This window comes from Elaeis guineensis, chromosome 12 (genome assembly GCF_000442705.2).
Source record: "Elaeis guineensis isolate ETL-2024a chromosome 12, EG11, whole genome shotgun sequence".
In the NCBI taxonomy this organism is placed as follows: Eukaryota; Viridiplantae; Streptophyta; class Magnoliopsida; order Arecales; family Arecaceae; genus Elaeis; species Elaeis guineensis.
In genome coordinates, this window is record NC_026004.2 from 73,749,064 (window position 1) to 73,893,242 (window position 144,179).

At 39.7% G+C, this 144,179-nt stretch overlaps 1 non-coding gene across 1 annotated transcript; it reads left to right on the forward strand.

Annotated features, from left to right (window-relative positions):
• Positions 1-66,438: 66,438 nt before the first annotated feature.
• On the forward strand, positions 66,439-66,544 carry LOC140853044 (small nucleolar RNA R71). Its single transcript, XR_012136122.1, has one exon. It is a non-coding gene; the product is annotated as a small nucleolar RNA R71 (small nucleolar RNA).
• Positions 66,545-144,179: the final 77,635 nt, after the last annotated feature.

Genomic DNA, 144,179 nt, shown 5'->3' on the forward strand with positions numbered 1-144,179 from the left:
CTAACCTAAGTCGCTCCGAAGGATGCAAAGGTGCGAGGACAGGGATGACTCGAAGAATGCTTAGGGCCAAGGTGGATGCTAAGGAGGGTCAGAGCTCTCGGAGAGAAGGCAGACACCGACAGAACTTTCAGGCGGAATGAGACTCCTGAAGGCGGAAAGACGAGTTTAAATAGACCCTGGGATCCGGCGCTATAATGATCGCGGATCTCCCCAGGCCGACCCACGCTCGCCACATGTCCCACTCGCCACAGCAGGCAGCTAAAAGCGGCTGACAGCTGACAAAGCTATTACTGCATCGTACTTGGGCCAATGCTCCAGCGAGAATTCCGAAAGGTCCTTTCAGATCGCCCCGATTTGAAAAGACTCCAGCACGCGCGCATTAAATGCCAGAATATCTGAGAGCGATCGTGCATAGGATTCAAGGAGACAACTTCGACTGTGAAAATTTCTCTGTACTTCCTTCATTCGAAACTCGAACTCGAAAGTAGGGGGACTGATGTTGGGTATAAAATACCCCCCCAGTCGAAGTTTGTGATAGGAGTGACCCTCCAGGGATTCTACCGACTCCCGACCTTCGGCGACATCTTTCCGAACCTCTCCGGCGGTCGAGCCTCTGCAACATTCCCAAGTTCTGCTGACGGATAAACCCCCACCAGCGTCGATCAGATTCTTCACGACGGACGAACTCCACCCAAGTTTCCATGATGATCGACCACCTTCTAGACTTCATCCGGACTCCTACGGGAGTCGGACTAGTCCCCGACTCCAACTGCAGGAAGACTTTATTCAGACTCCTACGGGAGTCGGACTTCATCCCCGACTCCGACTGTAGGAGCCAGACTTCATCCCCGACTCCAACTGCAGGAATACTTCATCCGGACTCCTACGGGAGCCAGACTTCATCCCCGACTCCAACTGCAGGAAGACTTCATCCGGACTCTTATGGGAGCCAGACTTCATCCTCGACTCTAACTGCAGGAAGACTTCATCCGGACTCCTACGGGAGCTAGACTTCATCCCCGACTCCAACTGTAGGAAGACTTCATCCGGACTCCTACGGGAGCCGGACTTCGTCCCTGACTCCGACTGCAGGAAGACTTCATCCGGACTCCTATGGGAGCCGGACTTCATCCCCGACTCCAACTGCAGGAAGACTTTATCTGGACTCCTACGGGAGCCAGACTTCGTCCCCAACTCCAACTGCAGGAAGACTTCATCCGGACTCCTACGGGAGCTGGACTTCATCTTCGACTCCGACGATAGGAAAGCTTTATCCAGACTCCTACGGGAGCCGGACTTCTTCCTCGAACTTCGGCTGCAGGTAGTCTTCATCCGGACTCCTACGGGAGCCAGACTTCCGCCCAGAACTCCTGTTGCAGGTAGATCTCATCCAAACTCCTACAAAGGTCGGACTCCGAACTTCTACCGCAAGCGGTCTACTTCAAATTTCTACTACGAGCGGTCCGCACCGGATTTTCACGGTAAACCCCCACCCGAGCTTCCATTGTGGATGAATTCCTCCCGGATTTCTATCGCAGGCAGGCTTCAGTCGAGCCCCTCGATAAATGATCCCCATCCGGGCTTTTACGGAGATCAAACTTCGACCGAACTCCTATAGCGGACAGATCCTAGACGGACTCCTACGATGCACGGGCTCCAGCAGTCAGACCCGTCCAGTGGATGAACCTCTTCAGCACCATCTGACACCCACTGACCGTCGACCCTCCATCGAATTCTGCGTAAGATCGAGCTTTGTCTGCGGAAAGCCCCCCGATCGAGCTCCTACAGGAAATGATCCTCGCCTGTTGTGTTAACGCTCAAGGCACCCAATGGTAGAAGGCTCGCCAGCAACATCCGAGCTCCTCTCAGATGGATAGCTACCTCTCTCCGCCAGGTGCTTCGACCGACAGGCCTGGACTCCCTGACAGGCCATAATAATGGCCACGACTCTGCTCCACTTCCTGTGATAGATTCTGTGTGGCTCCATCACTCCCTGGCAGGCCATAGTAACGGCCATGACTCTGCTCCACTTCCTATGATGGATTCCATGCGGCTCCATCACTCCCTAGCAGGCCACAGTAATGGCCACAACTCTGCTCCACTTCCTGTGATGGATACCGCACGGCTCCTCCACTCTCTGGCAAGTCACGACAACGGATGCCGCTTCACTCCCCGCAACAGACTCCACGTGGCAGGTCACGGTGATGGCCACGATTCCACTCCACTACTCTTCATAACGAGCTCCTCCTGACCCCGAATGGCCCACTGCCAGATGGTTACAAACATAGCTATCAGTCTATTGCACCCTCCGCCTATAAAAAGGGGACCCCAGATACGTTATTCTCTAAGCTCTAATTTCTATCTCAAAACTTTGCTAAAATTTCCGTTCGAGCACTCCATTCTTATTGAGGCAGAGAACTGACTTGAGCGTCGGAGGGTCTTGCCAGAGCACCCCCAACTCCGGTTTAGACTTTCTTTGCAGGTTCCGACGGTGACCGCGGCTTCCTCGACTCCAACTTCTCCGACGTCGGTGGATTTTTGCACCAACAGCCCCTATACTTGATACCCATGCTATCAAAGTGGCGATCAAACTGCTGTAATGATAAGATCTTAGTGAACGGATCCGCTATATTGTTCTTGATGTCAACTCGCTCTACTATCACATCGCATCTTTCGACTATCTTTCGAACAAGGTGGAACTATCTTAGGATGTGCTTAGATTTATGATGAGATCTTGATTCTTTGGCTTGAGCAACTGTCTTAGTATTATCACAATAAAGGGGTATAGATTGTTCAATCTCTAGAACCACACCCAATTCTGTGATGAATTTCTTCATCCAGATGGCCTCTTTAGCAGCCTCACTAGTAGTAATATACTTAGCCTTAGTGATCGAGTTAGCAACAGTTTGCTATTTTAAACTTTTCCAACTTACTGCACCACCATACAGAGTGAACACATACCCAAATATAGATCTGCTATCATTCGAATCAGATTAAAAACTAAAATCTGTATAATCTTTCAATTTTAAATCAGATCTACCATATAATAGAAAAATATCTCTAGTCCTTCTCAAGTACTTGAGTATGTTTTTCACAGCTTTCCAATGATCTTCCTCGAAATCAGCCTGAAATCTGCTTACAATGCTCAAGGCATAAGCCACATCAAGTCTGATACATAATATAGCATACATAATTGATCCTACAGTCGAAGCATAAAAAATAGAATTCATTCTATTTCTCTCTTCAGGTGTCTTAGGAGACATCTTCCTAGAAGTTGTATGCCATGACCTATGGGCAAGTAACCTCTTTTACTTCTCTTCATGTTGAACCTCTTCAATACAAAGTCAATGTACCTAGACTAGAACAAACCTAGCATCTTTTTTGATCTATCCCTATAGATCTTTATACCAAGTACACAGGACATCTCACCCAAGTGTTTCATGGAAAGTTTTTGTGATAGCCAAGTCTTGATCGATTGCAATATCAGAATATCATTTTCAATGAGCAGTATATTATTCACATACAAAACCAAGAAGATAATAGCACTCCCACTAGTCTTCTTGTACACATAAGGTTCATCTACATTTTTGATGAAGTTAAATGATTTGACTGTCTCATCAAAATGGATGTTCTAGCTTCTCAATGCTTGCTTTAATTCATAAATGGATCTATTCAGTTTGTATACATGATTTGCTCTCCCACTAAAGACAAATCCCTCTGGCTTAGTCATATAGACTGCTTCTTCAAGATTTTTATTGAGGAAGGCAGTCTTGACATCCATTTGCCAAATCTCATAGTCATGGTATGCTGCAATAGCAAGAATTATCTGAATAGACTTGAGCGTGGGTACTGACGAAAAGGTTTGTTCATAATTAACACTTTATTTTTGTCTGAAACCTTTTGCCACAAGCCTGACCTTATAGGTCTCTACCTGGCCATCTACTTCAATCTTCTTTTTGAAAACCCATTTGCAGCCTATTGGGGTTGAACCCTCAGGCGCATCAACCAAAGTCCAAACTTGGTTGGTATACATGGAGTCCATTTCGGATTTCATGGCATTGAGTCATTTGTCAGAGTCACTACTCATGACAGCTTTCGAATAGGTCATGGGATCATCATTCTTAATGATGTAAGATGTATTATCATTTTCAATAACAAATCCATACCTGAGTGGTACATATGCACTCTACATGACCTTCGGAGAGGTGTGTAGTGACTGTGCCTCAATAATGGGCACATGTCGTTGAGAACCATTTTGTGAATCTTGGATGGATTGTAGGTTTGGAACTTCATCAAGTTCAACAAACCTCCCACTGCCACCTTCTTGGATAAACTCTTTATCCAAAAAAATGACATACCTACCAACAAACAGTTTTTGTTGAGTAGGATTGTAGAAGTAGTATCCTATACTCTCCTTGGGATAACCTACAAACATGTATTTTTTTGATCTAGCATCCAAATTATGTCCATCACTATTTTTCACATAAGTCGGGCAACCCCAAATCTTAAGATGCTTAAGATTGGATCTTTTTTCTTTTCATATTTCATATAGAGTGCTAGAAACACACTTAGAAGGTACTTAATTTAAAACATAAGCTACGACCTCTAGAATATATCCCCAGAAGGATATCGAAAGATCCATGAAACACATCATGGACCGCACTATATCTAATAAGATGCGATTCTTCCTTTCCGTAATTTCATTTAATTATAGAGTATAAGGAAGTATCCATTGAAAGAATATTTTATTTTATTTTAAATGATCGAGAAACTCACTAGACAAGTATTCTCTTCCTCGATCAGATCGAAGAGCTTTAATACTTTTACCAGTTTGTTTCTCAACCATTTTTTTTGATACTCTTTAAATTTGTCAAAGGCTTCAAATTTGTATTTCATTAAATACACATATACAAATCTAAAGCTATCATCGTAAATGTGATAAAGTAAGAGTATCCTCCTCTGTTTTGAGTTGATATTGGACCATATACATCAATATGTACAAGATCCAATATGTCACTCGCCCTTTCTCAATATCCAATAAATGAAATTTTGATCATTTTTTTCATGAGACAAGATTCACAAGTTCCATATGATTCATAATCATAAGGATCAAAAAATTTATCTTTAAATAACTTATTAATTCTTGACTCATTTATATGGCCAAGTCGGTAGTGCCAAAGGTATGTGACATTCACATCCTCTCTCTTTTTTTTTCTTAATATTATCAATATGAGGTATATTATCATTAAGTGAAAGAAACAAAAGATCATTATTAATAAAAGTACTTCCATAATATTCATTAAAAAAATATATAGAATAACCATTATTCTTTATATTTATTTCAAAATCTAGTTCCAATAACAATGATACAGAAATAATATTTTTAACAATATTAGGGATATAAAAATAGATCTTCAGTTTTAAAACTTTATTCGAAGGCAACTTCAAAATCTTCGTTCCTACAGCTTCGACCTTAATAGACTCTCCACTAGTGCCGAACAGCTCGAAGTCACCATTATTCAGACTCTTTATTTTCTATAAATCCTGCAATGATTTGCAAAGGTGTGAGCTATAGACGGTATCTAATACACAAGAATCTGAAAATGAGGTACTTAATGATAAATTATTTGTATCATATACAAACCTTTAGCAACATTTGTTGGTTTCATGATTGTAAGGTACTCCTTGCAATTCCTCTTCTAGTGGCCTCCTTGCCACAGTGATAGCAAGTACCTTTGGTGGAGACCTTCTTCGCCTTTTTCGTAGAGATGCCAGTCTTAGAGTTCATCTTTTTCTTAGAATCCTTTTTGTCTTTCTTCTTGTTGATCTTATCGACAAGAAGAACTGGAGCCTTTTTACCCTTGAAATGGCTATCAGCTATTTTCAATATGTTCAGTAGCTTGGGCAGGCTGATGTTCAGTTTGTTCATATGATAATTTATAACAAACTGAGAAAATAAGTTAGGAAGAGACTGTAGGATCAAATCTTGACTCAGTTTACCATCCATGGCAAAGTTCAGCTATCCCAGATGAGTGATCAAATCAATCATCTTTAGGACATATATTTGCATAGAGGTGCATTCAGTCATGCGAGCACAAAATAACTATTTTGATATCTCATATCGAGTAGTTCTACTTTGTTCCCCATATAACTCCTTAAGATTAAGGAGTATAGAGGAAACATCCATGTCCTCATGCTGCCTTTGAAGCTCGTTGCTTATGGAGGCAAGCATGATGCATTTGACAGTCACACTGTCATCTTTCTACATCTTATATGTGGTCTTTTCCTCCTCGAAAGTATCTTCTCCAAAGAAATCTGGTGTAGGTGTGTCCAAAATGTAGGAGACTTTTTTTTAAATGAGAATAATTCTTAAATTTCTTAATCAGTCCATGTAATTAGGTCTGGTTAATTTGTTTGCATCTAGGATGCCTCTAAGTGAGAGTGAGGATGCTATGTGTGTAGTTAATCTACAATAACTAGAATACAATATAAGCAGATGACTCATGATGACATTCACAACTAGATTAAGACTTTTATCTAATTGTGTCTCTCACTATTTTATCGAACTTCATAGTCCTCATCTATGAAAATCGAGAAACATACTAATATTTTTTAATGGGGTTGAGATCTCTATTCCTCACAAATATCTTGTGGATAGCACAAGTATTCATGAGTTCAAGAGTAGGTAACTCTTTACCAATTGTACCTCTACAATTCTCAATATTTTTTTTCTAGCCTCTAGAACACATATAGCCTTGTGGATAGTATGACAAACTATAGTGTTCTAGTTAAGTTGACCCTCTATTCCATATAGTCATACTTAAACAATGCTGTCCTTATGGATAGCACAACAAAGCAACACTATTCAAAATATACCATAAGCATCAAAATGTACTTGGTCAACATCATATCAATTTCTATAGTAAGTCTTGTGGATATCACAATAAGCTCACTAAGATCCTGACATACTCTATTGATCAAGTTTGAAGGAAGGCCCTTATAATGTCTATATCCTTATAATGTCTACATCACTAATCAATCTATGTTCAAAATTCAATAAAACCAAATTGACCTGGTAAGTGGGTGGGAGGCTCTTCATAGCTTTTCTTAGACACCAATAAAATTGGCCAGGCCAGCATATGGACCTAATTAAAAAATCATCTTTCACACTTTCTTCGACACCAATTGATCTAAAAAATTTGATTTTTGAATTGAAAGTAAATTCTGACATTACAACTTAATATAATTTTTAAGAGGGATTTTGAACTGGTCTCGGCACATCCTAACTATGACTACATAAAATGTAGTTTACATATTATGCAATATGGCATGTAATCATAAAACATACTAGCAAACATATAATCATGCCAAAATCAAAAAGGGTGTAATTGAAGTCATAACATATGACAAGCATATCTAATAAATACAATAAATCCTAACCATATTAGGCATGCATAACACCCTTAACCATACATCGATTTAAGCATGAAGCTACCATGATAATATAAATTCTAAATTATCATAAATTCATAATTTTAATAATTAAAATTTAAAATCATGGTACATATAAAATAAAAGATATTTTTTGAGATTAAAGTCAATGCTAAAAATCAATGCAATATTTTTGGCAATGTATAATCAATAACAATTCTATGCAACTACTTTGCACTTGTTTGATTGAATCAAACAAGGGTAGCTTTGATACCACTATTGGGTTCCGATAATATAGTGAAATATAATTTTTAAAATTTTAAAATCAAATAAGTCAATAGCTTTACCTATTAAAACTATTGAGCCGAATCTAAAATCCTAGAATCATTTTGTCGATAACGATCAAAATAAAATAAGCATGCAAAAGAAATAGAATTTTTACTTTCACCAAAAAGGATAAAGTGGCACATTAGTGTTCTCCATGAGACTCTAAAATAAAAGTTCTCCAATGGTGATCCACATGAAAGTTAGCCAAGATCCTTCCTAACCGGTGCGCTACCGCAACCTTATCTTTTGAAGAACACTGTCGGCTTCGAACTCAAGGAACGAATGCACCAAAGCCTAGTCACCTCCAAACTTGCCACCAAGATTATACCAAAAAGATACTCTTCAGATGTCTCACAACCTAATATTTAATTTTTAGCTCCAACATATAAAAAAATCAAATCCTAGGGCACACTAGCAGTACTTTCTAAAAATCTCACCACCCTTCTTGCAACTTTTGCTACTTAATTTTCTCTTGTCTTTTTCTCAGATTTTTTCCAAAATTTTTTTATGATTTCCACATCCCTCTCTCTAGTTTTAACCAAAAAACATAGTAGCAAAGCCATGTAGGATGTCCCATTTAAATAAGGGGCCAAGTGACATGTCATGGGACCAAGGGGTGCCAACGTTTAGCACTCCAACTTCTCACATGGTGAATAAATTTATCATATAGAATTATGGTGCATGAGAGATATCTCATAGAAGGAATCTCCCTCTTCTGTGTGCTATAAAAATCTCATTTAATTTTGGTGACAAATAAAAGGACTTCTGGTTTATCATTTAAGGCAATGCGTATAGTTAAGAGCCTTCATGAAGAAAGACTCTCCATGTTCACATGCTAATTTGAGGTGGGGGCATTTATTTTTGGGCATGGCTTCTAATGGGTGTCGAGGAGTCCTTCTCTACTTGAAATTGCTTCATGTTGGATAAGGATCCAATCAAGATAGACCCAATCCCATTAGGTCAAAGACAACTAGTCTAGGTTAGCTCAAACACTTTGATCTAAATCAATTTAGAAACTTGGATTAATACAATGTGCTAGTATGTCTAATTAGCCCATAAAATTTATATTAAACTCTAATTAAATTAGACTAAGATTAAATCTCAAAGTATGTGACCTATGGGGTCTAAATCTAGCCAGCAGTGGACCAAGACTTTTGACGTAATCCTAATCTGATGAGATTAGGTCATCTGAAGAGTCCCAATTAACTTGGACTCTTTGAAATTAATTTTAGAATTAAAATTTTTTAATTTTGATGAATTCATAAGTCAAGATTGATATCTATCAATATATCATGACTACCCAAAAGATTTAAAATTTTGATAAAAATTTATCAAAATACCCTTCAGTGGTAAGTTTTCATATAATTCAATCCTTCAGTCAAACAACATCTCAGATGAGTTGTGGATATATAAATATGTCAAACCTAATCACTTATCATTATGTATCTCGATCTGAAGGTGATGATTCAGTTGATGATATATTAGAATTTTTTTTCTAATTATCATCCTGCTTTGGTCACAGACTTCTGAATCATCGACCTATGAGATCATATAGGATGTTCGCTCTCCTAATTAGGAGTGACTGATCCCTTATTGTTCACTCACAACCTCCATGCACACTTCACCACATCTAGAACATCCCATACAAGGATCAAAAAATCAAGTTAGGAAGTGAACTAAAATATGGATCCATATACACAAGGCACCCTGGTGATCTCAGGTTAAAGGATCACTTACACAACTCTCACTAGAGAATCATCAGTTAACATATAAATAAGACACCATCTGATATTTTTTCATAGGTCTATTCAGTGAACTTATTCTCTAATGAGTATCAATATCTTTGTATTAATGTCACCACACAAGTGGTTGTGAGATCAACCACCCTCATTTCTGAGCATACATAGGATATACTAGTCTTACAAGTATCATTGATCCCTGACTCAATGAACCAATGACTAAAAATATTTTAGGTCATGACTATCAAAGATTTAGATCTCACTAGCATGATCTCATCATGGCCCTAAAATCATTGTCCGGACCTATAGGATTTATTATAATCTTAAAAATAATAAGATGCAGCATATAATGAATCAAAAATATCTATTTTATTAATAATATAAATATTAATTATATAAGTTTGGAAGATAAATTATAATAAATATCCTATCATATCCCACATGCGATTGGTTTGTAGAGCATTATTCTTTCATGTTGGACAGTGATAAGTTTATCAGATCAAATTTTGATAGCTGATATCAAAAGTTTAAGATTATTCTAGAGTATGAAAAGATCTTGTATGTGCTTACGGATCCCACACCTGAAGAATTTGCTACCAATGCACCCTGTGCTGTGAGAGATACTTATATGAAGTGGCTCAGTGACTGCACTACAGTGTATTGCGTCATGAGGGTAGCTATGAATGACCAACTTAGCCATAAGTTTGAGGATACGCAACCCGAGGAGATGATTCAAATGTTGAATGAGTCCTTGGTACCTTTGAGGATGTTGAAAGACATAAGACCTCTTGCACTGTATTCAATGTCCATATGCGAGGAGCATTAGTTTCAGATCATATATTGTACATGATCGAGTTGATGTATTGTACATGATCGAGTAGATTGAATGCTTGAGCAAACTTAACTTTTCGTTGTATGAACAGTTGGACAAAGCTGCTATTCTTAACTCGTTACTGAAGTCCTACTTATCCTTCTTAAGTTATTATAGAATAACCAAGCCTACAGTAAACTACCATGGTTTGCTAGGGTTGCTACAAATATTCGAGAAGGACCATCCACTCCAGAAGGAGCCGATGCATGTCATGGCAGGATCATCTGTAGGTCATCGTTATTCCAAAAAAAAAAGAAGAAAAAGATGCAAAAGAGTCGTGCCACTGATCCAAAGCCAAAGTAGGGCAAAATGTTGAAAGTCGATAAGAATCAGGTAGAATGCTTCTTTTGCAAGAAGTTGGATCATTGGAAGAAAAACTATCCTGCATATATTTCTTTTCTTAACCCAAACAGACCCAAGAATTAGAGAAATAAGCAATCAGTTACTTCACAAGATACTTATATGATAACTCCTTGTAATTTTTCTATTTGTGATACTACTATCTGAGAATTAGATATCAAAAATTTGATTAATATTTATAATTCATTGCAGGAACTGCAGGTTAGTAGAAAGTTTAGAGAAGATGAATAGTTCCTGAACGTTGAAGATGGAAGCCTTGTTCCAGTTCTAGCTTTAGGAACTATGTAGCTTATTTTCGGTTCTAGTAGTATCATGTTAGATAAGTATCATTATTATCATTCTTTTCTGATGAATGTCATCTCTATAGGTCTTTTGGCCAATTTGATTTTAAATTTTTAATAAAATATGATTTTTGTGATATCATTACGAATGATACTAAAATCAATTGAGGATAATTAAAACATGACATATACTTATCATCACATCTTATTGATGTAATTATCACAGTGAAAAAATGCCCAAGGATAGATAATGTCAGTGATACCTACCTTTGGCATTATAGACTGGGTCATATGAACAAGAATATGATAGATAGGTTAATCAAAGAGGATGTCCTTGAAATTAATGATTATGAATCATTAGCAACCTGTGAATCCTATCTGCTTGGTAAGATGATCAAGTCACCTTTTAAAGAAAAAGGTGAGCGAGCCAGTGATGTTCTAGGCCTAGTACATAGTGATGTATGTGGACCTATGAACATAGGCATTAGAGGAAGATATTATTATTTCATTATATTTACTAATGACCTATCGAGATATGAGTATGTCTGCCTTATGAAACATAAATCCGAATCATTTAAAATGTTCAAATGATTTCATAGCAAAGTAGAAAAATAGACTAGAAATAGTATTAAAATTTTTCGATCAGATCGAGAAGGTGAATACCTCACCAATGATTTTTTGACATATCTAGAAGAGAATAATATTCTCTCACAATAGACCCCTCTTGGAACACCACAATATAATGGGATATTAAAAAGGAAGAATCAAACACTATTAGATATAGTTCGATCCATGATGGGCTTTACGACTCTATTAATCTCCTTTTGAGAATATACTCTTGAAATTGTCTCCATTCTTAATAAGGTCCCAAGTAAGTCTGTAAATAAAATACCATATGAGATATGGTCAGGACGTAAGCTAGTGCTCTCACATCTTAGGATTTGAAAAGGTTCGGCTTATGTCAAGTGTTTAAAAACAGACAAGTTTGGATCTAGATTCGATAAATGCTTGTTCGTAGGGTATCCTAAGAAAACTAAAGGGTACTACACCTTACCGAAGAACAAAAGGTGTTCGTCAGCAACAGGATAATCTTTTTAGAAAAAAAATTTCTTGATGAAGGAATTAATGCCACTAAAATCGAACTTAGTGAAGTTTATGAGGTAGAAATATCGATACATACAGAATCAGATTTGATTGGAGAATCAAATCCAGAGCCTGTAGAGTTGCCATTAAGGATATCCGATAGAGTAGCATATCAATCGGATAGATACTATAGTTTCTTGATCCGGGATGATGATCTTGTCAAACTAGATGAAAACGATGAGGATCTGATCACCTACATAGATGCTATGTAAAGGTCCGACTCTCAGAAATGGCTTGATGCCATAAAATTTGAAATAGAATCTATGAAGATCAATAGTGTATGAACACTGGTTGATCCACCTAAAGGAATTAAACTCATAGGTTGTAAATAAATTTTTAAGAAAAAAAAAGGAGCGGATGGGAAGATGGAGACTTATAAAGCCCATCTAGTTACTAAGGGATACCATCATCATTATGGTATTAACTATGATGAGACATTCTCTCTTGTGGTAATGCTCAAGTCCATCTAGATCATGCTTGTGATAGAGGCACACTTAGATTTTGAGATCTAACAAATGGATGTAAAACTGCTTTCCTTAATGGAGAGCAGAAAGAAGAGGTGTATATGATACAGTCTGAAGGATTCACATCCTTACATGAATCTCAAGTATGCAAGCTAAATAGGTCCATCTATGGGCTGAAGCAAGCATCTAGGAGTTGGAATATGTATTTTGATAAGATGATTAAAACATATGGCTTCATTAGGAATAGAGAAAAGTCTTTCATATATAAGTGGGCTAACAATTTTCTAGTCATCTTTGTTATACTATATGTGGATGACATACTGTTAATAGAAAATGACATTCCGACTTTGCAAAGTATAAAGCTGTGATTATCATCACAGTTCTCTATGAAAGATTTGAAAGAAGCATCCTACATCCTAGGGATAAAAATCTATAGAGATAGATCTAAAAGGTTGCTTGGATTATCCCAATCTACATACAACGATACCATGCTAAAATGGCTCGGTATGGAGAATTTTAAAAAAGACTATCTATCGATAGGCTAAAAAAATTTTCTTCAAGAAGGATTGCCCGACAATACATCAGGATAGAGAATGAATGAGTAGAATTCCATATGCTTCAATAGTAGAATCTATTATGTATACCATAATATGTACGAGACTGGATGTGGCCTATTCACTAAGAGTAGTGAGTCGATATCAGTCTGATCCGGATGAGAATTGGAAGGTTGTGAAGACAATCCTTAAGTATTTGAGAAATACTAAGGATCAATAGCTTATCTATGGAGACACTGACTTAAAACTTGTGGGATATATTGAGTTTAGTTTTTAGTTAAATCATGATGACAATAAAAGCATGTCGGGCTATATGTTCACCATGAATGGAGGAGCAATTTACTAAAAGAGTTTCAAGCAGCATACTGTGGCTGACTCAATATGCAAAGTGAAATATGTTACGGTATTTGATGCTGAAAAAAAATCTATTTGATTGAAGAAGTTCATCACTAAACTTAGAGTGGTTTCCTTTTTGGATGGCCCAATTTTACTATATTATGATAGTACTGGAGCCATAGCGCAAGCAAAGGAGCCCAAGTCACACCATAAAATCAAACACATTCTGCGATGCTATCATCTTGTCCATGAAATCATGGATCGAGGTGACATCAAGTTAAAAAAAATAGATGAAAAAGAAAACCTGGCTGACCCCTTCACTAAAGCTCTCGGGATCAAAGAGTTCGATGATCATAAGTGGAAGATGGGTATAAGATACTATCCCGCTTGGTTTTAGTCTAACTAAGAGTTGTTAAAAATTATATCCTAAAGTCAATTGGATTATTATAAATAATTAAATTTTGTATATGAATTATTGATCAATGAATAAAAATTATTTTAGCTTTTTCATCACAAAGTGTACATCTTCATTATTAGAATTCTTGTATTGATGAAGTCCTTAAAACTATATTATAATCAATAAAAGAAGATTTATCAAATAGTTATTAAATATATTCGCGATCAAATGATACGTCATTAACAGGATGATGACGTTTATCGAGTATAGGTCGTTGTGTACCATATAAATTGATTGTCCTCATAATAAAAGAGTGTGAAGACACTGGTATGGCATATAGGTGAGATGTAAGAGTACATCATCACTGAATAAATGACTCACCTATTGAGCTCTCTACTATCAAGTGCAGCTCATGAAACATATGGACGTAAGTGTCCCTCAGACTTGAGATCACCATAGTGACTCATAAGCAACACACTATGCTTGGGTACCGGACTATCTATATTTCTAATACAGTGACGAAAGATTATTGGGTACAGTCAAGTACTCATGAAGTCTATGTATGAATCAAGATGAGATTGATTTCTCTAAATTATAGGAGTTAATGCATCACTATATTTTAATTTAGTAAAATTTTGACTAAGATAATCTATGTAATAGATTTGAAAGATTGAAATACGACGTGAATGACTGTTTTAGGGTTGACAGTTAAACCCTAGGTCACCTTGAGTATTAGAGTTAAAGAGATGAATTATGTGGTAACCATATATTGAGATTTTTGAATATTGCTTTGCAAATATATGATCTATTCAGACATCGGGTATCATTGCTAGATGGTCAGTTCGATTAATATAGGAAGAAATTTCTATGCTACCGACTTAGTGTTCGAACCTATGGAGTCGCACGCAAAAGTCAAACAATATAGAAAAGAATTGATCAGATATTTATATGTTCTATTTGAAAGATGAGATTTGATTGAATATGTAGATTAACTTTATTGAGAATTAAGTTATAGGTCATATGGAATTAAACACTGACTATGTTCAACTAGCACTGCACATGAGGTGTGGATTTGATTTCGAAGATGAATTAAATCAAATCAATGAACTAAGTAATTATGAGAGAATAGATTGAGTCCTAATTATCTTAGATTAGATCTAATCTAATTGGACTTAATTTTATTAAGGCTTGATTGGGTTAATTTATCAAGTTGGACTTGGACAAGAATTCTAATTGAATTAGGATCGTAGCCTTTTCAAAATTGATTCAAATCAAATTTGAATTGACCCAAATCTAAATCAAATCTGATTTAGTGCACTTAGCCACTTTTTTTAGGTATTCTCTCTCTTTATGGGCTAGCCAAGGTGCTTGAGAAGGGGCTGGAAACAACCCCCTCCCCTTGTGTAGGGTTTCAGGGTGGGCATGCACAGTGGAAACATAATGGATTTTAAAATTTTAATAAAAAAATATTAAATATTAAACCCTTAAACCAGTATCTCCTTGATGATTAACAATCATATATAATATAAATTCAAGATTAAATTTAAGTAATAGAAGAATACCTGCAGCGCTTAATCCAAATTTCGACAGAACCTCCACCAGGGCTATGATCAGGACACCAACTCTTTGAGATGATTCTTCCTCCAAAATTTTCACTCTGAGAATTTTTTTGAACACCAGGACCTCAAGACGCTCTTCCTCTTCTCCTAGCCTTCCTATCCCTACCTTTCTTCTCTCCTTGTCTTCCTTAATTCTCTTCCTAGACTCTTGTCCTAAAATCAGACTTGTCCTTTCTATTTTTGGACTTGTCCTAGTAAGAGAAGGAAGATACTAATTGGACAATAGGGAGAGGATGTTAGAAAAAAATAAAGAATTGGAAATCTGAATGAATCCAATCCCCTGGCGCACCCCCTTTAAATACTTAGCGATGGGTTGCCTTCGGGAATCTTTCACGCCCCTTCCACGTGCCATCTCTCATCCATAAAAAAATCTCATACCTTTTGATGAATTTTCATTCCTATCTGAAAGCTTTTGATACATGGCAATCATCGAGAAAAAATCCAAGAGACGCTTCATGCAGAAGGACTCTTCGGAACATTTTCGATGATTCTCCGATGAGTCACGTAGCTTCCCATGGCATAATTTTTTTCTACCACCCATCAAAGTAATTTGGTCCATCCAATAGCCAAAAATCAAGGTGCTAATATGATAATATCATAGAAAAAACTTCAGATTAAGAAGTGGCGTGACAAATGGGTTAGAGTCCTTCACAAGTTGGACTCTTGGTCAGGCGCATGGATCAGGCTGACAAGATTTCCAACTTCAACGAATTTTCATGATTAAACCAAAAGGAATTTTAACTTTAAAAAAAATTTTCATGCTTAAAATAAAGTTATAAATCATCCAAAAATTTATTTCATCATTGAATATAGGATAAGCTCGAGGATGAGGCATCCCATCTCATGGGATGCGAAAACTATTTCTGCACACAAAAACTGCACCCACGCACAAGAAAAATTTTTGACTCATGGAAACTTAGTTTCCTAGGTCCAAATTTTATTACATGTAGCCAAGGGCTAAACCAACTCAAATCCAAAATTGATTTGAATTAATTTAGCTTTAATTAGCCCAATCTAGAATCAATTTTAAACCCAATTCGAAAATAAGGAGCTAGTTTTTTGCAACATGTGCTAGCATGTCAATTTTGCAAACATGATCTAATCCAATTAGATCTCTGATCAATACCCTTTGTGTGTGACCCATTGGGTTCCATATCTAGCCAGCAATAGGTTTGAGTTCAAGTCAATTTGATTTGATTAGAATTTAATCTAACTGATCTAGATCCAATCGAGCTAACCCGATTTCTGTAATTAGAACTCTTTCTAATTGGTGATCGAATTAAACTCTTTAATTTGATCAAACCCATAAGACAAGATTGACATCTAGCAATATATCATATCTACCTGGAAGATATAAAATTTTTGATGAAAATATCAAAAATATCCTTCAGTGGAAAGTTACCGTGCAATTTGATCCTGTGATCTCCCTGCCCCCGAATATGACTCTAGATATGGAATGATGTCAAATCCAATATCATACTCTTATTTCTCTCAATCTTATATGATGATTCAATTAATAAAATATTAGAAACTCTTTTTAATTTTTATTCTACTTTGATCAAAGGCTTCCTGAATTATAAATCGATCAGAACAAGTAGGATGTGATTTTCTCTTACCAGGAGTGATCGATTCCATGTTGACCTACTCACAACCTCCATACACATTCTACCATATCTAGAACACCCTATACATAACTAAGTCATGCATGAGTATGAATCAAAAAATATGGATTCATGTATACAAGGTTCTATGGTAGTCTCAGGTCAAAGGATTACATGCACAACTCCCACTATAAGAAAATATCTCTTGACAGGTAAGTAAATTCCATAAGATGTTTCTTAAGTCGGATCAATTTAGTGAACTCATTCTCTAATGAGCACCCACTTTCTTGTATTAGATCTTACACAAGTGGCATATGAGATCTGCCACCCTCTCCATCGAGCATACATAGAAAGTGCTAATCTATCCAGAACATTGATCCCCTACTCAATGCTCTTACGACTAGGAATATTCTAAATCAAGATTTTTAAGATTTTAGGGATCATGGGTATGTTCTCATCATAATCCTAAACCCAATTTTCTAATTTATGGAGTTCATCATAATCATTACTAAAGTAAGATGCAGCATATGATGAAAAATGCCTTTTATTATTTAAAGAGTCAATACATAAGTCTGGAAGATTACAAAGAAAATCTATCAAAATACAAATTTCGATTAGCTTGTAGGGCATATTCCTTTCAATCTTCCACTTGCACTAAAGCCAATCATCCTTATATTTTATCCCCATATAATTGAGATGGTGATCGAACTGCTGCTGTGGTAGAGCCTTAGTGAATGGGTCTGCTATGTTATTCTTTATTTTTACTCATTCAATGACAATATCTTGTCTTTCGATTATTTCACGAACGAGATGGAATCATCTTAGAATATGCTTGAATTTATGATGAGACCTTGGTTCCTTTGCTTGAGCAACTGCTCTAGTATTATCACAGTAAAATGGTACTGAATTTTTAATCTCAGGAACGACACCCAACTCAGTGATGAACTTCTTCATCCAGACAGCTTCCTTGGCGGCTTCACTTGCAGCTATATATTCTGCCTTAGTGGTTAAGTCAGCTACAGTCTGCTGCTTGAAATTTTTTCAACTAACAGCTCCATTATTAAGAGTAAAGACATACCCTGAAGTGGACTTGCTATCATTAGAGTCTGATTGAAAACTAGAGTCAGAATAACTTTCTAGTTTTAAATCAGATCCTCCATATACTAGAAAAATATCTTTAGTCCTTCTTAGGTACTTAAGAATATTTTTTACTTCTTTCCAATGATCTTCTCCTGGATCAGCCTGAAATTTACTAACTATGCCTAAGACATAGGCAACATCAGGCTTAGTACATAGCATAGCATACATGATCGATCCTACTGTCGAAGCATAGGGAATAGAATTCATTCTATTTCTCTCTTCTGGTACTTTAGGAGACATCCTTTTAGAGAGATGTATGCCTTGACTCATGGGTAAATAACCTCTTTTACTTCCATCCATGCTAAACCTCTTTAGCACTAAGTCTATGTACCTGGATTGGGACAAGCCTAACATCCTCTTAAATCTATCCCTATAGATCTTTATACCTAGTATATAGGATGCTTCACCCAAATCCTTCATGGAAAATTTACTTGATAGCCATGTCTTGACCGATTGTAACATTGGGATATCATTCTCAATAAGAAGTATGTCATCCACATATAAAACTAAGAAGACAATGGCACTCCCACTAGTCTTCTTGTATACACAAGGTTCATCCATATTTTTGATAAAGCTAAACTCTTTGACTGTAACATCAAATCTGATGTTCCAACTCTCGAGGCCTATTTTGATCTATAAATAGATTTTTTAAGCTTGCATACCTGATTTTCTCTCTCTTTTGAGACAAACCCTTCTGGCTGAGACATGTAAACCTCTTCCTCAAGATAACCATTAAGGAAGGCGGTCTTCACATCCATTTGCCAAATCTCATAATCATGGTATGCCGCTATTGCAAGTATAATCCGTATAGATTTGAGCATGACAACAGATGAAAATGTTTCATTATAATCAATACCCTATTTTTGTCTGAAACCTTTAGCTACTAATCTAGCTTTATAGGTTTCAACTTGGCCATCCACTCCAATCTTTTTCTTATAGACCCATTTGCATCCGATAGGGGTCACACCCTCTGGTGCATCAACCAAAGTCCACACTTGATTGGAATACATGAAGTCCATTTCGGATTTCATAGCCTCTAGCCATTTGTCTGAGTCTCTTCTCGTGATGGCTTCCGTATAGGTCAAAGATTCATCATTCTCAATGATGTGGGCTTCATTATTCTCAATAACAAACCCATACCTCATAGGTGCATTCCGCACCCTATCTGACCTTTGGAGAGGAGGTGTACTTTGTATTTATACTTTATTAATAGATATTTTTGGTTGAGGATCATCTTGTGCTTGCATTTGTAGGTCTTGAACTTCTCTAAGTTTAATTTTTTTTCCACTGCCTCTTTCTAGGATAAACTCTTTTTCCATAAAAGTGGCATATTTACTGACAAACACCTTATGTTCAGTAGGATGGTAAAAGAGGTATCCTATACTCTCTTTAGGATAACCTACAAATAAGTATTTATCTGCCCTAGCACTCAGCTTATGTCCAAAATTTCTTTCAACATAAGCTGGACAGTCCCATATCTTTAGATACTTAAGATTAGGCTTCTTTCCTCTCCATATCTCATATGGAGTGCTTGGCACAGATTTTGAAGGTACTCTATTCAGGATATAGATACCAGTTTCTAGAGCATATCTCCAGAAAAAATTGGTAAATCTGTAAGGCACATCATGGACCGCACCATATCTAATAAAGTATGATTTCTCCTTTCCACTACACCATTTAACTGTGGTGTATAGGGAGGAGTCTATTCTGAGAGAATTTTATTTTCTTTAAGATGATCTAAAAATTCACTGGATAAGTATTCTCCTCATCGATCAGATTGAAGAATTTTAATACTTTTTTCAGTTTGTTTCTCGACCATACTTTGATACTCTTTAAATTTATCAAAGGTTTTAGATTTGTGTTTCATAAGATACACATATCCAAACCTAGATAAATCATCAGTGAATATTATAAAATAAGAGTATCCTCCTCTGGCTTCTGTTGTCACAGAACTACATACATCAGTATGTACAAGTCCTAGTAATTCATTTGTCCTTTCTCCATATCCACTAAATCGAGTCTTAGTCATTTTTATCATAAGACAAGATTCACAAGTACCTAATGATTCATAATCATAAGGATCAAAGAATTCTTCTTTGTATAACTTGTTAATCCTTATCTCACTTATATGACCAAGTCGACAATGTCAAAGTAAAGTATTATTCAACTCTTCTCTCTTTCGCTTTTTACTTTCATTAATATGAAAAATATTATCATTAGATAGAATTAGAAGACCATTATTAATAATACCATGACAAATAATTTTATTAGAAAAAGAAATTGAGCAACTATTGCTCTTTCCATTTATTTCATAACCTCGTTGCAATAGTAACAATACATAAATAATATTTCTAATGATTTTAGGCATATAATAACAGTTTTCTAGCTCTAAGATCTTTTCATAAGGTAACTTTAACATATATATCCCTACAGCCTCTGCTTGGATTGACTCTCCTCCAGCACCATAGAGCTCGAAGTCATCCTTCTTCAGCATTCTAATATTCTGCAGCCCCTGCAATGACTTGCAGATATGAGAACCGCAAGCGGTATCCAATACCCAAGAGTCTGAATTGGAAGAACTTAATGACAAAATTATATGTATCTCATACATACCTTTTGGTGCATCGCTTGCACCTGCCTTTACAGTTGCAAGATATAATTTACAATTTTTTTTTTCAGTATCCTGCCTTACCGTAGTGAAAGCAGGTACCCTGTCCGGAGATTTTCTTCCCCTTCTTCTTCATCTTGCCACCCTTAGGATTCAGTGCTTTCTTTGAACCCTTAAAACCTGACTTCTTTTTAGAGGTTTTACCCACAAAAAGAAGTGGATCCTTTTCTTTCTTAATATGGCTCTCAGCTATCTTAAGCATATTTAACAACTCAGGCAAGGAGGTATTTAGTTTGTTCATATGATAGTTCACAACAAACTGAGCGAATGACTCAGGGAGAGATTGCAGGATCAAATCCTGACTTAATTCTCCATCCATCACAAAACCAAGTTGACCCAATCTGGTGATCAGATCAATGATCTTCAGGACATGATCTTGTACGGATGATCCCTCAGTCATTCTAGCATGGAATAACTGCTTAGATATCTCATATCTAGCAGTTCTACTCTGTTCTCCATACAACTCTTTAAGATTGAGGAGTATGGATTGAGTATCCATGCTCTCATGCTGCCTCTGTAACTCATTGCTCATAGAAGCCAGTATGATGCACTTGACAGTCAAACTGTCATTCTTCCACATCCTGTATGTGGATACCTCCTCTTCTGTGGCATCATCCCCAACCTCTTGTGGTTCAGGGATGTCAAGAATATAGGAGAGCTTCTCCCGAGTGAGTACGATCTTTAAATTTCTCAACCAGTCTACATAATTGGGACTGGTCAACTTGTTGGAATCTAAAATTCCTCGCAATGATAGTGAAGATGCCATTTGTAGAATTTAATCTATAATAATTAAAGAATATTACATAAGCAAATAACTCATTTTGACTTATATAATTAAATAAGGTCTTTAGATTTAATTGTGCCTCCCACTATTTTATCGAACATCATAACCCTCTACTATGATGAACGAGACATATTTAATATTTATCTTAGTGGGATTGAACCTAATTCCTCATAATGATCTTGTGTTAACACAACAAACCCTTATGAGTTCATAGGTAGAAAACTCTTTCCAATTACATCTCATTCAACTTTCAATATTATATCTTGACCTCTAAAATATTATTAACCTTGTGTTAACACAACAAGCTATAATATTTTAGTTAAGTTAGATCCTTCATTTCAATACAGTCAAATTCTAATATAATTGCCCTTGTGTTAACACAACAAAGCAGTATATTCAAAATTACCGTAAGCATCTTCTATGCACCAGGATTATGTTATATTAATCCTTATGACAAGCCTCATGTTAACACAATAAACTAGCCATAGTTCATGATGTAACATTAACCTAGCATGAAGGAAGGCCCTTAATAGTATTTTCAACATTAGGGTTTTTCAATATCAAGATCGCTTAATCAAATTGGCCAAGTAAATAAGGTGGGGGTCCCCCCGTTGCTTTTCTTAGACACCAATAAATTGACCAGGTCAGACAATAGAACCAATTAAAAAATCACTTATAGCACTTTTCTAGACACCAATTGATCAATTGATCAAGAATTGGTTAACCCATAGTTGCATATCACTACCACTTAATATAATTTTCTAATGAGGGCTTTTATTTGGTCTCATGCACATTCTAACTACATAATACCCATTTATGTATAAACATTAAAACTTTCTACATGTGCAAGTGTAATATATGGACATTCATCATCTTAGGACAACCTTGCAGCATAACCCCGTTATGCTAGGACAACCTTATGTCAAGATGATGAAGTGGTGAATGATATATGTATTATTTCATATCATCATATGAAAGCATAAATTATTTTATAGTATAAATCATACTATGGATCACATAAATATTATGTATATATGATTGAACCAAACAAGGTCAGCTCTAATACCACTGTCGGGTTTCAGGGTGGGCATGCACAGTGGAAACATAATGGATTTCAAAATTTTAATAAAAAAATCTTCAATATTAAACCCTTAAACCAGCATCTCTTTAATGATTAACAATCATATATAACATAAATTCAAGATTAAATTTAAGTTATAGAAGAATACCTGCAGCGCTTAATCCAAATTTCGACAGAACCTCTACCAGGCGCCCAAGTGTTCGCCCTCTAATGGTGATCCACACAGGCCTATGATCAGGACACCAACTCTTTGAGATGATTCTTCCTCCAAAATTCTCACTTTGAGAATTTTTTTGAACACTAGAACCTCGAGACGCTCTTCCTCTTCTCCTAGCCTTCCTATCCATACCTTTCTTCTCTCTTTGTCTTCCTTAATTCTCTTCCTAGACTCTTATCCTAAAATTGGACTTGTCCTTTCTATTTTTGCACTTGTCCTAATAAGAGAAGGAAGAGACTAATTGGACAATAGGGAGAGGATGTTAGAAAGAAAGGAGGAATTAAAAATCTGAATGAATCCAATCCCCCGACGCACCCCCTTTAAATACTTAGCGATGGGTTGCCTTCAAAAATTTTTCGCACCCGTTCCATGCACCATCTCGCATCCATCAAAAAATCTCACACCTTTTGATGAATTTTCATATCTATCTGAAAGCTTTTGACACATGGCAATCATCGATAAAAAATCCAAGAGATGCTTCATGCAGAAGGACTCTTCGGAACATTTTTCTCGATGATTCTCCGATGAGTCACGCAGCTTCCCATGGTATAATTTTTTTCCACCAACCATCAATGTAATTTGATCCATCCAATGGCAAAAAATCAAGGTTCTAACATGAGAATATTGTGAAAAAAACTTTAGATTAAGAAGTGGCGTGACAAATGGGTTAGAGTCCTTCACAAGTTGGACTCTTGGTCAGGTGCATGGATCAGACTGACAGGATTTCCAACTTCAATGAATTTCCACGATTAAACCAGAAGGAATTTTAACTTCAAAAAAATTTCTCATGCTCAAAATAAAGGTATAAATCATTAAAAAATTTATTTCATCATAGAACATAGGATAAACTCAAGGATGAGGCATCCCATCTCACGGGATACGAAAACTATTTCTGCACACAAAAACTGCACCCACGCACAAGAAAAATTTTTGACTCATGGAAAATTAGTTTCTTGGGTCCAAATTTTTAGTACATGTAGCGAAGGGCTGAGCCAACTCAAATATAAAATTGATTTAAATTAATTTGGCTTTAATTATCCCAATCTAGAATTAATTTTAAACCCGATTCGAAAACAAGGAGCTAGTTTTTTGCAACATGTGCTAGCATGTCAATTTTGCAAACATGATCTAATCCAATTAGACCACTGATCAATATTCTTTATGTGTGACCCATTGGGTTTCATATCTAGCCAGCAATAGGTCTGAGTTCAAGTCGATTTGATTTGATTAGAATTTAATCTAACCGATCTAGATCCAATCGAGCTAACCCGATTTCAGCAATTAGAACTCTTTCTAATTGGTGATTGAATTAAACTCTTTAATTTGATCAAATCTATAAGACAAGATTAACGTCTAGCAAAATATCAAAAATACCCTTCAGTGAAAAGTTATCGTGCAATTTGATCCTGCGATCTCCCTGCACCCCGAATATGACTCTGGATATGGAATGATGTCAAATCTAATATCATACTCATATTTCTCTCAATCTTATATGATGATTCAATTAATAAAATATTAAAAACTCTTTCTAATTTTTATTCTACTTTGATCAAAGGCTTTCTGAATTATCAATCGATCAGAACAAGTAGGATGCAATTTTCTCTTACCCGGAGTGATCGATTCCATGTTGACCTACTCACAACCTCTATACACATTCTACCATATCTAGAACACCCCGTACATGACTAAGTCATGAATGAGTATGAACTAACAAATATGAATTCATGTATACAAGGTTCTATGGTAGTCTTAGATCAAAGGATTACATGCACAACTCCCACTATAAGAAAACATCTCTTGACAGGTAAGTAAATTCCATAAGATGTTTCTTAAGTCGGATCAATTCAGTGAACTCATTCTCTAATGAGCACCCACTTCCTTGTATTAGTGTCTCACACAAGTGGCATATGAGATCTGCCACCCTCTCCATCGAGCATACATAGAAAGTGCTAATCTATCCGGAACATTGATCCCCTACTCAATGCTCCTATGACTAGAAATATTCTAAATCAGGATTTTTAAGATTTTAGGTCTTATAGGTATGATCTCATCATAATCCTAAATCCATTTTTCTGATTTATGAAGTTCATCATAATCATTACTAAAGTAAGATGCATCATATGATGAAAAATATCTTTTATTATTTAAAGAGTCAATACATAAGTCTAGAAGATTACAAGGAAAATCCATCAAAATACAAATTTCAATTAGCTTGTAGGGCATATTCCTTTCACCTTGGGCGTAAGCCATAATGAAAGGAGATGCATCTCCTACTTGCATTAGGATTTCTTATGTTTTAGAGAGTTTGGATTTGATTCAAACATAGAGAGTCCTTTTTCTTACACCCAAAGAAGTTTGATTTGATCTAGAACTTCTTGCCTATATAAGGAGGGGTGTAGAGAAGGAGAAAAAAAAATTAATCAAAGGCTTGGCATGGAGATCTCTTGGTATGGGCATCGCCTCTCTCTTGGGCATCACCTAGCACTGGGCATCTCTCTCCTTTTGGCATCCTCCCTCCCTTTGTGATGTTGTGTGGGCTATTCCAAGGACTTGAAATCAAATCTCAAGTGTTCTTCTCCTTCCTCTCTGAAGAAAGAGTTCATCCCTCTCTCCTACAGCATTTGATGTGCACGCGAAGTATAGGATCTGTGCATCTGGATCTCGCAAAGTATATTGATCGAGAAACTTCTTCAATCTTGATTATTTTCTACTATGAATCAAAGTGAGAATTCATAAGTGTTATAAAAAATTTTAATTACTAATCTATTCTTCCTCCTAACATCCGATGTGATCGGATCAATTTTTTCTTCAATATTTTGAACAACGCCCCAAGCAAATCCATCACAAAATCTACATATGAGATATAGATCAGGCATAGGCCAACACTCTCTCACCTTAGAATTTATTGTTGTTCGACTTATGTCAAATATTTGTAGATCGATAAGTTTAGACCCCGATCTGATAAGTGCTTATTTATGGGGTACTCCAAAAAAACTTGGAGATATTATTTCTACCTTGCTAACGAACAAAAGGTATTCGTGGCTCTTACGACAGTCCTTTTAAAAAAGTAGTTCCTTGATAAAAGAACTAATGCCACTAAGATCAAGCTTGATGAAGATCGATAGGTAGAAGAACTGACACAGATAAATAGAGTTGTAGAGGCATCTTTGAAGAGATCTGATAAAGTACCATGTTAGTCGGACAGATACTATGATTTTTTAGTCTGAGATGGTGATCCTATTGAACTAGATGAGAATGATGAGGATCCGATCACATATATGGATGCTATGTAGAGATCTGACTCTGATAAATGACTTGAAGCCATGAAGTCCGAAAATGGAATCTGTGAAGATCATTGATATATAGACACTCATTGATCCATCTGAAGGGATGAAACCCATAGGGTGCAAATAGATTTTCAAAAGAAAAAGAGATGCAGACGGAAAGGTGGAAACCTATAATGCCCATTTGGTTACTAAGGGATATCATCAATGTTATGGTATTGACTATGATGAGACATTTTTGCTTGTAGTAATGCTCAAATTCATTCGGATTATGCTTGCAATAGCAACATACCTAGATTATAAAATCTAACAAATGAATGTCAAGACAACTTTTCTAAATGGAGAGCTAAATGAAGAAGTATATATGATATAGCCTGAAGGGTTCACATCCGCAGATGAATCAAAGGTGTACAAGCTTCAGAGATCCATTTATGGATTGAATCAAGTATCTAGGAGTTGGAATATATGTTTTGATAAGATGATCAGAACATACGACTTCATTGAGAATGGAGAAGAGCCTTGTATTTATAAATGGGCTAATGGCTCTGTAGTTATTTTCTTTATATTGTATGTAGATGACATACTCTTCATAGGAAATGACATCTCTACTTGACAAAATATAAAGCTGTGGCTATCATCACAGTTCTCTATGGAGAATTTAAGAGAAACATCCTACATCCTAGGAATGAAGATCTATAGAGATAGATCTAAAAGGCTGCTTGGATAGTCCTTATCTGTGTACATTGATACCATGTTGAAATGGTTCAGCATGATGAATTTCAAAAAGGACTATCTACCGATAGACTAGGGAATTACTCTTTCTAAAAAAGATTGTCCGACAACTTCTGAAGAGAGAGAGCATTTGAGTAGAATCCCATATGCCTCGATAGTGGGATCTATCATATACGCCATGACATATACGAGATCGAATATTGCCTACTCACTATAGAGAAATACCTGCAACACTTATTCCAAAACTCTAGCAGAACCTCCACCAGACGCTCAAGTGTTCACTCTCCAACGATGATCCACACAGGACCTTGATCAAGACACTGACTCCTTAAGATGGTTCCTCCCTCTGAATTCTTCCTCCAAGAATTTTTTTGGGCAGCAGAACCTCAGGGCTTTCTTCCTCTCTCCTTAGCCTTCCTATCGCTACCTTTCTTCCTCCTTGTCTTTCCTAATTCTCTTCTTAGACCCTTGTCTTAAATCGGACTTGTCCTGACTATTTTAGAACTTTTTCTAACAAGAGAAGGAAGAGAGTGAAAGGAATATGCCCTGCAAGCTAATCAAAATTTGTAATTTGATGGGCTTTCTTTGTAATCTTCCAAACTTATGTAATTGACACTTTATGAATATAAAATATTTATTTTTCATCATATGCTGCATTTTACATTCATAATAATTATGATGAACTCCATAAATTAAGGTAATAATTTTATGATTATGATGAGATCATACGTATGAGATCTAAAATCTTAGAAATCTTAATTTAGAATATTTTTAGTCATAGAAATATTGAGTAGGGGATCAATGTTTCGGATAGACTGGCACATCTTATATATGCTCAATGATGAGAGTGGCTGATCTCATAGGATACTTATATGAGATACTAATACAAGAATATGGATGCTCATTAGAGAATGAGTTCACTGAATTGATCCAATTTAAGAAACATCTTATGAAATCGACTTACTCGTCAAAAGATGTTTTCTTATAGTAGGAATTGTGCATGTAATCCTTTGACTTGAGACTACTATAGAATCTTGTATATATGAATCCGTATTTTGGTTCATATTCATTCATGACTTAGTCATGTACGGGGTATTCTAGATATGGTGAAATATGTATGGAGGTTGTGAGTAGGTCAACATAGAATCGATCACTCCTGGTAAGAGGTGATCGCATCCTACTTGCTCTAATCGACTGATGATTCAGGGAGTCTTTGATCAAAGCAAGATAAAAATTAGAATTTTTTTTTATATTTTATTAATTAAATCATCATCATAAGATTAAAAAAAATATAAATATAATATTGGATTTGACATGATTCTATATCCAGAGTCATATTTAGGATACAGGTTGATCGCAGAATCAAATTGCACGAAACTTTCCACTAAAAGGTATTTTTGATCTTTTCATCAAAATTCTATATCTTTCAGATAGAGATAATATATTGCTAGACATCAATCTTATCTTGTGGGTTTGATCAAATTAAAAAGTTTAATTCGATCGTCAATTAGAAAGGGTTCTAATTACTGAAATCAGGTTAGCTTGATTGGACCTAAATCAGTTAGATTAAATTCTAATCAAATCATGTCAACTTGCACCTGGATCTACTGCTGGCTAAATGTTGAACATAGTGGATTACACACAAAAAGAATTGATCAGGGGTCTAATTAGATTAGATCATGTTTGCAAGATGAACATGCTAGCACGTGTTGTAAACCCTAGCTCCTAGTTTCGAATCGGATTCGAAATTGATTCTGAATTGGGCTAATTGAATCCAATTAAGGTCAAATTATATTTGGTCCTAAGTTGGGTTGACTCATGGCTGATTGAGCCAATAAGTTGGCACCTCCTTCCTAGCATCCCATGCACCAGATATTCTCTCTCTGGTGCATGAAGAAAGTTTTATGCGTAAAGAAATTTTTGGCACCCCATGGGATGGGATGCCACATTCCTTCTTTATGTACTTTAATCTCCAATGAAATTTTTATACGAGGTGGTTATCTGATTATTAAGAGGCATAGAAGAGTTCTTCTATTTCTTAATCACTTATTTTATTGAAAAAGTTTTGATAAATGAGGAAGCCTAGCCGCCCACAACCATGCACCTTATATGAGAGTCCATATTGTTAAGGACTCTTATCCATATGTCACGCCTCCCCTCAATTTGATTTTTTCTCCATGCCAACTTCTGATTAGTGCCTCCTTGTGGGCCCTTGGATGGCTAGAGTGCATTGATCAATGGTGGAAAAAAATGCTGCCCAAGGGAAGCCTCGCGATGCCTCGTAAAACATCGAGAAAAATTTCTCCGAAGAGTCTTTCGACGCGAAGCAGCTCTTGGATATTTTTTTGATGTTTGCCACATATCACAAGATTTTTAGATGGGTGTGTGAAATTGGTTGGAGGTGTGAGAATTTTTGGTTGGGCACGAGTTGTCGCGTGGAGAGGGCACGAGATGTTTCTAACCGTTGCTAAGTATAAAAAGGGTCCTATGCCGGGGTTCTGATTCATTTAGATTTCTATTCTTATCTCTTCTTTCTTACACCTTTCTCCCTCTTGTCTAATTATTTCTTTTCTTCTCTTGTTAGGATAAGTCCTAAAATAGTAAGGACAAGTCTGATTTTAGGATAAGGGCCTAGGAAGAGATATAAAGAAGACAAGGAGACAAGAAAGATAGAGATAGGAAGACTAAGAGGAGAGGTAGAAGGTCCTCAGGTTCTGCTGTCCAAAAAAACTTTTAGAGTGAGAATTTTGGAAGAAAAATTATTTTTAGGAGTTCGTGTGTTAATCAAAGATCTGTGTGGATCACCATTGGAGGGCGAGCACTTGGGCACCTGGTGGAGGTTCTGTCGGAGTTTTAGAATAAGCATTGCAGGTATTCTTCCATACCTTCAATTATGTTATGAAAATATTTTATGTGATTATTAATTATCAAGAAGGTATTGATTTAAAGATTTAATATTTAAGATTTTTTAGTTTAAATTTTGAAATTCATTATGCTTCCGCTGTGCATGTTGTCTCCCTGAAATCCTATAGTGGTATCAGAGCCGGCGTTATTTGGTTCAATTATATGTAGATAATGTTCATATGATGCATATTATGAATCATATTATAAAATTAATTATGCTATAAATTATGCTTTCATATGTTTAATATGAATTGATGCATGTCTGATCCACTACTTCATCATTCTAAAATAAGGTTGTCCTAGCATAACAGGATTGTGTTGCAAAGTTGTCCTAGAATGATGAATGTTCATATGTCACTTTGGCACATATAAAATGATTAATGTTGATATATATTAGTGTGCATTAGCATTATAAAATTAAAATATGCATGAGACCAACAAAGTCCTCATTAAATTATATTAAATAATAGTGATAGCAATTATGAGTTAACCAATTTTTGATCAATTGATCAATTAGAGTCTAGAAAAGTGCTATAGGTGGTTCTTTAATTGATTCCATTAACTGATCTAGTCAATTTATTGGTATCTAAGAAAAACAATGGGGGGACCCCCATCTACTTACCTGGCCAATTTGGTTGAGTAATCTTGAAATTGAAAAATTTTAATGTTGAAATCACTACTAGGGGCCTTCCTTCATGCTAGGTTAATGTTACATCATGAACTATGGCAAGTTTCTTGTGTTACCACAAGGCTTGCCATAGGGATGTTAGAAAGTCGGATAGGGTGCATGTGTAGATTTCAAAAATTTTTTTGATTGCATTGAAAAATAATCAAGTTAAACCCTTTAACCCCACATGCATTAGATCATATCTAATCCTACCCAAGCTCAGAAGAAATGACATACATATAATCTAAAAATAAAATAAGTATGAGATCAAATCTCAATACCTTAGCACAGATAAAAATTCATCACAATCGATGATCTCTGGTTTGAAATTCTTCGAGCCATACATGTGTCCGACCTCTACTGGTATCCATTGAGATCAACCTTGAATCGATCTTCTCATAGTTGATCCTTCTTCTCCAAGTAGGATCTCAGTCTTTTAGAACCTTGATCAACTCTTTGATTTTGACAACGAAATCAACTCTTTGATCTGCAGTCTTTTCTCTTCGTTTCTCGCTATAGATGAACAACTCCTCAACTCTTGACGTGTAGAAAGGTGGGACATCCAACCTTTGGGCGTAGGAAAGAGAAGAGGGAGAGGGTGTGGCATGGAGAAGGGAGAGAGAGAGAGAGATCTAGTTTTTGTTAAAAAATAACTAACTTATGAAACCCTAAGAGACCTTCTCTTTATATAGATTCTACCTTGACTCAAAAGAGAAATCAATTAACTTAAAAAGGTACATCCTTATCTCATAAGAAATTTTATCTTTTTAATCTAATTTTTTTCCAATAAAACTAGACTTGATTGATAAGTTATTAGTTCCTTTTGGCAAGCACATGGTGCCCCAGTCAGGTAAGATAATCTGAGTAGGTGCCTCATGTTATACAGGGCAGGTAGATGGGGTGCCAACACTTGGCGTTCCCTTAGGGTTTCATTGCTCAAGAGAGAGGGCATGGCCCGTCTCTCTCTCCTTCCATGCCCATCCACAAGAGGGGGCGGGCCCCTCTTGCATTATCCAGGGGTTGGCGCCCATAGTCCTGCCAAAAAGAGAGGAAGGCACCACTATTCTTTTCATTTTTTCCACGCATACATTAGGAGATAATGAGAAGATAATGAAGAGATAATAAAGAAATAATTTAGCCAACTAATTGACTTAATCCAATTCTCTTGGGCTTATAATTAGGTGTCCAATTAAACTCAAATGGATTTAGGTAAGGTTCAAGGCTATGGACTTGATCCAATCGAAGTTCCGAGAAGAATTAGGTTTAACCATGTGCTAGTATGGTTCTCTTAAATCTAATAGGATTTCAATAAATCCAAACCCAATTAGAACTTCCTAAGTCCAATTGGCAAATTCAAGATTAAATCTCTTAATGTGTGACCCCATAGGTTCCATTCTATCTGGTAGTGAGATATATTATGATCTCCATCATAATTTGATTGAAACTCTTTTCAATGGATTAGAATAATTCTAACTCTACCCTTTGAGGGTCATCGATCATCAAGATGATACTCGATGAGTCCCACAATCCATCAGTGACACCTAGCAGTATGTAGTAGCAACCTAGTAGAATGAAAGTATGAATCTCTAGGTGCAGTTATCGTATGATTCAATTCTTCTATCATGACTCATGACTTGATGGAGGTTATGAAGAACTTGTCAGACCCCATTGTTAGTTATATGCAAGATTGGCTTGACCCGGTTCATTTGTGAATCCCATGAAAATTCTTTTTCAGTATTCATACTTGCTAAAAAATTTTCTAAACTTAGTCTCGTAAATCGCATAGGACTTCTTCTTTTCTACTAAGGTCTATAGATTTCATGTAGGTGCATCCTACTCCAAATAGTAAATCTGAACCTATTGAAGCCAACATACATAGTAAGGACCCCAATGGCTAGGGACCAAGGGAATGTACAATCAAACTCAGTAGCCTCACTATGAATAGTCAATGACACCATAGGTCAAAAGATCACTCACACTACTGCAGCATCGAGAAGACCATTGACGAGTGAGTAGATATCCATATGATTCTCGTGTTGGTTACGCTCAGTACAAGTTATTCTCTAACAACCACCCGCACCCTCATCTCAGTGTCCCTACACTGCAGATCCGAGACTCATTTACCCACAAAGGAGGTGAACTATGCATCGATCTTGAATGAATTGATCACTGTCCTCTCTGACAATCTTTTGATTGGGAGCATTTAGAAATTAACCACTAATAATAGTATGTCTTAAATTCTCAACACTTTAAGAATATACAAAAATCATCTTTGTTAATTTTTAGGATAAATCATGGACACATAAATATGATTGGAATGAAAAAGTCCTTTATTGATAATAAAAATATTATAAGTACAAGTTTAAGCTTTGGAATTATAAAATGTGTTAGCTAACAATTGACTTCTAGGATACAAATCTAACAAACTTCGACTTGACCTAAAGCCAATTGATCATATACCTAAGACCCATCTACTCAATGTGAGCTTTGTTCTTCTACTGGCTGAGAGGCTTGATCAGTAAGTCTGCCATATTTAGCATGGAGTCGACTCTCTGCACCTCGATGAACTTCTTCTCGAGGTATTCGCGTATGATGTGAAACTGTCGCTCTATATTCTTGAACTTTTGGTAAGATCTGGACTCCTTAGCGAGGGCTATGGTACCGCTGTTATCGTAGTGCAATACAATGGCATCTGATGGCATCACACCCAGCTCCGCAACAAACTTTTTAAATCAAAAGGCTTTCTTAGCAGCTTCAGAGACGGTGATGTACTTGGCTTCCATGGTTGAATCTGTAATGATTGGCTACTTAAAACTCTTCCAGCTAACCGCACTACTATTACACAAGAAGATATATCCTGATGTAGACTTTCTATCATCGACATCAGTTATGAAGTCTGAATCAGTGTATCCCTCAACTTTTAGCTCTGATCCTCCACCAAAGACCAACAACAAATCCTTAGTCCCTTTTAAGTACTTAAGGATATTTTTAACAGTAATCCAATGTCTTCACCTAAATTCGTCTGATATCTACTCGTGACACTTATGGAAAGGGCTATATCAGATCATGTACATAATATGGCATATATGAGGCTTCCTATTATCGAAGCATAGGGATCTTTCTCATGCATTGGATCTCCTTAGGTGTGTCGGGATATATTTTCTTGGAGAGATGAATGCTATGTTTAAGGGGCAAAAAATCGCTCTTGGAGTTTTTCATGCTGAACCTCTTTAGCACCTCCTTTATGTACATTCGCTATGAGAGTCCTATTATCCTCTTAGATCTATTTCTATAGACCTTTATACTAAAAATGTAGGAAGCTTTTCCTTGATCTTTCATGGTAAATTTTTTTGACAACCATACTTTGATTGATATCAGCATGAGAATATCATTTCCAATCAGAAGGATATCATCCATGTACAATACAAGGAATGTGACAGTGCTCTCACTGATCTTTTTATACACACTATTAGAAATTATATCCTAAAACTAATCGTGTGACGACTGAGTTCATCCTTGTATATGAATTATTGATTATTGAATAATAGTTATTCTGATATTTTTTATCACAAAGTGACATTTTTTTTGAACTCTTGTACTGTGATGAAGTCTCTAGAACTATGCTAGTATACGATAAAGAGAGAATTTATCATATAGTTTTTAAACAAGTTCGTGATCAAATGATACATCATTATGGGATGATGACATTTATCGAGTGAAGATCGTTGTGTGCCATATGGGTTGGTTGTCTTCTTAACCAAGGAGTATGATAACATTAGTATGACATACAGATAAGATGTAAGGGTACATCATCATTGAACAAATGACTCACCTGCTGAGCGTTCTGCTGTCAAGAGCTGCTTGCAAAATACATGTTGTTGCCCAGCTATGCAACCCAAGAGGGGGGGTGAATTGGGTTTCTAACAAGTTTAAGCCCAACAGATAACTTATGAAGAACAAAACAATGGCTTTAAATCAATATTAATTAACTAAAGCAGTATTGCAAGGATATAATAAAGAAATAAGATAAAGCGATAAAGCACACCACAAACACAAGGATTTATAGTGGTTCGGTGCTAACCTTGCACCTACGTCCACTCCCCAAGATCCCACTTGGGAATTTTAATCCACTATCCTTTGTATTCAACCCGAATACAAAACGTCGGAAACTCCGACACTAGCTATCCCAAGCTAAAATACAAGACGTCGGAAACTTCGACCCTAGCTATCCCAAGCTAGAACACTTGTTTCCCGGGTACAAGCAAACCCAAAACACTCCGATTTCAGGTTCGGATCAACCTTTCCTTGTTTTGGAAATCCTCCAAAAACAAGAGCAAAAACTCACAAAGAGTAAGAATATTTAGAGCACAGATGAATACAATAACAGCTCCTTAAATGAGCAAATATAACAATAAAAGCTTTACTCAAATGAAGAACCCCTTTTTCAGATTTTCTCAAGATGAATGAACGGTTGAACGCTTGAGAAGAGGTTGATTGTTGATTGAAGATCTCTTGAAAGCTTTGAACGATCTCTAGATCAAGGTTGAAAACAATCGACTTGAAAGATTCTCTCTTTGAATGCTCTTGCTTTTCTTTTTCACAAACTCTCTTGAATATTGTGGATCCTCTCTCTTCTTCTTGAATATTTCGTTGATCTCAGATTTAGGATCCTCTCTTCTCTTTTGATCTCACGTTTGATCTCCCGATTTCCACACTTTTTCTTTGCAATTTGATCTGCTATTTAATCTGCAATTTTCTTTCACCATTTTAAGCATTTTATGGCATTAGTAGCAAGAGAAAACAATTTAGGCAGATAAAGAGCCGTTAGAGGATTTTTAGGAAGCATAAATGGCAATTAAAATGGGCAAAAAAATAGCCGTTGCTGACATTTCCCGTCGCAGGGGTCGACTCATGAGTCGACTCATGCATCAGGAGTCGACTCATGAGTCGACTTCTGTTGCAAAGACCAGAAACTTGGATTTCTGGATTTTTTGGCCCAAATCAGCAGAGGTCGACTCATGAGTCGACTCATGCCTTGTGGGTCGACTCATGAGTCGACTCACAGGTCGTGCCAAGCCAAAAATCCAGCGTGCCATGGGAATTTTTTTCGTGCCATTCAGCTCATAGTGCCATGAGTTGACTCATGAGTCGACTCATGCACTTCAAACCTTCATAACTTCAAAAATATTAGTCCAAACACAATGAAATTTTCACCAATAGATTTTAAATCATTTGTTCTACCAAATGGTACTATCAAATCAGGATTTTAGTGAAATTATGATTTTGCCCTTGAAGGACTTTTTCAATTGTTTGTATCCCTTCAATCTGCTTTGTAATCATCAAAATCAATCTAGGAGCAACAATCTCCCCCTTTTTGATGATGACAAAACATATGAACAAAAATATTTATGTTAATGCATTAATTTCAAAAGAATCCATTATGGGTGTATATGCTTGAAAAGAGTATGATTCTTTTGGCATGTAATATAAATGCAAAAATAGTTTGTCCATTTTCTTAAAGATTTGAAAAGGGTATTAGATCATTTTGAGTTCAAGATATTTCAGAGCAAGAGAAGATAAATAACTTTTTCTATGTATCAGAGCAAAAATAATTTTTACAATGATATCAGAAAAGATTTTATAATGTATCAGAGCAAAAAAATTTTTAATGTATCAGAAAAAATTTCATACAGTATCAGAGCAAATGTTATAATATTTTAGAGAAACCTTCACACTGTATCGGATCAAATGTTATCATGTATCAGATCAAGTTGAAAGAAATTGTAGGATGTATCAGAGTAAAACAAATTTCTTATTGATGTCTCAAGTTTCTTATTGATGTCTCAAGGTGAGTAAAATTTCAAAAGCAAGTTTGAATATCAGAGCATATATATAAAAAAATACTTATTTGCATTGTACTCATGATTTTGCTTTTGATGGATTAAAGTTCTGTCTGATACCAAATTTCTCTGTCTGATACCAAATTTCGATACCAAAATTTTTCAAAGTTTTGTTTAATCTTTCAATTCTTGTTTTTGTCTAATTTCTCCAATATTTGTTTAATTTCTTCAATATTTGTTTTAATTTAATTTCTCCCCCTTTTTCTCATAATTTAGGGTTTTGCTTTTTGTCTAATTTCAATTTTTGTTTAATTTTAATTTCTCTCCCTTTTTGACATCATCAAACATAGTTAACTCTTTCTTTTCCTTTTCTGAAAATATTCTTTAATTTCTTCCTCTTTAGAGTTTTTCACAGATGTTTGCTCCCCCTTAATATAGCAATTATCAATAGCAAACAACAATAAGGAGAAGATAATATTTCAACAGATGTATCAGAGATTGAAATATAACCAAAATATAATTATTACAAAGAGGTAGAAAGATGATTCCATTAATATCATAATTGTTTCAAAACATAAAATTCAACCAGCTAAATGGCCCCAAGGTATAGATCTTAGAACAAGATACTAACTCCTAAGATCTAGATAAGTCAATGATCAGAGTCATCAGATATAGTATGAGAAGATGATGGATCAGAAGTGCGTCCTCTACCCCTTCTGCCTCTGCCACGAGTAGGAGAACGAGATGAACTGGGAGGCTGAGAACGCTGAGATACTAGGGCTGATATCATGAGTCTGATAGAATCAAGTACGTTCAGTGCTCTGGAAACAGATTGAAGTAGAGCAGTGAACTGGGTGGTAGCATGCTCACTCGATCCTCTGATCTCTTTCCTCAGTAGCTCATATCCACCTTCTAGTGCTCCTCTGAGCCTGCCAGCCTCTGCAGTGAGGTCTGTGACCTCAATGGTAGACTCCTGTGGCTGGGGATGGGCCAATGCAAGGACTTGCCCCTGCAAGTCAAGAACTCTGCCAGTAAGTCTCCAGACTGTATCCTCAAGCTGCTGTATCCTTACGGACTGATCTGAAATCATCTGAAATATAGTGGAGATGTGGGGAGTAATGGTCTGATCAGAAGAAGTAGCTCCAGGTGCAAAAGAAGTACTACTCCACTGGCTAGACAACAAAGAAGCCACACGCTGAGATATATGCTCGATCTGATCGTCAGCCAGTCTGAACTCTGAATGAGGTGCTCTGCTCTCTGGCTGATACACTGGTGTGGGCATCCTAGTAAACTCAGAAGGGCCAGCCTCAGTATCATGAATGAACTGGGTATCTGGTGAAGCTGCCCTGAAATCATGTACAGGAGAAGATGGACCTTCTTCTTCTACTCTGCCTTCAGTTCTGTCTTCAGCTCTTTCCTCAGCTCTCTCCTCAGCTCTTTCTTCAGAGCCCTTGATCCAACCACCAACAGTCTTTGTAATTCCCATTCGGTGTAGGCTGTGTTGGTTGAAAGTGTCCACATGTGAGAGCTTGGTAGGTGTCTCCCCCTCACAGCTAACTCCAAACCTCCTAAAAACTCTAGTAAGTGCCATACCATAAGGCAAGTGTGCCTTGGATCTATTCAAAGTTTCTCTCATGGCCTCTATCATAAGTGTAGGGAGGTTTAGGGGGGTCTGAGTGATGATATGAAATATGACACATACATCTCTGCCAGATAGTAAGTCATGTCTACCACTCCTAGGAAAGAATAGTTTTGTCACAATCTGATGCAGGACCCTCATCTCAATGGACAGTAGCTTTGCTTCCAATTTGTTTAAACTTCCTGAAAAATCTTCTCCTAAGATAATTCTGATCCCTTCTTCTTTAATTGGGAGTTCCATATATGAGTATCCTTCACTAGGCAACTGAAGTATCTCTCCCAATATCCTAGAATCCAAACAGATGTCAATCTCCTTTACAGTTGAAGTCACAGACCCGTTTCCATAATTTAGGTTCTGGTAGAACTCTCTGACTAGATCAACATAGGTGACTTCCTTAAGAGAGCAATAAAGTTCCCATCCTTGATTTTTGATCTTGGTAGCAAAAGTAAAGCCTTCTTTCTCAAAGAACCGAAATTCTATATTTTTCCCGGTTTCTACTTTTCTATCAGAAAGAAGATTTACACTGGGGCTTATGGAGGGTTGAGAGGGACCTTGAGCAGGTACTAAAACTGGATTGGGAACAGTGGAAGACTGAGCATGCCTTTTCTTTCGGACAATTTCCTCAGGCTCTCGGATTGATTTCCTTCTTTGGGGAAGTTTCATCTTTGGAGCCATATCCAATAAGGTAGCAGACAAGAAGACTTGAATTCAGTGGAGGAGGGATCACAAAAGAGTAAAGAAGAATTTTGGTGGAGAAAAGAAGTGGATTTTGAATGAACGGTGAAGTTCTAGGGCACATTCCACCCGCGCCTAACACTGCGAGAAAGCACAGAAAAATCCTTTTCAAGGAGGCGATTTTTGGTGGAGAGGAGGAGGGAGAATTGCCTCAGAATTGATCCTTGGATTTGGAGCAAAAAGAGTTGGAGAGGACGGCTTTCGGAAGGAAGACGACGAGAAGATGAGTCGTCTCATAAACAAGGTTTCCCGTTTTAAAAACAATGAACCCGATGGAAGTTGGTGGGATTTACAAGTTTGCCATTGAGTCGACTCATGGGGGTCGACTCATGAAGTTCAGAAAATCAGGAAAAATGCAAATAAATTCCAAAAAAATTCAAAATTTTGGGAGAAAGAATTTTGCTCAATGATAAGTTTTTAGAGTGATAAAACTGAGCTTTTGGAACCAGGATAATTGTTGGAAATTGAGCTCTAAGAATATTTGATAATAATTAAGAGAAGTTTAGGCAAATGGATCTAGAATTCCTAGATTTCTCCTAATTTCACAGAATCTATCCTCACTAAGGGCCTTTGTAAAGATATCGGCTAATTGATTTTCAGTGCAAACATATTCAAGAATTATATTTTTGTTTTGAACATGTTCTCTTATGAAATGATGTCTTATCTCAATATGTTTAGATCTTGAGTGTTGTATTGGATTTTTAGATAGATTTATAGCACTTGTATTATCACATTTTATTGGTGTTTCATTAAGTTTGATTCCAAAATCTTCGAGTTGTTGCTTAATCCACAAGATTTGAGCACAACAACTTCCGGCTGCAATGTATTCGGCCTCAGCCGTAGACAGTGTCACCGAATTTTGTTTCTTGCTAAACCATGAGATTAGGTTAACTCCAAGAAATTGGCAAGTTCCACTTGTGCTTTTTCTATCTAATTTACATCCAGCAAAATCAGCATCAGAATATCCTAACAAATTAATTTGTGAGTCCTTAGAGTACCATAACCCTATAGTTTGTGTACCATTTAAGTATCTAAGGATTCTTTTAACAGCATTCAAATGAGATTCCTTAGGATTAGATTGATATCTTGCACATAAGCAAACACTAAACATGATATCAGGCCTACTTGCAGTTAAATATAATAATGAGCCAATCATACCTCTATAGTATTTTAAGTCTACGCTTTTACCTTCATCATCCTTGTCAAGCTTACTTGAGGGACTCATTGGTGTGCCAATAGGTTTGCAGTTCTCCATTCCAAATCTTTTGAGTAGTTCCTTGGTGTACTGGCTTTGGGTGATGGAGATTCCCTCTTTTGATTGTTTGATTTGGAGTCCGAGAAAGAAAGTGAGTTCTCCCATCATGCTCATCTCGAACTCTCCCTGCATAAGCTTAGCAAAGTCTTGACAAAGGGATTCATTAGTAGACCCAAAAATTATGTCATCAACATAAATTTGTATAATTAGCATATCATTTTGGTTTCTTCTAATAAATAGGGTTGTGTCTACATTGCCTCTTGAGAAACCATTATTTAGTAGAAATTTGCTTAGCCTTTCATACCATGCTCTAGGTGCTTGTTTTAGACCATATAAAGCTTTATTTAATCTAAAGACATGATTGGGAAAAGCATGATTTTCAAATCCAGGGGGTTGTTCTACATATACTTCTTCAGAAATATATCCATTTAAAAATGCACTTTTAACATCCATTTAAAATAGTTTGAATTTCATAAAGCAAGCATAGGCAAGTAGAAGTCTAATGGCCTCTAATCTAGCAACAGGTGCAAAGGTTTCATCAAAATCAATTCCTTCTTCTTGATTATATCCCTTAGCAACCAGTCTTGCTTTATTTCTAATTACATTTCCATGCTCATCTAATTTGTTTCTAAAGACCCATTTTGTGCCAATTATTGAATAATCTTTAGGTCTTTTCACTAAGGTCCAAACATTATTTCTTTCAAATTGACTGAGTTCTTCTTGCATAGCATTAATCCAGTTATGATCATTTTCAGCTTCTTCAAAAGTTTTAGGTTCAAGTTGAGATACAAAAGCACAATGATTAAGTACATCTCTAAGTGAAGAACGTGTTTTTACCCCATGCATAGGATCACCGATAATTAATTCCTTAGGGTGGTTGTGAACATACCTCCATTCCTTGGGTAAGTCATTTGTACCTTGAGGTTGTTCTTGAATTTCTTCACCTTTCTCATTTTGTTCATCTTCTTGATCCTTGTCTTCTGGAGTTGCTGAATCTTTTAGAGTGATCTCCTTCATACCTTCTATTAGTGGATCTGCATCATCAACACCCTCATTCTTCCTTGAAGGAAGATCGTTAGATTCATCAAAGACAACATGTATGGACTCCTCAACTACTAAGGTTCTTTTGTTGAACACTCTAAATGCTTTACTAGTGGAGGAGTAACCTAGAAGGATTGCTTCATCTGATTTTGCATCAAATTTACCAAGTTTTTCTTTGCCATTATTTAATACAAAACATCGGCAACCAAAAACATGAAAATAGGCAATATTTGGTTTTCTTCCTTTCCAAAGTTCATAGGGGGTTTTCTTTAAAAATTGTCTTATTAAAGCATGATTTAAAATGTAACATGCTGTGTTAATAGCTTCCGCCCAAAAATATTTTGGAAGGTTGCTTTCACAGAGCATGGTACGGGCCATTTCTTCTAAGGTTTTATTTTTCCTTTCAACTACCCCATTCTGTTGGGGTGTCCTAGGAGCAGAGAAGTTGTGGCCAATTCCATTTTCATCACAAAAATTTTCAAAGTCATGATTTTCAAATTCTGTTCCATGATCACTTCTAATATTTTGAATTGAAAACCCTTTTTCATTAGTGACTTTTCGATGAAATTTCGTGAAAATTTGAAAAGTTTCATTTTTGTGAGCTAAAAAGAAAATCCAAGTAAAACGAGAGTAATCATCAATTAATACAAATCCATATCGTTTTCCTCCTAGACTAGTGGTTTTAGTTGGTCCAAATAAATCCATATGTAAGAGCTCTAAAGGTCTAGAAGTTGAAATAGTGTTTTTGGATTTAAATGATACTCTAGTTTGTTTACCTAATTGGCATGCATCACAAATTCTATCCTTTTCAAAATTCAATTTTGGCAAACCGAGAACTAAATCCTTTTTGATTAATTTTGAAAGAGAATGCATGCTAATATGTGCAAGTCTACGATGCCACAGCCAACTAGTCTCATTTATTTTAGCATTTAAGGAAACTAGGCATTGCATGTCTAATTTAGTTAAATCATTCAAGTCTACCATATAAACATTGCCATGCCTATGTCCTATAAATTTAATGTCATCGTTAATAGGACTCGTCACAATGCATACAGATGATTCAAAACTTACTTTATACCCTTTATCACAGAATTGACTAATGCTAAGTAAGTTATGCTTTAAACCTTTAACAAGTAAAACATTCTCAATGTATTTGAAGGGAGTGATACCAATGTTACCTATCCCGATGATCTTTCCTTTGCCATTATCTCCAAAGGTGACCATCCCTCCATCCTTAGCATCAAGCGTGATGAATTGTGATTCATCACCAGTCATGTGTCTCGAGCATCCGCTGTCAAGATACCATTTCCTGTTTCCTTCTTGGGATGCTAGACACACCTGCAAGCACAGATCAAGTTTCTGTCTTAGGTACCCAAGCTTTCTTGGGTCCTTTCAGGTTAGTCAGAATGGTTCCTTTTGGAACCCATATTTTCTTTGTGTTTGCATATTTGTTAATAAGACATGTGTATGATTTATGTCCTATTCTTCCACATTTAAAACAAGTAATATTTGTAGGCTTTTTGCTTGAATAATTTGCATAAATATCCTTCAAAAATTTTTGTTTCTTCAGGGGTTTATAACCAAGTCCAGCCTTATCATATATAGCTTTCTGATTATCAAGGATCATATTTAGCTTGTTTGAACTTAAGGTGAACTTATCTACTATAGATTTCAGCCTGTTAATTTCATCCTTAAAGTTTTGATTTTTTTGAATCAATGTGAATTTTTCAATTGAAAGAATTTCAGTTTGTTTCACTAAGGACTGATTTTTCAATTTCAGCTCTTTGTTTTTCTTCCCTAGTTTCTTTAATTCATCAATTGAATCATAGAAAGCTTCATGCAATTCTTCAAAAGTAAATTCACTAGTGGATTCAGAAGTTACCTCATTTTCATGTGCCATCAGGCACAGATTGGCTTGTTCGGTTGAGGTTTCCTCGTCGGAGCTTGAGTCATCACTCGCACTCCAGGTCGCCATCATTGCCTTCTTTTTGAATTTCTTTGGACCTTTCTTCAATTGAGGACATTCGGATCTGAAATGTCCTGACTTCTTGCACTCGTAGCATATAGGGGTTTAATCTTTCTCCTTTTCTATGCTTTGATCCCCTTTTGTAAATTTCTTTCTTATCTCCTGTTTCCTTTTTCTTAGAAACTTCTTGAATTTCTGGGTGATGAGAGCCATCTCCTCATCCTGATCTTCATCTTCAGAGTCATCTGTTTCATAATCAGGTGAAGTTGTGGATTTGAGGGCAATGGTTCTTTTCTTTTTGATTTCATCCTCTTGATGTTGCATCATGCTAAGTTCATGAGTCATCAAGGATCCAAGAAGCTCTTCTAGAGGTAGAGTGTTCAAGTCCTTTGCTTCTTGGATGGCAGTCACCTTGGCTTCCCAAGTTCTTGGCAGTGACCTGAGAATCTTCCTTACAAGTTCACTGTTAGTATAAGATTTGCCAAGACTCTTTAAACCATTGATTATATCAGTAAAACGAGTAAACATAGCAGTTATGGACTCATCATGCTCTATTTTGAACAATTCATATTTATGTACAAGCATGTTTATTTTAGACTCTTTTACTTGATTTGTTCCCTCATGGGTGACTTCTAACCTATTCCATATTTCTTTAGCAGATGCACAAGTAGAAATGCGATTAAATTCACTAGCATCTAGTGCACAATAAAGAACATTCATAGCTTTGGCATTTAATTGTGCCAATTTCTTGTCAACCTCATCCCATTCTTTCTCGGATTTGGTTGACTCCTCACCATCTATAATCTTGGTGGGTGTGTGAGGACCATTCACTATGATGCTCCACATATCATAGTCGAGTGCTTGTATGAAAATCTTCATCCAAGCTTTCCAATAGGTGTAATTAGACCCATTGAAAAGTGGAGGTCGGTTTGTTGATTGCCCCTCAGCTAGAGAAGTTCCAACATGGGTTGCCATAGATCTTTGGCTCTTTGATTGTTAGATCAAAGAAGGGCTAGAGAACTGGCTCTGATACCACTTGTTGCCCAGCTATGCAACCCAAGAGGGGGGGTGAATTGGGTTTCTAACAAGTTTAAGCCCAACAGATAACTTATGAAGAACAAAACAATGGCTTTAAATCAATATTAATTAACTAAAGCAGTATTGCAAGGATATAATAAAGAAATAAGATAAAGCGATAAAGCACACCACAAACACAAGGATTTATAGTGGTTCGGTGCTAACCTTGCACCTACGTCCACTCCCCAAGATCCCACTTGGGAATTTTAATCCACTATCCTTTGTATTCAACCCGAATACAAAACGTCGGAAACTCCGACACTAGCTATCCCAAGCTAGAATACAAGACGTCGGAAACTCCGACCCTAGCTATCCCAAGCTAGAACACTTGTTTCCCGGGTACAAGCAAACCCAAAACACTCCGATTTCAGGTTCGGATCAACCTTTCCTTGTTTTGAAAATCCTCCAAAAACAAGAGCAAAAACTCACAAAGAGTAAGAATATTTAGAGCACAGATGAATACAATAACAGCTCCTTAAATGAGCAAATATAACAATAAAAGCTTTACTCAAATGAAGAACCCCTTTTTCAGATTTTCTCAAGATGAATGAACGGTTGAACGCTTGAGAAGAGGTTGATTGTTGATTGAAGATCTCTTGAAAGCTTTGAACGATCTCTAGATCAAGGTTGAAAACAATCGACTTGAAAGATTCTCTCTTTGAATGCTCTTGCTTTTCTTTTTCACAAACTCTCTTGAATATTGTGGATCCTCTCTCTTCTTCTTGAATATTTCGTTGATCTCAGATTTAGGATCCTCTCTTCTCTTTTGATCTCACGTTTGATCTCCCGATTTCCACACTTTTTCTTTGCAATTTGATCTGCTATTTAATCTGCAATTTCCTTTCACCATTTTAAGCATTTTATGGCATTAGTAGCAAGAGAAAATAATTTAGGCAGATAAAGAGCCGTTAGAGGATTTTTAGGAAGCATAAATGGCAATTAAAATGGGCAAAAAAATAGCCGTTGCTGACATTTCCCATCGCAGGGGTCGACTCATGAGTCGACTCATGCATCAGGAGTCGACTCATGAGTCGACTTCTGTTGCAAAGACCAGAAACTTGGATTTCTGGATTTTTTGGCCCAAATCAGCAGAGGTCGACTCATGAGTCGACTCATGCCTTGTGGGTCGACTCATGAGTCGACTCACAGGTCGTGCCAAGCCAAAAATCCAGCATGCCATGGGAATTTTTTTCGTGCCATTCAGCTCATAGTGCCATGAGTTGACTCATGAGTCGACTCATGCACTTCAAACCTTCATAACTTCAAAAATATTAGTCCAAACATAATGAAATTTTCATCAATAGATTTCAAATCATTTGTTCTACCAAATGGTACTATCAAATTAGGATTTTAGTGAAATTACGATTTTGCCCTTGAAGGACTTTTTCAATTGTTTGTATCCCTTCAATCTGCTTTGTAATCATCAAAATCAATCTAGGAGCAACACATGTGTATAAATATCCTTCAAACCTGAGATCACCATAGTGACTTGTAAGCAACTCACCATGCTTTGATGCTGAACTATCTAGATTTTTAATGCAGTGATGAAAGATTACTGGGTACAGTCAAGTACTTGCGAAGTCTATGTGTGGATCAAGATGGGATTGACCCCTTTAGATTATTAAAGTTGATATATCGCTGTATTTTAATTTAGTAAAGCTTTGGTCAGGATAATCCATGAGATGAATTTGAAAGGTTGAAATACAATGTGGATGAAGCAATCTCGGTTGACAGTTAACCTGAGACCATCTTAGAGCATCCAAGGTCAAAAAGATGAATTATGCGGTAACCATGAGTATAGATTCTAGAATATTTTTTGCGATAATTCGATCAATCTGGACGTCGAGAACCATTGCTAGATGGTATCTTGATTAGTATAAGAATTGGTTCCTGTGCTACCTGCTTAGTGTTTGAACCTATGGAGTCACGCACACAAGTCAGACAAAGTAGGAAAGAATTGACCTATGTTTATATGTCCAATCTAGAAGTACTTGACTTGATGAACATATAAGTTAACTTGATTGAGAATTGAGTTATGGGTCAAATAAAATTGAAAAGTTGACTATGTCTAGCTAGCACTATACATGAGGTTCAGGTTCAATCTCGGAGATGAACAATTTCTATCTATGATCCATGGAACATATGAAAGATTGAATTTAAGTACTATTTAATTTCAGATTAGATCTGAATTAATTAGAATTAAATAGGTTTAAAATTTAAGTTAGACTTGGTATAAAAGTCTTAAAAAATTTAAGATTGACAGTCTTTCAAAATTATTTCGAACCGGCTTCGAATCAGACTCGAATCAGACCTATTTTGGATGAGATATGAGTATTCCTACTTGCATTGAAAATACTCACTCATGAAGTATGATCAAAAATTAATTTGGTGCTTATTTGAGGCATCCCAAGTGGGTGTGGGAGTGGGTGCAAAGTGGATGTCATAAGTGATGGCAATTATATCTCATATAGGAGTCCTTCTTTCATGAGTATTGGATCAATTCAAATCAGATTTGAATAAAGAGTCCTCTCATTAGATCATGAGATCATCTATAAATAGAGAGGATCTTTACCTATAGATGAGAGAAGAGAATAGAATAGCAAACAAATCAAATTGAGAGAAGAGAAAAAGAGAGAAAGACAAGCGTGTGAAGAGAGAGGTCCTTCATCTTCTACATCTCTCCCTTTGTTGCTGCCTCTTCTCCTTGGGCGTAGATCTTTCTTGGACATCCTACCTGCTGGTGTGAGGTATCACATCGTCACATCTCATCTCTCGATTGATTGAGTTACGAAGCTAATTGGATTGGAGTTCATCCTGCTTTCCTGCGGCGTCTGACGTGCATGCGAAGTAGAAGGTCTGCATATCCAGGCCTCCACGAAGATTTATATCAGATAATTTGAGATTTGATCCCTAGTTCTATTATTATTCAGGTAAGAATTTGATCCTTAAACAAATAGAATGTTAGAAAAAATTTTTAGATGCAACCTGGGCATTTTGGAGGAAAACTGTTTCCTTCCCTTCACACACACATCTCCTTCTTATTTTTTATGAAATCAAATATTTTGATCACATTATTAAAGCGAGTGTTCCAACTCTGAGATACTTGCTTGAGTCCATATATGGACCTTTACAGCTTGCAGATCTTGTGATCACTATCACTGGATGTAAAATCGAAAGGCTGCTTTATATAGATATCTTCTTCAAGATATCTATTTAGGAAGGTAGTTTTTGCATCCATCTATCAAATTTTATAATTATGAAAGACTGCTAGTGCAAATAGAGTACGGATGGATTTTAGCATGACCACGAGTGAAAAGATTTCATGATAGTCAATACCTTCACGTTGACTATAACCTTTCACGACTAGCCTTGTTTTTAGGTCTCTACCTTACCATTTGACCCAATTTTTTTTTTGTAAATCTATTTACACCCAATAGGTACAATACCTTCAGGTAGATTTACTAAAGATCAAATCTGGCTGGAATGCATGGAGTCAATTTCTAACTTCATCGCTTCCATCCATTTCTTGAAGTCTATATCTAACATTGCCTCATCATAGATCTTGAGATCATTCTTAATATCTCTATATTCCACAAAGAATGCTTCCTTTAAATTCTTTGTAAGAATACCTAAGTACCTTTCAAAAGGATGGGAGACTCTACTTGATCTACGAGGTGGAGGAGGTATCACATCTACTGGCACATTACTGGGTTCAGGTTCTTGAACTCGACGCTCTTAAGAGACTTTCTCTTCGAGTTCAATCTTCCTCCCACTGCCTTTATTTTGGATAAACTTTTTTCTAAGAAGACGGCATGATGACTCACAATCATATTGTGATCTTCAGAAAGATAGAAGTAGTATCTCAAAATTTTTTAGGATACTCTATAAAGTAAGCCCTAAAGGACCTAGCCACTAACTTGTCTGCCTACTGTCGTTTGACATGGACCGAACATCTCCAAATCTTGAGGTAACCAAGACTTGACTTCTTACCATACTATAACTTATATGGTGTGGTAGGATCGGATTTAAAGCAAACTCAATTCAATAGATGAATCATAGAAAGTAATGCATGTTCTTAGAGAAATACAGGAAGGTCTGTGAAGCTCATCATAGACTGAACCATATCTAATAGGATCCGATTCCTTCTTTTGGATACCTCGTTGAGCTGAGGCTTCCCTGGAGGTATCCACTATAAGACTATGCCATTATCCTTAAGATAGGCTCGAAATTCTCTACTAAGATATTTTCCTCCTCGATCTGATCGAAGAACCTTTATGGATTTTTCGATCTATTTTTCTACTTCATGTCTGAACTCTATAAACTTTTCAAAGGCTTCAGACTTTTGATGCATCAAAGACATAAACCCATATTGTGAATAATTATCCATAAAAGTTATAAAATAGATATAGCCACCTCTAATTTGTACATCAAATAAATCACACACATTAGTGTATACCAGGGCTAATATCTTAATGGACCTTTCCCTTTATCCCATAAAGGACAGCTTGACCATTTTTTTTGAAGACATGATTTACAAACTGGATAAGATTCAAAAGTCAATGGTCTGAGAAGATCATTTTTCTCTAGTTTGTTAAGTTCATTCTCTCCAATATGGCCTAGTCCAAGGTTGTTGGAAAATGTAGGCGATTTCATACATATATTTTGAAATTTTTTTGAATAAATTATAGTGAAAGTCAATTAGATTAATCAAATTAATCTAATATACATATGATCTAATTATCAAATTAACTTACTCTAAGATCTATGATATGATATATTGTATATAAATTCTAAAAAATACTGAAGATAAAATCAGCATGCATGCATATAGCAGTAGATCATATCTATTACTAATCTGAGTTCAGAACTCGATACCTTTATGTAGACTGATGATCATCGCTACTGAGAGATATAGTGAAGAAGATTCTTACTAGTTACTTATAGCTACACACATATGGCCTCTACAAAAAATTCACTCGAAGCCCTAATATGATAGATCTTCTTGGGAGTGCTAGCTCATGTGAAGACCTTCTTCTTGGCTGATCTGGATCTTTTTTTCAAATCTTTGAAATCTTTTTAGAGATTGAAGATAGACTTCTAGAGAAAATAAAGAGGTGAAAGAAAGATGGAGAGAAAAATAATTTATTTCTTATTTTTTCTCTCTTCCCAAACTTTGAGGACCAAAATCTTAGAAACCTAATTTTTGCGCATACCCTAAGAGAAGAGGACTCTCCTCTTTTCTCACACTATAAAACCATACCCAAAACCCCTCTCAATGTGAAGGCCTCCCTCTCAGATCTCTTACACATACATGAATGAAATAAAACTCCTTTTATTTCAATATGTAAGGAGGTGGGGTGAAGAGTCCTAGAGATCATAGACTCTTGATGTGTTGTCACCCCTACTCAAAAATTCATGCCAAAACATGCCAAAAAAATATGAGATGTCCCTTCACATATTTTCTTATGGTAAGTCAGTTCTCTGACTAATTTTTCACAAAAAAATATCCTCAAAATGTCGCACATATAAGAAAAAAAAAAAGTTGGCGTCAAGGTCTTAGAGATAATGTCAAACATTATCTATATGGTATCCTATTTTAAATCAAATTTGAACATACCATTTAAAATTTGATCCTATCTAAATTTGGATGTAAGATAGAGAAGGGAAAGGACTCTTTGGTGTGAAAAAATTTTATGCAAAAACTATTTGTATGTGAGGATATATGGCATCAAAGTGGGAAGCATATGGGAGAAGAGTCCTATTCCAATAAGGACTCTTAATTTTCTTATTTGAATCCAAATCAAATCACATCTGGTTTAGCCCAAATAAAATACATGAAACCTAATATAATTAGATTCATAATTTTTTAATCAAATCTCAATCAAATTAAAAATTGATTGAATCAAAGTCCTGATCAAATCAGGGATAATTCTTTCTTAGTGATTAGGTCATCTCATAACCTAATCGGATCAAACCTAATTGAATCTAATTTAATTAAATTTTATTTAATCTATTTTATTCAATTAAATTAAACTAATTAATAATTTAATTATTAATTAATCTTTTATTAATTTATTAATATTTAATAAATTAATTTATTATAATATTTGCATAAGGTTAATCATCAATCGAATTGATGATTAAGCCTTTGAACGATTCTTAATCGTTGATTAGCCACATGATCAGTTAAATTTTTTTTTTTAAGTATGACTCCATAGGTTCAATCCTAACCTGATAGCATAGAAATAACTTTCTGAACCAATCAATATAACCATCTAGCAATGGTGACTCTACGTCCAAATAGGTCGAATGAAGGCAAAGCAACATTCAAGAACCTACTGGCATATGGTTACCGTATAATTCATCCCTTTGACTCTAATGCTCAAAGACAATCTAGGATTTAACTGTCAATTCTAGATAAATTATCTATATAATATTTCAACCTTTTAAATCTATCTCATGGATTACTTGAGTTCAGATTTTGCTAAATTGAAATACATTGATACATTAACTCCTACTAATTTGAAGGAGTCAATCACATCTTGACTCATGCACCGACTTGATAAGTACTTGACTGCATTCAAAAATCTTTCATCACTGAATTAGAAACTCAGTTAATCTAGCATCAAAGTATAGTGAGTTGCTTATAAATCACCATAGTGATCTCAGATCGGAGGGATACTTATACCCATACCCTTCGCAAGCTACTCTTGACAGTAGAGTGCTTTGCAGTTAGTTACGTTCAGTGATGATGTACTCCTACATCTCATCTACATGCCATACTAGTATCTCCATACTATTTGGTTACGAGGACAACCAATGCATATGGTACACAATGACCTATACTTGATATCGCTATCATCCTAGTACTAGCGTATCGTTTGGTCGCAAACCAGTTTAAGGATTACATAATAAATCTTCTTTTATCGATCTAAGTAATCCTAAGAAATTCATCACAACATTAACTCCTACTAATTTGAAGGTTCAATCACATCTTGACTCATGCACCGACTTGACAAGTACTTGACTGCACCTAAAAATCTTTCATCACTGAATTAAAACTCAGTTAGTCCAGCATCAAAGTATAGTGAGTTGCTTATAAATCACCATAGTGATCTCAGATCGGAGGGACACTTATACTCATACCCTTCGTAAGCTACTCTTGACAGCAGAGTGCTCCGCAGTTGGTTATGTTCAGTGACATTGTACTCCTATATCTCACCTACATGTCATACCAGTGTCTCCATACTATTTGGTTACGAGGATAACCAATGCATATGGTACACAATAACCTACACTTGATATCGCTATCATCCTAGTACTAGCATATTGTTTGGTCGCAAACCAGTTTAAGAATTACGCAATAAATCCTCTTTTATCGATCTAAGTAATCCTAAGGAATTCATCACAACATAAGAGCTCGTTAGAAGATACAATCTTATGATAAAAAATATCAAATAATTTTTATTATTTATCAATTCATATATAATTATAGCTAGCATAATCGTCACACGATTGGTTTTAGAATATATTTTTCAACAACTCTCACTTGGACTAAAGCCAATCAGTATAGTATCATATACCCATCTTCGATTTATCATCTCAGAACTCTTAGATATCGAGGCTTTAGTAAATGGATTGGTCACATTCTCCTTTCTGTTGATCTTTTAAAGTTTGACATCACCTTAACAGATTTTTTTAATAGAGTAATAGTGATACAAAATGCCTGGTAAACTAATGGGATTTCGATTGCTTGGCATAAGCTATGGCTTTGATGCTGTACAATACAGCAGGACCATCATCGGAGGGTGCTACTCCTAGCTTATCAGTAAATCTGTATAATCACATAGCTTCCTTGTAAATATCGAATGCTGTAATGCATTCTGCCTTGCAATTTGAATTTGGCTATATTACTCTGCTTGGAACCTTTCCAGCAGATTGCTCCATTATTTAGGGTAAGGATGTATTCCAATATGTTCTTGCTATTATTATATCCAACTAAAAACTTGAGTTATACTCTACAAGTTTTAAGTCAAATTCTCCATAACCAAACCATTGATCCTCAGTATTTCTCAAATATTTAAGGATGACCTTCCGATGATTCTCATCCAGATCTTGCAGACATCCACTCACTATCCTAGTGAGTATACTATATCCGATCTCATACATGGTATACATGATAGAATAAATTTTACTCATAAATACTCTATATACGTTGGATTGGGATAACCCAAGCGATCTCTTAGATCTTATCTCTATAGATCTTAATCCCTAGGATGAGAGGTGCCTTTTCCCAAGTCCTTTATAGAGAACAATGATAATAGCGAAACCTTTATTTCTTGTAATGTAAAGAATGTCATTTCTAATTAAAAAAATTAAGAAATACACTCATAGAACTATTAATCTATTTGTATTTGTAAGGTTCTTCTTCATTCTCAACAAAGCCATGTGCTTTGATCATTTATCAAAATATTCATTCCAACTCCAAAATACATAGCATTGCCTTAGAAGAAAATATCTCATTATGGTCAATACCATAATATTAATGATATTCTTAGTGTAGGTCTCCACCTTCTAGTCTATGCTCTCTGATCCTATTAAAGATCTACTTATACCCTATGGGTTTTATCCCTTCGAGTGGATCAATGAGTGTCCATACACCATTGATCTTCATGGACTCCATTTCAGAATCTATGACTTCAAGCCATTAATCAGAGTCGAACCTCTGCATGGCATCCATGTAGGTGATCAAATCTTTGTTGTTCTCATCAAGTTCAACAGAATCACATCCCAGAACAAGAAATCGAAGTATCTATCTGACGGATATGGTACTTTACTGGATCTCCTTAATGGTGCCTCTATAACATATTTCGGATATGATCTAATCAAATCCACTTCTATAGGCTTACTAGATTGTGTCAGTTTTTCTAACTGTCGAGCTTCATAAGTTTCACATTAAAGGCATTAGTTCCTTCACCAAGGTACTCTTTTTTTAAAAAAAATACCGAACAACTTTTGTTCTTTAGCATGGTAGAAGTTATATCCCCTAGATTCTTTGGGATTATCCTATAAAATAATACATATAGGATTGAGATCCAAGCTAATTGGTCTACAATTGCTTGACATAAATTAAACACTCTCAGACCCTAAGGTAAAAGAATATCTGCTTACGCCTAGTCCACATCTTATATGGAGTCCCTGCGACTAATTAATTCGAAATCTAGTTCAGAACATAACAAGTAGTCTTAAGAGCATAACCTTAAGAGGAGACTGACAGACTTGTAAACTCTATTATGAATTGAACTATGTCTAACAAAGTCAATTCTAATAAGAGAGAATCCTATTTTCTTCTAGATATGTCAAAAACTCATCAAAAAAATATTCTCCTCCTTGGTCTGATCAGAGAGTTTCAATGCTCTTCTTAGTTTATTTCTCTACCTTATTATGAAATCATTTGAATATTTTAAATAATTCAAATTTATAGCAAACATGTTCATTGATCAAATACATCAATATGTATTAGATTCAGAACATCATTGGCTTATTCACCTTTTCTAGTAAAAGGTGATTCGATCATCTTACTAAAGAGATAGAATTGACAAATTGACAATGATTCACAATCATTGACTTTGAGAATTATCTTTTGTTGATTCTGTTCTTGTTAAATGATCAAACCTAAATTGCTAAAGGTAGACATTTGTGACATTATCTACTTTAAGAAGTTTGTTTATTGTGTACAACACACTAACAGATTGTGACTATTTATAAATTTTATTTTTTAGTTGACTACATGATTTTGATATCATTCATAATGATATCACAAAAATCATTAGATAATAGTGATAATCACTAAAATGATATTATTAGAATTAAAAACTTGTTTGAGAATTCCTAAAATTAGGATTGAAACATAACTTTCATCTTCAACATTCATAAACCTCTTGCTGTTTTCAAACTTTCTACTAACCTGAAGTCGTTACAACAATTTACATAGATTTTTGATATCTAATATCTAGATAATAGTGTCACAGATAGAGAAATTATAAGGTGTTATCTTATAAGTACCTTGTCCAGTAATCTTTTGCTGATTTCTCTTCTTTAGCCTATTCGGATCAAGAAACTTTGCCAGACTAGGTTAACCTTAGACTTTTGTCAGTTCAGACTTTTAAGCCCAAGCATGACTCCTTAGCACTTTTTTTTTTCCTTTCTCGAAGAATTGTTACCCACTGAAGATACATCTTTAAAGGTGCAAAAGAACTCCTTTAATATTTAAAAAATTTTCTCTCACTGAGCATCATCGAATTTACAACTAAATTCATAATTTTTTGTTGCTCTCAAAAATATCACACGGTGATATGATCATTTGGCCACTTCTAATAAATACCTTCGATCGCATCATGTGTGTTGGACGTAAAAACTTTAGGTGCTGGATCTATAATCATATTTAGGATCTATTCATACTTTGAAACTATTTATAATTTTCGATACTATCTATCAAAGTTGAGTCCTGTAAATAAATCACTATCAAACAATGAATGGAGCAACAGATATCTAACTATAATTGAAAGAAAAATATAAGACCTCTATGTTTATGAATTGATTAAGTCTAAAGACTTGGACTTTAGTATAAAGGTTCTCCCACTATTTTATACGAATTGGTAGCCCCTACCTCCAATTTGAGAAATTATCTTAATTTTTTAGTGGGTACTAGAATCCACACAAACTACATACAGGCCCGAGGATGGCTCGATCAACCCATATGTATCTATGGGTAGGTTCTCAACTAATTATTTCTTCAAATAATTAACATGAACGTACTCAGTATTTCTAACTAATGAATGATCAGGTCCGAGGATAGCTCGATCAACCCAACTATCATCAGATAGTATAACAGAGTTATCATATGATAAATGATAATTGCATCATTCTGAGAGAACATCAGACGGATGGTGCCTGCAATGTCAATAAAAAATAATAGATCCATTATTATTCACCTTAATGAGAGACTATGATCTAATTATCCCCATAACTAACTCATTTTATGGATCTAATAATTTAGATGATTTAAGAATCAGTTTAAAGAAGAAATGAGAAGAAATCAACCAGTAAACCACCATCCTTCCATTGACTTCACTAAGTCATTGAATTAGATTAGGATCATGTTGGTTGAAATGATACCTAGATCAGTCACACTGATCAACTTTAATAACATGGGTCAACTCGAATCACTTAGCGGTCTAATCAAGATATAATACACCAAATTGGTCAGGTAAGTGAGATTGGTGGGAGAGTCTGCTAAGCTTGCCTTAAACACTATCAAAGTGGTAAGGTAAGTCACTTCTAATTAAAAATTATCGATCGAAATACCAAACTTACCTTAGACACCAATTAGTTAATTAGTTTCGATTTGACCAACCTAATGATTCAGGCTCGATCACTGAGCCACAATCAAGGTCCATTTGGTCTAATCAAAGATATGGACTTGATCATCTATAACTATTGTATTAGAAAAATTTTGATTAATCTAATTCAATATTTTATTAGACTTAATCAATTTCACTATCTATAATATTGTGTTAGAGAAATTTTGATTAATCTAATTCAATATTTTATTAGACTTAATCAATTTTTCTACATGGTTAATTAATTTTTTGATTCTAATCTTTGGTCTAACGTAATTAAAAGGATCTGATTTGAGCTAACCCATGCTTCATATTTTATGCAATGTCATTAGATCTTAAATCATAATTCTAGATCTAATCGATTCTACACTTAATTTTCAATTAAGTTTCAGCATTAACATAGGTTTAGGTTTTAGGTTTAAAATAATTTTAATATTTTTATTTTTTAAATAATTTATAATAAATATTATACAAAGACTTTTTGTTCTAAAATTGGGTTGACTCAATCAATATTGAGCCAGTTACACAAAGAGACTGGGTCAACTCAGTTCAAAACTAGATCAGCTCAGTGATTGTGCAAGTATATTTCAAATTTAATAAATCTTATATAATCCTAAAATAAAGTCAATCATAAACATCTTTTAGATTATATCTAAAATTTTTATGATTTGAGATTTTATTTTCTAATGATTAAAATAATTTTAATCATATAGATTAGATGTCTTACATTTCATATAACTTTGTATCACATACAACAAACCTAAAGTTTCAAAATCTAGAGTTTTGCAGAAAGATAAGTTTTTCCTTTTGCATTCTTCTTTATGAGATCTAATCACATGGTACTCCTACACACCATAAGAGCACCCCATCGAATGGGAAGAGAAGGCCTTTAAACCTTTCTTGCTCCTATGATCGGACGGTCGGTGATCAACCCAATCCAAATATTTGCTAATCGGATCATCTAATCTAATCACATATCATATATGCATGAATTTAGATCTAATCTAAATTATATTAGATCTGATTATAATTTTAGATTACATCTAAATCATATTATAAGCATCACATGTAATACATAAAATCAAATTTTATCAAAGATCAGTACAAACTAAGACAATCTTTTTACTGTAAGGCGCAAACCTTATAGCAGGATAACCTTATATCAATTTATATGATCTATCATTAATTAAATTTAGATCTTGTTGGGTATAAAATATCCACAGTCGAAGTCTTCAGCAGAATCGACTACATGACAGCTCCGCCCGGACTCCTACGAGAGCCGGGCTCCGTCACCGACAATTTCAACAGCATAGCAGACTCCGCCCGGACTCCTACGGGAGTCGGGCTCCGTCCTCAAAATCAACCGCTGGTAAGCCCCGTCCGGACTCCTACGGGAGCCGGACTTCGTCTTTGACTTTAATTGCAGGAAGACTCCGCTCGGACTCCTACGGGAGCCAGGCTTCGTCCTCAACTCCAACAGCTGCAAGTAGCCTTCATCCGGACTCCTACAGGAGCCAGACTCCACCGACAACGCCAGCTGCAAGCAGCCTTCGTCCGGACTCCTATGGGAGCCGGGCTCCATCCTCAAAATCAACCGCTGGTAAGCCTCGTCCGGACTCCTACGGGAGCCGGACTTCGTCTTTGACTTTAATTGCAGGAAGACTCCGCCCGGACTCCTACAGAAGCCAGGCTTCGTCCTCAACTCCAACAGCTGCAAGTAGCCTTCGTCCGGACTTCTACGGGAGCCGGACTCTGCCGACAACGCCAACCGCAAGCGAGCTCCGCCCGGACTCCTATGGGAGCCAGGCTCCGTCCTCAATTTCAACCGCTGGTAAGCCTCGTCCGGACTCCTACGGGAGCCGGACTTCATCATTGACTTTAATTGCAGGAAGACTCCGCCCGGACTCCTACGGGAGCCAGGCTTCGTCCTCAACTCCAACAGCTGCAAGTAGCCTTCGTCCGGAATCCTACGGGAGCCGGACTCCGCCGACAACGTCAACTGCAAGCGGACTCCGCCCGGACTCCTACGGGAGCCAGGCTTCGTCCTCAACTCTAACAGCTGCAAGCAGCCTTCGTCCGGACTCCTACGGGAGCCGGGCTCCGTCCTCAAAATCAACCGCTGGTAAGCCTCGTCCGGACTCCTACGGGAGCCGGACTTCATCTTTGACTTTAATTGCAGGAAGACTCCGCCCGGACTCCTACAGGAGCCAGGCTTCGTCCTCAACTCCAACAGCTGCAAGTAGCCTCCGTCCGGACTCCTATGGGAGCCGGACTCCGCCGACAATGTCAACTGCAAGCGGACTCCGCCCGGACTCCTACGGGAGCCGGACTTCATCCTCGACTCCAATGACTGCAGACAGACTTCGTCCGGACTCCTACGGGAGCCGGACTCCGCCAACAACTACAACCTCAAGTGGACTCCACCCGGGCTCCTACAGGAGCCGGGCTCCGTCCTCAACATCAAATGCTGGTAAGCCTCGTCCGAACTCCTACGGGAGCCGGACTTCATCTTTGACTTTAATTGCAGGAAGACTCCGCCCGGACTCCTACGGGAGCCAGGCTTCGTCCTCAACTCCAACAGCTGTAAGTAGCCTCCGTCCGGACTCCTACGGGAGCCGGACTCCGCCAACAACGTCAACTGCAAGCGGACTCCGCCCGGACTCCTACGGGAGCCGGGCTTCGTCCTCGACTCCAACGGCTGCAGATAGACTTCGTCCGGACTCCTACGGGAGCCGGACTCTGCCAACAACTACAACCTCAAGTGGACTCCACCCGGGCTCCTACGGGAGTCGGGCTCCGTCCTCAACATCAAACGCTGGTAAGCCCCGTCCGGACTCCTACGGGAGCCGGACCTCTCCTTTGACTCTAATTGCAGGGGGACTTCGTCCGGGCTCCTACGAGAGCCGAACTTCATCCTCAACTTCGACGGCTACAGACAGACTGTGTCCAGACTCCGTCCGGACCCCCACGGGAGCCGGGCTCCACCCACGACCCCAATCGCAAGGAGGACTCCACCCGGATCCTTACGGGGGCCGAACTCCAACCGCTGCCGAGCTTCAGCCAGTAGATCTGCACTCCCAGGCCACAATCACGGCCACGATCCTGCTCCACTTCCTGCGGTGGACTCCGCGCAGCTCCATCACTCCCTGACAGGCCGCAGTAACGGTCGCAACACTGCTCCACTCCCTACGACGGATTCCGCGCCCACGCGGCTCCATTACTGCCTGACAGGCCACGATAAACGGCCGCGATCCTGCTCCACCTCCTGCAATAGATATCGCACGATTCTCCCATCCACTGGCAAGATGCGACAGCATCCGCGCCCCACTTCCTGCGGCAGATTCCACGTGGCACGCCCCAGTAATGGCCACGGGTCTATTCCACTACTCTTCATAGTAGATTCCTCCTGACTAAGGGCGGCCCACTACCAGGCAGTTACAAATGTCGCCATCAATCCATTACCTCCTCCGCCTATAAAAAGGGGGACCCAGATACGTTATTTTTTAAGCTCATTTCTTATCTCAAAACTCTGCAAAATTCTCCATTCGAGCACTCCATTCTTGTTGAGGCAGAGAACTGACTTGAGCGTCGGAGGGTCTTGCCGGAGCAACCCCACCTCCGGTTTAGACTTCTTTTGCAGGTCCCGGTGGCGACCGCGACTTTCCCGACTCCAGCTTCTCCGATGCAAGCAGATTTTTGCACCAACAGGATTGGCGCTAGAGGAAGGGGCCTGTGTCTTCGCAGCACCCTTGTTCTTAAAGGAGTGTTCAACGGAGCCGCCTGATGCGTAGTCGTTGATAGCACCAAAAATAACTCTACTCACTACATAGGTAGGATGAGTCGAGATCGTATCCTCAGGGACCTTGGGCTAAGTTGAAATTGCAAGGTAAAAGAAAGAAGCGTTGTTTTTGATTTAGAAAATAAATTATCATAAAATTGAGGTAATTAAAAAAAAAGAGCTCGGGAGTTTTGAATTAATTTGCACTAGCAGAGTTGTATCTCTTTTTTAACTAAATAGATGTGATTAATCTTAGAAAAAATACCTATCTTTCTTCGGCACGCTCCGTACCCGTAGATCACGGCGCGTCTTCGAAAAGACTAAGTACACAACTCTTCTTTCCTCGGCACGCCCCGTATCCGTAGATCACGACGCATCTCCAGAAAGTAAAAGTTGTTCCTAATATTAATCTAACAAGAAAGCATAAATAAAAGCATATGATAGGGAGCAAATAAAGAACTCATGACAATTTAAATAAAAAGCATAATCTTTATTGCATATAAAGAAATACAGAAAAGTTTAGAACAATAAACCATCTCTGTGTCGTTACAAAATTTCTTCTCCACTCCCGAGACTGCTAGCCTAGCTGCTCATGAAGTAGTCCCTTTCTATTCCTCTATGCAAGGCTCTAGAAGAATTTCTGGGTTCCTACTCCAATGAGAGTACAAAAGTCTTTTTATAGGTGTTAGGAGGGAGGAGTTTTACATGATTTTTCGATGTGGGACTAAAAAAATACAAATCTTTCAAAATATTTCTAAATATTATTTTTTTCCTTATTTTGAACTTGTCTGCAGTGCGCCCACACCCGCGTCAGCGCCCGTCCCCGCGTCCGCGCCCCGCGTCCAAACCGCATCAGCTTCCCGCGTGTTCACGCGCGTTCACGCGCGCATGCTTCTTCGTTTGAATTCACGCGCGCCTAGGCTCTTGAATCCATATGAAACCGCGCCCAAAACTTCACGTGAAACCACCCAGAAAAAAAAATCAACGTGATCCACTTTTTCACATACCAAAAAGAAACTTTTGTTTCTTTACAATGACATCTGTATCTTTTTGGATTCCTTGCATAGTATCTTCGTTTTCTATAATACCGGATGCGTCTTTCTTTTATTTTAATTTTATTTTAAGTCCAAATTTCTTCAAACTTGAGTCTTTTTGATCTATGAATCGGACTCTTTGTATTGACGATCATCTTTTCTGTAAAACATAAAAAGAAGCATCAAAATTTTAATAAATAAAATAAATTAAATATAATTTTCTGCTTTAAATGACTTAAATTATGTATTTATCACACCCCCCAACTTGAATTTTGCTCGTCCTCGAGTAAAATAGATATATCAGCATTGTGTACTGACTCGGTTTTGAATCAATAATTAGGTTAGGCATCCCAAAAGGTAGATGATACTTGGTCAGACCATTAAAGAGATATTTCATTGGATTATCAATTTGACCCAATTAGTGGTTGAGTATTAACTAAAGAAATTTCAGAGCTTTTCTTTCACCAACTCCCCACTTTACTCTTTAAATCCTCTAACTTAATGGGAAAGAGGTTTATCATCTTTTTGCAATTTAGTCTCCTTTTTTTTTTTATATATATATATACATATAACATTGCCTACCTTTTTACGCGAACCACAACGCTTACTTAGGCGAAAGGGCCCGGTTACTCAGTAGGAGACCAATATTGTTTTTCTCTCTCTCTTTTTTTTTTAATTTTTTAATTTTTTAATTTTTTAATTTTTTAATTTTTTTTTGCATACCTCGATCTTTCCACCTAATTTTTCATGAAGCAGATTCTTTATTGAAATCAGTAAGAAGAGGGTTGTAGAATCACTCCTAAAATTTGGTCTAGTTCAAACCCTACCATTCATTGGGTTTTCTTAATAATTTATTCCTCAGTATCTCTAAAATTATCTTGACCGTTAATCATTCATTTATTAGGATGCCTAATTGACTCTTAATCAAAATAAAATTTGAATACACAAAACTAATTATTTCTGACCATACTCGAGGATTTGATTAATTTTCCCCCCCAACTTAATCTACATTGTCCTCAATGGAGTAGAAAAGCAAAGAAAATAAAAGGAGAGAGTGCACCTGAGATAATTTTGCTTCGAAAGTTGAAGATAGCTTCATTGATTAATAGGCTCTTGTTCTAAATTCCTGCAGCTGCGATAAAGTAAAAAAAAAAAAAAATAAAATCGTTGGGTTGCCTCCTAACAAGCGCTAAGTTTTACGTCTTCAGCCAGACTGAATTTAGTATTATGGCAGTTTTGGATCTACTAAATCAACAGATTCAATTAATTCTCCATCACTAATTCCATCTATGTAAGGTTTCAATCGCTGACCGTTCACTTTAAAAGTGTTCTCCTGTTTAGGATTTTTGAGTTCTATAGCTCCATGAGGAAATACTTGAGTTACAATGAAAGGTCCGTCCCAACGTGAGCGAAGTTTTCCAGGAAACAGACGCAACCTAGAATTGAAGAGCCAAACTTTTTGATTAGGCTCGAACATTTTTCGTGTAATAAATTTATCATGATATGCTTTAGTTCGAGCCTTATAAATTTTGACACTCTCATATGCTTCATTGCGTAGCTCTTCAAGTTCATTTAATTGGAGTCTCCTATTAGAACCTGCATTTTTCATATCAAAGTTAAATTGTCGTATGGCCCAAAATGCACGATGTTCCAATTCCACCGGCAAATGACAAGCTTTTTCGAATACAAGTCGATAGGGAGACATTCTTATGGGTGTTTTAAAAGCAGTACGGTAAGCCCATAATGCATCGTCTAAGCGAAGAGACCAATCCTTTCTATCGGGCCTAACCGTCTTTTCTAGGATATGTTTAATCTCCCTATTTGACACCTCTACCTGACCATTAGTTTGGGGGTGATATGGTGTGGCCACTTTGTGTGAAATATTATATTTTTTCATAAGTACTTCAAAATATTTATTCGTAAAATGAGTCCCCCCATCACTAATGATCACCTTTGGGAAGCCAAATCGACTAATGATATTTCGTTGGATAAAACTAATTACAATTTTATTATCATTAGTTCGTGTAGCTATTGCCTCCACCCATTTTGATACGTAATCAACTGCCACTAGAATATATTCAAATCCAAATGAGGCTGGAAAAGGTCCCATAAAATCAATCCCCCAAACATCGAAAATTTTTACTACTAAAATGGGGGTCAGCGGCATCATATCCTTCTTGGATAAATTTTCTGTTTGCTGACATCGCAGACAACTTCGGCCAAATTCATGTGCATCCTTGAAAAGCGTTGGCCAATAAAACCCACTCTGTAGTACTTTTGCTGCAGTTTTTCTTCCACTAAAATGTCCCCCACATGCCGAAGAATGGCAAAAAGTGAGAATGCTTTGGAATTCACTTTCGGGGACACAACGGTGAATAACTTGGTCAGGACAGTATTTGAATAGTTCAGGGTCTTCCCAGAAATAATGTTTAATTTGCGAGAAAAATCGATCCTTTTCTTGTTTTGTCCAGTGAGAAGGTACTTGTCCTGTTGATAAGTAATTGACAATATGGGCAAACCGTGGAGGACGGCTAGAAGAGATTGCAAAGAGTTGTTCGTCAGGAAATTTTTCTTTGACCTCATCTATGCTTATCGTGTGTTCAACTAAGATCCTGGAGATGTGATCAGTTACCACATTCTCAGAACCCTTCTTATCTCGGATTTCCAGATCAAATTCTTGTAAAAGAAGGATCCATCTGATCAAACGCAGTTTAGTATCTTTCTTTGAGAGGAGATATTTTAGAGCCGCATGATCAGAGTAAACTAGAACCTTAGACCCTAACAGATATGAGCAAAATTTTTCAAGGGCAAACACTACTGCTAGTAGCTCTTTTTCTATTGTGGTGTAGTTTAATTGGGCATTGGAAAGAGTCTTGCTAGCATAATAGATCACATGTGGCTCCTTATTGATTTTTTGGCCTAAGACGGCACCTATTGCAAAGTCAGAGGCATCACACATAATCTCTAATGGAATGGACCAGTCAGGGGGTTTTATTATGGGTGCTGTTGTCAGGGCTGTTCGTAATGTGTTGAACGCTTTCAAACAGTCTTCATCAAAGATAAATGGTGTATCCTTGGCCAACGATTGCACAAGGGTCTTGAAATCTTGCTAAAGTCTTTGATGAAGCGTCTATAAAATCCGGCATGACCTAAGAAAGATCGTATTTGTCAGATCGAAGTAGGAGGTGGTAGTTTTAAAATAACCTCAACTTTGGCTTTATCTACCTCGATCCTTTTTTCAGAAATAATATGTCCTAATATAATTCCTTTTCGTACCATGAAATGGCTCTTTTCCCAACTTAGGACAAGATTTGTCTCCATACACCGTTTAAGTACTTTGGAAAGATTATGGAGACAATCCTCAAAGGTGGTTCCAAACACAAAAAAATCATCCATAAAAACTTCAAGACATTTGTCCACCATATCCGAAAAAATGGCCAGTATGCACCGTTGAAATGTAGCAGGTGCATTGCAAAGTCCGAATGGCATACGCCGAAAAGCGAAGGTGCCATAGGGACAGGTGAAGGTAGTCTTTTCTTGATCATCCGAAAATACAGGTACTTGATTGTACCCTGAATAACCATCAAGAAAACAGTAGAAACTTTGTCCTGCTAACCGTTCTAGGATTTGATCGATGAAGGGCAATGGAAAATGATCCTTCCTAGTAATGGCATTCAGTTTTCTATAATCTATGCATACTCGCCATCCAGATGATATGCGAGTTGGAAGTAGTTCACCTTCTTCGTTCTCCACCACAGTAATACCAGATTTCTTAGGTACTACTTGAGTGGGACTGACCCATTTACTATCGGATATGGGGTAGATGATTCCAGTATCTAACCACTTTACCACCTCTTTCTTTACTACTTCACGCATGTTTGGGTTCAATCTCCTCTGCATATCTCGATGGGGTTTGGCATTTTCCTCAAAATGAATATGGTGCATGCAAATGGAGGGGTCAATTCCTTTTAAATCGGCAATGGACCAACCGATAGCCTCTTTATGTTCCTTCAGAATATCGACCAATTGTGCTTCCTGATTAGGGGTCAAGTCTGATGCAATGATTGCCGGGAGGATGTCATTGAGTCCTAGAAATACATACTTAAGCGTAGCAGGAAGAGGTTTCAATTCTAACGTAGGTGGTGATTCTAAAGATGGGACTATTGGTGTACTGGCTAATGTGGGCAATGGCTCATACTTGATTGTCCATGGAGGAGTGGTTTTATCATGTGGTGTATCTAATAAGATGTTAACTTCTTTCCTATATTCCTCAAAGTCACACACTCCAAAGTGAGCCAAGCAAGTATCTAAGGGGTCTGGTGCTAGAATTATGGGTGTTGCATCTTCTATAATATCTTCTAGTGTATCTACTTCGAAGCAACTATCCATTGATGGTCCTTGGGAAGCACCAAACACATTCAGTCTTAGTTTCTTATTTCCAAACGATACGTCCATGACTCCTGTCCTACAATTAATGCATGCATTTGCCGTAGCTAGGAAAGATCGTCCTAAGATAATGGGAATTTGTCTGGGGTTGCCACTTAATTCCATATCGAGAACCAGAAAATCAACTGGAAAGTAAAACTCATCTACCTTGACCAAGACATCCTCAAGCATTCCACGTGGTTCCTTAATTGATCTGTCGGCTAACTGCAGTGTGACTGATGTGGGTTTCAGTTCTCCAAATCCAAAAAGTTCATACACCGAACTAGGTAAAAGATTCACACTTGCCCCTAAATCTAGAAGAGCTTTTTCAATGTGATAATCTCCTATAACACAGGAAATGATGGGGGCTCCTGGGTCCTTAAGCTTTGGAGGAGTGGCATGCTGGACGATAGAACTAGCCTATTCAGTGAGACGTACTTTCTTTGAGATTTGTGATCTAGATTTACGTTTTTGGGTGCACAAATCTTTCAAAAATTTGGCATAAGCAGGGACCTGTTTGATTGCGTCTAGAAGGAAAAGATTAATTTGGACTTGCTTAAACAATTCCAACATCTCATCGAGTTTTCCTCCCTTCTTATCTGCAGGAATAGGGGCTTTCAGGGCATCCGAAAATGGGGCTTTAGGCAAGTAAGATGATTCCGGTGTAGTTGGTTCCTTCTCTATTTTCAGGTCCTCCTTGGGTGATTTGGATTCGGTTAGAGATTTAGGGTCGGTCTCATTGGTTTTACTAGTGTGTTCAATGACCTTCCCACTTCTCAGAGTCATAATTGATTTGGCATGTTCAGAAAAAGCTTATGAGATATTAGAACTCTCAATCACAAATTGCCCTCTTGGGTTGCTCTCTGGTTGGCTAGGTAATTTTCCTCCTTCCCTCCTACTGAATGCAGTTGCTAGTTGACCTATTTGGGTCTCTAGCTTAGCAATGGATTGTGTGTGGGAGTTAAGGGTCTGAGTATTGACTTCTAATCTTTCTAGTGCTTTCAGGACTTTTTCCTCAAAAGCTGAGCTGTGACCAGTAGTAGACGGTTGAGGAATATTTTGAAATTGATGGTATGGTCCATGCCTATATGTTGAGTCTTGATATTGAGGTCGAGGTGTGGCAGGACCAACCACTGGTTGTGGTCTCCAAGAAAAATTTGGATGGTTTCTCCAGCCGGGGTTATAAGTGTTCGAATATGGATCGTTTCCTGGTCTGCGAGCTTGTTGGACTTGCTGAACCTGCTCGTGCACAAACTCAGGAAATTGGGGTGCGGCTGGGCATTCACTAACAAAATGGTTCGAACTTGCACACAATGCACAAACTTCTTGGATTGGATTAGGTGGAATCGGGGATTGTCCAGTGTTTAGAAGACGATCTAATTTTTGGGACAGTTCATCTACCTTTTGATGGATATCTATGGCATTTCCTACTTCATATATTCCACCTCTTTTTGAGTTTAACATGGGTTTATCTCTAATAGAGGCAGACATATGATGTAATGAATTTTCACTTAAAATTTCAAACAATTGCCATGCCTCATCCTCACTTTTCAGCATAAATATCCCACCGCATGATGCATCGACCATTTGTCGATGTCTTTCAGAGAGCCCATCATAAAAACATTGGATTAACTGCCACTTGGGTACAGCATGGTGGGGACATTTTCTAATAAGGTCTTTTAATCTCTCCCATGTTTCATGAAACATTTCTCCATCTAATTGGGAAAAACTAGTTATGGCTTTCCTTATTTGATTAGTTTTTCCTATGGGAAAATATTTCTTGAGAAACTCTCCTTGCAGCTGGTCCCAGGTTGATATAGTCATGGAATCCAAAGTATGTAGCCAGTATTTGGCTTTGTCCTTAAGTGAGAAAGGGAATAATTTCAACCTAAGAGCATCATCGGAGAAGTTGTGAATTTTGACAGTTGAGCATATCTCAAGAAATTCTTCAAGATGTTTATAAGGGTCTTCATTACTAAGTCCATAAAATGAAGGTAACATTTGGATTATACTGGACTTAATTTCATATTGAGTGGCCTCCACAGGGGGTCCTTGAATACAAGGAGAGTAGGTATATGTGGAAGGAGTAAAGTACTCCTTCAATTGCTTGGGTGGATCATTCTCCTGATTTCGGTCCATCTTTTTATGTCTGTTGGCTCTAAAGGTTCTTTCTATTTTTGGATCAAAAGGTTGGATTTCTGATCGTAACGATCTATGGCCAAGCATACACCTTACAATTATACTGTAGAGCACACACAAATTTTTTTTTTTTTTTAATATATATTTTTATAATAAAGTGAGAAAAGAATGAAGAAAATCTAAAGAGAAGAACCTAAGAATCTTAAATCTATGAAAAGAGAGAAATTAATTAATGTTTAGATGTTAATTGCAATCAACTTAAACAATCATAGACTCTCTATCCTACGGTTAACTTAGATCTAGACAGCTCCTAACTTTCAAGATTGCTTTTGAGCACTCCAAGCTCAAGACTGACTAACTGACTCGGCCAGGTAAGCGTAAGATGTGGGAGATTCCCTGCTCGTTGCTTTCCTTAGATACCAACTAAGTTGGCCAGATCAGTCAACGGAACCAATTGAAAACCACTTTCTTTAACCACTTGCCTTAGACACCGAGCAATTAACCAATCCGCACTCGGTTCAACTCTAGAGCTTTCTTATCCTATTGAGCTCGAAATTCCTAGGGTTGACGTCTAGTTGATTTTAAATTAAGGTCTAGGTTATGCAAATGCAAGGGAGTGATTTGTGGGCCAAGGAAGGGTGATCAAATCCCCACCTTATCTGGTTAATGGGTTATTGCCCTTAAGATCAATTATGGAGATGCAATGCAAAGAAACAAGGTGTCCAATCAGGTTAGAAATTTTTATATTTGAGGTTACGCTATTTTAGTTAAGTGTTATGGAATGTCAGTGGTTTTTTTTTTTTATATATAATTTTATCTTGTTGTATATTTTTTTTTTAATTTTTTTTTTTTGGTTTTGCAAGAAAATAAATTTAAGTGATTAAGTCTAAAAAGCAATAAATTACTGGGCTATGAAAAGTAGCAAATTATTCTAAGCAGCAAAATTCTAAATAGTAAATTAGTTATGCAAGATAATTCTGTAATTATGCAAATAAGATTATCTAGCTAGAAAGCACTGAAAAAAAAATTTAAAACGAGAAATAAAAACTGAAAAGTATATATTTTTTTTAAAAAAATTTAAAAAAAAAAATTTTTTTTTTTCAATTTTTTTTTTAATTTAACCGTGCCAAGATCCCCGGCAACGGTGCCAAAATTTGATGCATAGTCGTTGATAGCACCAAAAATAACTCTACTCACTACGTAGGTAGGATGAGTCAAGATCGTATCCTCAGGGACCTTGGGCTTAGTTGAAATTGCAAGGTAAAAGAAAGAAGCATTGTTTTTGATTTAAAAAATAAATTATCATAAAATTGAGGTAATTAAAAAAAAGAGCTCGAGAGTTTTGAATTAATTTGCACTAGCAGAGTTGTATCTCTTTTTTAACTAAATAGATGTGATTAATCTTAGGAAAAATACCTGTCTTTCCTCGGCACGCTCCGTACCCGTAGATCACGGCGCGTCTCCGGAAAGACTAGGTACACAACTCTTCTTTCCTCGGCACGCCCCGTATCCATAGATCACGACGCGTCTCCGGAAAGTAAAAGTTGTTCCTAATATTAATCTAACAAGAAAGCATAAATAAAAGCATATGATAGGGAGCAAATAAAGAACTCATGACAATTTAAATAAAAAGCATAATCTTTATTGCATATAAAGAAATATAGAAAAGTTTAGAATAATAAACCATCTCTGTGTCGTTACAAAATTTCTTCTCCACTCCCGAGACTGCTAGCCTAGCTGCTCATGAAGTAGTCCCTTTCTATTCCTCTATGCAAGGCTCTAGAAGAATTTCTGGGTTCCTACTCCAATGAGAGTACAAAAGTCTTTTTATAGGTGTTAGGAGGGAGGAGTTTTACATGATTTTTCGATGTGGGACTAAAAAAATACAAATCTTTCAAAATATTTCTAAATATTTTTTTTTTTTATTTTGAACTTGTCTGCAGTGCGCCCACACCCGCGTCAGTGCCCGTCTCCGCATCCGCGCCGCGTCCCGCGTCCGCGCCCCGCGTCCAAACCGCGTCAGCTTCCCGCGTGTTCACGCGCGTTCACGCGCGCATGCTTCTTCGTTTGAATTCACGCGCGCCCAGGCTCTTGAATCCACATGAAACCGCGCCCAAAACTTCATGTGAAACCACCCAGAAAAAAAAATCAACGTGATCCACTTTTTCACATACCAAAAAGAAATTTTTGTTTCTTTACAATGACATCTGTATCCTTTTGGATTCCTTGCATAGTATCTTCATTTTCTATAATACCGGATGCGTCTTTCTTTTATTTTAATTTTATTTTAAGTCCAAATTTCTTCAAACTTGAGTCTTTTTGATCTATGAATCGGACTCTTTGTATTGGCGATCATCTTTCCTGTAAAACATAAAAAGAAGCATCAAAATTTTAATAAATAAAATAAATTAAATATGATTTTCTGCTTTAAATGACTTAAATTATGTATTTATCACCGCCTCCGACCGTCTCTCCGACACCCACTCCTAATCTTCCCCCGCGAGATCGACACTCGATGCCTCCACGCAAGGCGTCCACACGACGGTCCACGGCCTCCGTGGCCAGATCTCGGGCTCTGGCCTCCCCTCCTGTTTCTCAACCTCCTCCTCCTCCTCCTCCGACGGCGGCGGTCGGCACGGAGCAATTTGACTTGCTGGCACAGCAGGTCAGAGGCCTCGTCGAAGCTGTGCAAGCAATGCAGCAGCAGCAGCCGCAGGCGTCAACGCACCCGGAAAGGGCATCGCCGGAATGCCAGAACCCGGCGGTGGGGCGGGCCACCTGGGCCAGCCGCCCCGTCCTTCCTGGGAAAACAAATTCGAGGGTAGAGAGCCCTCAATCGGACCACGACTCCACCCCCGGAAGATCCCTGCCCCCGCTCTGCCAGAGGACCCTCGAGACTCGAAGTCGAGAGGATTTCCTGGATCGGAGGCTCCAGGAGATGAACCGACGGATTGAAGAACTCCGCCATGCGCCCCCCGCTTATGATGAGGATATTTGTACTGACCCTCCCTTCTCCCAAATGATCATGCAGGAACCGATCCCACCAAACTTCAAGCTTCCCCAGTTCGAAAGCTACGACGGGACTTTGGACCCGGTTGATCATCTGGAAGCCTTCCGGACGATGATGCTGCTTCACGGTGCTCCTGACGCCATCTTATGTCGGGCTTTCCCATCTACTTTGAAGGGAGCAGCAAGGAACTGGTACTCGGCTTTGAAGCCGGGTACCATCTTTTCTTTCGATCAAATGAGCCACCAATTTGTGGCCCATTTTGTCAGCAGCCGGCACCCCCAGAAGGGTTCGGAGTCCCTCATCAACATCAAGCAGAGGGAAGGGGAGTCCATACGGGCCTACATCAACCGCTTTAACATCGCGACGTTGGAGGTTCGGAACTTGGACCAATCAGTTGCCATGGCCGCCCTGAAAGGTGGCCTTCAGAAGAATGATCTTTTGTTCTCCCTGGAGAAGAAGTACCCCAGGGATTTTGCCGATTTACTGGCTCGGGCTGAAGGATACGCCCGAGCGGAAGAAGCCTTCAAAATGAAGGACGAAGAGACAGCAAGGGAGCGGCAAGCGGGAGATTCGGGTAAGCCCGCAGTTGAGAAAAGGCCAAAGGAAGCCCGGCCGCGTTCTCAATCCCCTCCTGGACATAAGCGCTCCCATACTCCACCTCGGGCATGCAGGCAGAGAAGCCCAGACCGCGGGGTTCGGCGGGGTTCCCCATCAGGGAGATTCCGCAACTACGCCCCTCTCAACGCCTCAAAGGCCCAGGTACTGATGGAGGTCAGGGAACAACTCCCTAGGCCGGAGAGGATGCGCACACACCCCGGGAAGCGCAACCCCAACAAGTTCTGCCTCTACCACCGTGACCACGGCTACGACACGGAGGAATGCATCCAGCTCCAGGACGAGATCGAGGAGCTCATTCGACGAGGTCGACTTGACAGATTCATCCGCCGCAGGCCTGAGGGTAGAGGAGACCGGCCAAGAGCCCTTCCACAGCCTGAACCGCTGAGAAGGGAGGAGCAACCCAGGGACCGACCTCCCATCGGGACCATCGACTCCATCACCGGAGGGCCTCAAGGAGGAGCGGGCCACCCGCGACCATGGAGCCCGAAAAACCTGTAACTGTATCACTTACGATTTCGCCTTGAATCTAATTTTCTTTCTACTTAACGTGCTCTTCCCACCTAGCATGGATTTGTTACGACTGGATATGACCCCTCCAAAAAACCAAGCCATGTCAGGAACAGGAGGAGAACCTCGTCCTGACATAAGCAAAGTCAAAGGCCCGGTTCTTTTAGACCGGATGGGGGGAGAGGCCTTACAACGCCCTAATGTGCCCCCACAGCCCTGTTAGGGACAGGAGGAGAACCTCGCCCTAACTTGAGCAAAGTCAAAGGCCCGGTTCTTTTAGACCGGATGGGGGGAGAGGCCTTACAACGCCCTAATGTGCCCCCACAGCCCTGTTAGGGACAGGAGGAGAACCTCGCCCTAACTTGAGCAAAGTCAAAGGCCCGGTTCTTTTAGACCGGATGGGGGGAGAGGCCTTACAATGCCCTAATGTGCCCCCACAGCCATGTCAGGAATAGGAGGAGAACCTCGTCCTGACATGAGCAAAGTCGAAGGCCCGGTTCTTTTAGACCGGATGGGGGGAGAGGCCTTACAGCGCCCTAACGTGCCCCCACAAGCCAGGCTGGTAACGAGAGGAGAACCTCACACCGGCTCGAGCAAAATGGAAGGCCCGGACTCCTACGGGAGCTGGGTTCTGTCCACGACGCCAAGGAAGACTTCACCCGGACTCCTACGGGAGCCGGGTTCCGCCCGCAAGGAAGACTCCACCCGGACTCCTACGGGAGCCGGGTTCCGCCCGTGAGGAAGACTTCACCCGGACTCCTACGAGAGCCGGGTTCCGCCTACAAGGAAGACTCCACCCGGACAACTACGGGAGTCGGGTTCCGCCCGCGAGGAAGACTTCACCCGAACTCCTACGGGAGCCGGGTTCCGCCTACAGGGAAGACTTCACCCGGACTCCTACGGGAGCCGGGTTTCGCCTACAAGGAAGACTTCACCCGGACTCCTACGGGAGCCGGGTTCCACCTGCAAGGAAGACTTCACCCGGACTCCTACGGGAGCCGGGTTCCATCCACGATGCCAAGGAAGACTTCACCCGGACTCCTACGGGAGCCGGGTTCCGTCCACAAGGAAGACTCCACCCGAACTCCTACGGGAGCCGGGTTCCACCCGCGAGGAAGACTTCACCCGGACTCCTACGGAAGTCGGGTTTCGCCTACAAGGAAGACTTCACCTGGACTCCTACGGGAGCCGAATTTTGCCCGCAAAGAAGACTTCACCCGGACTCCTACGGGAGCCGGGTTCCATCCACGACGCCAAGGAAGACTTCACCCGGACTCCTACGGGAGCCGGGTTCCACCCGCAAGGAAGACTCCACCCGAACTCCTACGGGAGCCAGGTTCCGCCCGTGAGGAAGACTTCACCCGGACTCCTACGGGAGCCGGGTTCCGCCTACAAGGAAGACTTCACCCGGACTCCTATGGGAGCCGGGTTCCGCCCGTAAGGAAGACTTCACCCAGACTCCTACGGGAGCCGGGTTCCATCCACGACGCCAAGGAAGACTTCATCCGGACTCCTACGGGAGTCGGGTTCCGTCCGCAAGGAAGACTCCACCCGGACTCCTACGGGAGCCGGGTTCCGCCCGCGAGGAAGACTTCACCCGGACTCCTACGGGAGCCGGGTTCCGCCTACAAGGAAGACTCCACTCGGACTCCTACGGGAGCCGGGTTCCGTCTGCGAGGAAGACTTCACCTAGACTCCTACGGGAGCTGGGTTCCACCTACAGGGAAGACTTCACCCGGACTCCTACGGGAGCTGGGTTCCGCCTACAAGGAAGACTTCACCCGGACTCCTACGGGAGCCGGGTTCCGCCTACAAGGAAGACTTCACCTGGACTCCTACGGGAGCCGGGTTTCGTCCGTAAGGAAGACTTCACCCGGACTCCTACGGGAGCTGGGTTCCGTCCACGACGCCAAGGAAGACTTCACCCGGACTCCTACGGGAGCCGGGTTCCGCCCGCAAGGAAGACTCCACCCAGACTCCTACGGGAGCCGGGTTCCGCCCGCGAGGAAGACTTCACCCGGACTCCTACGGGAGCCGGGTTCCGCCTACAAGGAAGACTTCACCCGGACTCCTACGGGAGTCGGGTTCCGCCCGCAAGGAAGACTTCACCCGGACTCCTACGGGAGCCGGGTTCCATCCACGATGCCAAGGAAGACTTCACCCGGACTCCTACGGGAGCCGGGCTCCATCCACGACTTCTGCAGCAAGGGTTAATGGTGGCGAAACCCGGCCGCCTAATAGGATCGGATGAAAGGAAAAAACCCCCCCCCGACGATGTCTACATCAGACAAGTCAAACGACAAGAAAGGTTCGACAGACAGCAATATCAGTGCAACGCGTGGACGAGGTAACACAAAATGCTCTTTTTATTCCATTTCCGATATACACACTACAAGGCCAGGACGACCAAGGAAAGAAGGGCAAAACGACAAAAAGGAAGTAACTACATGATAAGACAGAAAGACAAAAGAGCTCTAAGGAGGCCCTGCTCCCTCCGACCTAGAGTTATCTATTCCGTCCCTCAACCAGGACTGCCTCAGATTCTCTATTTCTCCTTCTAGCTCTTCCCTCTTCCGCAGCACATCCTGGAGCACCCGACAGAGTTGCTGGCTCTCAGCCTCTGCCTCTCGATGCCTCTTCCTCAAAACTTCGGACTCTGCCTCCGCGTCTGCGACGGCCCGCCGCTCAAGTGCCAGTTGGATCTTCACTTGTTGCAGCTCGGCTGTCTTCTCCCCGAGGGAGACAGAAATCCCTTCAACAGTGCCTCTCAGGGCTTGGAGCTCTTCAGAATCTTGGGTGGAAGTAAGCTACGCCCTGTTAGCCAGCTGCCTCTGGAGACGAACGACTTCATCGGCCGCCGTCCGAAATCTCCCTTTATACTCTTTCACCTGCCGGCGCCAGCTAGCCCGCTGCACGTCGTGGCTCATCTCGGCATCTTGAAGCTGCTTCTGAAGGTCGGAGACCTTCTGCGACCACTTCTGTTCATCATCGACCCGGGCCAAGAGCCGGGATGAATTTCCTTCCAGCTGGCCGATCTTCCTCTTTGCAGCTGACAGTTCCACCTTAAGGGCGCTGATCCTGGCTTCTTGAGCTCAAATTCGGTCACTGGTGCTCTTCTTGCATTCCTCGAGTTCCTTTGTGAAGTTCGCCTTCCTCCGACTGTAATCCATGATCGCCTTCACATGGAGACTCCGAAAGTGGGCGGCCTCAGCGGCGGCTTCAGAATGGCCTTCTCTTGATTTGCGGAGCTCGCCTTCTGTCTTCTTCAACTTCTTCGTCAGGTGAAGGACCTCCTTTTTCAACTGCTGGATTATCGATTTCAGCGAGACCCCCAGGGGCAAGGGGAGTGCTTCAGCAGGGCACTGCCATCGGAAGGTAAAAGCATCAAAGAACGACTCATTGCAAGGAGAAAAGCAGAAAGAAGGAGGAGGGGGAAGGAGAAGCCATCCACAACAAGAAATTCGACTTTATTGATTGAATAATTTTGAAGACAAACAGAAAGGAAATATTGCGACAAAATAAGGGCACAAGATCTGAGGTCTCAGACCTCAGGGGTGGGAGGTGGAGAACTCGGTGCGGGGGCTGCGACCGCGGTGGCGGCGGACGAGGGGCCTGCCTCATCTTCAGACTCCTCAAGAAAGCCGAGGTCGAGCTCGGAGAATTTGCTGGCCACCTTCTCTTGGCAGAGCTCGAACCCCTTGGTGAACGCCTCCTGGCCGAACTGGACATTCAGGTCCCTCATCTCCACGGAGGCCTTGAATTCCTCCACCGCAAGGGCCCTGGCCTCCGAGACCAGGACCAGAGTTTGCTCGACCAAATGGGCGACCTCGGCCTCCGCCTTCCTCGCCGACTCCTCCAAGATCTGCCTCTCCTCCTCCCAGGCTTGCTTCTCTCTTTCCAGGGCCTCCTGGAGGGCGGCTACTTCAGCCGTCTTCGCTTGGAGGTGAGCAACCTCGGCTTGGCAGCGTTCCTCCACCTGGAGGATGTCCCTCCTCATGCGGCTCACCACCTCGATATAGGCGAAGAGCTGGTGCCCAATCTGCAAGGACGGATAGAGAATTACGACAAAGGCCGAGTGACCGTGTAAATAAATATCCGCTTACCTCGAGGAAGGACCCCAAAGAGTCTCAAGCCCGTTGCTCAGGATCGGCACGGTCGATCCTCTCCACGACGTCGGACAGGATGCAGCCGTCGATCAACCGCCTGATCAAGTCCCTATCGTTGAAGGGATTCTCCGATCCCTCCTCGGAGCAGACGGACTCGTCTGCAGCAGCTCGGTGGCTACCCGCCCTGCGAGCCACCGATTTCCTCCTCCTCCCCGCGGTGAGCGCCTCTGTGGAGCGAACCCCCAGAGCGGGGGCCCTAGTCGGCGAGCTCCTCGAGGAGGCCCGGGGGGCCACTGGCTCGACATCTGAGGGAATGTCGATGGCTGGGGCCGCCTGGACGGGCGCAGCCAGGCTCGTCTCCTCCGCCCTGGCCCTCTTTGCTGATCCGGAGGTCGCAGCACCCTTTCTCTTCTGAGCCCTCATGCCCCTGGCAAGCATCCGCGTTGCTTCGGCGTCCATTCCTAAAAAAGAGAAAGGAAAAAAAAAGAAGCAACACCAATCAATCAAGAGTCAGAAGTTAAAAAAAAAAAAAAAAAAAGAAGAGAGAAGAGAAGAGAAGAAGAAAGAGAAAGGGAAGGAAAAAGAGGTAAAGAGAAGAAGAGAAGAAAGGCAAGAAAAGAAAAGATAAGATGAATACTCGCTGGATCCTGGGGGCTCAGGCCGATGTTGAAAAGAAGCTACTCCCTCAGAAGATTAGGAAGGGAAGGAGCGGGATAAGTCAGAAGCTTCTGAGCGGCTTGGAGGTCGTCCTCCCCCAGGCTGGGAGCCCGACGGATAGAATCCCTCAGAGAGCCCCAAGGGGGCAGGCCCAGTTCCAGGGTCGGGTAGTGGACGAAGAGGTATTTTCCCTTCCAATTATGGATCGAAGAAGGGGCGCCTTTCAGCAACCCCTTCTTACCGAACTGGGGAGAGAAGTACCACCAGTCCTTTACCGAAGGATGGCGTTTGAAGGTATAAAAGTGCCTAAACAAGAAAAGAGACGGCTGAACCTTGACTACGTGGCAGAGGGAGAGAAATCCTATCAAGAACCTAAATGAATTCGGGGCCACGGAAGCCAAGGAGATATCTAGGAAACGGAAGAGGGCGGCGACAAAAGAAGGAAGCGGATGCCGGAGTCCGGCACGGAACGCTTCCTGGTACAAGCAGAAACGACCAGGTGGAGGATTACTGGCTCGGTCAGAAGGGCCTGGCAGTTCCAAGTCGTACTCCGGAGGAACTCCATACTGAACCCTTATCAGAAGGAGTTCCTCCGAGGTCAAGGAACACGGAATGGTGCCCGACGCGAAAGCCGGGCGGGGCCCGTCCCCAGATGCAGGTTCGTCTACAGAGATGGGAACCTGAGGGTTTGAGGCGGAAGAGCTCTTAGAACTGCTGGGAGCAGAAGAGCCAGAAGGCATTTTGAGTAGTTTCAAAGGGGAACTCTAAAGGACCCTAAGAGGGCGGACAGAAGGGGGAACGAGAGACCGCAGGCTTACTCGGAGGGATGCACAAAAGTAATGACAGGAAAAGAAGCCTCTAGGCGGTGAGAGGAAGGTTGGCACTAACCTATATTACTCTGAGGGACCTGAGGGATGAAAAACGGGAGGCGCCTACGGCTCGAGAAGACGCTCACTGAAGCAGGACTCTCGAAGAGAAGACAGACGCTGGTGAGAACTCAGGAACGGAGTAGGACGCCTAAAGGGGGGAGGACGGGTTTAAATAGACCCTGGGATCCGGCGCCATAATGATCACGAATCCCCCCAGGCCAGTCCGCATCCGACACGTGTCCCACTCCCCCTGGCAGGCGGCTAAAAGCGGCTGACGGTTGGCAGGATCATAATTACACCGTACCTAGGCCAGTGTACCTGCAAGAATTTCGAAGCATCCCCTCGTACCACTCCAATTCGAAAAGACTCTGGCACGCGCGCATTTAATGCCAAAATATCTGGGGGCGACAATACGCGGGATTCGAAGGGACGGCTTCGGCTGTGCCCATCTCTCTCTCTCTGTACTTCCTTCATTTGAAATTCAAACTCGGAAGTAGGGGGACTGGTGTTGGGTATAAAATATCCACAGCCGAAGTCTTCAGCGAAATCGACTACATGACAGCTCCGCCCGGACTCCTACGAGAGCTAGGCTCCGTCACCGACAATTTCAACAGCGTAGCAGACTCCGCCCGGACTCCTACGGGAGCCGGGCTCCGTCCTCAAAATCAATCACTGGTAAGCCCCGTCCGGACTCCTACGGGAGCCGGACATCATCTTTGACTTTAATTGCAGGAAGACTCCGCCCGGACTCCTATGGGAGCCAGGCTTCGTCCTCAACTCCAACAGCTGCAAGTAGCCTTCGTCCGGACTCCTACGGGAGCCGGACTCCGCCGACAACGCCAGCTGCAAGCAGCCTTCGTCCGGACTCCTACGGGAGCCGGGCTCCATCCTCAAAATCAACCGCTGGTAAGCCTCATCCGGACTCCTACAGGAGCCGGACTTCGTCTTTGACTTTAATTGCAGGAAGACTCCGCCCGGACTCCTACGGGAGCCAGGCTTCGTCCTCAACTCCAACAGCTGCATGTAGCCTTCGTCCGGAGTCCTACGGGAGCCGGACTCCGCCGACAATGCCAACCGCAAGCGGGCTCCACCCGGACTCCTACGGGAGTCGGGCTCCATCCTCAATTTCAACCGCTGGTAAGCCTCGTCCGGACTCCTACGGGAGCCGGACTTCGTCTTTGACTTTAATTGCAGGAAGACTCCGCCCGGACTCTTACGGGAGTCAGGCTTCGTCCTCAACTCCAACAGCTGCAAGTAGCCTTCGTCCGAACTCCTACGGGAGCCAGACTCCGCCGACAACGTCAACTGCAAGTGGACTCTGCCCGGACTCCTACGGGAGCCAGGCTTCGTCCTCAACTCCAACAGCTACAAGCAGCCTTCGTCCGGACTCCTACGGGAGCCGGGCTCCATCCTCAAAATCAACCACTGGTAAGCCTCGTCCGGACTCCTACGGGAGCCGGACTTCATCTTTGACTTTAATTGCAGGAAGACTCCGCCCGGACTCCTACGGGAGCTAGGCTTCGTCCTCAACTCCAACAGCTGCAAGTAGCCTCCGTCCGGACTCCTATGGGAGCCGGACTCCGCCGACAACGTCAACTGCAAGCGGACTCCGCCCGGACTCCTACGGGAGCTGGGCTTCGTCCTCGACTCCAACGGCTGCAGACAGACTTCGTCCGGACTCCTACGGGAGCCGGACTCTGCCAACAACTACAACCTCAAGTGGACTCCACCCGGGCTCCTACGGGAGCCGGGCTCCGTCCTCAACATCAAACGCTGGTAAGCCTCGTCTGGACTCCTACGGGAGCTGGACTTCGTCTTTGACTTTAATTGCAGGAAGACTCTGCCCGGACTCCTACGGGAGCCAGGCTTCGTCCTCAACTCCAACAGCTGCAAGTAGCCTCCGTCCGGACTCCTACGGGAGCCGGACTCCGCCGACAACGTCAACTGCAAGCGGACTCCGCCCGGACTCCTACGGGAGCCGGGCTTCATCCTTGACTCCAACGGCTGCAGACAGACTTCGTCCGGACTCCTACGGGAGCCGGACTCCGCCAACAACTACAACCTCAAGTGGACTCCACCCGGGCTCCTACGGGAGCCGGGCTCCGTCCTCAACATCAAACGCTGGTAAGCCCCGTCCGGACTCCTACGGGAGCCGGACACCTCTCCTTTGACTCTAATTGCAGGGGGACTTCGTCCGGGCTCCTACGAGAGCCGAACTCCATCCTCAACTTCGACGGCTATAGACAGACTATGTCCGGACTCCGTCCGAACCCCCACGGGAGTCGGGCTCCACCCACGACCCCAATCGCAAGGAGGACTCCGCCCGGATCCCTACGGGGGCCGAACTCCAACCGCTGCCGAGCTTCAGCCAGCAGATATGCACTCCCAGGCCACAATCACGGCCACGATCCTGCTCCACTTCCTGCGGCGGACTCCACGCAGCTCCATCACTCCCTGACAGGCCGCAGTAACGGTCGCAACACTGCTCCACTCCCTACGACGGATCCCGCACCCATGCGGCTCCATTACTGCCTGACAGGTCACGATAAACGACCGCGATCCTGCTCCACCTCCTGCAACAGATATCGCACGATTCTCCCATCCGCTGGCAAGATGCGACAGCATCCGCGCCCCACTTCCCGCGGCAGATTCCACGTGGCACGCCCTAGTAATGGCCACGGGTCTATTCCACTACTCTTCGCAGTAGATTCCTCCTGACTAAGGGCGGCCCACTACCAGGCGGTTACAAACGTCGCCATCAATCCGTTACCTCCTCCGCCTATAAAAAGGGGGACCCAGATACGTTATTTTTTAAGCTCATTTTTTATCTCAAAATTCTGCAAAATTCTCCGTTCGAGCACTCCATTCTTGTTGAGGAAGAGAACTGACTTGAGCGTCGGAGGGTCTTGCCGGAGCAACCCCACCTCCGGTTTAGACTTCTTTTGCAGGTCCCGACGGCGACCGCGACTTCCCCGACTCCAGCTTCTCCGGCGCAAGCAGATTTTTGCACCAACAGATCTAAATATCATATATCAGATCTAAATAAAATTAAAATTTAGATTTAATATGCATATAAATCATATCATAACGAACCTAGGCTCTAATACCACTATTGGAAAATATAGGTGATTTCATGCATATATATTAAATTTTTTTTGAATAAATTACAACGAAAGTCAATTAGATTAATCAAATAACCTAATATATATATGATCTAATCATCAAATCAATCTACTCTATAATCTATGACATGATATGTTGCATATAAAATCTAAAAAATATAGAAGATAAAATCAGCATGCATGCATGTGAGCAGTAGATCACATCTACTACTAATCTGAGTTCAGAACACGATACCTTTGCACGGGTTGATGATCATCATTGTTGAGAGATATGGTGAAGAAGATCTTTGCTAGTTTGCTCATAGCCGCATATGTATCCGATCTCTATGAAAAATTCACTCGAAGTCCTGATCTGATCGGTCTTCTCGGAAGTGCTAGCTCGCGTGAAGACCTTCTTCTTGGCTGATCTGGATCCTTTCTTTAAATCTCTAAAATCTTTCTAAAGATTGAAGATAAACATCTGAAGGAGATAAAAAGATGAAAGAAAGATAAAGAGAAAAATAATTTTTTTCTTATTTTTTTCTCTTCTCAAACCCTGAGGACCAAAACTCTAGAAACCTGATTTTTGCACACACCCCAAGAAAAGAAGATTCTCCTCTTCTTTCACGCCATGAAACCAAGCCCAAGACCCCTCTCAATGTGAAGGCCTCTCCCTTAGATCTCTTACACACACATGAATGAAATAAAACTCCTTTTATTTCAATATGTAAGGAGGTGGGGTGAAGAGTCCCAGAGATCATGGACTCTTGATGTATTGTCATCCCTACTCAAAAATTTACATCAAAACATGCCAAAAAAAATGGGACACCCCTTTGCATATTCTTCTATGATAAAGAAATTCTCCAATTATTTCTCACAAAAAAATCTTCTTAAAATGTCACACATATAAGAAGAAAAAAAATAAGTTGGTAGCAAGGTCTTAGAGATAATGTGAAACATTACCTATATGGTATCCTATTTCAAATCAAATTTGAACATACCATTTAAAATTTGATCCTATCTAAATTTGGATGTGAGATAGAGAAGGAAAAGGACTCTTTGGTATGAAAAAATCTCATGCAAAAACTATTTGTCTATGAGGATATATAGCATCAAAGTGGGAGGCGCATGGGAGAAGAGTCTTATTCCAATAAGGACTCTTAATATCCTTATTTGAATCCAAACTAAATCACATCTGCTTTAACCCAAATAAAATATATGAAACTCAATCTAATTAGGTTTATAATTTTTTAATCAAATTTTAATTAAATTAAAAATTGATTGAACCAAAATTTTGATCAACTCAAAGATAATTCTTCCTTAGCGATTAGGTCATCTCATAACCTAATCGGGTCAAACCTAATTGAGTACAATTCAATTAGATTTTATTTAATCCTCTTTGCTTAATCAAATTGAGCTAATCAATAATCTAATTACTAATTAATTTTTTATTAATTTATTAATACTTAGTAAATTAATTTATTACAATTTTTGCATAAGGTTAATCATCAATCGAATTGACTATTAAGCCCTTAAATGATTCTCAATCGTTGATCAGCCACATGATTAGTCAAAATTTTTTTTTGAGTATAACTCCATAGGTTTAAACCTAAGTTGGTAGCATAAAAATAACTTTCTGAACCAATCGATGTAACCATCTAGCATTGGTGATCCAACATCCGAATAGATCGAATGAAGGTGAAGTAATATTCAAGAACCTATTGGCATATGGTTACCATATAATTCATCTCTTTGATCCTAATACTCGAGGATGATCTAGAATTTAACTGTTAATTTTATATAAGTCATCCATATTATATTTCAACCTTTCAAATCTATTTCATGGATTATTTGAGCTCAGATTTTGCTAAATTGAAATACAGTGATACATTAACTCCTACTAATTCGGAGGAGTCAATCCTATCTTGACTCATACACCGACTTGACAAGTACTTGACTGCATCAAAAAATCTTTCATCATTGAATTAAAAATTCAGTTAGTCCGACATCGAAGAATAATGAGTTGCTTGTACGTCACCATGGTGATCTCAGGTCAGAGGGACACTTATACCCATACTCTTCGCGAGCTATCCTTGACAGTAGAGTGCTCTGTAGTTGGTCATGTTCAGTGATGATGAACTCTTATATCTCACCTACATGTCATATCAGTGTCTCCACACTATTTAGTTATGAGGATAACCAACGCATATGGCATACAATGACCTATACTTGATATCGCTATCATCCTAGTAATAGTGTATCGTTTCATCGCGAACTAATTTAAGGATTACACGATAAATCCTCTTTTATCGATCAAAGTAATCCTAAGGACTTCATCACAATATAGAAGTTTGTTAGAAGATATAATTTTATGATAAAAAAAATCAAATAATTTTTATTATTTATCAATTCATATATAATTATAGTTAGCACAATCGTCACACGATAGGCTTTAAGATACATTCAAGGTACCACAAATACTTTTGACTAATCCTATCTCTAAGTTTTTTAGACCTTATAGCATTCAAAATTTACTCGTTAATATTTATACTCACATCCATATACGAATAATAAAGACCATCAATCAAAAAAGTATGTACAATAATTTTGTTTTTGAAATAAATCGAACATATATCTTTAGTAAAATAAAAATTATAATTATCCTGTGCCAGCACAGATATGGAAATCAAATTTCTGTTGCCTGTAGGTACATAATAACAGTCTTTAAGAATTAAACTAAGTCCTAATGGTAATCGTAGAGGATAGATCCTGATGGCCATAGCAGAACCTTTGCTCCATTGCCGACCCAAAGAGCAATCTCGCCTTCCCTCAGCCCTCTCACTTCTTCAGACCTTGCATAGAAGTACACAAATGAGTACTTGATTCAGAATCTAGAACCCAACTAGAAGAAGAAAAAATCATTAGATTAGTTTCAATAACAAGCATATTAGACGTACCTTTAGAAGGCTCATCTTTCATCCTGCTCTTGATAGTCACTAGGTAGGCCAGACTGTTCTTTCTTCAGTGGCCTTCGATGTTGCAATGAAAATACTTTCCTTTATCATCGGTCTTCTTCGGAACCTGCTTCTTGGGTTTGACCTCATTCTTTTGCTTCTTCGCAAGCTTCTTCTTCTTTTTGAAAGAAGACTTTCTTCTGAAAGAAGTCTTCTCCACAGTTAGAACTGTACCCCTTGAACTCTTCAAGGTGCCCTCTGCTATTACCAGCATGTTCAGTAACTTAAGCAAAGTACTATCGATTTTATTCATATAGTAGTTCATAATGAACAGCCTTTATGAATCAGGAAGAGACTGGAGGATCAGATCCACCTGTAATTCTTTATCCATGTTCATGCTGAGCTTCTAAAGCTCCTTGATGTTCTTGATCATTATCAAACAATGATCATTAACAGACTGCCCATCATATTTTTTCACTCTGAAAAGTCTCCGAGAGACCTCAAAGCGAACTGTGCGACTCTGCTCATCGTATAATTCTTATAGGTGAGTTAGGATCTCTCTGACAGTCCTCATATCTTTATGCTGTTGTTCAAGATTATTGGACATGGATGCTAAAATGTAACACTTTGCCTTATTATCTCATCCATCCACTTCTCACATGTAGCTCGTTGATCAGGGGTTGGACGAGCAGGTAACACAAACGCATCTTGCTCAAGGACATGGGTGAGTTTTTTGAAACTGAGAATAATTCTCAAATTTTGGAGTCAGTCTTTATAATTCGTATCGATCAATCTATTGCTATCGAGGATACGGGCTAAAAGGTTGGAACTCGATATGGTTATTTATAGAGAGAATAGTTTCTAGTGAGATATTTGTACTTATAAAATTATTTGTTCTAGAGACTTTAAAAATAAATAAAGGCTCTCACTATTTTTTTGAATCTTCCACACTCTTCGAGTGAAAAAATGAAAACCTAAATGCGATCGATTTTCAATGAGTACTGTAGTCCTATTAATCTATACACACCTTATCTAACTGTTATTGGTGAGTACAGACCAATGAGTGGACAACACTTTGTCCATTGCTTCACTAAGCAAGATGTAGTAGGCTTGATCTCTAAGTCTTGTGGCCTCACCTAACAGTTATTGGTATATTTTTTAGTTAAGTCAGACCCATCATTCACTAGTAGGCACAAAACTGTCATTGGGATCCTCACCTAACAGTTATTGGGCCCAACCTCATCTCTATCCTGGGACATCAAATGTCAATAGAGTGATTGTACCTTCTCGATGCAATCGAACCACTGTAACCAGTCAAAAATGATCAATGCCAAGAAGGTACCCGCATCTCTACAATGATGGAAGATCTCTAGACTTAATATTTAAAAAAAAATTTAGATTTAGATCTCTTCTAAATCAACAGATATGATATTTGACTGATTAAATTCAGATCAGCACATCAACATGTCTAACCAGCCTAGTCGGTATGGGTGAACTCAAGTCAACAAGTAACCTAGCACGAAACTGAATCTCCCAAGATGGCTCGATAAGTTAAGATGAGTGGGGGTCCCGCCATTGCTTTTCTTTGGCATCATTCAAAATTGGTCAGGTCAGACAACTGAACCAATTAAATAACCACCATCTAAATACTTCCCTTAGATACCAAATTGGTCGATTAGAATCGATCAGGTTAACCTATTGAAATGGATCCGAACCACTGAGCTAAATTTGATCTTGAATCAATCAACTCATATCAAAATATAAATTGATGCAACCAACTACAACTAAACTCAACTTTGAGCCCTTTTGACCAAATCTTAATCAGCCATTGATTAGGTTCAATCAACTGCTCAAAATCAAAAATAAATTCTAGTCTGATCTAATTATTGTAGTTTGATCATTAGACCAAATTTGTTCAACCCATACCCATATGCAACAACATTGTTGGGTATAAAATACCCCCCAGCCGAAGTTCATGTCAGGAGTGACCCTCCAGGGATTCTGCCGACGTCCGACCTTCGATGATAACTCTTCGAACCTCTCCGACGGTCGAGCCTCCACAATGTTCCTGAGTTCTATCGACGGATAAACCCCCACCAGTGTCGACCGAATTCTCCATGATGGACGGACTCCATCCAAGTTTCTACGATGGTCGACCACCTTCTAGACTACATCCGGGCTCCTACAGGAGCCGGACTTCTTCCCCAAACAGGTAGACTTCGCCCGAGCTCCTACGGGAGCCGGACTTCTTCCCCGAACTCCGGCTGCAGGTAGCCTTTGTTCGGGCTCCTACGGGAGCCAGACTTCCGCCCTAAACTCCTGTTGCAGGTAGACCTCATCTGAACTCCTACAAGGGCCAGACTCCGAGCATCTACTGCAAGCGATCTACTCCGAGCTTCTACTGCAGGCTTCGACCGAGCTTCCTCGACAAATGATCCCCATCCGGGCTTCTATGGAGATCGGACTCCGACCAAACTTCTATAGTAGACAGATTTTGGATGAACTCCTATGACGCATGGACTCCAGCAGCCGGACCCCTCCAGCGGATGAACCTCTCCAGTGCCATCCGACATCCACTGTCAGTCGACCCTCTGTCGAATTCTGTGTGAAACTGAACTTCATCTACGGAAAGCCTCTGACCGAGCTCCTACAGCAAATGGCCCTCGCCTGCAGTATTAATGCCCAAGGCACCCAATGGTAGAAGGCTTGCCAGCAACATCCGAGCTCCTCTCAGATGGATAGCTACCTCTCTCCACCAGACATCTCAACCAAGCTTCGACCGACAGGCCTGGACTCCCTAGCAGACCACAGTAATGGCCACGACTCTGCTCCACTTCCTACGATGGATTCCGCGTGGCTCCACCACTCTTTGGCAAGTCACGACAACGGACACTGCTCCACTCCTCGCAACAGGCTCCACGTGGCAGGCCACGGTGATAGCCACGACTTCACTCCACTATTCTTCATAACAAACTCTTCCTGGCTCTGAACGGCCCACTACCAAGCGGTTACAAACGTCACTATCAGTCTGTTGCACCCTCCACCTATAAAAAGGGGACCCTAGATACGTTATTCTTTAAGCTCTAATTTCTATCTCGAAACTCTACTAAAATTTTCATTCGAGCACTCCATTCTTGTTGAAGCAGAGAACTGACTTGAGCATCGGAGGGTCTTGCCGGAGCACCCCCAACTTCGGTTTAGACTTTCTTTGTAGGTCCCGACGGCGACCATGACTCCCTCGACTCCAACTTCTCTGACGCCGACAGATTTTTGCACTAACAGGATTGACGCTAGAGGAAGAGCCTGTGTCTTCGCAGTACCCTTGTTCTTAAAGGAGCACTCAACGGGACCGCCTTCGGTCATCTTCTCTGACATCCTCTTCTCCTTCCTCTACTAGATCTTCGCCCGATGCCTCCCCGCAAAGCATCCACTCGGCGATCCACGACCTCCGCGGCCAGATCTCAGGCTCCGACCTCACCTCCAGTTTTCCAGGTTCCTCCTCCTCCTCCGACAATGGTGGTTGGCATAGAGCAATTCGACCTACTGGTTCAGCAGGTCAGAGGCCTCACTGAAGTGGTGCAGGCTATGCAGCAGCAGCAACAGCTGTGGCATCAGTATGACTGGAGAGAACGTCGTCGAAACTCCAAAATCTGGTGGTAGGATGGGCCACTTGGGCCAGTCGCCCCGTCTTTCCCAGAAAGATGAATCTGAGGGTGGAGAGCCCTCAGTCAGATCACGATTCTACTCCTGAAAGATCTCTACCTCTATTCTGCCAGAAGACCCTTAAGACTCGCAGTCGAGAGGATTTCCTGGATCGAAGGCTCCAGGAGATGAACCGACGGATCGAAGAACTCCGCCACGCTCCCCCTGCTTATGGTGAGGATATTTGTACTGACCCTCCCTTCTCTCAAATGATCATGCAGGAACTGATCCTGCCAAACTTCAAGCTCCCTCAATTTGAAAGCTATGACAGGACTTCGGACTCAGTTGACCATCTGGAGGCCTTTCGGACAATGATGCTACTCCATGGCACGCCAGACGCCATCCTGTGCCGAGCTTTCCCATCCACCTTGAAGGGAGCAACGAGAAACTGGTACTCGATGCTGAAGTCGGGTACCATCTTTTCCTTTGATCAGATGAGCCACCAGTTTGCGGCTCATTTTGTTAGTAGCCGACATCCCCGGAGGGGTTTGGAGTCCCTCATCAACATCAAGCAAAGGGAGGGGGAGTCCATTCGGGCTTACGTCAACCGTTTCAATATCACCGCGTTGGAGGTCTGAAACTTGGACCAATCGGTCGCGATGGCCGCTCTAAAAGGCAGCCTTCAAAAGAATGACCTTCTATTCTCCCTGGAAAAGAAGTACCCCAAAAATTTTGCTGATTTGCTGGCTCGGACCGAAGGGTACGCCCGAGTAGAAGAAGCCTTCAAGATGAAGGATGAGGAGACCGTGAGAGAGCGACAGGCGGGAGACTCGAGTAAGCCCGTAGTCGAAAAAGGGCTGAGAGAAGCTTGGCCATGTTCTCGAACTCCTCCTGGGTACAAACATGCCCAAACTCCTCCCCGAGCATGCAGGCAGAGAAGCCCAGAGCACAGGGTTCGATGGGGCTCTCCCCTAGAAAGATTCCACAGCTACACCCCCCTCAATGCATCGAAAACCCAGGTGCTGATGGAAGTCAGAGAGCAGCTCCCAAGGCCAGAAAGGATGCGTACACATCTTGAAAAGCGCAATCCTAACAAGTTCTACCTCTACCATCGTGACCACAGCCACGACACAGAGAAATGCATTCAACTCCGAGATGAGATCGAGGAGCTCATCAGATGAGGTCGACTCGACAGGTTCATTCGACGCCGACCTGAGGGTAGAGAGGATCGGCCAAGGGCCCTGTCGCAACCTGAGCCATCGAGGAGGGAAGAGCAGCCCGGAGATCGGCCTCCAATTGGGATCATCAACTCTGTCTCTGGAGGATCTTGACTGGGAGTAGACCTTCTACGGCCCTGAGATTTGAAAAACCTGTAAATGTATTACGAACGACTTCGCTTTAAATCAAGATTTCTTTCAGATTTGCACATCTTTCCCTTTTGGTATGGACTTGTAATGACAGGGGATAACCCCTTTAGATAACGAAAACGACACCTAATATGGGCAAAATCGAAAGTCCGATTATTTTTGGACCGGATGGGGGGAGAGGCCCTACAACGCCCTTATGTGCCCCCACAGCCATGTTAGGGATAGGAGGAGAACCTCGCCCTAACATGAGCAAGGTTGAAGGCTCGATTATTTTTAGATCGGATGGGGGGAGAGGCCCTACAACGCCCTTATGTGCCCCCACAGCCATGTTAGGGACAGGAGGAGAACCTCATCCTAACATGAGCAAGGTCGAAGGCCCGATTATTTTTAGACCGGATGGGGGGAGAGGCCCTACAACACCCTTATGTGCCCCCACAGCCATGTTAGGGACAGGAGGAGAACCTCGTCCTAACATGAGCAAGGTTGAAGGCCTGATTATTTTTAGATCGGATGGGGGGAGAGACCCTACAATGCCCTTATGTGCCCCCACAGCCATGTTAGGGACAGGAGGAGAACCTCGTCCTAACATGAGCAAGGTCGAAGAATCGGTTATTTTTAGATCGGATGGGGGGAGAGGCCCTACAGCATCCATATACGCCCCCACAGCTCTGTTAGGGATAGGAGGAGAACCTCGCCCTAACATGAGCAAAATCGAAGACCCGATTACTCTTAGACCGGATGGGGGGAGAGGCCCTACAACGCCCATGTGTGCCCCCACAGTCCTGTTAGGAATAGGGGAAGAACCACGTCCTAACCTAAGCTGAAATCGATTACATCAGAAATAGTAGAAGGACCTCATCCTGACACCAATTAAGGTCTGGTCATTCAAGACCAGATAAGAAAAAGAGAACCTTCTCAGCGGCCCCTCCACGCTTTTGCGACCCCACTAAGAGCAGAGAGAAAACCCTCACCCGAGAAAAAAAAAGAAAAAGAGGAGGGGGTTAAAAAGGAAAGCAACGAACTGCATCAGCGACAAATGGAAAATAAATTACATCAAAGATACAGGGAGCCTTGTCTCAGTGAGGATTGGGATTTCTATCAAAATCTCCGGTCTCCAAGAGAGCTCTCAACACAGGCCAAGGATAAGACAGCTTCCTCGGGGCGACAAGAAGCCCAGACCTCCGGGCTTGAACTCTGAAAGGAGGTGTCAAACTCTAATGGTCCCAGACAAATCTACGGCCATAAACAAAAGGATGGGTCAATGCGACGGTGATCGGGTACCTCCGAACGGCATCGATATCAAGCAAGGCAAAAGCCGAAAGAAGCTCGACAAACGACAATTTAACACGTGTGTAAAAGAGGTAACGAAAAATTTCCTTCTCATGTCATTAACTAGGTATGCATTATAGAGTCCTTGAGGCTGAAGAAGAAAGATGACAAGAAAAGAAAGCCGACATGACGACGACCAGGAACCTCCAGACAACATCGGCATCGAATGGGACAAAAAATGAAAGAAGTCCAGCAGACAATAATTCAACACGATGCATGGGCAAGGTAACAAAGATCTTCTTTTCATTTTGTTAGCAAAGTATGCGTTACAGAGCCCAGAAGGCCAAAAAAAAAAAACAAACAAACAAACGGCAAAAGAAGACACATAGAAGGATGAAAGGCAAAAAGAGCCCTAAGGGGGCCCGACTTCTTCCGACTTCGAACTTTCGGCTTCGGCCCTCATCAGGGAGTGCCTTAAACTCTCGACTTCTTCTTTCAATTCTTTCTCCCTCATTAGCATCTCTATATACCTCTGATGAAATTATTGGCTTTCGTTCTCCGCCTCTCGGAGCCTCTTTTTCAGGACCTCAGATTCTGCCTCCGCATCCTTGACTGCCTGCTGCTCGTATACCAGCTGGATCTTCAACTGTCGCAGCTCGGCCTTCTCCTTCCCAAGGGCGACAGATAGCTCTTCTATGGTTTCTCTCAGGGATTGGAGTTCGTCGGGATCTCGAACAGGAGCAAACTGAGCTCCTTCAGATAACTACCTTTGAAGGTGGGCAACCTCATCGGTCGCCATCCTGAGCTTCCCCCTGTAGTCGTCCATCTGCTTGCACCAGCCAGCCCGGTACGTATTATAGTTCATCTCGGCATCCTAGAGCTATTGCTGAAGGTTGGAGAACTTCTTCGACCATTCTTGGTCGCAGTCGGCCTGAGTCGAAAGCCAGGACGAGCTTCCTTCCAACTGACTGATCTTCTCCTGCGCAGCCGACAGCTCCGCTCTGAGAGAGCTAATCCTGGAAGCTTGAGTCCAAGATCGATCGCTGGTGTGCTTCTTATGTTCCTCGAGCTCCTTCTCGAAGTTTGCTTTCCTCTGGCTGTACTCCATGATCCCCTTCACGTGGAGGTTCCGAAAGTAGGTGGCCTCCGCAGTGGCCTCAGAGTAGCTCTCCCTCAACTTACAAAGTTTGTCCTTCATCTCCTTCGACTTTTTTGTTAAATGACAAACTTTCTTCCTCAGATGTTGGATCGTGGATTTCAGCGGAACTCCCTATGGCAAAGAAAGCGCTTCGGCAGGATGCTGCCATCGGGGGACAAAAGCGTTAAGGTGCGGCTCATTGCAGAAAGAAAAAAGAAAAGAGTAGAGAAGCCCCCCATAAAGAGAAATCCAATTTTATTGATTGAATGTTTCTTAAAGACAAAAGGAAAAAGAAAAATCACAGTAAAAGAAAAATATAAAGTCAGAGGTCTCAGACCTCCGAAGTAGGAGTTGGGGAGCTCGGTGTTCTTGAAAAGGGGAATGCGATGGCAGCGGAAGTAGGAGAGGGCCCGGCTTCGTCTTCAGATGCCTCATCCAAGAAGCTGAGGTCGAGCTCGAAAAATTTCTTGACCATCTTCTCTTGGCAGAGCTCGAATCCTTTGATGAATGCATCTTGGCCGAACTTGACGTTCGGGTCTCTCATCTCCGCAGAGGCCTTGAACTCCTCCACCGCTTGGACCCTGATCTCCGAGATCAGAACCAGAATCTGCTCCATCAAATTTGCGACCTCGGCCTCCGTCTTCCTCACCATCTCCTTTGAGACTTGCTTTTCTTTCTTAAGGGCCTCTTGGAGGTTGGCTACCTCGGCAGCCTTTTCCTTGAGGCGGGCGGCTTCAGCCCGGTGACCCTCCTCTGCCTGGATGGCATTCCTCCTCGCCCGGTTCGTCGCCTCGATGTTGGCAAGGAGCTGATGCCCGATCTGCAAGGGCGGCCAAGAGGTCAGACTAAAAGTTGAGAAGTTAATTAAATGAAGGAGCGAGGAGAAGGAGGAATGTGAATCTGTTTACCTCGAGAAAGGACCCTAGAGAGTCCCAAACCCGCTATTCGGAATCGGCACGAACGATCCTCTGGATGACTTCGGGCAGGATGCAGCCATCGATCAGTCGCTTTATCAGGTCCCTATTATTAAAGGGATTCTCCACCGGCTCTTCTTCGAAATCGTGGGATTCTTCGATGGTGGCTCGGCGGCCACTCACCCTGCAGGCCACCATCTTCTTTCTCCTCCCCCTCTCAACCCCTGGCACCTCCTCGAAGCGGACCCCCGAAGTGGGAACCTCAGCGGGAGAACTCCTTGAAGAGGCCCGGAGAGTCGGAGGCTTGGCGTCTGAAGGAACATCAATCATGAGAGCCATCTGAGCAGGCGTGGCCGAGCTCATTTCCTCCGTTCTGGCCTTCTTTGCCGACCCGGTGGTCGCAGCGCCTTTTCTTTTGTGAACCTTAAGGCCCCTGGCAAGCATCCGTGCTGCTTCGACGTCCATTTAAAAAAAAAAAAAGAGAGGGAGAAAAAGAGATCAGCAATAGGGTGAAAAAGGAAGAGGTGACGTGCAGTCAAAAAAAAAAAAGGGGAGAAAGGGGAGAAGAGAAGAAGAAAAGAAGAAGAAAGGAAAGATGGAATACTCGCAGGATCCAGGGGACTCAAGCCGATGTTGAACAGAAACTGCTCCTTCAGAAGGTTGGGAAGGGAAGGAGTTGGATAACTAAGAAGCTTCCGGGCGGCCTGAAGGTCGTCCTTCCCCAGGCTAGGAGTCCGACGGACAGAGTCCCTCAGGGAACCCCAAGGAGGCAATCCCAGCTTTAAGGTCGGACATTGGACGTAGAGGTACTTCTCCTTCCAGTTATGGATAGAAAAGGGAGCACCTTTCAGCAACCCCTTCTTACCGAACTGAGGAGAGAAGTACCATCAGTCCTTTGCCAAAGGGTGGCGCTTGAAGATGTAAAAATACCTAAACAAAGAAAGAGATGGCTGAACTTCGACTACGTGGCAAAGGGAGAGGAACCCTATCAAAAACCTAAAGAAATTCGGCACGACTGAAGCTAAAGAAATATCTAGAAAATGGAAAAGAGCGACGACGAAGGGCAGAAGCGGAAGCCGGAGCCCAACGTGGAAGGCCTCCTAGTACAGGCAGAAACGGCCAGATGGGGGGGTGCTGGCCCGATTGGCGGGACCGAGAAGCTCCAGATCGTACTCCAAAGGAACTCCATACTGAACCTTTATCAATAAAAGTTCATCCAGAGTCAGAGAATAGGGAATGGCACCCGGTGCAAAAACCGGACGAGGCCCAGCCCTAGATGTGGGTTCGTCTAAAATATGAGGGTTCTGGAGGACTGAGGCAGACGAGCTCCTGAAACCGCTAGAGGCAGAGATGCCAGAAGATATTTCAAGCAAGACCCTAAAAATCCTGAAGAGATCAGGCGAAATAAGAGCCGAAAGGTTCGTGGAGACCTAACAAGAAGAATGCAGCAGAAGAAAAATGGAGGAGAAGGGGCACCTAGATGGCAAGAGAAGGAACGAAAGTTCGGGGACTAACCTAAGTTGCTCCAAAGGATGCAGAGATGTAGGGACAGGGATGACTCGAAGAACACCTAGGGCCAAAGCAGATACCAAGGAAGGTCAGAGCCCTCAGAGAGAAGGTTGGCACCAACAGGACTTTCAGGCAGAATGAAACTCCTGGAGGCAGAAAGGTGGGTTTAAATAGACCCTGGGATCCGACGCTATAATGATCACGGATCTCCCCAGGCTGACCCATGTTCGCCACATGTCCCACTCGCCACAGCAGGCGGCTAAAAGCGGCTGACAGCTGACAAAGCCATTACTGCATCGTGCCTGGGACAACGCTCCAGCGAGAATTTCGAAAGGTCTCTTCGGATCACCCCGATTTGAAAAGACTCCCGCACGCGTGCATTAAATGCCAGGATTTTCGAGGGCGGTCGTGCGCAGGATTCAAGGGAGCAACTTCGGCTATGAAAATTTCTTTGTACTTGCTTCATTCAAAACTCAAACTAGGAAGTAGAGGGACTGGTGTTGGGTATAAAATACCCCCCAGCCGAAGTTTGTGTCAGGAGTGACCCTCCAGGGATTCTGTCGACGTCCGACCTCCGGCGACAACTCTCCGAACCTCTCCGGCGGCCGAGCCTCTGTAATGTTCTCGAGTTCTACTGACGGATAAACCCCCACCAGTGTCAATCGGATTCTCCATGACGGACGGACTCCATCCAAGTTTCTATAGTGGTCGACCACCTTCTAGACTTCATCCGGGCTCCTACGGGAGCCGGACTTCTTCCCCAAATAGGTAGACTTCGCCCGAGCTCCTACGGGAGCCAGACTTCTTCTCCGAACTCCGACTGCAGGTAGACTTCATCTGGGCTCCTACGGGAGCCGGACTTCTTCCCCGAACAGGTAGACTTCGCCCGAGCTCCTATGGGAGCCGGACTTCTTCCCCGAACTCCGGCGCAGGTAGCCTTCGTCCGGGCTCCTATGGGAGCCGGACTTCCACCTTGAACTCCTGTTGCAGGTAGACCTCATCCAAACTCCTACAAGGGCCGGACTCTGAGCTTCTACTGCAAGCGATCTACTCCGAGCTTCTACTGCAGGCTTCGACCGAGCTTCCTCGACAAATGATCCCCATCCGGGCTTCTATGGAGATCGGGCTCCGATCGAACTTCTGTAGCGGACAGATTTCGGATGAACTCCTACGACGCATGGACTCCAGCAGCCGGACCCCTCCAGTGGATGAACCTCTCCAGCGCCATCCGACATCCACTGTCGGTCGACCCTCTGTCGAATTTTGCGTGAAACTGAACTTCATCTACGGAAAGCCTCTGACCGAGCTCCTACAGTAAATGGCCCTCGCCTGCAGTATTAACGCCTAAGGCACCCAACGATAGAAGGCTCGCTAGCAACATCCGAGCTCCTCTCAGATAGATAGCTACCTCTCTTCGCCAGACATCTCAATCGAGCTTCGGCCGACAGGCCTGGACTCCCTGACAGGCCACAGTAATGGCCACGACTCTGCTCCACTTCTTGTGATGGATTTCGTGTTGGAAAATGTGTCCCAAAAAGCCAATCGTCAAGCTGTTGACGGTTGAGCAACCAAGTATTGTAATTGATTTGTTAATAAATAAAATATATTTGGCATCTTCATCATAAGCTTTCATCTTCTAATGAACTCCGTTGTTATGATGAAGTCCTTAGGACTATTTAGGTTCGATAAAGAGAGGATTTATCGATTAGTCCTTAAAACTATTCATGACCAAATGATAGGCTGTTAATAAGGACGACAGCTTCTATCGAGCATAGGTCGCTGTAGGCCATATGGGTTGGTTGTCCTCTTAACCAAGGAGTGTGGAGACACTGCTATGGCATACAGGTGAGATATAAGGGTACATCATCATTGAACGTGACCAACTCCAGAGTATTCTACTATCGAGAATTTCCCTGATGGGATATAGGTATAAGTGTCCCTTAGACCTGAGATCGCCTCAGTGACTTGCAAGCAACTCACTGAATTTCTAATTCAGGGATGGAAGGCTTCTGGGCACAGTCAAGTACTTGCAAAGTCAGAGTGTGATCGAGATGGGATTGACCACTCCAAGAGTTGGAGAAGAATGAGTCGCTGTATTTCAATTTAGCAAAACCTTGGCCAGGGTAATCCATCAGATGGATTTGATATTTTGAAATGCAATGTGGACAACCTGATCAGAGTTGACAGTTGAACTCTGGGGTGTCCTATGATCATTTTGGTCAAGGGGATGAATTATATGAAAACTATATCCACATGGGTTCTAAGGATGTTGTTCTACACATTCGACCTATCCGGTCGTCGGGTACCATTGCTAGATGGTCACTTCGATTGGTATAGAAATTTGTTCTTATGCTACCGACTTAGGTTCGGACCTATGAGATCACACACATTAGAGTTCATGATCCGATCGGATGGTTGATCAACGATTAAGAATCGTTCTAGGGTTAAATGATCAATACGATTGACATTTAACCCAGTACAAGTGTTGCAGGAGGATCGATTAGCAATTTGATTGCTAATTAGCTTAATTTGATTAAGCCAATGGGCTGAGATTAAGTCTAATTAAATATGATTTAATTAGATTTAGTTTGGGCTCGATTGGATCAAGTCCAATTGGTTTATTGGATAAGCCAAGTGCAAGGAAAAACTAGTCCTAGTTCAACTAGGACTTGGGTCAATCTAATTTCTAATTTGATTAGAAAATTAAATCAGATTTAAATCTAATTTAATCTAATTAAATTAGGTTTTTAATTGAGTTAAGACCTATTTTAATTAAGTTGATCTAATTTTGATTTGATTTGGTTTGGGAAACCAAATTAAAACAAGTCATAAGACAGAATCCTAGTAAGACTAGGATTCCACCTTGCGCCACATAAGCCTTCTCCACGCCCTCTCTCTTATTCAACGCCAATCTCCACTTATTTTATGTGACAAAAGCCCTCTCCCTGATCTCTCCCACGTTCACAAAAGGTCTCTTCTCTTCTTTCTTACATGGAAGGTGGTTTGGATCAAATCTAAAAGGAATAAGTTTGGATTTCGAATTCTATGAGATAGAGTTTTAGAAATCCAAAACTCTTTCAATTTTGCACCAAATTTATCCAAATTTGTTTTGGAATTTTCATGGCCTTTAGGGTTTACATTTTGAACCCTTTTCTGGTGATCCATGCATGAAAATATGGAGGAGATGCTCAAGAGTTGGGCGTCCCTTAACTTGCCATGTTTGGATAAGCCTTGACTAGGTGTTTGACCTAGACAAGGACTCTATCATATCTCTCTATATAAGATGAGTTTCTTTATGAAATTTTAGGATAAATTATAGATTTAAGAGACCTTTGTGCCATCCAAAAATTAGACAGAAATACCTTTGTATCATAGAGATATAAAAGATACAAGTTTGGGTGTCTAGAGAGAAAAATGTGAAGAAGAAGAGGGTCTTCTTCTTGGATTTTTTTGTTTTCATATCTTTCCTCTCTCCATCTTGAGTTTTCTGAGAGTGTCTCAGATCTGAAACTCCTCCTTCTACTTTCCATCTTTGGAAGAGTCCAAATCAAGAAGAAGGAGGCACCTGATCAACCATCAAAGAAGGATCAGCGCAGTACTAGCATACTGTGCTGATTTCCTGAAGCAGGACTTCTGATCGAGATTCGTGGGCTCGTGTGGACGACTCCTAGAGGCCGGACGTATGTGTGGCTTGCAACATCATCCTCAAGCCCAGATCAACAAGGTTAGAACGTCTAACTTGCAAGGTAATAGATCTGATCTATTGTTTAATACATACATTAGATGTAGTATAGAAACATGTTGATATGATCAACATGTAGTTCATGCTATATTTATATATTTTAATTTCTGATTTAATACCATATAATAATCATGTAATAAGATCTTAGATCTAAGGATTTTTTGATCTGAGAAAATAAATTTTGATTTATTTTAGTCTTCCGCTGTATGATCTTGAAAAAGTTTCAAGATCTAACCCTCTTTTTCAAGATCTAACCCTGAAACCCTAGATCTGGTTCCTACATTTCGTGCGGCTTCACCACTCTCTGGCAAGTCGCGACAACGGACACTGCTCCAGTCCCCGCAACAGGCTCCACGTGGCAGGCCACGGTGATTGCCATGACTCCACTCCACTACTCTTCATAACAAACTCCTCCTGGCTCCGAACGGCCCACTACCAGGTGGTTACAAACGTCACTATCAGTCTGTTGCACCCTCCACTTATAAAAAGGGGACCCCAGATATATTATTCTCTAAGCTCTAATTTCTATCTCAAAACTCTGCTAAAATTTTTGTTCGAGCACTCCATTCTTGTTGAAGCAGAGAACTGACTTGAGCATCGGAGGGTCTTGCCGGAGCACCCCCAACTCCGGTTTAGACTTTCTTTGTAGGTCCCAACGGCGATCGCGACTCCCTCGACTCCAGCTTCTCCGACACCGGTGGATTTTTGCACCAACAAACATAATTTCAGATACAAAAATAATTTTTAGATTATGTTTTATTGCATGCATTAGTGGCTTATGATCTTGAAATAGTTTTAGATCTAAACCTAATGTCATATATCACATATACGTAGTTTCAGATCTAAACTAAAACATGTATCTCATATGCATCAAATTTCATATCTAATACTAAGATTACACATATCAAGTACATATAAAACTAGATCTAAAATAATGATTAAAATATTTTAAAAATATTTTTTCAAAAATCGATTCGCATCAACCTAGGACAACCTTTTTAATATAGGGGGTAAACCCTATACCAGAACAACTTTATACCTGTTTGATGTGAATTTTTAATCATTCTAATTTCAGATCTAAATATAAAATAAGACATATCATATATGTAAATTTTTATATCTAAAAAATTAATTTAATTACTTTAGAAATAATTTTTAAAATCAATTAATCTTGTGCTAGGATAATTTTTACAATATAGAGGGTAAAGCCCATACCAAGACGACCTTATATAGTACCAGATCAATTTTAAATCACTAAAACTTTTAGATCTAAAATAAAAATTAGATTATATATATCTTTTAAAACTAGTAGCTTTGATACTATTGTTAGAAAGTCGGGTAGGGTGCATGTGTAGATTTCAAAAATTTTTTTGATTGCAATGGAAAAACAATCAGGTTAAACCCTTTAACTCCACATGCATTAGATCATATCTAATCCTATCCAAGTCCAAGAGAAAAGATATATATATAATCTAAAAATAAAATAAGTATGAGATCAAATCTTAATACCTTAGCGTGGGTAGAAATTCACCATAATTGATGATCTCTGGTTCGAAGTTCCTCGAACCGTACATATGTCTGATCTCTACAGGTATCTATCAGAATCAATCATGAATCGATTTTCTCATAGTAGATCCTTCTTCTCTAAGTAAGATCTTAGTCCTTTAGAATCTTGATCAACTCTTTGATCCAAACTGTGAAATCAACTCTTTGATCTGCAGTCTTTGCTCTTCGTTCCTTATTGTAGATGAACAACTCCTCAACTCTTGATGTGTAGAAAGATAGGATGCCCAACGTTTGGGCGTAGGAAAGAGAAGAGGGAGAGGGTGTGGTGTGGAGAAGGGAGAGAGAAAGAAAGATCTAGTTTTTGTTTAAAAATAACTAACTTATGAAACCCTAGGAGACCTTCTCTTTATATAGATTCTACCTTGACTCAAAAGAGAAACCAATTAACTTAAAAAGGTATACCCTTATCTCATAAAAAATTTCATATTTTTAATCTAATTTTTTTCAATAAAATCAAACTTAATTGGTAGGTTATCAGTCCCTTTTGATAAGCACATGGGACACCCCAGTCAAATAAGATAATCTGAGTGGGTGCCTCATGTTATACAGGGCAAGTAGATGGGATGCCAACACTTGGCACCCCCTTAGAGTTTTATTTCTCAAGAGAGGGGGTGTGGGCCCTCTCTCTCTCTCCTTCCATGCCCATCCACAAGAGGGGGCGGGCCCCTCTTGCATTATCCAGGAGTTGGCACCCCTTGGTCCTGCCAAAAAGAGAGGAAGGTGCCACCATTCTTTCCATTTATTCCATACACACATTAGGAGATAATGAGGACATAATTTAGCCAACTAATTGACTTAATCCAATCCTTTTGGGCTCACAATTAGGTGCCCAATTAAATCCAAATATTTTTAGGTAAGGTTCAAAGCTATGGACTTGATCCAATCAAAATTTCAAGAAGAATTAGGTTTAACTATGTGCTAGCATAGTTCTCTTAAACCTAATAGGATTTTAATAAACCCTTACCTAATTAAAACTTCATAAGTCCAATTGATAAATTCAAGATTAAATTCCTTAATGTGTGATCCCATAGGTTCTATTCTATCTGGTAGTGAGATGTATTGTGGTCTCCATCACAATATCATTAAAATTCTTTTCTATGGATTAGAACAATTCCAACTCTATCCTTCGAAGATCATCGATCATCAAGACGACGCCCGATGAGTCTCATAATCTACCAGTGACACCAACAGTATATAGTGGCAACCCAGTAGAATAAAAGTATAAACTTCTAGGTGCAGTTATCGTATGATTCAGTCCTTCTATCGTGAGTCCTGACTTGAAGGATTCATGGAGAACTCGTCATACTCCATTATCAATCATATACAAGATTGACTCAACTCGAATTCATTTGTGAATCCTATAGAAACTCTTTTTCAGTATTCACACTTGCTTTGGCCAAAGACTTTCTGAACTCTGTCTTACAAATCACATAGGATTTCTTCTTTTCTATCAAGATCGATAGATTTCATCTAGGTACATCCTACTCCAAACAGCAAACCTGAACCTACTGAAGCCAACATACACAGCAAAGACCTGAATAGCTAGGGACCAAGTGAACATGCAGTCAAACTCAAGAACCTTGCTGCAAATAGCCAATGACATCGTAGGTCAAAGGACCACTCACACCACTGCAGCATTGAGAAGATCACTGATGAGTGAGTAGACATTCATGTGATTTCTCGTGTTGGTCATGCTCAGTACAAGTTATTCTCTAACAACCACCCACACCCTCATCCTAGTGTCCCTACACTGCAGATCCAAGATTTATCTGCCCATAAGGGAGGTAAACTGTGCATCGATCTCGAATGAATTGATCACTATCCTCCATGACGATCCTTTGATCAGAAGTATTTAGAAATTAATCACTAATTAATATATGTCTCAAATTCTTAACATGTTAAGAATATATAAAAATCATCTTTATTAATTTTTAGGATAAATCATGGACATATAAATATGATTGGAATAAAAAAATCCTTTATTGATAATAAAAATATTATAAATACAAGTTTAAGTCCTAAAATTACAAAATGTGTCAGCCAACAATTGGCTTTTAGGGCACAAATCTAGCAAAGGACTGATATAACATAATTTTGGTGCATAGAAGATGCTTACGATAATTTTGAGTATACTACTTTGTTGTGTTACCACAAAGATAGTAATATTCAAATTTGACTGTATTGAAATGAAGGACTTACTTAACTAAAATATTATAGCTTATTGTGTTATCACAGAGCTAATAATATTTTAGAGGTCAAGATAAAATTGAGAATTACATGAAATGCAATTGGAAAGAGTTTCCTATCTATGAACTCATAAGGATTTATTATGTTACCATAAGATCATTATGAGAAATTAGGGTCTCAATCCCACTAAGATAAATATACAATATATCTCGTTCATCATAGTAGAGGGTTATGATGTTTGATAAAATAGTGAGAGGCATAATTAAATCTAAAAGATCTTATTTAATTATGTAAGTCATCATGAGTTGTTTGCTTATATTATGTTCTTTATTTATTATAGATTAAATTCTATAAATAGCATTTCATCATCATTATGAGAAATTTTAGATTTCAACAACTCGATCGATCCCAATTACATAGATTGGTTGAAGAATTTAAAGATTGTACTCACTCAGAAGAAGCTCTCTTACATTCTTAATGTCTCTGAACCATAAGAAGTTGGGGATAATACCATAGAGGAAGAGGTATCCACATACAGGATGTGGAAGAATGATAGTTTAACTGTCAAATATATTATACTGGCCTCTATAAGCAATGAATTGTAGAGGTAGCATGAGAGCATGGATACTCAATCCATACTCCTCAATCTTAAAGAGTTGTATAGAGAACAGAGTAGGACTGCTAGGTATGAGATATCTATGTAGTTATTCCATATTAGAATGATAGAAGGGTTATCCATACAAGATTATGTCCTTAAGGTCATTGACTTGATCACTAGATTGGATTAGTTGGATTTTGTGATGGATGGAGAATTGAGTCAAAATTTGATTCTGCAATCTTTCTTTGAATCATTCGCTCAGTTTGTTGTGAATTATCACATGAACAAATTGAATACTACTCTGCTTGAGCTGTTAAATATGCTCAAAACAGCTGAGAGCCACATTAAAAAAGAAAAAGCTCTAGTTCTTTTTATGGGTAAGACCTCTAAGAAGAAATCAGGTATTAAGAGTTCAAAAAAAGTATTGAACCCTAAAGGTGGCAAGATGAAGAAGAAGGGGAAGAAAGTCTTCGGACAAGGTACCTATTTTCATTACGGCAAGGCAAGACATTGAAAATATAATTACAAGTCTTATCTTGCAACTGTAAAGGCTGGTGCAAGCAACGCACCAAAAGATATGTATAAGATACATATAATCTTGTCATTAAGTTCTTCCAATTCAGACTCTTGGGTATTCGATATCGCTAGTGGTTCTCATATATGCAAGTCTTTGTAAGGACTGCAAAATATTAGAGTTTTGAAGAAGGGTGACTTTGAGCTCTATGGTGCTGGAGGAGATTCCATCCAAGCAGAAGTTTTAGGGACATATATGTTGAAGTTACCTTCTGAAAAGATCTTAGAGCCAAAAAATTATTACTATATGCCTAAGATCATTAGGAATATTATTTTTGTACCGTTGCTATTGCAATGAGATTTTGAAATAAATAGAAAGAGCAATAATTGCTCAATTTTTTTTTCTAATAAAATTTTTTGTCATGGCATTATGAATAATGATCTTCTGATTCTATCTCTTAATGATAATATTTTTTATATGGATAAAAGCAAAAAATAAAAGAGAGAAGATATAAATTATATTCTACTTTGGCATTGTCGACTTGGTCATATAAGTGAGACGAGAAGTAACAAGTTATACAAAGAAGAGTTTTTTGATCCTTATAATTATAAATCATTAAGAACTTGTGAATCTTGTCTTATAGATAAAATGACCAAGACTCCATTTAGTAGACATGGAGAAAGGACAAGTGAGTTATTAGGACTTGTACATACTGATGTATGTGATCCTATGACAACTGGAGCTAGAGGAGGATACTCTTATTTTATTACGCTCACTGATGATTTATCTAGATTTGGATAAGTGTATCTTATGAAACATAAATTCGAGGCCTTTGATAAATTTAAAGAGTATCAAAGTATGATCGAGAAACAAACAAAAAAAATATTAAAATTTTTAGATCTGATCGAGGAGGAGAATATTTATTCAATAAATTTTTAGATCATCTTAAAGAAAAAAAAAATTCTCTCAGAGTGGATCCCTCCTTATACACCACGGTTAAAGAGTGTAGCAGAAAGAAGAAATCGTACTTTATTAGATATGGTGCGGTTCATGATGTGCCTTACAGACTTATCTATTTTTTTATGAAGATATACCCTAGAGACTGCTATCTATATCCTGAACAGAGTACCTTTAAAATCTGTGCCAAGTACTCCATATGAGATATGGAGAGGTAAAAAGTCTAATCTTAAGTATCTTAAGATTTAGAGCTATCCAACTTATGTTAAAAAAAATTTTAGACATAAGCTGAGTGCTAGAGCAGATAAATACTTATTTGTAGGTTATCCTAAAGCAAGTATGGGATACCTCTTTTACTACTCTACTGAATAAAAAAAATTTATCAGTAAGCATGCCACTTTTATGAAAAAAGAGTTTATCTTAAAATACGATAGTGGAAAGAAAATTAAACTTGGTGAGGTTCAAGATTTACAAATAAAAGCACAAGATATTCCTCAACTAGAAGTATCCATTGATGAGGTATAACCACAAAATACATCTCCTCTCCAAAAGTCAGATAGAGTGCGAAATGCACCTCTAAGGTATGGATTCATTATTGAGAATAATGAAGCCCATATCATCGAGAATGATGAATCTTTGACCTATACGAAAGCTGTCATGAGTAGGGACTCAGACAAATGACTAGAGGCTATGAAATTCGAAATGGACTCAGTGTACTCTAACTAAATATGGACTTTAGTTGATACACCAGAGGGTGTGATCCCTATTGGATGCAAATGAGTCGATAAGAAAAAGATTAGAGCAGATAGCCAAGTTGAAACCTATAAGACCAGATTGGTGGCTAAAGATTTTAGACAAAAATAGGATATTGATTATGATGAAACATTCTCAACTATTGTCATGCTCAAATCTATACGGATTATGCTTGCAATAGCAGCATACCATGATTATGAAATTTAGCAAATGGATGTAAAAATTATCTTTCTTAATGGTTATCTTGAGGAAGAAGATTACATATCTCAGCCAGAAGGATTTGTCTTAAAAGAGAGAATAAAATAGGTATGCAAACTTAAGAAATCTATTTATAGATTAAAGCAAGCCTCGAAGAGTTGGAACATCTGCTTTGATGTTACAGTCAAAGAGTTTGGCTTTATCAAAAATATGGATGAACCTTATGTGTACAAGAAGATTAGTGGGAGTAATATTATCTTTTTAATTTTATATGTGGATGACATACTTCTCATTGAAAATGATATCCCAATATTATAATTGATTAAAATATGGCTATCAAGTAAGTTTTTCATGAAGGACTTGGACGAGCATCCTATATACTAGGTATAAAGATCTATAAAGATAGATCTAAGAGGATGTTAGGCTTATCCCAATCCAGGTACATAGACCTTGTGCTAAAAAAGTTTAGTATGAATGGAAGTAAAAGAGGTTACTTACCCATAAGTCAAGGCATACATCTCTCTAAAAGGGTATCTACAAAAATATCAGAAGAGAGAAATAGAATGAGTTCTATTGCCTGTGCTTTGGTAGTAGGGTCAATTATGTATGCTATGCTATGTACCAGGCTTCATGTTGCCTATGCGTTAGGCATAGTTAGCAGATTTCAGACTGATCTAGATGAAGATCATTGAAAAGTAATGAAAAATATTCTAAAGTACTTAAGAAGGATTAAAGATATTTTTTTGGTATATGGAGAATCTAATCTAAAACTAGAAGGCTATTCTGACTCTAATTTTCAGTCAGACTCTGATGATAGCAAGTCCACTTCAGGGTATGTCTTTATTCTAAATAGAGAAGCAATAAGTTGAAAAAGTTCTAAGTAACAGACTATAGCTGACTCAACCACTGAGGCAGAGTACATAGCTGCAAGTGAAGCCACCAAGGATGCTATCTGGATGAAGAAGTTCATTACTGATTTGGATATCGTTCCTGAGATTGAGAATCTAATACCACTTTATTGTGATAATATTGGAGAGAACAACATAGCAGACCCATTCACTAAGACTCTACCATATTAGCAGTTTGATTGCTATCTTGATTGTATAGGGATAAAATATAAGGGTTGTTGGTGCAAAAATCCGTCTGTGTCGGAGAAGCTGGAGTCGAGGGAGTCGCGGTCGCCGTCGGGACCTGCAAAGGAAGTCTAAACTGAAGGTGGGGTTGCTCCGGCAAGACCCTCCGACGCTCAAGTCAGTTCTCTACCTCAACAAAGATGGAGTGCTCGAACGAAAATTTTAGCAGAGTTTCTAGGTAGAAATGAGAGCTTAGAGAATAACGTATCTGGGGTCCCCCTTTTATAGGCGGAGGGGGCAACGAATTGATGGCGACATTTGTAACTGCCTGTCAGTGCACCGTTCGGGGCCAGGAGGGGTCTGTTACGAGGAGTAGTGGAGCGGGACCATGGCCATTACTATGGCCTGCCACGTGGAGCTTGTTGTAGGTAGTGGAGCGGCATCCATTGTCGCCACTTGCCAGAGGGTGGAGAGACTACGTGGCATCCGTCGTGGGAAGTGGAGCAGAATCGTGGTGGTTACTGCAGCCTATCAAGGAGTGATGGAGCCGCGTGAAATTCGTCGCAGGGAGCGGAGCAGAGTCGTGGCCGTCATTGCGGCCTGCCAAGGGGCCCAGGCCTGTCGGTCGAAGTTCGGTTGGGGTCCGATCTCCGTAGGAGCCCGGACAAAAATTATTTGCCAAGGAGTCTCGGTCAAGGCCACTCGTGGTAGAGACTTGAAGTAGTTTGTTTGCAGCGGTGACTCGGGGTGGGTCGCTTGCGACAGGAGCTCGAAGTCCGGCTCCTGTAGGAGTCTGGACGAGGTCTACCTGTGATTGAAGTCATGGGCGGAGTCCGGCTTCCGTAGGAGTTCGGGCTAAGTCAGCCTTCAGTCGGAGTCGGGGATGAGGTCCGGCTCCCGTAGGAGTTCGGGCTGAGTCTACCTGCAATTGGAGTTAGGGGCGAAGTCCGACTCCCTTAGGAGTCCGGACGAAGTCTACCTGCAATTGGAGTCGCGGGCGGAGTTCGGCTCCCGTAGGAGTCCGGACGAAGTCTGCCTGCCGTTGGAGCTGGGGACGAGGTCCGGCTCCTGTAGGAGTCCGGGCGGAGTCTTCCTGTAGCTGGACTTGGGGATGAGGTCTGGCTCCTGTAGGAGTCCGGGCAGAGTCTTCCTGCAGCCATAGTTGGAGATGAGATCTGGCTTCCGTAGGAGCTTGGGTGAAGTCTACCTGCAATTAAAGTCAGGGGCGAAGTCTGGCTCCCTTAGGAGTCCGGACGAAGTTTACCAGCAGTCGAGGTCGAGGGCGGAGCCCGGCTCTCGTAGGAGTCCGGGCGAAGCCTTCCAATAGTTGAAATCAGGGACGAAGTCCGGACGGAGTCTTCCTGCGGCCGGAGTCGGAGATGAGGTCCGACTCCCGTAGGAGTCCGGGCGAAGTCTTCCCATAGCTGGAGTTGGAGATGAGATCTGGCTCCCGTAGGAGCTCGGGTGAAGTCTACCTGCAATTAAAGTCAGGGATGAAGTCCAGCTCAGTTAGGAGTCCGGATGAAGTTTACCAGCAGTCGAGGTCGAGGGCGGAGCTCGGCTCTCGTAGGAGTCCGGGCGAAGCCTTCCAGCAGCCGAAATTGGGGACGAAGTCTGGACGAAGTCTTCTTGTGATCGGAGTCGGAGATGAGGTCCGACTCCCATAGGAGTCCGGGCGAAGTCTTCCCACAGCTGGAGTTGGAGATGAGATCTGGCTCCCATAGGAGCTCGGGTGAAGTCTACCTGCAATTAAAGTCAGGGGCGAAGTCCGGCTCAGTTAGGTGTCCGGACGAAGTTTACCGGCAGTCGAGGTCGAGGGTGGAGCCCTGCTCCCGTAGGAGTCTGGGCGAAGCCTTCCAGCAATCGAAATCGGGGATGAAGTCCGGACGGAGTCTTCCTGCGGCCAGAGTCGGAGATGAGGTCCGGCTCCCATAGGAGTCCGGGCGAAGTCTTCCCGCAGCTGGAGTTGGAGACAAGATCTGGCTCCCGTAGGAGCTCGGGTGAAGTCTACCTGCAATTAAAGTCAGGGGCGAAGTTCGACTCAGTTAGGAGTCCGGACGAAGTCTACCTACAATTGGAGTCGCGGGCAGAGTCCGGCTCCCGTAGGAGTTCGGACGAAGTCTGCCTGCCGCCGGAGCTGGGGACGAGGTCCGGCTCCCGTAGGAGTTCGGGCGGAGTCTTCCTGCAGTCGGAGTTGGGGATGAGGTTCGACTGCCGTAGGAGTCCGGGCGGAGTCTTCCTGTAGCCAGAGTTGGAGATGAGATCTGGCTCCCGTAGGAGCTCGGGTGAAGTCTACCTGCAATTAAAGTCAGGGGCGAAGTCCGGCTCCCATAGGAGTTCAAACAAAGTTTACCAGTAGTCGAGGTCGAGGGCGGAGCTCGGCTCTCATAGGAGTCCGGGCGAAGCCTTCCAGCAGTCGAAATCGGGGATGAAGTCCGGACGGAGTCTTCCTGCGACCGGAGTCGGAGACGAGGTCTGGCTCTCGTAGGAGTCCGGGCGAAGTCTTCCCACAGCTGGAGTTGGAGACGAGATCTGGCTCCCGTAGGAGCTCGGGTGAAGTCTACTTGCAATTAAAGTCAGGGGCAAAGTCTGGCTCAGTTAGGAGTCCGGACGAAGTTTACCAGCAGTCGAGGTCAAGGGCGGAGCCCGGCTCCCGTAGGAGTCCGGGCGAAGCCTTCCAGCAGTTGAGGTCGTGGGCGGAGCCCGGCTTTCGTAGGAGTCCGGGCGAAGCCTTCCAGCAGTTGAGGTCACGGGCGGAGCCCGGCTCCCGTAGGAGTCCGGGCGAAGCCTTCTAGCAGTTGAGGTCGTGGGCGGAGGCCGGCTCCCGTAGGAGTCCGGATGAAGTCTGATAGTTGTAGGAATCTGCCGTTGGTGAAGTTCAGCCGTTGACGAAGTCTGGGGTAGTTCAGATTGGAGTTAAACCTGGCTAGAAGAAGTCTGGAAGGGATTCGGGGAATAGCTGATAGTCGTAGAAGGTCAGCTGGCGGCGGAGCTCAGTGAGCACTTGGGGCAGCTTAATAGATGACTGGGGGAACTCATGTTGAAGGAGTTCGGGTGGTGCAGTGGGAGTTCGTCCGTCGGGGGAATTCAGTCAGCACTATGGAAATCTGGCTGTTGGAGAAGTCCGGAGAGATACCATCCGCAGTCGAAAGTCGGAGGAGTCTTGGGAGGCTTAATCCTGTTAAGAACTTCGGCTGAGGGTATTTTATACCTAACAAGGGTGATTGGCTTTAGTACAAGTGGGAGATTGAAAGGAATATATCCTATAAACCAATCAAAATTTGTAATTTGATGGGTTTTGCTTGTAATCTTCTAGATCCATGTATATTGACACTTTATGAATATAAGCATTTATTTTTCATCATATGCTACATTTTACATTCGTAATAATTATGATGAACCCCATAAATCAAGACAATGATTTTAGAGTTATGATGAGATCATACCTATGAGATTTAAAATTCTAAAAATTTTGATTTAGAATATTCTTAGTCATAGAAATAATGAGTAGGAGATCAATGTTCTAAATAGACTAGCACATTCTATGTATGCTCGATGATGAGAATGACCGATCTTATAGGCAACTTGTATGAGATACTAATATAAGGATGTGGGTGCTCATTAGAAAATGAGTTCACTGAATGGATCCGATTTAAGAAACATCTTATGGAATCGATTTTTTTGTCAAAAGATATTTTCTTATAGTGAGAATTGTACAATAATCCTTTGACCTGAGACTACCAAAGAATCTTATATGCATGAATCTGTATTTTGATTCATACTCATTCATGACTTAGTCATATATGGGGTGTTCTAGATATGGTGGAATGTGTATGAAGATTGTGAGTAGGTCAATATAGAACCGATCACTCCTAATAAGAGGAGATCGCATCCTACTTGCTATAATCGATTGATGATTCAGGGAGTCTTTGATCAAAGCAACATGAAAATTAGAAAGAGTTTCTAATATTTTATTAATTGAATCATCATCATAAGATTAATAGAAATATAAATATAATATTAAATTTGATATGATTCTATATCCACAGTCATATTTAGGATGTAGGTTAATCGCAGGATCGAATTACACGATAACTTTCCATTGAAAGATATTTTTGGTATTTCTATCAAAATTTCATATCTTTCATATAGATATGATATGTTGCTAGAGGTCAATTTTGTCTTATGAATTTGATCGAACTAAAGAGTTTAATTTGATCACCAATTAAAAAAGATTCTAATTGCTGAAATCGGGTTAGCTTGATTAGACCTAAATTGATTAGATTAAATTCTAATCAAATCAGATCAATTTGCATCTAAATTCACTACTGACTAAATGTGGAACCCAATGGATCATATATAAAGAGAATTGATCAAAGATCTAATTAGATTAGATCATGTTTGCAAGATGAACATGCTAACACGTCTTGCAAACCCAAGCTCCTAGTTTCGAATCGGATTCGAAATTGGTTCTGGATTGGGCTAATTAAATCCAATTAAGGTCAAATCAGAATTGGTCCTAAGTTAGATTGACTCATGGCTGATTGACCCAACAAGTTGGTGCCTCCTTCCTAGCATCCCATGCATCAGATATTCTCTCTCTAGTGCGTGAAGAAAGTTTTATGCGCAAAGAAATTTTTGGCACCCCATGGGATGTGACGCCACATTCCTTCTTTATGCACCTTTATCTCCAATAAAATTTTTATACAAGGTGGTTATCTGATATTAAGAGGCATAAAAGAGTCCTTCTGCCTCTTAATCACTTATTTTATTGGAAAAGTTTGGATAAATGAGGAAGCCTAGCCGCCCACTACCATGCACCTTATATGAGAGTCCATATTGTTAAGGACTCTTATCCATATGTCATGCCTTCCCTCAATTTGATTTTTTTCTCCATGCCAACTTCTGATTAGCACCTCTTTTGTGGGCCCTTGGATGGTTAGAGTGCACTAATCAATGGTGGAAAAAAATGCTGCCTAAGGGAAGCCTCACGACGTCTCAAAAAATATCAAAAAAAATTTCTCTGAAGAGTCTTTCTGTGCGAAGCAACTCTTGGACTTTTTCTTAATATTTGCCACATGTCACAAGGTTTTCAGATGGGCATGTGAAATTGATTGGAAGCATGAGAATTTGTGGTTGGGTGTGAGTTGTCACATGGAGAGGGCATGAGATGTTTCTGATGGCATCCCATTGCTAAGTATAAAAAGGATCCTATATTGGGGTTCTAATTCATTCAAATTTCTATTCTTATCTCTTCTTTCTTACATCTTTCTCCCTCTTGTCCAATTATTTCCTTCCTTTTCTTATTAGGACAAGTCCTAAAATAGTAATGATAAGTCCGATTTTAGGACAAGGGCCTAGGAAAAGATATTAGGAAGACAATAAGACAAGAAAGGTAGAGATAGGAAGGCTTGGAGGAGAGAAAGAAGGCCCTGAGGTTCTCTACCTAAAGAAGTTCTCAAAGTGAGAATTTTGGAGGAGGAATCATCCTAAAGAGTTGCTGTCTTGGTCAAAGTCCTGTGTGGATCACCATTGGAAGACGAACACTTGGGTTCCTGATGGAGGTTCTATTGGAATTTTGGAACAAGCGTTGCAGATATTCTTCTATACCTTCAATTTTATTATGAAATATTTTATTTGATTGTTAACCATCAAGGAGGTGCTAGTTTAAGGGTTTAATGTTTATGATTTTTTAGTTTAAATTTTGAAATCTATTATGCTTCCGCTATGCATGTGATCTCTCTGAAATCCAACAAAGAGCTATTCAGATAACCTAGGAGACTTGTAAGAAAGAAGAAATATAATAGATTTTCGATGGATCAGAATACCCAGTGCAGCACCCTATTTATACTTAGTGATCGGATGCCATCAGGAACATATCGCACCTTCTCCATGCAACAACTCATTCCCAACCAAAATTTCTCACGCCTCCTACCAATTTTACATGCCCATCAACAAGCCAAGGACATATGGCAAACATCAGAAAAGAGTCCAAGAGTTGCTTCGCACAAAAAGACTCTTTGGAGAAACTTTTTTGATGTTTTTTCGAGAAGTCACGAGGCTTCATTTGGACAGCATTGTTCTCCACCCTTGATCAGTGCATTTTAGCCATCCAAGGGCCCACAAAGGAGGTGCCAATGTGCTTCAGATGTGGAGAAAAAATCAGATTGAAATGGCAAGACATAAAAAATAAGAGACCATAACTATATGGACCCTTATATATGGTGCATGAGTTGTGGGCGGCTAGGGTTCCACATTTATCCAAATTTCTTAAGAAGAAATAAGTGATTAAAGGGCAGAAGGACTCTTTTGTGCCTTATAATAACTTGACAACCATGACATATAAAATTTTTATCAATAAATTAAATGGATAAAGATGGAATGTGGCGTCCCATCCCATGGGGTGCCATAAAATTATTTGCGCACAAAAATAAACTTCGTGCGCCAGAGGGAGAATCTCTAGCACGTGGGATTCTAGGAAGGTGGCACCAATTACTTGGCTCAATCAGCCATGAGTCAACCCAATTAAGGACCAAATCTGATTTGACTTTAATTGGATTTAATTAGCCTAATCCAGAACTAATTTCGAATTCGATTCAAAACTAGGAGCTAGGATTTGCAACACGTGCTAGCATGTTCATCTTGCAAACATGGTCTAATCTAATTAGACACTTAATCAATTTTTTTATGTGTGACTCATTGGATTTCATATCTAACCAGCAGTAGGTTCAGATACAAGTTGATCTGATTTGATTAGAATTCAGTCTAACCGATTTAGGTCCAATTGAATTAAACTGATTTCAGTAATTAGAACCATTTCTAATTGATGATCGAATTAAACTCTTTAATTCGATCAAACCTATAAGATAAAATTGATATTTAACAATATATCATGTCTATCCAAAAGATATGAAATTTTGATAAAAAAATCAAAAATTTCTTTCAGTAGTAAGTTACCATGCAATTCGATCCTATGATCAATCTGCATCCCGAATATGACTCTGAATAGAGAATCATGTCAAATCTAATATTATATTCATATTTTTCTTAATCTTACAATGATAATTTAATTGATAAAATATTAGAAACTCTTTCTAATTTTTATCTTATTTTGATCAAAGACTCCCTGAATCATCAGTCGATTAGAGCAAGTAGGATGCAATCTCCTCTTACCAAGAGTGATCGATTCCATGTTGATCTACTCACAACCTCCATACACATTCCACCATATCCAAAACACTCCATAAATAACTAAGTCATGAATGAGTATGAACCAAAATATAGATTCATGTGTATAAGATTCTATGGTAGTCTCAGGTCAAAGGATTACACGCACAACTCTCACTACAAGAAAATATCTTTTGACGGATAAGTTGATTTCATAAGATGTTTCTTAAGTTAGATCAATTCAGTGTACTCATTCTCTACTGAGCATCTACATCTTTGTATTTATATCTCACACAAGTGGCCTATGAGATCAGCTACCCTCTCCATCGAGCATACATAGGAAGTGCCAGTCTATCTGAAACATTATTCTCCTACTCAATGCTCCTATGACTAAGAATATTCTAAATCAAGTTTTTAGGATTTTAGATCTTATAGGTATGATCTCATCATGACCTTAAAACTATTGTCCTGATTTATGGAGTTCATCATAATTATTACAAAAGTAGGATGCAGCACATGATGAAAAATAAATGCCTTGTATTTATAAATTATCAATTACATGAGTCTAGAAGATTACAAAGAAAACCCATCAAAATATAAATTTTGATTGGTTTGTAGGGCATATTCCTTTCAATCTCCTGTTGGATGGATGTCTGGCTAGGACACCACCTCCCAAGATCTTTTCAGTAGCATGCGATGCAGCAGGAAGAAAGAAGAAACAAAACAAAAGAAAAACAATCAAAATACGTGGATCAGCCACAAAAGGGCTCGCCTCCATGGGGCATGCAAACTTCACTATGAAAAAGAAATTTTACAAGAGGAGACCTCACCCTCAACCCTTGTACACCCAATTCTCTCTCACTAGAAGTTTCCCTCACAAAAGCTCTCTCTCTCTTGGAAGACCCCCTGAACCCCTGAAGTGCCTGACGATCGCTGTCCAAGAGCCTCCTGCTCCTTCTCTCTCAGTGCTTCTACCTCTCTCTTCTCTCGGGTTCTCGTACGGTACAAAAAAATCCAACCACACCTCTCTCTGTTACCGATCAAGCCCTTTTAAAGGGTTAAAAACTTGATTAGAAAAGGATTAGGAGTCCTAAACAAAGCCAAATACCCCCTGAACCGTCGGATCCAAATCGGGAGCCACCCACGCCCTCAGATCGCACTCCGATCCACGGAATAGTATCGTGGACTGCGAGAAATATGTGGAAAATGCCCACGCGGTCCACAGGCCCAGTCGTGGACCACCCGGTCCACGGTGGATCGAAGAACAGGGCCAGCAGGCCGCTTGGGCGGCCCGCTCCTACGCGCGGGCCTGCACGTGCCTGGGCCGCCCGCCCGAGTGGGTCGTGCATCCCATATGGGCCTGGGTCATGCGTCCCGTGCACTGCCGCCTGTGGCCGCACCGCTGCCACCTGCGGCCGCGCCGCTGCCGCCTGCCGTCGGTCGCCGGCGGTCCTCCGTCGCCTTGAATCTCGTGCTGACTTCAAAAGCTCGTATCTTTTCCATTCGAGCTCCGTTTTAGGTGATCTTGGTCTTGTTGGACTCTATTTTTCGCTGTGAATCTCACTGTAGGCTCAATATGGACTAAATCTTGAGACATCAAATTCTAACAATGTCCACCTCGACTCGATATTCGGCCTCCTCCAAACTCTGAGAGCTTCTGGATCTCCTCGCCCCCATGCCCTGGGGCAATCGCCTGCTGATCATGGATGGGCAAACATGGGAGTCGAGCCAGGCTACTCGATCCCATCTCCATCATATGCTGTGCTCCTTCTAATCTGAGACCTGCTCGAGGCATCGTCCTGCGGTAATAGGAATCTCACCTTGCGACGTCGCCTCTCGTCCTCCCGAGTCTCCTGTCTCGTGCCTGATCCGCCTCCTAAAGCTCCACCTCGCTCTAGGCTCCGCCTGGCTCCTGAAGCTCCACCTCGCACTGGGCTCCCTGCCAGGTAATAATATCCTCTGCTCCCCTTCTTTCCCTCCAGCACAATCCTATCACCGCGTAACACCCTCAAGATTCCTCCACCAGCTACCGTCCTGTAGCCTCTCAAATCCAGTCTGCTAAGTGAGATAAGATTCTGCCTAAAATCGAGTATGTATCGGATCTCCTCCAATCTCCTCACTGCACCATCATGTGTCCTTCAACTGACCATCCCAATGCCTCTGATCGCACAGCTCGATCCATCTGGCAGATATACAGTGCCCTCACTGTTCTTCAGGGAGTCAAACTGCTCCTCTCTGCAACACACATGATAGGGGCATGCAGAATCTAATATCCACTATTGGGAAGATGTAGATACCTCATCAGATATCTTTAGGACATCTCCATCTAAATCGCTGCTGGCCGTCGCTACAGCAGCCACCATCTAATTTTTGAGTTGAGGACAATCTCTGGCTAGATGCCCCAACTCCTCACATCGGTAACACCTGATTTTGCTCAAGTCCCTCCTGGACTTAGACTGCCCTCGTTGCGATCTCCTATCACTCCATCTACCACCTCCTGCTTTTTCAGAAGCCACCAAAGCTGTGCTACTGCCACCGAGCTCGAAGCTGGGTTCTCTCTCCTGAGAACCTCATTCTGGAGTATCACCGCGGTGACCTCGTCCATCTTGATAGTGCTCTTTCCCACTAGAAGAGCAGTCACCAAGGACTCGTACAAAGAAAAAAGCGATGCCAGCAAAACCAGTGCCCTGGTCTTCTCCTCAACATTCTCACCAATGCTGAGGAGGTCGGTGAGGATCTTCTGGAAGTGGCTCAAATACTCCTGCACGCTCTGTCCCTCAGTCATCCGCAGTTGGTAAAACTGCCTCCAGAGAAAAAGTGTGTTGGTGAGAGACTTCGCCATGTACAACTCCTCGAGCTTCGACCACAGCACCGTCGGGGAAGTCTCGCTCAGCACATGGATCACCACCTCATCCATCAAGTACATGCGGATGGTACTCACCGCCTGCATCTGTAGTCGCTTCCAATCCCGCACCTCCATGGTGGTCGGCTTCTCATCACATAAGAGAGCTTTGATCAACCCCTGTTGGATGAGCACGTCCTTCACCCTTACTTGCCACAAGGAGAAATTGCTCTTACCATCGAACTTATTGATCTCCATCTTGATTGTTTCTGTCTTCTCCATCTTCAGTCTTGCTCACCACCACTGCAATCTGCGTCTTTGTACCACCTTGCTCGATACCACTTGTTGGGTGGATGTCTGGCCAGGACACCACCTCCCAAGATCTTTTCAGTACCATGTGATGCACCAGGAAGAAAGAAGAAACAAAACAAAAGAAAAACAACCAAAATACACGGATCAGCCACAAAAGGGTTCGCCTCCATGGGGCATGCAAACTTCACTATGAAAAAAAAATTTTACAAGAGGAGACCTCACCCTCAACCCTTGTACACCCAATTCTCTCTCACTAGAAGTTTCCCTGACAAAAGCTCTCTCTCTCTTGGAAGACCCCCTGAACCCCTGAAGTGCTTGGCGACCGCTGTCCAGGAGCCTCCTGCTCCTTCTCTCTCAGTGCTTCCGCCTCTCTCTTCTCTCGGGTTCTCGTATGATGTGAAAAAAACCAACCACACCTCTCTCTGTTACCGATCAGGCCCTTTTAAGGGGTTAAAAACTTGATTAGAGAAGGATTAGGAGTCCTAAACAAAGCCAAATACCCCCTGGAACATCGGATCAAAATTGGGAGCCACCCACGCCCTCAGATCGTGCTTCGGTCCATGAAATAGTGCCGTGGACCATGAGAAATGCATGAGAAACACCTACGTGGTCCACAGGCCCAGCCGTGGACTGCCCGATCCATGGTGGACCAGAGAACAGGGCCAGTAGGCCGCCTGGGCTGGCTCGCTCCCACGTGCGGGCTTGCGCGTGCTTGGGCCACGCGCCCGCTTGGGCCGCCCGCCCGCATGGGTCGCGCATCCCGCGTGGGCCTGGGTCACGCGTCCCATGCGCCGCCGCCTGCGGCCACGCTGCTGCCGCCCGCCGCCAGTCGCCAGTGGTCCTCCACCACCTCGAATCTCGTGCCGACTTCAAAAGCTCGTATCTCCTCCATCCAAGTTCTGTTTCAGGTGATCTTGGTCTCGTTGTACTCCATTTTTTGCCGCGAACCTCACTGTAGGCTCAATGTGGGCTGAATCTCGAGGTATTAAATCCTAACATCTCCCACTTGCACTAAAGTCAATCATCATTATATTTTATTTCCATACAATCAAGGTAGCGATCAAACTGCTGCTGTGGTAGAGCCTTAATGAATGGGTTTGCTATGTTGTTCTTTGTATCTACTCGTTCAATGACTACATCTTGTCTTTCAACTATTTCATGAATGAGGTGGAAGCATCTTAGAATATGCTTGGATTTATGATGAGATCTTGGTTTCTTTACTTGAGAAATGGCTTCATATTATCACAATAAAGTGATACTGGATTTCAATCTCAAGAACAATATCTAATTCAATGATGAACTTTTTATCCAGACAGCTTCTTTGGTAGCTTCACTTGCAGCTATATACTCTGTCTCAATGGTTGAGTCAGCCACAGTCTGTTGTTTAGAACTTTTTCAACTTATTGCTCCATCATTTAGAGTAAAAATATACCTTAAAGTGCACTTGCTACCATTAAGATCTGATTGAAAACTAGAGTCAGAATACCCTTCTAGTTTTACATCAGATCCTCTGTATACTAGAAAAATATCCTTAGTCCTTCTCAAGTATTTAAAAATATTTTTCACTACTTTTCAATGATCTTCATTTAGACCAGTCTGAAATCTACTAACTATACCTAATGCATAGGCAACATCAGACCTGGTATATAGCATAGCATACATGATTGATCCTACTGCTGAAATATAGGGAATAGAACTCATTCTATTTCTCTCTTTCGATGTTTTAGGAGATATCCTTTTAGAGAGATGTATGTCTTGACTTATGGGCAAGTAACTTCTTTTACTCCCATCCATTCTGAACCTTTTTAGCACTAGATCTATGTACCTGAACTGGAACAAACCTAACATCCTCTTAGATCTATCCCTATAGATCTTTATACCTAGTATATAGGATGCTTCGCCCAAGTTCTTTGTAGAAAACTTACTTGATAGTCATATTTTGACTGATTATAATATTGGAATATCATTTTCAATGAGAAGTATATCATCCATATATAAAACTAGAAGAGAATGGCACTCCCACTAGTCTTCTTGTACACGTAAGGTTCATCCACATTTTTGATAGAGCCAAACTCTTTGACTGTAATATCAAAATAGATGTTTCAACTCTTTGAGACCTGCTTTAATCCACAAATAGATTTCTTAAGCTTGCATATTTACTTTGTTCTCTTTTTTGAGACAAATCTTTCTGACTAAGACATGTAAACTTCTTCCTTAAGATAACCATTAAGGAAGACGATCTTCATGTCCATTTGCCAAATTTTATAGTCATGGTATTGTTGCTCCTAGATTGATTTTGATGATTACAAAGCAGATTGAAGGGATACAAATAATTTTAAAATGAAAAAATCCTTATGCTCTTCAAGGGCAAAATCATAATTTCACTAAAATCCTGATTTGATAGTATCATTTGATAGAACAAATGATTTGTAAACTATTGGTGAAAATTTCATTGTATTTGGACTTATATTTTTGAAGTTATGAAGGTTTGAAGTGCATGAGTCGACTCATGAGTCAACTCATGGCACTGTGAGCTGATTGGCACGCAAAAAATTTCCATGGCACGCTGGATTTTTGACTTGGCACGACCTGTGAGTTGACTCATGAGTCGACCCACAAGGCATGAGTTGACTCATGAGTCGACCTCTGCTGATTTGAGCCGAAAAATTCAGAAATCAGACCTTCTGGTCTGTGCAACATGAGTCGACTCCTGATGCATGAGTCGACTCATGAGTCGACCCCTGCGATGGAAAATATCAGCAACGGCTATTTTTTTGCCCATTTTAATTGCCATTTATGCTTCCTAAAATTGCTCTAACGGCTCTTTATCTACCTAAATTATTTTCTCTTGCTTCTAATGCTACAAAATGCTTAAAATGGTGAAAGAAATTGCAGATTAAATAGCGGATCAAACGTGAAATCAAAAATGAGAAAAACAGAAGAGAGGATCCGAAATCTGCACGAAAAAGCCTGAGATCAACGAAAAATCCAAAAAGAAAAAGAGAGAAGATCCACAATATACCAGAGAGAGTGTGAAAGAGAAAAGCAAGAGCTTTCAAGGAGAGAATTCTTCACGCCTATTGTTTCAACCTTGATCTAGAGATCGTTCAAAGCTTTCAAGAGATCTTCAATCAACAATCAACCTCTTCTCAAGCATTCAAGCGTTCATCCACTTTGAGAAAATCCGAAAAAGGGATTCTTCATTTGAGTAAAGATTTTATTGTTATATTCGCTCATTTAAGGAGCTGTTATTGTATTAATCTGTGCTCAAAATTTTCTAACTCTTTGTGAGTTTTTGTTCTTGTTTTTGGAGGATTTCCAAAATAAGGAAAGGTTGATCCGAACCTGAAATCGGAGTATTTTGGGTTTACTTGTACCCGAGAAACAAGTGATCTAGCTTGGGATAGCTAGTGTCGGAGTTTCCGACGTTTTGTATTCGGGTTGAATACAAAGGATAGTGGATCGAAATTCCCAAGTAGGATCTTGGGGAGTGGATGTAGGTGCAAGGTTAGCACCGAACCACTATAAATCCTTGTGTTTGTGGTGTGCTTTATCGCTTCACTTTATTTCTTTATTATATTCTTGCATTCCTGCTTTAGGTAATTAATATTGAATTAAAGTCTTTGTTTTGTTCTTCATAAGTAATCTGTTGGGCTTAAAATTTTTAGAAACCCAATTCACCCCCCCCTCTTGGGTTGCATAGCTGGGCAACAAGTGGTATTAGAGCCGGTGCTCTAGCCCTTCTTTGATCTAATAATCAAAGAGCCAAAGATCTATGGCAACCCATGTTGGTACTTCTCTAGCCGAGGGGCAATCAACAAACCGACCTCCACTTTTCAATGGGTCTAATTACACCTATTGGAAAGCTCGGATGAAGATTTTTATACAAGCACTCGACTATGATATGTGGAGTATCATAGTAAATGGTCTTCACACACCCACCAAGATTATAGATGGTGAAGAATCAACCAAACCCGAGAAAGAATGGGATGAGGTTGACAAGAAATTGGCACAATTAAATGCCAAAGCCATGAATGTTCTTTATTGTGCACTAGATGCAAGTGAATTTAATCGCATTTCTACTTGTGCATCTGCTAAAGAAATATGGAATAGGTTAGAAGTAACCCATGAGGGAACAAATCAAGTAAAAGAGTCTAAAATAAACATGCTTGTACATAAATATGAATTGTTCAAAATAGAGCATGATGAGTCCATAACTGCTATGTTTACTCATTTTACTGATATAATCAATGGTTTAAAGAGTCTTGGCAAATCTTATACTAACAGTGAACTTGTAAGGAAGATTCTCAGGTCACTGCCAAGAACTTGGGAAGCCAAGGTGACTGCCATCCAAGAAGCAAAGGACTGGAACACTCTACCTCTAGAAGAGCTTCTTAGATCCTTGATGACTCATGAACTTAGCATGAAGCAACATCAAGAGGATGAAGTCAAAAAGAAAAGAACCATTGCCCTCAAATCCACAACTTCGCCTGATTATGAAATGAATGACTCTGAAGATGAAGATCAGGATGAAGAGATGGCTCTCATCACCCGAAAATTTAAGAAGTTTCTAAGAAAAAGGAAACAGAGGATGAGAAAGAAATTCACAAAAGGGGATCAAAGCAAAGAAAAGGAGAAAGATCAACCCCCTATATGCTACGAGTGCAAGAAGCCAGGACATTTCAGATCGGAATGTCCACAATTGAAGAAAGGTCCAAAGAAGTTCAAAAAGAAGGCAATGATGGCAACCTGGAGTGCGAGTGATGACTCAAGCTCCGACGAGGAAACCTCAACAGAATAAGCCAACCTGTGCCTGATGGCACACGAAAATGAGGTAACTTCTGAATCCACTAGTGAATTTACTTTTGAAGAATTGCATGAAGCATTATATGATTCAATTGATGAATTAAAGAAACTAGGGAAGAAAAATAATAGATGATTACATATGGATTTATTTGGACCAACTAGAACCACTAGTCTAGGAGGAAAACGATATGGATTTGTAATAATAGATGATTACTCTCGTTTTACTTGGGTTTTCTTTTTAGCTCACAAAAATGAAACTTTTCAAATTTTCACTAAATTTCATCGAAAAGTCACTAATGAAAAAGGGTTTTCAATTCAAAATATTAGAAGTGATCATGGAACAGAATTTGAAAATCATGACTTTGAAAATTTTTGTGATGAAAATGGAATTGGCCATAACTTCTCTGCTCCTAGGACACCCCAACAGAATGGGGTAGTTGAAAGGAAAAACAGAACCTTAGAAGAAATGGCCCGTACCATGCTTTGTGAAAGCAACCTTCCAAGATATTTTTGGGCAGAAGCTATTAACACAGCATGTTACATTTTAAATCGTGCTTTAATTAGATAATTTTTAAAGAAAATCCCTTATGAACTTTGGAAAGGAAGAAAACCAAATATTGCATATTTTCATGTTTTTGGTTGCTGATGTTTTGTATTAAATAATGGCAAAGAAAAACTTGATAAATTTGATGCAAAATCAGATGAAGCAATCTTTCTAGGTTACTCCTCCACTAGTAAAATATTTAGAGTGTTCAACAAAAGAACTTTAGTAGTTGAGGAGTCCATACATGTTGTCTTTGATGAATCTAACGATCTTCCTTCAAGGAAGAATGAGGGTGTTGATGATGCAGATCCACTAATAGAAGGTATAAAGGAGATCACTCTGAAAGATTCAGCAACTCCAGAAGACAAGGATCAAGAAGACGAACAAAATGAAAGAGGTGAAGAAATTCAAGAACAACCTCAAGGTACAAATGACCTACCCAAAGAATGGAGGTATGTTCACAACCACCCTAAGGAGCTAATTATCGGTGATCCTATGCATGGGGTAAAAACACGTTCTTCACTTAGAGATGTACTTAATCATTGTGCTTTTGTATCTCAACTTGAACCTAAAACTTTTGAAGAAGCTGAAAATGATCATAACTGGATTAATGCTATGCAAGAAGAACTTAATCAATTTGAAAGAAATAATGTTTGGACCTTAGTGACAAGACCTAAAGATTATTCAATAATTGGCACAAAATGGGTCTTTAGAAACAAATTAGATGAGCATGGAAATATAATTAGAAATAAAGCAAGACTGGTTGCTAAGGGATATAATCAAGAAGAAGGAATTGATTTTGATGAAACCTTTGCACCTATTGCTAGATTAGAAGCCATTAGACTTCTACTTGCTTATGCTTGCTTTATGAAATTCAAACTATTTCAAATGGATGTTAAAACTGTATTTTTAAATGGATATATTTCTGAAGAAGTATATGTAGAACAACCCCCTGGATTTGAAAATCATGCTTTTCCCAATCATGTCTTTAGATTAAATAAAGCTTTATATGGTCTAAAACAAGCACCTAGAGCATGGTATGAAAGGCTAAGCAAATTTCTACTAAATAATGGTTTCTCAAGAGGCAATGTAGATACAACCCTATTTATTAAAAGAAACCAAAATGATATGCTAATTATACAAATTTACGTTGATGACATAATTTTTGGGTCTACTAATGAATCCCTTTGTCAAGACTTTGCTAAGCTTATGCAGGGAGAGTTCGAGATGAGCATGATGGGAGAACTCACCTTCTTCCTCGGACTCCAAATCAAACAATCAAAAGAGGAAATCTCTATCACCCAAAGCAAGTACACCAAGGAACTACTTAAAAGATTTGGAATGGAGAACTGCAAACCAATTGGCACACCAATGAGTCCCTCAAGTAAGCTTGACAAGGATGATGAAGGTAAAAGCGTAGACTTAAAATACTATAGAGGTATGATTGGCTCATTATTATATCTAACTGCAAGTAGGCCTGATATCATATTTAGTGTTTGCTTATGTGCTAGATATCAATCTAATCCTAAGGAATCTCATTTGAATGCTGTTAAAAGAATCCTTAGATACTTAAATGGTACACAAACTATAGGATTATGGTACTCTAAGGACTCATAAATTAATTTATTAGGATATTCAGATGCTGATTTTGCTGGATGTAAATTAGATAGAAAAAGCACAAGTGGAACTTGCCAATTTCTTGGAGTTAACCTAATCTCATGGTTTAGCAAGAAACAAAATTCGGTGGCACTGTCTACGGCTGAGGCCGAATACATTGCAGCCGGAAGTTGTTGTGCTTAAATCTTATAGATTAAGCAACAACTCGAAGATTTTGGAATCAAACTTAATGAAACACCAATAAGATGTGACAACACAAGTGCCATAAATCTATCTAAAAATCCAATTCAACACTCAAGATCTAAACATATTGAAATAAGACATCATTTTATAAGAGAACATGTTCAAAACAAAAATGTAATTCTTGAATATGTTTGCACTGAAAATCAATTAGCTGATATCTTTACAAAGGCCCTTAGTGAGGATAGATTCTGTGAAATTAGGAGAAATCTAGGAATTCTAGATCCATTTGCCTAAAATTTCTCAATTTTCAAAGAATTGATTAGAGCTCAATTTTAAACATCCATCCTGGTCCCAAAAGCTCAGATTTATCATTCTAAAAACTTATCATTGAGCAAAATTCCTTCACTCAAAATTTCAAATTTTTCTGGAATTTATTCATATTTTTTTTGATTTTCTGAACTTCATGAGTCGACCCCCATGAGTCGACTCAATGGCAAACTTGTAAATCCCACCAACTTTCAACGGGTTCATTGTTTTTATAAGGGTTACTGTTTGTGAGACGACTCATCTTCCCATCGTTCTTCTTCCAAAAGCCGTCTTCTCCAACTCTTCTTGCTCCAAATCCAAGGATTTATCTCGAGGCAATTCTCCCTCCTACTCTCCACCAAAAATTGCCTCCTTGGAAAAGAGATTTCTCGTGCTTTCTCGCATTGCTTGGCGCGGTTGGAACATGCCCTAGCACTTCACCGAACTTCCAAAATCCACTTCTTTTCTCTACTAAAATTTCTCTTTACTCTCTTGTGATCCCTCCTCCTCTCAATTCAAGTCTTCTTGTCTGCTACTTTATTGGATATGGCTCCAAAGATGAAACTTCCCCAAAGAAGGAAATCAATCCGTGAGCCTGAGGAAATTGTCCGAAAGAAAAGGCATGTTCAGTCTTCCAGTGTTCCCACTCCAGTTTCAGTACCTGCTCAAGGTCCCTCTCAATCCTCCATAAGCCCCAGTGTAAATCCTCTTTCTGATAGAAAAGTAGAAACCGGAAAAAATATAGATTTTCGGTTCTTTGAGAAAGAAGGCTTTACTTTTGCTACCAAGATCAAAAATCAAGGATGGGAACTCTATTGCTCCCTTAAGGAAGTCACCTATATTGATCTAGTTAGAGAGTTCTACCAGAACCTACATTATGGAAACGGGTCAGTGACTTCAACAGTCAAGGGGATTGACATATGCTTGGATTCTAGGATATTGGGAGATATACTTCAGTTGCCTAGTGAAGGTTACTCATATATGGAACTCCCAATTAAAGAAGAAGGGATCAGAATTATCTTAGGAGAAGCTTTTTCAGGAAGTTTAAACAAATTGGAAGCAAAGCTATTATCCATTGAGATGAGGGTCCTGCATCAGATTGTAACAAAACTCTTCTTTCCTAGGAGTGGTAGGCATGATCTACTATCTGGCAGAGATGTATGTGTCATGTTTCATATCATCACTCAGACCCCCCTGAACCTCCCTGCACTTATGATAGAGGCCATGAGAGAAACTTTGAACAGATCCAAGGCACACTTGCCTTATGGTATGGCCCTTACTAGAGTATTTAGGAGGTTTGGAGTTAGCTGTGAGGGGGAGGCATCTACCAAGCTCTCACATGTGGACACTTTCAACCAACACAGCCTGCACCGAATGAGAATTACAAAGACTGATGGTGGTTGGATCAAGGGCTCTGAAGAAAGAACTGAGGATAGAGCTGAAACAAGAGCTGAAGACAGAACTGAAGGCAGAGTAGAAGAAGAAGGTCCATCTTCTCCTGTACATGACTTCAGGGCAGCTTCACCAGATACCCAGTTCATTCCTGATACTGAAGCTGGCCCTTCAGAGTTTACTAGGATGCCCACACCAGTGTATCAGCCAGAGAGCAGAGCACCTCATTCAGAGTTCAGACTGGCTGATGATCAGATCGAGCATATTTCACAGTGTGTGGCTTCTTTGCTGTCTAGCCAGTGGAGTAGTACTTCTTTTGCACCTGGTGCCACTTCTTCTGATCAGACCATTACTCCCCACATCTCCACTGTGTTTCAGATGATATCAGATCAGTCCGTCAGGATACAGCAGCTTGAGGACACAGTCTGGAGACTGACTGGCAGAGTTCTTGACTTGTAAGGGCAAGTCCTTGCATTGGCCCATCCCCAGCCACAGGAGTCTACTATTGAGGTCACAGACCTCACTGCAGAGGCTGGCAGGCTCAGAGGAGCTCTAGAAGGTGGATATGAATTACTAAGGAAAGAGATCCGAGGATGGAGTGAGCATGCTACCACTCAGTTCACTGCTCTACTTCAATCTGTTTCCAGAGCACTGAACGTACTTGATTCTATTAGACTCACCCTTTCTGTTCAGTCCCTAGCATCTCAGCATTCTCAGCCTCCCAGTTCATCTCGTTCTCCTGCTCGTGCCAGAGGCAGACGGGGTAGAGGACGCACTTCTGATCCATCATCTCCTCACCCTATATCTGATGACTCCGATCATTGACTTATCTTGATCTTTACTAGATCCTAGGTGTTAGTGTCTTGTTCTAGGATCTATACCTTGGGGCCATGTATTGACAATTAGCTGGTTGAATTTTATTTTTAAGAACTATGTATTGAAATAATTATGATATTAAAGGAATCATCTTTTACCTATATTTCTACCTCTTTGTAATAATATCGATCATATTTTGGTTATATATTTTCTTCTTGTTGAAATATTGTCTTCTCCTTGTTGTTGTTTGATGTTGATAATTGCTATATTAAGGGGGAGCAAACATCTGTGAAAAACTCTAAAGGGGAAGAAATTAAAGAATGTTTCAGAAAAAGGAAGAGTTAACTATGTTTGATGATGTCAAAAAGGGAGAGAAATTAAACAAAAACAAAAATTGAAATTAAACAAAAAAAGCAAAACCCTAAATTATGAGAAAAAGGGGGAGAAATTAAACAAAAACAAAGATTGGAAGATTAAACCAAACTGGAGAAATTAAACAAAAACAAGAATTGAAAGATTAAACCAAACTTGAGAAATTAAACAAAAATTGGAAGATTAAAAAAAATATTGGGAAACAAATATTGGAGAAATTAAACAAAACTTTGAGAAATTTGGTATCGAAATTTGGTATCAGACATAACTTAAACAAAAAGCCATCCATCAAAAGCAAAATCATAAGTACAATGCAAATAAGTATTTTTTTTATATGCTCTGATATATTTTAAAATTTAAACTTGCTCTGATACATCTTTTGAAATTTTATTTACCTTGATACAACTTAAGAAATTTGATTTACTATGATACACCCTAAAATTTCTTTTAACTTGCTCTGATACATGATAAAATTTGATCTGATACAGTGTGAAAGTTTCTCTGATATATTATAATATCTGCTCTGATACAGTGTTAAATTTTCTCTGATATATTATAACATTTACTCTGATACATTATAAAATCTTTTCTGACATCATTGTAAAAATTATTTTTCTTGCTCTGATACATTGCAAAATTTATTTATCTTCTCTTGCTCTGATATATCTTAAACTCAAAATGATCTAATACCCTTTTCAAATCTTTAAGAAAATGGACAAACTATTTTTGCATTTATATTACATGCCAAAAGAATCATACTCTTTTCAAGCATATACACCTATAATGGATTCTTTTGAAATTAATGCATTAACATAAATATTTTTATTCAAATGTTTTGTCATCATCAAAAAGGGGGAGATTGTTGCTCCTAGATTGATTTTGGTGATTACAAAGCAGATTGAAGGGATACAAATAATTTTAAAATGAAAAAGTCCTTATGCTCTTCAAGGGCAAAATTATAATTTCACTAAAATCCTGATTTGATAGTATCATTTGATAGAACAAATGATTTGTAAACTATTGATGAAAATTTCATTGTATTTGGACTTATATTTTTGAAGTTATGAAGGTTTGAAGTGCATGAGTCGACTCATGAGTCAACTCATGGCACTGTGAGCTGATTGGCACGCAAAAAATTTCCATGGCACGCTGGATTTTTGACTTGGTACGACCTGTGAGTCGACTCATGAGTCGACCCACAAGGCATGAGTCGACTCATGAGTCGACCTCTGCTGATTTGAGCCAAAAAATCCAGAAATCAGACCTTCTGGTCTGTGCAACAGAAGTCGACTCATGAGTCGACTCCTGATGCATGAGTCGACTCATGAGTCGACCCCTGCGATGGAAAATATCAGCAACGGCTATTTTTTTGGGCGTTTTAATTACCATTTATGCTTCCTAAAATTGCTCTAACGGCTCTTTATCTACCTAAATTGTTTTCTCTTGCTTCTAATGCTACAAAATGCTTAAAATGGTGAAAGAAATTGCAGATTAAATAGCGGATCAAACGTGAAATCAAAAATGAGAAAAATAGAAGAGAGGATCCGAAATCTGCACGAAAAAGCCTGAGATCAACGAAAAATCCAAAAAGAAAAAGAGAGAGGATCCACAATATACCAGAGAGAGTGTGAAAGAGAAAAGCAAGAGCTTTCAAGGAGAGAATTCTTCATGCCTATTGTTTCAACCTTGATCTAGAGATCGTTCAAAGCTTTCAAGAGATCTTCAATCAACAATCAACCTCTTCTCAAGCATTCAAGCGTTCATCCACTTTGAGAAAATCCAAAAAAGGGGTTCTTCATTTGAGTAAAGCTTTTATTGTTATATTCGCTCATTTAAGGAGCTGTTATTGTATTAATCTGTGCTCAAAATTTTCTAACTCTTTGTGAGTTTTTGTTCTTGTTTTTGGAGGATTTTCAAAACAAGGAAAGGTTGATCCGAACCTGAAATCGGAGTGTTTTAGGTTTACTTGTACCCGGGAAACAAGTGATCTAGCTTGGGATAGCTAGTGTCGGAGTTTCCGACATTTTGTATTCGGGTTGAATACAAAGGATAGTGGATCAAAATTCCCAAGTAGGATCTTGGAGAGTGGATATAGGTGCAATGTTAGCACCGAACCACTATAAATCCTTGTGTTTGTGGTGTGCTTTATCGCTTCACTTTATTTCTTTATTATATTCTTGCATTCCTGCTTTAGCTAATTAATATTGAATTAAAGTCTTTGTTTTGTTCTTCATAAGTAATCTGTTGGGCTTAAAATTTTTAGAAACCCAATTCACCCCCCCCCTCTTGGGTTGCATAGCTGGGCAACAGGTATGCTGCTATTGCAAGCATAATCTATATAGATTTGAGCATGATAATAGGTGAGAATATTTCATCATAATTAATATCTTATTTTTGCCTGAATCTTTTGGCCACCAATCTGGCTTTATAAATTTCAACTTGGCCATCTGCTCCAATCTTTTTCTCATAGACCCATATGCATCCAATAGAAGTCACACCCTCTGGTGCATGAACCAAAGTCCATACTTGGTTAGAGTACATTGAGTCTATTTTGGATTTCATAGCCTCTAGCCATTTGTCTAAGTCCCTACTCATGACAGCTTCTATATAGGTCAAAGATTCATTATTCTCAAAGATGTGGGCTTCATTATTTTCAATAATAAATCCATACCTTAGAAGTGCATTTCATACTCTATTTGATCTTTAGAGAAGAGGTATATTTTGTGGTTGTACCTCATCAATGGGTACTTCTGATTGAGGATTATCTTGTGCTTCTATTTGTAGGTCTTGAACCTCACCAAGTTTAATTTTCTTTTCACTACCCCTTTCTAGGATAAACTCCTTTTTCATAAAAATGGCATGCTTACCGATAAAAATCTTTTATTCAGTGGATGGTAAAAAAGGTATCCCATACTCTCATTAGGATAATCTACAAATAAGTATTTATCTACTCTAGCACTTAGCTTATGTCCAAATTTTTTTTTAACATAAGTGGGATAGTCTCATATCTTAAGATACTTAAGATTAGTCTTCTTTCCTCTTCATATCTCATATGGAGTGCTCGACATAGATTTTGAAGATACTCTGTTCAGAATATATACAGCAGTCTCTAGGATCTATTCCTGAAAGAAAATAAGCAAGTCTGTAAGACACATCATGGACCGCACTATATCTAATAAAGTATGATTCTTCCTTTCAGCTACACCATTCAACTGCAGTATAAAAAAAAGAGTCCATTCTGAGAAAATCTCTTTTTTTTTAAGATAATCTAAAAATTCACTGGATAAGTATTTTTCTCTTCGATCAGATCGAAATATTTTAATATATTTTTCAGTTTATTTCTTGACCATACTTTGATACTCTTTAAATTTTTCCAAGACTTCAGATTTATGTTTTATAAGATACACATATCCAAACCTAGATAAATCATTAGTGAACGTAATAAAATAAGAGTATCCTTCTTTGGCTTCAGTTGTCATAAGACCACATATGTCTGTATGTACAGTCCTAATAACTCACTTGTCCTTTCTCTATGTTCACTAAATGAAGTCTTGGTCATTTTTTCTATAAGACAAGATTCATAAGTACCTAATGATTCATAATCATAAGGATCAAAGAAGTCTTCTTTGTATAACTTATTAATTCTTATCTCACTTATATGACCAAGTCGACAATACCAAAGTAAAGTGTTATTTACATCATCTCTCTTTCATTTTTTACTTTCATTAGTATGAAATATATTATCATTAAGAGATAGTATCAGAAGACCATTATCAAAAATACCATGATAGAGCATTTTATTAGAAAAAAAAAATGAGTAATTATTGCCCTTTCCATTTATTTCAAATCCTTGTAGCAATAGCAATGGTACAAAAATATTATTCCTAATGATCTTAGATATATAATAATAGTTTTTTAGCTCTAAGATCTTTTCAGAAGGTAACTTATATATTCTCACAGCTTCTGCCTAAATGGACTCTCCTCCAGTACCGTAGAGCTCAAAGTCATCCTTCTTCAAAACTCTAATATTCTACAGCCCCTGCAATGACTTGCATATATGAGAATTGTAGGCGATATTCAACACCCAATAGTTTTGAATTGGAAGGACTTAATGATAAAATTGTATGTATCTTATACATACCTTTTGGTGCGTTGCTTGCACGAGACTTTACAGATGTAAGGTAATCCTTGTAATTCTTTTTCCAGTGTCCTGCCTTGCTACAATGAAAGTACATACCTTGTTCAGAAGCTTTCTTCCCTTTCCTCTTCATCTTGCCACCTTTAGGGTTCAAATCTTTCTTTGAACCCCTCATGCCTAATTTCTTCTCAGAGGTCTTACCCATAAAAAGAACTGAAGCCTTGTCCTTTTTAATGTGGCTTTTAGCTATTTTAAGCATGTTTAACAGCTCAGACAAAGAGATATTCAGTTTGTTAATGTGATAATTCACAACAAACTGAGTGAATGATTCAAGAAGAGATTGCAGGATCAAATTCTGATTTAATTCTCTATCCATCATAAAACCCAAGTGACCCAATCTAGTGATCAAGTCAATGACCTTAAGGATATGATCTTATTTGGATGATCCTTCTATCATTCTAGCATGGAATAACTGCTTAAATATCTCATACCTAGCAATCCTACTCTGTTCTCCATACAACTCCTTAAGATTAAGGAGTATGGATTGAATACCATGCTTTCATGTTGCTTCCTCAATTCATTGCTCATAGAAGTCAGTATGATGTATTTGATAGTCAAACTGTCATTCTTTTACATCCTGTATGTGGATACCTATTCCTCAGTGGCATCATCTCCAATCTCTTATGGTTCAGAGCATCAAGAATGTAAGAAAGCTTCTCCTGAGTGAGTATAATTTTTAAATTTCTCAATCGATCCACATAATTGGGACCAGTCAACTTGTTGGAATCTAAAATTTCTTGCAATGATAATAAAGATACCATTTGTAGAATTTTTACATTAAATAAAGAACATAACATAAGCAAACAACTCATGATAACACACATAATTAAATAAGATCTTTAGATTTAATTATGCCTCACACTATTTTATCGAATATCATAACCCTCTACTATGATGAATGAGACATTAAATATTCATCTTAGTGGGATTGAGACTCTAATTCTTCATAATGATCATGTGGTAACACAACAAATCATTATAAGTTCATAAGTAAGAAACTCTTTCCAATTGCATCTCATGCAATTCTCAAATTTATCTTAGCCTCTAAAATATTAATAGCCTTACGATAATACAGCAAGCTTTAATATTTTAGTTAAATAAGATCCTTCATTTTAATACAGTGAAAATCAAATATTACTGCCCTTGTGGGAATACAACAAAGCAGTATACCCAAAATTGCCGTAAGCATCTTCTATGCATTAGGATTATGTTACATTAGCCCCATAGCAAGTCTTGTGGTAATACAATAAACTTGTCATAGTTCATGATGTAACATTAACCTAATATGAAGGAAGGCCCCTAGTAGTATTTTCAACATTAGAGTTTTTTAATTTTAAAATTGCTTAACCAAATTGGCCAGGTAAGTAGGTAGGGGTCCCTTCGTTGCCTTATTTAGACACCAATAAATTGATCAAGTTAGTCAATGGAACCAATTAAAGAATTATCTTTAGTACTTTCTTAGACACCAATCGATCAATTGATCAAGAATTGGTTAACTCATAGTTGCTGTTACTACTACTTAATATAATTTTTATGAGGGCTTCATTAGTCTCATGCGCATTCTAATATCATAACACTAATGCATACTAATATATATTAGCATTAATCATTTTATATGTGCAGTGTGACATATGAACATTCATCATTCTAGGATAACCTTATGGCATAACCCCATCATGCTAGGACAACCTTATTTCAAAATGATGAAGTGGTAGATCAGACATGCATCAATTCATATCATCATATGAAAATATGATTTAATTCATAGCATAATAAATTTTAAATTATAAACATCTGCATAGCATAAATCATAACATGCATTACATGAACATTATCTACATATGATTGACTCAAGCAAGGTCTGACTCTGATACCACTGTAGGGTTTGACGGACAACATGCACAGCAGAAGCATAATGAATTTCAAAAAAAAAATTTATTTAGTATAATGAAATCCTAATTAACTCAAACCCTAATCCCAAAATCTCCTTGTTAATATACAATCATATAACATATTCATAATGAAAGCTATAGAGGAATACCTGCAACACTTATTCCAAAACTCCGGTAGAACCTCCATCAGGCACCTAAGTGTTCACCCTCCAACGGTGATCTATATAGGACCTTGATCAAGACACTGACTCCTTAAAATGGTTTCTTCCTCTGAATTCTTCCTTCAAGAACTTCTTTCGACAGCAAAATCTCAGGGCTTCCTTCTTCTATCCCTAGCCTTTCTATCTCTACCTTTCTTCCTCCTTGCCTTTCCTAATTCTCTTCCTAGACTCTTGTCCTAAATCAGACTTATCCTTACTATTTTAGGACTTATCCTAACAAAGAAAGGAAGAGAGCTATTCAGACAATCTAGAAGACTTGTAAGAAAGAAGAGATAGAATAGATTTCCAATGGATCAGAATACCCAATGCAGCACCCTATTTATACTTCGTGACAGGATACCATCAAAAACATCTCGCACCTTCTCCATGCAACAACTCTCACCCAACCAAAATTTCTCATGCCTCCTACTAATTTTACATGCTCATCAGCGAGCTAGGGACATGTGGCAAACATCAAGAAAGAGTCCAAGAGTTGCTTCGTGCAGAAAGACTCTTCGAAGAAACTTTTTCGATATTTTTTTAAGAAGTCGCGAGGCTTCATTTGGGCGGCATTGTTCTCCACCCTTGATCAGCACATTTTGGCCATCCAAGGGCCCACAAAGGAGGTGCCAATGTGCTTCAGGCATGGAGAAAAAATTAGATTGAAATGGCATGACATAAAAAATAAGAGACCATAACTATATGGACTCTTATATATGGCGCATGAGTTATGGGCGGCTAGGGTTCCACATTTATCCAAATTTCTTAATAAGAAACAAGTGATTAAGAGGTAAAAGGACTCTTCTGCACCTCTTAATAACCTGAAGACCACACCATATAAAATTTTCATCGATGAATTAAATGGATAAACATAGAATGTGGCATCCCATCTCATGGGGTGCCATAAAATTGTTTGCGCACAAAAATAAACTTTGCATGCCAGAGAGAGAATCTCTGGCGCATGGGATTCCAGGAAGGTGGCATCAATTACTTAGGTCATTCAGTGATGAGTCAATCCAATTTAAGATCAAATCTAATTTAACCTTAATTGGATTTAATTAGCCCAATCCAGAATCAATTTTGAATCTGATTCAAAACTAGGAGCTAGGGTTTGCAACACGTGCTAGCATATTCATCCTGTAAACATAGTCTAATCCAATTAGACCCTTGATCAAATTTTTTTATGTGTGATCCATTGGATTCCACATCTAGCCAATAGTAGGTCCAGGTGTAAGTTGATCTGATTTGATTAGAATTCAATCTAACTGATTTAGGTCCAATCGAGCTAACCTGATTTTAGTAAATAGAATCTTTTCTAATTGATGATCGAATTAAACTCTTTAATTCTATCAAATCTACAAGATAAGTTTGATATCTAGTAATGTATCATGTCTATCTAGAAGATATAAATTTTGATAGAAAAATAAAAAATATCCTTCAATGGTGAGTTACTGTGTAATTCGATCTTATGATCAACCTGCATCACGAATATGACTCTGGATATGAAATCATGTCAAATTCAATATCATATTTATATTTCTCTTAATCTTATAATGATGATTCAATTAATAAAATATTAAAAAAAAATTTAATTTTCATCCTACTTTGATTAAAGACTCCTTAAATCATCAGTTGATTAGAGTAAGTAGGATGCGATCTCCTCTTACCAGGAGTGATCGATGTTGGAAAACGTAGGCGATTTCATGTATATATTTCAAAATTTTTTTAAATAAATTATAGTAAAAGATAATTAAATTAATTAAATTAATCTAATATGCATATGATCTAATCATCAAATCAACCTACTCTAAGACCTATAATATGATATGTTGCATATAAAATCTAAAATAATCACATGATAAAATCTACATGCATGGATATAAGCAGTAGATCACATCTACTTCTAATCTGAGTTCAGAACTCAATACTTGAGTACGGATCGATGATCATCGCTACTGAGAGATATGGTAAGGATGATTTTTGCTGGTTGCTCACAGCTGTACATGCGTTTGGCCATTATGGAAGTCCACTCGAAGCCCCGATCTGATCGATCTTCTTGAGAGTGCTAGCTCGCATGAAGACCTTCTTCTTGGCTAATCTGGATCCCTTTTTTAAATCTCTAAAATCTTTTTAGAGGTTGAAGTTGGACTTCTTGAGGAGATGAAGAGGTTAAAGAAAGATGAAGAAGAAACTATTTTCTCTCTTATCTTTCTCTCTTCCCAAACCCGGAGGAACAAACCCTGGAAAAATAGATTTTGCACATACCCCAAGAGAAAGGACTCTCCTTCTCTTTTTCATGCCAAAGAATCACACCCAAGGACTTCTCATCATGAAAGCTCTTTTCTTTGGACTCTTACATAAATAAAAGAGAAGAACAAACTGTTGGGTTCTGGTGACACAGTAGAATATAGATTTCAAAAATTTTAATATGCATTCAACATTTGAAAACAAAGTTTAACAATTAAACAAGAAAATCGAAATACAAAACCCTAGGAACCCCTTGATGATTTCAATCAAATCACAAATAACATGCATATTAGGAGAAGACCAGAAGTCATATACCACCATGAAGATCACGAACTGGTGATTTTGAGATCTCCATGAGACTTCAAAGTAGAAGCTCTCCAACGGTGATCCACACAGGATTGATCAGGGTCCTTACCAACTCGACATGGTGCTACAGCCTTCTTCACAAGTGCGCTACTGATTGTCTTTTATAAGAATAGATTACACCAATGCTTGTATGCCTTCATGACCACCACTAAGATCTCTTTAGAAACTCTTCCTCAAAAGATCACACCATACAAAAATTAAATCAAATGTTCAACACCTGAACATTTTGATTTTAGGACAAGCATCTCATGCTTTCCTTTTTCTTTCTCCCTTTCCTTTCCATTTTCTCTCCCTTTTCTTTTTGTCTTTTTTTCAGATTTTTTCATTATTTTCTCTCATTTCTATGCTCATCCTCAGTCAAAAATGGCATGTTGAAACCCGATGTGGCACCCCCTATTTATAGGAAATAAGGGGCGACACCATGGGATGCCAACTCTTGGCGTCCCTTCATTCTTACACGCCCCAATTAATTTTTTCAGCATGGAATATAATGGGTTGGCATGGAATAAAAGGTGTTTCATCTATAGAAGGAGTCTTCCTCTATCAAAAAAAAATTGAATGCCATAATATGGTGCGTGGGAGATGGATTGGCATGGGAAAAACAAGTCCAATAAATTAAGGACTCTTCCATATACACCAAAATATGTGGCATCCCAATTTAAATGTGGCATTCAAACTCCTTCCAAAAGAAGGACTCTCCTTCCTCTTCTGTGCCCATAATTCCAAGAGATATTTGATGTCACGAGGATTTAAGAAATGCATAGAAATTAATGGAAGGAATTAAGAGTCCATGTCGAAATGGACTCTCCAATTTCAACACCCAAAATAAGGGACGTCCCACATTTATTTTGGCATGGAGTTCCTTCCAAGAGAAGGACTCCACTTTCTCTTCCATGTCCACACATCCCAAGCACCATCAGATGGTGCACAAATTTAAGGAACGAGTGGAATATGTAAGAATTTTAAGATAAGTATAAAAGAAGGACTCTCCTTCCTTAAACCCAAAATAAATGTGATGCCACCTTTTATTATGCATGTGGTTTTGACATGGAGGTGGTTTAATTTGTATGTAACACTTTCATAAAATCTAGATAAACCAACTAATTAATTAGATGGTTCAAATCTAATCACATTAGGTCAAGGCAATAAGTCTAGGTTAGCACAAAAATATTTGCACTGAATTTAATTGAAAATTTAGATTAATTCATGTGCTAGCAATTTAATTAACCCATTGAATTTATAATAAATTTAAGTTGATTGGACCAAAATCAAATCTCTATTGTGTGTGATCCATTGGATTTCAAATCTAGCCAGCAGTGGACCCAAACTCTCGACGTAATCCTAATCCAATTGGATTAGGTCAGCTCGAGAGTCTCAATCAACTAGGATTCTTCCTAATTGATTCTCGAATTAAACTTTTTTAATTTTGATGAGTCCACAAGTCAAGCTTGACGTCTAGTAACGTATCATGACTATCCGAAAGATTTAAAATTTGATAAAAATACCAAAATTATCTTTCAATTCAATCTTTCGATCACACAACATCCCGAAAAGGCCATGGGTATGGAAATATGTCATACCCAAATACCTAACCATATGTATCTCAATCCAATGATGATGACTCGATTGATGAATCGATAGAAATTATTTCTACTGTTCATCCCTACTCTGGCTAGAGACTCTCAGAGTCACCATCCTATGAGATCACATAGGATGTTCTTTCCTCCTATAAGGAGTGATCAATTTTTTGTTGACCATTCACAACCTCCATGCATATTTTGTCATACCCAGAATATCTCACACACATCTTAAAGTAGTGTGCTAGAGAATAAACCAAAGTAAGGATCCATATACACAAGGTACCATGGTGACCTCAGGTCAAAGGATCACATGCACCACTCTCACTGAAGAACCATCTGTTGACATGCTATAAGGCTCCATCAGATATTCTTTTATGGGTTAATTCAGTGAATTTATTCTCTAATGAGCACCTACATCTTTGTATTAGTGTCACCACACGAGTGGTTATGAGATCAACTATCCTCTCCATCGAGCATACAAAGGATGTACCGGTCTTACTGGCATCATCGATCTCCGACTTGATGATCCAACGATTGAAAACTTTTTAGATTGGAGCTATCAAGATTTTAAGTCTCACTAACATGATCTCATCATGGCCCTAAAATCATTGTCCTAATCTATGGGGTTTATCATAGTCATAAAAAAATGATGCAGTAAATGATAAAATATAATACCTCATAAATAAAAATAACTAATATCATGCAAATGAGTAGGAAAAAAATAAAGAAAAGTCCCTTCGCATCTCCATGCGATTGGCTTGTAGGGTACTATTCTTTCAATCTCCCACTTGCACTAATGCCAATCATCCCTGTATCTGATGCCCATGTAATTAGGGTGGTGATTACACTATTGTTGTGAAAGGCTCAGTGAACTGGTCCATTATGATGTTCTTAATAATAACTAATTTTATGATCATATCATGAATGAGGTGAAAGTGCCTAAGATATGCATGGGTTCTTAGTGAGACCAGACCCAACTCAGTGGTGAACCCTTCATCAGGCAACTTTCCTAAGCAAACTTTACTAACAACATTTAATTGGAACAAATATAGTATGCTGTTTGGAACCTTTTCAATTCACTGCTCCTCTAATACTTCTCAAGTATTTTGAGAATGCATTTCATAGTTTTTAGAAGATCCTATCATGGATCTGTCTAAAATCAATGATTATGCACAAGGCATACATCATATTAGGCTTGGTACATTGAATATATGGATAAGTAAACTCTTTTACACCCATTTATGTGGAACCTTTTCAACATAAATTCTATATACCTAAACTGGAACAAGCCCTGCATCCACTTACATCTATCCATATAGATGCCAAAAATTGGATGCTTAATCCAAGTCTTATTCCACGAAAATATTTGTGATAAGCATATCATTGATCGAGTGCAATATCGGGACTACCTTCTCAATATGCTGTATGTCACCCACATACATAACCAAGAAGTTAGTGGGACTTCCACTTGTCTTCTTGTACACACATGGTTCATCTATATTTGATAAAGTCAAATATTTTGACTATTTCATCAAAAATAGAAGTACCATCTTCTCAATACCTGCTTGAATTCACAAATGCATCTGCCCTCTCACTAGAGACAAACTCTCCAGATGGTATGTGGCAATAGTAAAAAAAATTCGAATAGACATCCCTGATAGCAACCTGTTGGATCATATCCATAGGTGCTTCAACCATAGTCCAGACTTGGTTGATGTTCTGAGAGTTAATTTCGGACGACATGATTTCATGCCAATTGTCAGAGTCACTACTCATGACTAACTCAAAATAGATCAAGAAAAATATCATTCACAATGATGTATGATGTACTGCCATTCATAATGATAAACCCATATTTGAGTGGTACATTACACACTCAAATTGACCTTTCGGTGAAGAGGTGTGAATCATGGTCGTGCCTCATCACTGGGCACATCAGGTGGAGGATTAACTTGTGGACACTCCACAAGTTAAGATAGGATAGTTTATAGATCTTGAACTTCTCAAGTTCAATTATCCTCCCACTGTCCCCTTTTAAAATTTTTTTTTTTCCTAAAAGGTGACATACCTACTGACAAAACATCTTTTTATCAAGTAGGATGGTAGAAATAGCATCACATACTATTCTTTTAGGATAACCTATATACTTATAAAAACTTATTCTAGCACAAACTTATGTACATCAATACTTTTCACATAAGTGGGCAACCTGCCTCTTCCTTTTCTATATCTCATATGGAGTGCTCGTAACAGATTTTTATAGTATCTAATTCATATAGTAATTTTTAGAACATATCCCAAGAATGAAACAATAATATTTGTGAAGTATTTTAGAGAACACATCATATCACATATGAAGTGTCTATCTCTGGGTTGAGATATTATTAGTCTTCGAACATCCATATGTTCAAGACCTAATACCTTACTTGTCTTGAGATATGTGACCATCACATATTTATTTCTTTATTCTCATCAATATGAAGAACAATATTATTGAGTGATAGAAATATGAGACCATAACCACAAAATTTATCAGAAGGAGAGTAACTTTTACTCTTAACATTAATTTTAAATCTATGTTACAATAACATAGGGATTGAAATAATATTTCTGATAAATAATGATCTACTAGTTTCTAAATAAATAGATTCTTATAGTCTTAGCATGAATGGACGATCCATCAGTGCCAAAAGACAAGTAGTCACCTCACTTCAGCTTAATAGGTCCAGCAAATACTTTGCATAAGTGGAACCTATATGAGGTATCACATATCTAAAATTTTAAAGCTGAAACACTCAATAAATTATTAATTTGTATCACATACAAACTATTAACAGATACAACTTTTGTATCCTGTTACTACTTCATATTTGTCAGATAATTCTTACAATTTTATTGCTCATCAATGCTGTAATGATATTAGATATCTATACTAAAGATATTTTTCACCATCTTTTCTTCAACCATTCTATGACATTCGATCAATTTTAAAAATATCCTAAGCAGTGAATGTAAAGATGCAAATGTGTATATAAGAACATAAATAGGACTACTCATGATGACATGCATAAGTTAGATGAGGATTTTTGTGTAATTGTGTCTCGCACTATTTTAACGAATTTCATAGCTCTTAAGTATGAAATTGAGAAACTTTATCATAAAGTTTCTTAGTGGGGTTGAGATCCCAATTTCTTATAAAAAGTCTTATGGATAGCACAACAAGCTCTTATGAGTTCAAGGGTAAGTCACTCTTTACTAATTGCATCTCATGCAACTCTCAACATAATTTTTGCCTCTAAAATACTTATAGCCTTGTAGATAGCACAACAAACTATAGCATTTGTAATTAAGTTATACTCTTCAATCCTATATGGTGATACCTGAATAATACTATCCTTGTGGATAGCACAATAAGATAGCACTACCATAATATGCCATAAGCATCACTAGGTCAACATCATACCAATTACTATAGCAAGTCTTGTGGATAGTACAACAAACTCACTAACTATAGTTCTTGATATTTTATTGACTTAGTATGAGCTAAATACCATTAGCTTCATAATGCACTAAGACAGTATTAAGCCAGTCCCCACAGCAAGCTTTGTGGATAGCACAACAAGCCTACTATAATTCTTAAATAATAGTGACTTAGCATGAAAGAAGGCATGGGTAGTGCTCTTAACACTTTGCCATTAAGACTTAATATAATTTAACTGAGGGACTTAGATCTCAAGTATATCCTAAATATTTAATCATGCATCATATACAATTTAAATTCTATTTTTTTTTTATTTTTTTTAACTACCAGCATATATAAGCATATCAAGAAAAATAAATAGTTATGGACTTTAAAAAAATCATCCAAGCCATAGGATGATCTAAGGGTCTAACCCTAGGTGCATCATAGATTGAACCATCTCATGGTCAATCTTAATGCACCTCTGCTCTCATAAAAGTCTGATAGTCAAGTCTTCATCATCATGAAGTCTACCATGAATGCTTAATCTTTATTTAAAATAGAAAGAAATAATTTCTATCTATTCTCAAATAATTTTTTCTATAATTTTATATCATTATGTAAAAAATCTCAATCAACAGTTGGAAATATAGAAAAGAGAGGTTCAGCTGATAATATAACGCATCAGGGACACCCAGTCCTTATTGCAACTCTTGCAAATGTATTAATATAATCAACTAGCATGTAAGCATTCATGCATATATCCATCACATGGATATTTCATAGTTCATAACAAATCAATATAATATTTTATAAAAAATTATAAAATATTATAATAAATAACTCATGTTACTTTAATTATGATATCATTCAAACACATGTCAATAAAGATATTTAAAATTATATAAGTATTAGACCCATCAAGAATTTTTGATTCGGGTTCAACCCTTGACCCAAATTTAGCTTTAAGTTAATCATTTATCATTTATTTATGTTGAGTTGATCAATTCTTAGATTAAACCTAATTCAATTAGGTTAACTCAGATTCAATCACCCATAACTCAAATCCTAATCAAATTAGGTAAATGACAAATTTGATTAACCAAAATTAAACATGATTTCTAATCAAATTAGAATCATGATTTTGATTTAATCTATAAACATTAATTCTAATCACAATAGAATAATGAATTATAGTTAAACCAATCTATTAGTGCAAAAATCCTAATCCATTGTCTGATGCATCCTATTCATGACCAAAAAATTTTTCGATCCCACACACTCCTCGAGCAACAACCAAAATGGTCAACCCATAATGGTGAGTTTTTGATAACATGGTGGTCGGCCCTTGGATCTTAGGTAAATGCATTAAATATAAAAACCTTAAGTCTTGGCAATGCACATCAATATGTAACATTCTAAGACCCTCACATATCACATACACTGGATTTCAATTCCATCGAAAAATAGATCATAGGATCTAAACTAAACTTATCACACAAGTCTATAGACTATAGAATTTCGTATCCAAGGTTCGATCATGGATTGATAACATTTATCACTTGCAAAAATGCATCATAAACATCAATAAATTATCAATAAGATAAACTGATTTTGACATAGTTTGAACTGGATCTAATCCATATCACAAAAATAACATGTAATTTGATTGAATCTATCAAGGATGGCTCTGATACCACTGTTAGGTTTCAGTGACGTAGTGGAATATAGATTTTAAAAATTTTAACATGTATTCAATAGTTGAAAATAAAGTTTAACAATTAAACAATAACATCAAAACATAAAATCCTAAGAACCCCTTGATGATTTCAATCAAATCACAAATAACATGCATATCAGGAGAAGACCAGAAGTCATATACCACCATGAAAATCATGAATTGATGATTTTGAGATCTCCACGAGACTCTAAAGTAGAAGCCCTCCAACGGTGATCTACACAGGATTGGTCAGGGCCCTTCCTAACTCCACATGATGCTGCAGCCTTCTTTGCAAGTGCGCTGCCGATTGTCCTTTGTAAGAACAGGTTGCACCAATACTTGTACACCTTCATAACCTCTACTAAGATCTCTTTAGGAACTCTTTCTCAAAAGATCACACCGCACAAAAATTAAATCAGATGTTCAACACTTGAACATTCTGATTTTAGGACAAGCATCTCATGCTTTCCTTTTTCTTTCTCCCTTTCCTTTCCATTTTCACTCCCTTTTCCCTTTGTCTTTTTTCCAAATTTTTTCTACTATTTTCTCTCATTTTCATACCCATCCTCACCCAAAAATGGTATGTTGAAACTCGATGTAGCACCCCCCATTTATAGGAAATAAGGGGTGACACCATAGGATGCCAACTCTTGGCGTCCCTTCATTCTTACACGCCCCAATTAATTTTTTCAGCATAGAATACAATGGGTTGGCATGGAACAAAAGGTGTTTCATCTGTAGAAGGACTCTTTCTCTACCCAAAAAAAAATTGAACGCCATAATATGGCGTGTGGGAGATGGATTGGCATGGGAAAAACAATAGTCCAATAAATTAAAGACTCTTCCATATACACCAAAATATGTGGCATCCTAATTTAAATGTGGCATTCAAACTCCTTCCAAAAGGACTCTCCTTCCTCTTCTACACCTATAATCCCAAGAGACATCTAACATCATGAGGATTTAAGAAACATGTAGAAATTAATGGAAGGAATTAAGAGTCCACATTGAAATGGACTCTCCAAATTCAACACCCAAAACAAGGGATGTCCCACATTTATTTTGGCATGGAGTTCCTTCCAAGAGAAGGACTCCACTTCCTCTTCTACATCCACACATCCCAAGCACCATCAGATGGTGCACAAATTTAAGGAATGAGTGGAACATGTAAGAATTTTAAGATAAGTATAAAAGAAGGACTCTCCTGTTAGATGTGTGCCCTAGATGCCAGATCGGCTGACACATTCCTGTACAGATCTAAGGATAAATTTATAATTTTGACTATAAATGAATAAAAAGATTATTCTTCTATCACATTGTGTATATTGTATCTATGATACATCCTTTGAGTTAGTGAGAATGTAAATTCATATTTTCAAGAGTTGAAAATTTAAGATATGAATTTACATAACTAACTCATAAACAGCTCCTGACCATAGGATCATCATGAGCATGGTGATCGATCCGAAAGGTTGGTGTATGATTGCTTCCTTAGGATAGATGTATCTTGAGTCTATGGTGTGGAGACATCGAAGCGAGAGTATAGATATTCATTGAGAACGAGAGTACTGAGCGTGACCATATCAAGCAGTCATAAAGAAGTCTACCTTCTCGTCGATGACTAGCTCGATGCTGTAGTTGTGTGTCTAGTTCTTTGATCTGAGGTGCATCGACAGTTCACCTTGAGTGTGTTATAGTTTGACTACACCATAACTCGATCTCCTAGCCATTCAAAATCCTGAGGTGTATGTTGGCTGTAGCATATTCATTGTAGGAACTAGGTCGCACCAAGATGGGATCTATCAACTTTGGTAGATAAGAGGAGTATATTGGAGCATGATCCTGGCTCCTCCCATGGACCTTGGATGCAGCGGAACTAGCAACGAACAAATCTTGAGACTTCTGGACTCGATCGAAGGCCCTTGATGAAATCAGCCTGGTTGCTGTCTTCTTCGTTAGCCTTTCGTTCCAAATGAAGAACGCCTCTAAGATCACCACTAAAAAATCCAAGATTTGGTACCCAACCAGATCAGGCCTGGACTGAGGTCCTTCAATTCATAGATCTCAAATCAGGATGTTCTAGATAGAGAAGAAGGTAGATAGAACCAGACCTTGTAGATCTGTCCTGCTGCAGCCTTTCCTGTAGATCTGTTGATGGAGATCTCACCTCCACCTCAAACGACCTCAGATCAACTCCAGATCTGAGAGGAACTTGTACCAACCTTGTAGCAAGAGATTCCAAATCCTAGACCTGATGTTTGGATGGCTGCAAGAGAGGAAGAGGCAATATGGTTGGCGGCACAAAGGGGGAGGGGCTCAAAACCCTAGCGCCTCCCCTGCTTTTCTTGCCTTCTATGGACCTGGCGGCAAGAAACCCTAGGGTTTCTTGCTCCTGGGGCATGGAGAATAGCTAAAGAGAGAGAGAGAAGAGAGAGAGAGAGACTTGGGAGAAAGAGTTTTCGTATTCCTTGGCTTAATCAAACCTATACAGCGCATGTATATATAAACACAGGGTCAAGTGACCCAAACCCAAAACTCTCTTGACCAACTCTATGGGAGATTAGGTTAACCCAAGCCCATGTACACCCATGACTCGACCTAATCTCGCCTATCCTAGGCCCAGACCTGGCCCATAAAGAGTTGATCCCTTGAGGCCCACATAACCTAGACCTCAAGAACCCAAAAGGCCCACAGCCTTTCAACCTAGGGCCCAACTAGCCCTAGAGCCTCCATGAAGCCCTCATGAATGATGGACCTTGGCCTTAGCCTTGGTCCCCTGGGTCTTGGGCACACCATCTGGATCACAACAATCTCCACCTTGGTGTCCCAAGGCCTCAACCAGCTCCACTCTGTCCATCAGTCGAATTAGCTCAACACATCTCTGAAAGCTGTCTTGTGGAAGTACCTTCGTAAGTGCATCAGCTGGATTCTCCTTGGTGTGTACCTTTACCAGCTCCACCTCGCCATCCTCCATAAGCTCCCTGATTCGATGATACCGAATGTCGATGTGCTTTATCCTTGCATGATAGACTGAGTTCTGTGCTAATAGAAGTGCACTCTGGCTGTCACAATGCACTCTAATGGCCTCCTGAGTAAGGCCCATCTCCGTCAACAAACCCTTCAGCCAAATTGCCTCCTTAGCTACTTCTGTCAGCCCGATGTACTCTGCCTCTGTAGTGAATAGGGCCGTGATAGGCTGCAGACTTGATCTCCAAGAAATAGGACCTCCATATAGGCTAAAGATGAAGCCTGTCGTAGACCTCCGGGTATCCACATCTCCATCGAAGTCTGCATCTACATAACCGCCAATCAGCCCCTGAGCCTCCCTGGACATGTCAGAGTATCCCACGGTACCTCCTTGCTATTCGTAGTAGATGCCAACTCCAACTGAACCCGCCAGGTATCTGAATATCCACTTTAGAGCTCTTCAGTGCTCCCTGCCAGGCTGCGCCATGAACCCGCTAACCTGACTCACTGCATGAGCGATGTTTGGCCTATAATAGACCATCGCATACATCAAGCTCCCAACTCCTGAAGCATAAGGAACCGTCTCCATCTCCTGAGCCTCCGCCTCAGTCTGTGGCGCCATGGTCTTCGAGAGTCTGAAGTGACCGGCAAGTGGCAGCTCCGTCGGCTTTGCTCCCTTCATCCCGAACCTCTCTAAGACCTTCTGTATGTAGCTCCCCTGAGATAGATGCAGCACCCTCCGAGCTCAATCTTTGAAAATCTCCATGCCTAGGATCTTCCTTGCAGGGCCCAAATCTTTCATCTCAAACTCCCGAGATAAGGATGCCTTCAGATCCTGCACAACCTTCCTACTCTTACATGCTATAAGCATGTCATCCACATACAAGAGTAGGAACACCTTAGAACCATCCTCAAGAGACTGAACATAAACACAGTGATCAAATTCGCACCTGGAAAGTCCATGCTACGCACATAGGAGTCGAACTGCTTGTACCATTGCCTCGGCGACTGC